Source organism: Zosterops lateralis (assembly GCF_965231275.1).
Source record: "Zosterops lateralis genome assembly, chromosome: Z".
NCBI lineage: Eukaryota > Metazoa > Chordata > Aves > Passeriformes > Zosteropidae > Zosterops > Zosterops lateralis.
In genome coordinates, this window is record NC_139800.1 from 19,874,187 (window position 1) to 19,987,962 (window position 113,776).

A 113,776-nucleotide genomic window follows, 5' to 3' on the forward strand; every position below is an offset into this window, starting at 1 on the left:
CCAAAAGGAAATGGCCTCAATTTCTGTCAGGGCTTGTTTAGATCAGATATAAGGAAAAAGTTTTTTTCTGATATTTGTCAAGCACTAGAACAGGCTGTCCAGGGAAGTGGCAGAATCACTGTCTCTGGAGGAATTTAAAAGTTGTGTAGAAGTGACATTTAGGGACATAGCTAAGTGGTGGAGTTGGAAATGCTGGGCTAATGGTTGCACTTCATGATCTAAAGTTCTTTTCTAACCTAAACGATTCTGTGACTCTACGATTCTAAGCAATAATCCCAAGCAGCAACCATCTGCACTGACAACTATATTAATTCATCTGAACTTGGATGGAGAGAGGGACATCAGACCTTTAACTTCAATTCAAGTTACTTTCCAAAATCAACATTCTCCAAAGTCTTGTTGAAATGAGCAGGCACAGAGCCAGGATAGCACATTCATACCATTATGTTCAGCTTTTATTGAAGCTAAAGCAAGCTCTGCCATTAGCTGCAGTTTGGGTTTTTGCACACAGCTGATGTCTGGTGAGGTTTGGGAATGATATTTGAAACCTAATGACTCTGAATCTAGTTGATTTATTGTATCATTAACTTATGTTTTTCATGCTTTTAAGATCTAGTTGTGATAGCTGACAAATCTGTTTTGCTTTCCCATTTCACATCCAGCTTTTAGACACCTAATTTTACTCTAGTATAATCACACTATATATTAACTGAGACAGTCTCATGATTGAAATTCATTCTGCACCTTGACCTTCCCAGAAAAGGCACGTGATGGACTGGTTTCTTCAGTTATTTTCTTACATCAAGCTGCATAAACTGGGCATGGGGCTCTGAAATCAGGTACCTCTTCATTGTTGGATATATATCAGCAAGGCCAGTCTTGTGTACGTCCAGCTGGCACGTGTTGCTACAGGTCTCTCCTATTCCAGCACTCAGTTATCCGGACTGGGGTTCTGGGTTGTACCTTGGCAGTCTTTGTGCCTTGCCTGCTGACATCTCAGCAGCCTTGCCAGAAGTTGTTTCAGGGAACATAAAGCAAGACTGCTACGTCTGTCCATCCCAAAGGCCTGGCACGAAGCATCCCAGCTCTTCCAAAGCCTCGTGTGCTGTACACAGGGAACCACAATGCATACTCCAGTACCTTGTGACCCACTGTACTTTCCATTGCTTTCATAGGATTATAAGGTACTGAAGCTTCATTAAAAGCTCGTAATTGAGCTTCCTATTTCTTTGCTGTTTTCCTCAAGGGCTCACACATTTCAACGCATTTTGGTCACAGACTGTGAAGGACTGGGGTGAGAAAGAGGGCAGAGTGAGGTACTTTCCTCCTTTCCCAAAACTTGAGCCACATCAAAACATACCATATTTTTAATGGCAGAAATTGCATTTGTCACAACCCAGGAAAAATCCCTTTGCATGCTGCTCTTTCCCCTGATGGTAACACCGTTGAAAGCCTCTTCTCCACACTGTGGCTCTATGTCCCACATTCCTCCTCTCTGAACAATACCATGGGTCTGTCCCAAATCACACCCCTTGGTCATCACCCCACGCCTGTGGATTGCTCCAGCAGGCCAGATGCACCATGCAGGTCAGGACAGCTTGGCTGACTGTCCTGCTCCAGACTGTGGTGTTCCTTCACAGATCCAAATGGCAGGGATGTTCCTGCACAGCCCTCATCTGCTGATTTGCTTTGCATAATTTATTTTTTCTTACTCCCAAGTTAACAACCCATTCTGCTTCAAACAGTCACCTGTGATCCTAGCTTTGCTTCTTTTATTGTCCTGGGTTGCAGTGTAGGATGTACACAAAGTATTTATTCTATCACCATCTTCATGAACTGTTGAAACCAGGTGGGCTAGTGTTTTCCCAAGCCCCCTGCCTCTTCTGCTAATGGCCTTTGGAGTGTCTTCTGGTAATGGCCCATTAACGCCTTTGGGGTGTCTTCTGCTAATGGCCCATGAGTCACAGGTAACTCCCTCCAAGGGTTATCTCTGTTAATGGGCCATCAAGGACCTATTTCACACTTCTCATGCTATTGTGAGATGCTCTGCCCAGGGGGAGGAGCCAAGCATTCTCACCTGGATATAAGCTGGTATGTGAGACAGTACAAGTAGCACTTACCCACTGGATTCCCGGAGGAGCAGAGCTCCCAGACCTTTCTACAGGATCACTGCTTCAGGAAGAGCACCTCACCTGGACTGCTTCCACTATCCTGCTCAGGTTGTATTCTGACTCTGTCAGTGATCCTTTGTGTTATTGCATTTATTTTATTTTGTTTTTACCTTTTTACCTTTCTTCTTATTAAATTATATTTCTGACTTGGAGCCTCTCACTCGTTTTGCTTTCAAACCACAACATTTTTACCCTTGTTTTTCACTTTGTCTTTGGTTAGCAACTCCACTCTGCATCATTCAAGTAATGACTCCTTTCACATCTTTTGTCTGTAAGTTTCACTCACTTTTTTTTAAACTAGTTTAACCCCAGGTTGGATTGGTTATGTGCTTTTCCTAATGCCCAGCAGTTTTTCTCACCACTACTTTGTTAGTTGCCCTCCAGTAGATTCTCCATCCACAGAGATTCAGGCAAAATTAATATTCAGTGTTGACAATAGTTCTGACCTAAGCAGGAGGCTGGACTGGATCTTTAGGTTACATAGGAGTCTCCACATCATTATTTCCATGATTCCTGCATGACACAGCACCTGCAAGGGTGCTTTCTGTCACTCTGTGTTTGGGACCTCTGAACTATTACATCGTATAGTCTTTGAATTACAACTTTGTGCAGAGTCTCTGCTTTATTAGGCCTACTTGTTTATGCTCAGAAAAAAGACCTTTACTAGAACTAAAATAGTGTAGGATTTCAATGAGAAAGGATGCTCTATTAAAACTCAGCCACACTGACAAGCTGACTGCCAGGGAATAGATTTAACAACAGTCCTCCATCACTTGATCACGCGATGCAAAACTTCCAACAGGCTGTGTCCTTTCCTGCCATCACATAGTTATTTTCTTGTTGGTTCCAGGCTGGAGAGCCAGTGGAATGCATTGTTGCATAAGTCTGATCTTAAAACCATTGAGATTTGTACAAAGTATTGGATCAGTTCTGCATCCTAATTCCAGAAATGGGCAGATGGCAGAGAGCAGAGCATGTTCTAAGAGAACATATTGGAATGTCATAAGAAGCAATAATGAGTAAAATTTGTTTTCATAGTGAAACATTTCATATGCATGACATACACTGCACAATTACTCACATTCTTAAAATGAAATGGATAAGTGTTTCCAGCAGGCATCATCTTCCAACAATTCTTTCAAGTTTATGCCAAAGGAAAAAAAAGTAAAAAAGCAGCTAGTAAAATTTCTGTACAGAACATACCAATATTGTCTCCAAAGCTATCAGACATGTTTTCATGAAGATTAAAGTCAGGTTAAAAGAGAGGCATCCAAAATCTATTTTTTCTAAGGGTGGGGATAAGTAAGCGAATCACGTAGGACCACTGTTTCATGTAAGATATTCTGTTTCCATTAGAAAAGGGCAGTGGATGAGTTTGAGTTCCAAACCATATTTATCTGTATTTGCAATTCTAATTTAGCTTAAGCCAGGTTCAGATCTGATCAAATATCTCACTAGATGTGACTCCCAAATGGATGAATGTTTGCAGAGGAGCGTAAAACTCCAAATGGTCTCTCCTGTTAGTGTAGCTGGCAACACCAAAATCTGTCCACATTTAAACAAGCTGCTTCCATCCCACGTTTGCAGAACCAAAAGCAAAAAAGCTGATTATCTACTTTCTGAATGCCTTTATATTACTAGTCCCATCCTTCTTGCACACACAGCACTCAAGGCAATCCCAAACACTGTGTAGCCAATGTCTACCCATCTTTCAAGTTCCTCTATCTGTCTCTTCAGCTGCTATCTGTGCAACTCTTCCCAAGTAGTTTTAAAAAACGCACTCCAATCTTTTTGCTTTAAGAGATTGGTGCTAACTTTACAATGAAATAATCAATTGTTATTGCCCCACCCCTGCATGTCTGCTTCTCTGTCTAACCAATATTTTATCATTTCTTTCTTGTCTATAAAATGCCCAGCACATGCCAGATGCCGACACAAATAAATAATTATGTTCAGTTTGCAGGCTGGGATCATATCTAGGTTTTACAAGTGAAAACAAGACTTTAGCTATTGCCCACTATTAATGATCTGCTTCTGAGCAGTGATTTCAGACGGCACCTTGGCAACATTGCAAATACCTCAACCAGGAACTTTCAAAGTATGGGCCTGTGATTGTTGAAGTGATGAGTGCAGGGCAACAATCAGCAGCCAAGATTGAAACAGGCCATCTAACAAACCAGCAGCCCTGGATACACACACAGCTATGCAAAACTGGGCAGGGAGATCCAGCCTCAGGACTGGGCAGGTCTTGGAAAAGCAGGGATTGCTGCAATTTCAGCTCTCAGGTTCATGCATTAAAATGTTCACAGATTCTTCATTATGCTTAATTTTCACAGCTTTTTCAAGACTTCTGCTTGAAGCTGGTAGTGTTCTTGCTTATTTCAGTAGTTTTTCCTCTTTCAGCTTCTCTATTACTTCATGTACTTTTTCCAAGACATTTTCCTCTCCTTTTCTGTCTCTTCCTCTTACATATTCTTAATTTGTTCCATCTTCTTATCATTTGAGATATCAGTTATGGCTGCTACCTATTGTTTGCAGCAGTAACATATCGCTTGCCTACACTTGTAGGAAACAAGTAAATACCATGGAATTTAACCATCTTTGCTCCATTCACTGACGTTTTCCATCTCAAAGGCATGGACGCTGACACGGCTGCAGATTCAATTGCTTTGTCCTATTTTTCTTCCCTTGAAGAAGCAGCTGTCATGGATATCAATTGGTTTACAGCTTGCCAGGTGGGTCGTGTGTGAGTGATCTGGACAGTGAGATGTCTGGTTCTGTCACACACAAATGGATACTGAAACTACCCACAGGTGTCATGCACAAGGCCTCATATCCTGTATCAAATCCTATTTAGGAAAAATTAGTAGGTTAATACATTGCTGAGATCAATAGTTAGAAGGTAGATATTGACTGTGATATTAAATCGTGGTAAGAAACATTATCTCGTGCCATAAACTGTTGGGCCAGACAACCCACCAGCCTTATTAGACAATTCTCAGTGTGACTAATGATGTGCCAAAAGTATCAGAGTGAATGAATGGTCTATAATTTTCTTTCAGCTTTTCTCTCTCGAAAAATGATCTATATTATTTCTGCAGTGTTTTCTGGTGATTACTCATTAGGTTACTCATTATGCACTAAATTGCCAGGTAAGTATCTGTGAAATGCTGACCCACTCCGTTTTTATGCCATGTCATCCAGCCATGTACCTAACACTTCCCTGATCTACATTGTTCATGAAGAACAATGTTCTGCGCTGCAGCATTTCATCCCCAGTTGCTCCCAGAAAGAGCAGCAAAATATTTAGAATCAGCTGGCAACTGACACTCTCTGCTGAAATCAAGATCACTTCATCATTTAAAGATTCTAAGATAACTTTATACAAGACATACAAAAACAATGTAAGAACTTTTTTTTCAGGCACTTACAGTCAACTTGTTTCAGACCTCTGTCTTCTTCTGGATTCTTAACTCTCTTAACTCTTTTTTCCTGTGCATTTTCTCCTTTACACAGTCCAAATTTCTTCAGACACGGATTGTCTTTCTTTTCATGGAAGGAATGTACCTACTGTGCCCTCCGTTCTCCAGCCTGAGGCCTCTAAACATAAAGAAATAAAAATATTATTACTTAGGATAATAGAATAATGAATTGTCCTTAGAAACCTCATTAATTCCATATGCCCCACTGTGTGTCCTGTTTTTGTCCCCTCCTTTTGACCGATGACTGGGCATATGAAAGAGGATGCTTGATTCAGGGTTACCCTGCAGAGATTGGTTTGCTATTCTAACCAAGTTCTGGGAATAACAGCACATTTTTCATCTTGGAGAAACAAGATACAATAATAAAGAATATTAATCAAATATTGTATTGTGTTCTCCCTTTGGTGAGCCTGAAACTATTCTCCACACTAAAAGAAAATAAATAATTAATAAAGAAAGCTCTTTTGCAAAGGAACGCAAGCTGAAAAACATCCTATAAAGTTACAAAGTAAAATGCAGCATGTTTTTATAATGGCCCATGAAATGCTTATAAATATTGTTTATTTTCAGTACCATGGACCTCTGAACATGCAATGGATGACAATGAAGTGTCTGATTAATTTTTATAGATATTTTTCTCTGCAGAACCTGGTTGCATATTTATTGAAGCACACCACATGCCAATTCTTCTCTGTTTGTCACAGTAACCACAGCCAAATGCCATCTCAGTTGAAAAAAGTGTCCTTCAAAGACTGGAATGTATCAACTCAACTCAAAAAAATAAGGGATTGTAATACCAGTGTGCTCACTGTTTTTGAAAGGAAAAGCATCATGTTTTAAAGCATTCAATACATGCAGGAAGCATACTTCAGGATGCCTCTCCTGGTGCTTTTGTTCCCTTACAGAACTGCAGACAACCCCATGTTGTTATTTCCCCTTTTTTTCCACATCCTAAGTGTAGTTTCTCTGCTCTAGATACATTTCAGCACAATGGGAAAAATATTTTGTCCTGTGCAGTGTGTAGTAATTTCCTCTGAAATGCCCTCTCACTGAAGAAAAAGAGCCTGTGTTTGCCTGGCAGCACGAAGTCCCATTTTCCAGTGGTAATGCACGGCTCACAGGGTGCTTCTTGGTTCAGAGACCATTCAGCCAGGAGGAAAACTGATGTTATTATGGGAAGGTAGACTCCAGATTGCCTCAAGAAGGACACAGGAGCCCTCATGGAACACCCCACCCAGAGGGAAACCTGCAAGTTTGGATGTTATAATGCTGTGGATACACAGCTCTGGTTGAATTACTGTTCTCTGTGTGAGACAATATAGAAATACACATATAAATTAGAAGTTCTTACTAGCATGACTCTGACTTCCAGGGAGGCTGAGCCCCAAACCAGCCCAAAGAATGAGACATTTTAGCCCTTGTCTTTAAGAACATTTAAAAGCCTAATTCTGGAGCTGGTGTGCTTCATCTTTTGATACATTAAGAGCCTACCCATTGAGCAATCTTAGATGGGTTCATATGGGTTAGGTTATTTATGTGATCTCAAGAGCAGAACCATTCTCCAGGGTTTTGCAGCACATTAAAGTGAACATTTACATAAAAGATTTTTACAGCTATACAAAATTCAGGGAAATGAGTTATCTACTAAACCTCAGTTTTTGGCTTCCTGTATCTATGTATTCAGCAAAGCCTGCAGGAAAAAAATTTTCTTTGCCTGATGTATTTCTGCCATATTTTTTAATAGGTTCTTAACAGTTCCTTGAATTCTGTGAAATTCCCCAATTTCCTGCTTTTGTTTGTTGTTTGCTGCATGACAGAGACACCTGGAGTAAAGGGATTTAGCTGCAATCTTAACATCAGCCTGCCCTTCACCAGGGCAGTTCTGGAGTGCTGGGGCTCAGCTGTGGCCAAACTTTTACTTGGAGGATAGGAAGTGACCATTAAGGTAAAGTGGCAGACTAATTGAAATAGAAATAGTGTTACAAAGTAAAAGGTAATTGTAAATTCAGATGGAATGTGTAGACGGTACAGATTTATCAAAAGACATATGAAGATGTAGCCCTGACATTAACCACAAAAATGAGTATCAAGTGGTCTGCCACGGCATTGCTACTGAATTGTCTTTTGGAGGACATGGTGGCTTTCTCAGGATGTGTCTTCAAAGCTGATGTGGGTCTCAAGACCCTCAGTGGGGCTCTGACCCCCACCCCCCCTCCATACAAGTTCCAGTTGACCACTACGCTGTGTGAGCTGGAAGCTCTCCAGTGACCATGGGCACAGGACAGAGCTCTGGGGCTTGAACTAAAAAGGGCAGAGAGGATCTTGTTCAGGTGGTTATTAATCCTGCTGGAGCAAACAATTACACTGCAGTGGAACTGAGGAAAGGGATCTCTAGAGGGTGGTTTTCACTGTGAGCTTCACTGCTTGGGTTGGCAAGGTATAGTACAGAAGTGCACCCTTGAAGGGTGGGTGAGCCTGCATCCAAAACTGCAGGCAGCAGTAGTTATAACCACACAAGAGTTGTGCTAGTGCAACAACTAGATCCAGTATAACTCGTCTAACTGAGTTTGGATTGAAGGAGATGCCAGAACAAGGGACCCCTCTGTAAAACTCTCACCTTCAGCTGTAGCTAAGAAACAACTTCCTCTTCCTGTGCAGTAGCTCTGCATTTGTGCTATCTTGCTGTTTGGCAGGAACCCTTGGAAAAAAATAGAGCATAAACACTCCAACAACACAGAACAACACACTTTTTGGCAGATTCTTCTTAACCAGGCATGTCTTGGTCTGCAGGCAGTGAGTTCTCTGTGGCCAGTGGACATTTTGGGGAGTTGGAGCATGCACCTTGAGCAGCCCCAGCCCTCTTGCTGCATTGGCAGAGATTCAATCAGTTGTCACTTGGAAATAACAACAATGGAGAAGCGGCTGGAAACACAGGTGCAGAGTGAGATGACAGGAACTTCCACCACAGTCATAAGTCTGGAGGGAAAAGCAGATGCTCACCCCACCCCAATATTGATTTTCCCTCTTATGACTCAAGCAAGGATTCAGTTGCCCATAGACAGGATACATGGTGGGAGCTGCCTAGCATACTGAAAGAGATGACAGGGAAAAGCAGTATGAAGATGCTGTTTTCCAGAAAACCTCTTGAGCTTCTAAATTCTCCTCCCAAATACCATTCCTTTGTCTCTGTTTCTTCTGCACTCCCTCTTTCCACCTCTTTATTGGCAGGAGGCGCTAAGCTGAACAGCAGAAGGAGATGGTGGAAGAGCTGCAGCCTGACCTCTCCTACAGGAAAGTGTCCCACCAAAATGATGTTTCATCACCTGCTCTGCTCTCCTCTCTTGATCAATTTGAAGACCTGAAGGAAGATCCTTCTTCCACTCACCATCACTCAGCAGGAAAGAGGATGGAAAAGGAAAACAAGCTGAACACTGCACACATAATTTGAAATTTATTTGCACTGTTTAGAGGATTTGGGGGATTTGAAGGCCACCAGTCTCTGCACGCTCTGGGATCACATCCACACAACAGGGAAGCCCCCCCTGCTCAGGGCACAATGTCACTCCTGCATCAACTGCATGTGTCAGTGCACCTGCAAGGGTGTCTGCAAACCCATGAGAGTTGTTGGCAATGGCTCCAGGGTATCTGGAGCTGGCAGGCTGCTGGGCTACCATTAGCCAGGATTGCTGTGCATGCATTGCTGATCTCATCTAAGTCTCATCTGCCCCTCTCCGGGGAAATGTGGCAGCCTATGCAGTGGTGGAGGGTGCACTGAAACATGTCTTAGTTTTCTGGTTTCTTGGTTCATCAAGACAGATTTGACTGGAGCATTCAGATTTTGGTCACAAAATTTGGGCCTTGCCCTGTGCAGATTTGAGATGTGATAAATGTGCACACCTATGTGTCAGAGTTCAAAAGTGCTTTTGCATTCCCCAAGCTAAACACAGCCTGAGAACCTGGTCCCCCAAGAAGAATCAGGAAAGATAATGAAGCCTCAAGAATAAAAAGAAATTAGATCCGTCTCAGTTTCTTGCGTGGGAATGCAACACAATTCTACTGCATTAGCTTTAGTTCCATCTACAAGGCAATGCTACACACTAAGGAGAGCCAAGAAAACCGCTCAGCAACAGGATGTGAGTCTGATTTTAGTATTTACATTCTTCTGACAATTCAGATTACTCAATATTTCAATAATGTCCCTGTGGTCTAATGATGACTCTCTTAACAGTGTTAGCATGTATATGGGAACAAAGTACATTTTGTTGCATGTTCATACATGTGAAGTAGTTCACATGCTGGGCCTAAAAGTTAGACCAAGCACAGTATCAAGCGCCAAAGAGCTATAGGCTCTCAGTAATTTATGTTAAATAGGAAAAATAAAACCATATTTTGAAGACAGTTTGGTAGAGTATTAAAAGCATGTCAAAGGAAAGATAGCATTCAGGACTTCTGGCCCCTATCATTGCGGAGTTATTCTCTCATACCTTTTAGCACTAGAATTTTTTAAATAATTAGACATGTGCCAAATAGCTAGTTATCTCCACATCAGGCAGGCACAATACAGCCATTACTTCAGAAAGCATAACATTTTATCGTGTAAATATGAGCCAAAGAAAGGTGTTTGAGTAAGTCTAACTTCTGATTAGGTCTCAGATTCCAAAACAAAAATCTATCTTGAGTCTTTTCAGCTAGGAGAAAAAAAATCAACACAGTCTGGACATGGTTAAAATTCAGTGTAACCTTTCCAAAGGAAAGCTGAAAGCCACTAGAACAGTATTGCAGACAACCTTGTACCCTTGCAGACATTTTTCCAAAGAGCCTGGTTTACTGTGCCCAAAGCAGCACTGAAGTCCAGAGAAAATAAAGTAACAACCCACGTGAGACACCATCAGTTGCTGACTCCAGAGGATTCACATAGCCCATAGAGATTACACTAAAGCAACTGAGAAAACAAGGTCTTGTTTCAGGAGTGTTTGACTGTAATAGCTGATTAGACACTGCCTTTGACCTTTCCCCTTGGAACTGCAGCAGGGTTTTTTTGTTTTTTGCTTATGTAAAGCAATAGGCTGAAATAGGTCCTATTTTCAAAGAGAGTAACATAACACATGTTGCCAGAAGACGAACAAACATCTCTGATTGCTGAGGAGCTGCTGCAGCAATGCAGGGTGGGCCATTTAAATAGTGAGGAATCAGGTTTGTTCAGTGCAGCACTTCTGTGTGCTGACTTTGCTGATTTATATTAAGAGATAATATTATGAGCATCAGCAGGATATCAAGCTATTGAAGATTCAGTTTTAGCAATGGAAAAATCTCTGATCCCATCAATTTTTACTTTGGAACAAATTAAGAAAACACATTGCCTTTGCAGAGCAAAAAGTAGGATAAATCTTTCCACTGGGATACACGCTCCAGACATAAAATGCTCCCAAAACTATTCCTGATTCCTGTATGCAATGATGAACCAAAGATTTAAGTAGCTCATATCTAGGACTCAAAAGAGGCAAAACTAATCATACGTGAGTCAGTTACATCAAATGTAATCACAAGTGAGGGTTGTGATTTTCAAACCAGACTGTGAAAGGATGCTGGTTTCCCAGTGAGCACCAGAAGGATGTGGGTAAAAAGGATCATATGATGAGAGAGATGAAGATTAGCATTTTAGCCTCTGTGAATTATCTCATTGACCTAAGGGCCACCCTTTTAAAACAAGGTAGATGGAGTTATGTAGCTCAGATTACACCAAAGTAATCTCCCTGAAAAAGTTGTTTTCTTTCTCATTGCCACTAGAACCCATAAGAAGTTCTCACACACACAAGGTGTGCTGGGGGTCACTTACCTACTGTGCAGAAGTGGCAATAAAAGAAAGCACTCTGTTGAACTCTCTGTTCTTTCTGTGTTTTTTTATATTTCACAGGCATAAATACAGGACAAAAGATTGTGAGATGCACATTTTTGTGGGGACAACAGAGCTTTAGTCAGATATAAACAATCCTGAGACTTTACTTTTTACTTAACTTAGGTTACCCCATTCCTTCCAAAGGATTTTAGTCCCTTAACTATTCAAAATATTCTAAGATAAAACAGATTTTACCCCTCATTCATATAATTTAAACTGGTTGAATGTCAGAGTGTAGTTTAAAAAGCAGATAGAGCTGAACTATGCCTACAATCATTGCCAAAAAGAGTGACTTCTCTGCCTGATGCCCAGGTCCAAGCTCCTGCTCTTTCCTCTCAGCCTCCAAGGCCACATAGACAGAAAGATATGCACTGAAATACCTGAATACTAACCCATCCCACCCCCAAAATCTAAGAAAGAACCACTTGAAGCTGATCTTAAACTCATTGTCCTTTTTTTGTCTCAGGGTCACCCCTGCAGCCTGGGGGCCACAGTTGATGCTGTGACAGCAGGCACACAGTGCTGCGGGACCAGCACCCCCTGAGACAAGGGCAGAGAACACACAAGAGGTGAAGATGAATGAGAATATTTATCACACCAGACTCAGAGAGCTAAGAAAAGGAAAGAATGAGAGATTGAGATGCAAATTGAAAGCTGTGCAGGAGACAGCAAGAACAGGTGAGGACAGGAACACAAATTAAAGTGAAATAATCTGCCTTAAGGATGGAGACAGAGCTATGCACTGCATGCACAGAAATGCAGTTTGCTGGAGGCACTGCAGAAAAGAAGCAGAAATGAAGGAAAGTAGTCAGCAAAGCCCCTCACAACAAAAGAGGTGATGAAGAGCCAGAAAAAGCCATTTGCAGCAGATACAATTCACTAGTTAATAAAAGAAATGAGAGTGTGCTAAACATTGAGTAATGCGCTCTATACCTTTAGATTTATTTATAGACAGAGAATTACACTCTTTGTGCTTCCTCAAAATAATACACTGAAACATACTAAGCATGGCTTAGTGCTCAAAATTTTAGTGTTGTCCAGAGAAAAGATGTTCCTGGGTATTTTGCTTATCAAGATTATGACCTGACTGAGCCAACGAGATTTTTGCCATTGAATACTCCTCATTGCTTGCTTTTGCTTTTGAAGACTGATGGCCAATGAAACCTTTCTAAGAAATATAGGAATATAAACAAAGTGGTGCTGAAAGAGGAGGTTCTACCTCCAGGTTGACTGATTTTAGGAAAGAACAGAAAATAATTTGTATCATTAAGAGATAATAAAGAAACTGCCACTAAGACTAAATTCTTTCTCCTTTTTCCTTAATTCAAGTTCACTATCTGTGGCAAGTAACTTCCTAGCTAAGAAAGAAGTTCTCTTACTCAGCACATTCAAGAGTGAAAGATGTCAGATCATACCTCCTGTAGAAAACAGAGGTAGCAGAACAGTTGTAGAAAGTCTGGGGGGGAAAAAAATATCAAAAAAGGTCTCTGCTAGGCCTTGGACAAAAGATTTTTGTGAGTTTATTTCCCCCATGAACAGATTTGTTTGTACCATTTGTGTGATATTGTGATGAAAGGGCACACATTGTATGTTCAGTAACATTCAAATCTGAATGTTACTGAAGAGAATTGACTATGCTGTTGTCCCACTAAGTCTGTGTTTACTGAAAAAAAAATATAATTTTTTAAGATGTCACAAGGCCTCCTTACCTTGCATTTTATTAATGCAATCATTTATTCCCAAATCATAATACATTATTTCATTCCTTTTGGGGTTTTTTCTTTCCCCTGGTTATGTCAACAAATTGCATTAACAGCAATGTAGGTGTAGTCTGTAGGTTCCAAGCTGGAACATAGAAAATCATAATGGATTAGAAACTGATACCTAAATGCCTGTTTTTCACTGTGACACTCAAGGACCCAGGTTATTTAATGAGGTATTTTGCATAACTGAAGAGAGGAAGTAATTACTCTAAAAAGGGATACAAAAGATCCACATGGATCAGGTGGATAGAACAAGTAAGAACTTATTGAGAAAATACCTAAGAAAAATCACAAATTAGGAATTATCAAATTCCACAGGTTTTGTGGATCAGCTCTGTGCAGGAAGTTGTCTAAAAGAAGTCAAGCAGACTTGGACAAATGAAAAAGAAATTTAACCTGAAACCAACTTTAAGGAAAGCCACAGAAAGGCATATGTACATCTAAACATTATTCCATCTACATGTTTAAGATAGATTTTGATACTTGTTTGATAATATTTTTTAAGAATTAACTAAGAAATTGCTCTCTAGCTACAGCCACTTTTTATCAGTCATATGTTACACAATTTGCAGATCTTCCAAAAATAAGAAAAATATTATTAAAAGATTAAATAAAATATTTTGGAATTATATTTCAATAAGCTAAGGAAAGATACCAGGGCCAAATTAATCTCTGTTGCCATCACACTGACCACAACAGAATCACATTTGGAAACCTCTGCATCAGGCTTGCCAGCCATGTATTCACATCTTGCAAAACTAGGAACTAATCCAACAAGCCACATTTCTGGTGCTATTCACTATCCTGAAAGTTCATTTGCTGTCACAGCCACTCAGAAGGAAGTTCTGCATTTCATTTCTGTCCCTGCATAGTTACCAGAAGAGCAACAGAGCTGGGGAAGGGTCTGGAAAGTTCTGTGAGGATCAGCTGAGGGAGCTGGGGGCATTTATCCTGGAGAAAAGGAGGCTTAAAGGGGACCTGACCACTCTCTACAACTGCCTGACAGGAGGGTGTAGCCAGGTGTGGTTCAACCTCTTCTCCCAGGGAACAAATGACAGGAAAAGGGGAAATGGCCTTGAGTTGCCCCAGGGGAGGTTTAGATTGGACTTCAGGAAAAGCTTCTCCACAGAAAGAGTTGCCAAGCACTGGAACTGGCTGCCCACATAAATGGTTGAGTCACCATCCCTGGAGGTATTTAAAAGACATGCAGATATGGCACTTAGGGACAGGATTTGGGTGGGTTTGGCCATGCTGGATTAATGGTTGGAGTTGGTCTTAGAGGTTTTTTCCAGCCTTAACAATTCTGTGATTCTTAGACACAAAGGCCTGGTCTCTCTGCTTCATTAATGAGTGGAAATGCGAGACAGGATCTGTAAGAACCCTGACTCTGTTATAAAACTGCTCTTGAGTCAGATCAATGGTCCATTTAGTCCACTATTATATATCTGGCAGTAGTAAATGAGATACATGGCCCCATGAGAATAGTACTTTCTGCTGTCCATTCCCTCATCCTTTCCTGGTATCCAGGACTAGGGATATTAGTGAGTACATTTCTCCTTGGTTTCTTCTAGATTCCCTTTATGCACATGCCTTTGTCACATCCTTTTGAACCTGCCTCCACTATCCCCTGTTAAAATAGGCTCTCAAGTTGTTTTCCTAAAACTGTCTCAAACTAGCTTCATCCAGTGCCACCTATTTCTTGTGTCATGGAAGTTGTGAGAACAGCAATCCTCCATTTAATTTACCCACTGCCATCTGTGTTTCCTAAACTTAATTGTGAATCTCCTCAGCCACCTTCCCATGGACTGGGCAGTCACAGTGTTTGCTGGGGCCTCACACAGGTATGGATTTATCCAGTTGTCCAAGAGTGTCTGGCTCTGAACTAAGCTAGTGAACTTCTTCGTTTATGGCAAAAAGAAATAGGCAAGAATTGCCATTTATTCAGTAACTATATTTTCAAGACGAAACCCAGATAGAAAGTAAAGTTTGAAATGTAAATATTCAAGACTCCATTTAGTCTTTGAAATATTTTTTCTACTAGCATACAAAGGAATTCATCACTCATAATTAGGGACTCATACTAAAGGTACCAGTATTGCTCTTAGGCACAGACAAGATGGATTTAGCTAAAATAGGAGGTTAAAGCACCTCCCATAGAAACTCTGAGAAACCTGAAACCACAAAACAACCAGCAGTGGTAGATTAGAATGCCTACCTGGAGCTGAATTATGCTATCAAAGAAGATGAAGCCCAAAATATAACCTTGCCATGGGAACAACAGAATTGTACTAAAGATTTCTGTCATCACTTTGTCACATTAGGCCTTTGCAGCTGGGTCTAACAAGGCACTCAAAACAGTCAGGTTCTGATAGGTAGAGCAATTACAGTAAAATTAATTGTACAAAGGTCCTCTAACTGCAATTACTGTTTAGAAATTGTCAGTGAGATTCATACATACATTATAAGGACTGCCAAGGAATGAAGTCCACAGTAATTCTAAAACACATCACAAATGTTCTGACAGGCTCTGTGGTAAGCAAAAATCTAGTTTATCTCATTGACAAGCCTAAACAACATTCTCCACATTACCTATTTTTTTTCTAGCATGAAATACTATTTTGTAAAACAAATGGGAAACCAGCTGATATTTTTTCCCCTTCCACCTGCTCTACAAAGCCAAAAATTTAAGCCAATTGCACTTATATTTCAGAAGTCACCAGCCTTCCAGGCTGAGCAGTCGTCTGCCAGATTTTAGCCTGAAAGATATTGGGGGTGGGGGGAAAGGTACCAAATGTAAATTCCACTGGGGGTTATAACAGAAGCATTCAGAGCACAACAACATCAATATAACTCTGTCATCTTGGATGGCCCACAAGACCAGCTCACTCTCTCAATTCCCAATTCAAAACCAGGGACTGCCGAGATGTGTCATTTCCGAGTATTCCTTGAGTTACTTACACTCAGTGTAAACTTCTCCTGAGGACTCAGGGCCCCATTCCTGCAAGCTGATTCTTGTGAGCCTGCACAAAATCCTATTATCTTCAACTTTGTGTGGGTGTAAGGGTTTGCCTGAACAGATCAGTTTTCAAAACTGAAGCCTAAGAGACAGCACTTAAGTGCATTTTCATATCTCTCTCCTCCCTGCAGCTGGGCCTCAGTTATCTCTCCTCCTTAGTTCTCCCTCCTCTCCAACTCAGTCAGTCAAGACTCAGCCTAAGTTTCTCTGCACTGAAGTCCAGACATTCTTGCACTCCATCTTTTTACACTGAGAGCATTATACTTCACTCATCATTTTTTTTTTAATTTTCCTCTTTACCAGGCACATCTTTACTCCCCATTAAAACAGACCAGTTCATGATAACCTTCACTCACAAAGACAGGCCTGAATCATAGCTGACATTTTCTTGAACTAGAGAAGACTCATGATAACAGATTCCCTAGGCCAGGATTTGACTCTTTGGAGAAATGTATTTATGATCAAATTCTATTCGAGGATAAACTTCTTTCAGAGTTGTTTTTGAACTTTAAAAATACTTGTTTGTACTAAATCCTATAAAATTTCTAAAGACAAGCTATTTGGTTTTCTGTCCTTTGAAGCCTCATATATTAGACTTCATTTTGAATATTTTATTCCAATACCAAACTTGAAAAACTACTGGCAGTATAACACTGAGGATTGATAAGTCTCCATGGTTTCTGAGCCTAGTTTTCACTCCGTTTGTTGTTGATAGTGATGATAAGATTCAGGCTGGTTTGTTCTGATTCAAAAGACCTGTTCCTAGAAACTATTTATTATGCAGAAATTTATATTTATTTAATCTCTAATAAGGACCAATTTTTTTTTAAACCTTACACTGGACGTGAGGTTTCCCTTTGTCTTACAAAATTCTGTACAGGGTGGAAAGCCTAAAACATTCCACAGACATTGGGTTTTAAATGTGAAGACGGCCTGTTTTATTTCTTTACATTTCACTGCAAAAAGATGGACATCTTTTTTGAGCTAAAAGTCTCTGTTGGTCAGTAAAAGTATTAGCACACTTATTCTCAGCAATTACCACATCTGAAACTCCTAACTACACAGAATACTCACTCACTGAAATGTGTCTTTGACATAATCCCACATATAATAGCCAGTTAAAGCTGGCTACTAGAGTCCTCCTTCATTGTAAAAAATAACTTCAGCAGCAGATTTATTAATGAAACATGTCTTCCCACTTGTACCATAAGAATTGTATCACCTGGCTTCCCCATTTATTCTATAACAAGCCTTTTCCTGAAATTTTCTGTAAGTGTTCACAGTAAGAGTTACATTGATTAAGCTGGACTTTTACAGGAACTTTTCAACAAATCCAAACACCAAAACAATCCCTTTTGCTCATTTTTCTTGTCTTTGATCCTTCAAAACCCAAGAATCACTGTAACTCCAGTAAACCAGAGTTCTGGTTTTGGCTGGGGCAGGGTTAGTTTTCTTCATGTTGGCCAATATGGGGCTGTGTTTTAACTTTCTGCTGAACACAGTGATGATGGCACAGAGATGTTTTAGTTATTGTTGAGCAGAGCTTACACACAGCCAAGGCCTCTTCTGCTTCTCAGACTGCCACGCTGGCAGGGAAGCTGGGGGTGCTTGGCAGAGTGGGAGGAGACACAGCTGGGAGAGACCCCAAACGACCAAAGGCATGTTCCAGACCATGTGACACCATGTTCAGGGCATGAAGTGGAGGAAAGAAGAGGGAAGGGAGCATGTTTGGCATGATGACATTTGTCTTCCCAAGGGACACTTGGAAGTGATGGGAACTGCCCTCCTGGAGATGGCTGAACTCCTGCCATGCCTGCCCATGGGAAGTGATGAATTAACTCCTTGTTTTGCTCTGCTTCAGCGTGTGGCTTTTGCTTTCCCTGTTAAATTGTCTTTTTCTCAACCCTCGAGTTTTCCAGCTTTTACCCTTCCAATTGTATCCCAGTCCCACTGGTGGGGATGTGAGCAAGTGGCTGCCTGGTGCTTGGCTGCCGGCTGGGGTTAAACCACAACTACCATTTCTCACCCACCAAAGAGAGGCACTTTTAGACCCTACAAACAAACAGGACCTGGCCACAATTCACCCAAAGAGAGTCCCCAGCTGAGGCATCCCAATTCCCTTCTGTCCATTTGCTGTGCCCAGAAAAATGGTCCATGTGCACCTACCACAAAAAATGGAGTAGCTCACTTTTACCATTCTTTCTTTCTATGTAATCCTGCACCCGAGAGAAAGGTGTTATGCATCATAACTTCTGAGACACATAAGAGATATAACAAAGTCAGGGGCAGTGGCACTTTCAGATTGATGGGATTTAAAGTTCAGAGTAGGATGGGTACTTTCAGCTTTTGAAAAATGCTGACAGGATAGTACCTGCACACTCTACATGCAGAGTAGGTATTAGATTCATCCCTTCATGCATATTCAAACCTATCTCTCTCCATTTTCCACCTAACAAACTGATAAAACTAAAAAGATATTAAAGTGTATTACAGTTTAACAGAACAAGACAAATTCTGATTTTTTCCATCATTTAGTTGGTCAAAGTTGAACAAATTGTAATGCACACTTTGTCATTTTTCAGTGTTAATTTTTTATTCTCTATTCTCCTCCCAAAATAACACAAATTATGTTGAAAGAAAATGTTGGGGTTTTTTTAATTACTTCTGGACTAAGACCAAGTTTCTAAGTAGAGGCAAGTTTTCTTGTCCAAGTTATAACCTCTGAAAAACAACTTATAATGAGAATGCTGACACAATTTTAAGCAAAGTGACATGTGTGGCGCCAATATAATTTAGTCAAAACATGTCAGAAATAAAGTATTTTGTTCCAGGAGGATATGAAATTCCCAACTCAGAATAAAGTATAGGTCTGGTATTTACTAGATTCTAGCAAACATAACAATTTCATAAACATGTGAGTGCCTTGGGGAGTATAGGATTCAATCACAGTTCAAAACTTCTTCATATCAAATACATTTGATACAAAGGGACTCATAAGCCATGGGGGCTAATTTCTTTCCTCCCTCCAGAAAGTCAAGTGAGATTTACCCCAAGTGAATAATGGTAATATATGAAAAAGGAGTTCAGCAAAAGATCTACCTAAAAGAAGTGTTCAAAAGCCCACAGAAAATCAAAAATGTTATCAAGCACCTAAAATGATGCACTGTGTAGTAACCATGCAGCATGGGAACCATAGGAACACACCAAAAAGGATGAGAATGGGAGTTTATATGTCTATTGTGAGTCAGCAGATGTAGTTTCAATGCTGATATGAAGCAGAGCCTGAAATGAGCTATTATGTTATTATTAGTTGTTAAGCACTGGCATTTTATTCAGCTCTTCACCAGAGAGCTTTTGTCCTATTGGATTTACAGCTGCAGGCCCTCTGCCATTTGTTCCAGCCAATTCTTAACTCCTCTCCAACTCCTAACGTAATGATGGATAAAGATATCTGCCAAGACATACCCAGTGACTGCACAGAAAACTACATTGAAGCAACGATGCAAGGCTTGAAATAGGGAAAGAGTTAACCGCACTTTTACAAATTGCTTACTGTGGGAAATCGAGAAAAAGGAAATGTTTAAGAGTGATGTGAATGGGAAGAGATGGTTTAGTAAAACAATGAATTGGTCCACTCTTGAGGACAGGAAAATTGGCACAGGGAAGTGCAGAGAACACTCAAGCTCTACCCAGGAAATAGGAAGGAATAGCTGTAAAAGCAAAAGAAGTAAGAAGATGGAAACCAAATCTACAGGACAGGTAGATATTGTGCCTCCTAGGCAAAGAATGCAAACAGAAAATAGGAAAAACCTAATGATTCACATCTGTCACAGGGTTGTTCCTCTGCCTTTCTTTAATCTCACCCTCAGCTGCACAGTCTCACCCTTGGGCTGACACAGGCACTCATCTGATGAGAGAGAGATCATCTTCCTAAAAGAGAACTACTTGCTTCTTCCTGTTGGCTTATTTTCTATCAAATTAGCCACTTGAAGAGCAATGGAGAGAATATAAGAAAGGCTGTATCTTGTCTACACCAGTGAGTCACTAAATCAGTTTAGCCAGCTCCCCCCCTAAATTCAGCCCTAATATGCACAAATTCTTCTTCAGCCTTCCTCAGGAGCTCCATGATGTAAAAACATTTTTTTCTGACAGGGAGCTCCCTCACTCACTCCATTGATAGATTCACACTTGAATGCAAGCACAATTGAACTTCAGAAGTCTTATTATGAAATCCTACTTTGTTGTCAGCCATTTTAGCAAGTACTGGTGTCTTTTTCATAATGTCTGAAAATGTGGGAAATTATTAGTAAGATGCACTCTGGTATGCTGCTAGCCACACAAGCGTCACTGAGTATTTCATAAGTATGAAAGTCTGTAGCCTCTAGGCACTAGTTACCAAGCCTCAACTTCACATCAGCACATTTTAAGCAGGAATGGCCAATAGGTAGTGCAGCTGTTTATTTTTAAAATAATGCTGACATCTAGTGGCTGGCTGCACTCACAGAGGTCTCTGCAGGTTTGAAAGCTACATGTGCGTCGTTAGCGACCCTTCACCCTTAGGAAGCAAGAGGCTCCAGCTGGAAATGTCACATCTATCCCAATATTCAAACTGTGCACTATTCAAGCAAAGAAAATGCGTAGTTCTGCAGAGACCATAAGCTAAATTTAAAAAAAATACAGGCAGGAACAACAAAAAAATTGCCCTATTCTGTAGTTGGAAATACCATGTAACAAAAGAAATTAGAGGCCAGATGATTAAAAGATGATGCGGTCAAAACTGCTGCCAGCTGAAGGTGAAAAAAATTAAGAAGGTTCCAGACTTTCCCAGAAATATCATGATAGACAGTGTCTGAAAGTAGTGAGATTTTATGATCTGGAGCAAGGCACGAGGCATACTAACCCTACCCCAACTCCTCCTCACTGTCAGTTAAGAGCATTGCTGCTCCTGGGCTGACCAGGGAGAAGACTTCGTGGGTTAAAGTGTCATTGAAGTGATACATATAAAAAGAGAGTACATGCAGAAGAAGCCAGACTTTGAGAAACTCCAAAGACAGCCAAAGAAGAACCTGAAACACGGCCAGGGTGAAGATTAACATTGTCGTGTCCTGTCTTATCTGAACAGTGAGCTTTCTGTTGAGAGACCTAAAGGCTACAAACGAAATAAATTTTTACAAGGTTGAACCTCTTTCTTATAAAGTCCTGCAAAGAAAAACTGTACATATCTCATTTTGGCCCTATACTGCAGCTCTGCTCACTTTAAATGCTAGAAAACTGAAAAAATCTTATAGATGCCTCTCTGACAAATGATAATCACTACTCATACAGCTCTCCCTCACTGCATTTGTCTTCTGGTGTATCAGAAAGCAAGAACAGACCTCTTTCTTATGCAGCACATTTAGATTTTCCACAATAACTGAAATATCTGGTCCGTGAAAAAATTACTGGAAATATTTGTATATCCACATGCTGACTAAACTGTGAGACAGTTACCTCTCTCCAGCATTATGCAAAGCATGTCTGAGATTTTCACAAAAAGTTGATTGTTAAGAAGAGCATAGGATGATCCTGCCTCTTGCCTGGTGCAGAAGTAAAACAGACAACCCAGAGATGAACAAGTCATCCTTTCTCATGCCCAAATTGCAATTGTGCCATTTTCTCATGACAAGAGGTGCATGTCAATCTGCAAAAAAGTTACTGGACTAGGAAATGGACTCCCATCTGGAGTACTGTGCCCAGCTCTGAGGTCGCCAATATAAGGTCTTGGATCTGTTAGAATCCAAAGGAGTGACATCAAGATCAAGAGAGCTGAAGCACCCTTCCTATGAAGACCAACTGAGAGAGCTGAGGTGGCTCAGGCTGAAGAAAATAAGGCACCATGGAAACATTATAGCACCTTACAGTACCTAAAAGGGCTGCAAGAGAGCTGGAGAGGCACTTTTTACAAGGGCATGTAGCGATAGAACAAGGGTTAATGGCTTTAAATTGAAAGATGGCAGGTTTAGATTAGGTATTAGGAAGAAGCTTTTTACTCTGAGGGTGGTAAGACACTGGAACAGATTTGTCCAGAGAAGCTGTGGATTCCCCACCCCTGGAAGTGTTCATGGCCAGGCTGGGTAGGGCTCTGACCAACCTCATCTAGTGGAAGGTGTGCATGGCAGGGGAGCTCGAATTAGGTCATCTTTAGGGTTCCTCCCAACCCAAATCATTCTGTGATTCTATGAAATGTACTTCATTTGCTATTGTGTTACTTTTTTCCCATCAAAGAAGGTCCAAAGAGACTGTTGCTGAACTTTGCAACAGTACCTGGTTTCCTTTGCAGGAGGAAGGCTAGTGTCTACTGCTTCCAGGTGCCAGGGAGTGCTGCAGAGAAGGGGTAGCAAAGCAGAAAGCAGGATCTCAGAGGTGCCATTGCTCTTGCTCTCCCAGGAAGTACTCAGACTGGCACTAAAAACTGACTGGGATGAGATAGTTTAGCCAGAACCACAAAAAGGAGGACCATACCAAGGCTACTGATCATTCAGGAAAATGAGCATGTCATAGAGACGCGAATTCACACTTCATGGCACAAAAAATACTGTATTTCAGTACCAGAAAAACAGATATGAGTTGAGCTCACCTCATCGGATGACAAGCCAAGAAGTACAGATGTAGCAATCCATCTTAATCAAAATTGTAATTTTCATATATCTAAGAGCAGTAAATGCTCAGTGTTGTATGAAACAGCAAAATTCAAGACAATAGAGGCACTGTGATCCATGTGATCTGCGCTGGTTTTCATCTCATTGCTCTGGCAGCTTTTGTAGAGGCTGAAACAGAATTCTCAACAACAGCAGACACATCATTCTAAGTATCTTGAACAATGAACATTGTCTTAACATACTGCATAACAAGACAAAAATATATCTGCAAAACATTGGGCAATTAACACAAGGAATTGACACAGGAGCTTTTTCCCTAGCAAGGACTGTTCTCTAAATCCCCAGTCCCACCATTAACACAGTAAGAGGGTGTTGTTTAAGACAATGTTTTTAATTTCAACTCTCATTACTTTGAAAACAATGACTCAATAGCCTGCCCAACCGAATTCAAAGTATTTACTGAAGATTCATGCGTCAAGAAGTGGAAAAAAGCCCTCCCACAGATGTTTCATTTCTGAGTGCTGCAAATGCCTCAGCACTACTGGCAGCCAACAGTACAGAGAACTCAACTAGCTTTATTCACAACTATTTGCCATCCTTGTTGCCTTGGGAAGGCTGACCTGAAACAGAGACTGGATAGAGTTAGTGAATTAAGTAGGTATTTATTGAAAGACCGCTAGGATACACCTTGGGCAGGAAAAGAGCCTGATCAGGACTACACCCACAGTGGACCCAAAATGGTCACGAAATGGCTGACCAGTCATGAGATCTTACATTTTTATAAGTTTTGGTCCATTTACATATTGGGCTTTAATTGTCCGATTACAGCTTCAGGTTGTGTGGTCCCATCCTTCTTGTTTCTCCCTTCAGTCCACCCTTGTGGGCCTGAAAGTTTTCCTTGGTCTTCAGCAGGAAAAGGATTTGTTTTGTCTACCTACTCTGTGAAGAGAGCTTACTAACACTTAATACGAGGCTCAGAACGACACACTTAGGCAGCACAGAATATGAAAAACATGAAAGCTAAAACTTAAGGCATTATCCTTACCCAATACCCCCCCTGAAGTGACTATAATGTTTTCCCAATTGTCCTCCACAGAACATGGAGGAGTCTGACTCTAAAAGATAAGAAAGTATCTGGAATCTTTGGAAACACTTTCAAAGTGAAGGACTCCCACACAGTAATGCAGTGTTATTATAGGCCATACACAAATAGCTGTCCAGTTCTAACATAAATACTAGCAATGACATTTTCTACTCTACAACAGCCAATAAATCCAAGTGCATGGAGTGACACCTAGGCATCACTGGTGATTTATCAAAAATCATTGATGTTAACTCAAAGAATTTGATTATTGATTAAATTATTATCAAATTGCAAGTAATTGATGATTAGAAATTAGATGGTAATCAAATGGTGATTAAGCCATCACTTAAGGGTAATTAATGAGTGATCTTACAAAGACCTAAATGATGACTTAGTAGTTCAGACAGCTGTCAAACACTGTACTATTTAACACACTTGTAATAAATAAGTGGATATTTTAATAAATAAATAAATGTATATATAAAAATGTCACTAGCACACAATATACCTTTAGGCTGAAATTAAAATGCTCCTTACCTCACTGTAGAGATCAGACACTGGTAAAGTATCTCTCAGCCCTGAGAAGAGACCTGGAGAGCTGTCCCTGCTGCCAGGGGTGTCAGGGCCCAGCAGCACAAGGGTGGCAAAGCTCAGTGGCTCGAGATGGCCACAGGTACTTAGAGGGCAGTGAGGGACTTGCAGCCAAACAGCACCTGGCACTTGTGCACCTGTGTGGCTGTGGCAGCTTCAGCTTTGTCCGATCCCAGCTCAGGCTGCTGCTGTTACGTCCTGGCAAGACATGGCCCAGGAGCCTCGGTCCCTGAGGAGATGTGGCCTTGCATGGCTCTCACTGGGATCAGCCTGGCCGGCTCGTGGGTGATGCCTGAGCCAAGGCACCACTCATACCCATCACCAACCTTACCAATACACATATTTGCTGCATTAACTTATTACTTAAGTACTGCTGTCAGCACAAAACTTCCATTTAGTAGCCCCTTATACAGATGTTGTTCTGAATATTTGTTGGAGAAAATATAAATCATTCAAAAGTCATTATTGAGGTTTATCCAGGAAAAAGAAAAAATTCTCACTTCTCTGAAGTATTACATACACTGCTGAAGATTTGCCAAGGTTGTCATGCTCTTTTATAGGAATTCAAATCTTGCATACATTGAAGTGAAAAGCAGTGATATGAGTTATTTCATGCCACTTCTCTATGCTTTCCATATATATCCCGCACTCAAAAGATCCATAATGAAAAAAGAGATCCGTTTGGAAATGGAACAGTATTCCTCTACCTTGCACAAGGAGTCCCATCCTAAACGCTGTACTGATCGACGACGCCTGTGAAAGTACATTAGCAATGACTCAAGCAGAAACCAAATGCAAAATAAATCTGAACGTTATCTAAACTATACTATTAATTGCAGAATTAGAAATTTCTTGACTAGGTGCTAATCTCAATCCCCTTGAAGACAAAACCAACAAAAAAGAATGTTTAATTAATAATCCTAAATATCCACGCAAATTTTACTTCAGTGGAATACAGAAAATATTCTTAAAACAAGTCAATTGTACCCTCTATTTGATACATCAGACAGATACTACCAAGGCTTTGAGGTGATGCTGACCTAAAGCAAATCAAACTCCTTGCCCAGAGCACTCAGCAGCCTCTTTATCCCAAAACTTCCACACAAGAAGTTAATAGGTCTCTTCCTTGAATCAAGGACATGACCTCCACTTGTGCAAAGCTTCAAAGTCCTCACAAAGCTTCCCAGAAATTTATTTAGTCAAGATGACAGTTTCAAAGTGTCAAAACCACAAAGTCAGTTAAAAATTGTATCTTAGTATAAATTCATTTACCTTTAAGAATTTTGTATTGGTAAACGTAATGTTCATCTACGAAGATTTCTTCATAAAAGGAATCCCAAACAATGCTATTAGGTTTTTTAACAATGTTTCATAAAAAGGACACATTTGATGAACTTGTGATTGAACAGAAGCAGTTTCAAATTGGAGTGGAATGCTTTGTAGTGGCTTTGGTGGTTAGTTTTTGCCTTCAAAATGCGAACATACTGTTTCTGGATCATGTTCTGAAAAGGTTCTGAAAAATAATTAATTTCTTTATCTGTGCATTTTCCTCTCCTCACCTTCTCACATGGCATTATCACAAGCTTGAAGTTTAACAGACTCTTTTCAACAGTTACTCAGACTACAAAGCAAAAAGTCTCAGCCAGAAACAATCTAGTAATCTAACAGAAAATGCATTCAAGCATGACCTCTACAAGTTAATTTTCAAAATCCAAAATTGCAGCACATTAAAAGTAAGGATTTTCATAACTCTTTAAAGATCACAAGGAAAAAGGTTCCATTTCCTGAAAAGAAGTACCACAAAATTAAAACACCAAGACACGAACACATTTATAGGAGTGATGGAAATACCTAGATAGCTTGTTTACAAAATTTTCCCCAAAGCCCAAAATGTTTGTTCCCAAACAATTTAACAGATAAGCCACAAATATTCTCCTGTTACAACAAATTGTTTGGATACATAAAAGGTACATTTGATGCCTTAAGATTTAGCTTTCATATTTTCCATACTCTGTACTGCATTAGTATGTAATTATGCACTTCATATAAAGTGTTAGCAAGTTCTCTCCACAGTTTAGTTGGACAAAACAATCCTTTTCCAGCCCAAGAACCAAGAACCCCAAAGTCCTTTGGGCAGCTTCAGGTCCCAAAAAGTATAAACAACAGGAAATTGAGGAGAGCAGACTGGGAGGATGGGATTTCATAACTTGAATAAGCTGCAATTGGTCAAGTAACCCCAACACGCAAATGGGCCAACCTACAAAAGTGTGAAACCTCGTGACCTGTCATCCATCTTGGGTATTGCCTCAGCCAGTCTTGTACTGCCCAAGGAGGATCCTTTGAAGGCCTATTTAATAAATACCTGCTTTATTCCTTTAATACTGTCTAGCCTCTGTTCCAGGTAGCCTCTCAAGACATCACATTACTATTAAATATTAACATAATAATTGCAGAGTGAAAATAAGGTAATATACCTTCCCCCTCCAGTTGCACAAGAATTACTCAGTCAGGGTTACTAGTTCTACTACTGGAAGAGGACTACACCACATACACTGACACATGTCTGAAGAAAAAAAAAAGATAAAAATTGGGTTATACAGAAACAGACCTATGGCAAATTAATATTGTTCAATGGTTTCCTTGGACAGGAGGGCAGTCTTCATATCATCATAAAAAATACTCATGTACTACAGGTTGCTTTAGGAACTTTTTAGGCAACCCACACAAGTTTTCTTTCCATTAACCAAACCACTGCAATTACAATCACCCTCACTCATGGCAAGGATATCCATCCATGTGACAGCTCTTGTCACTTTTTCCCCAGGAACTATTTCACTGACATTCTCCAAGCTGTTTATGATCACTCCAGGGGGAAAAGCATTTGTCCAGTACTTTCACTGCAGACGATAATCCAAGTACGAAGAAAATTACTTCCTTAGGGAAGTACGCATGTTGGCATGAGTAATTCAACTATTTTAAGTACACTTTATCACAGTAAGAAAACATATACATAGACACATTAATTGACCTTTATTAGCAATAGCAGCTCTATCTGCCAAGTACCACTAGGATACAATCTTTGATATATTCTTTGTCTTGTGGCGGAATGAGTTTAGCCAGAGATACCTGTGTTCCAAGAGGCAGATGGATGCTTCCAGACAGAATACAAATAGCACAGGAAATATAAAAGGAGCTGCAGGTCTCAATAAGGGATGGCAAATGTAAAGCAGAGTAGTCAGTTGCTAGGGTCATGATAATCTCAGATTTGTTCTTAATATACTGTCATTCACCTGCCTCTCAGATCTGAGGTGTGAGGGTATTTTAGTGAATAGATCAACTGAGGTTTAAGACAAACTAATGAAATTAGCTTTGTTTTCAACAGTGAAATCATTCTGACACATTAGTGAAAGCAAAAAGCATTTAATTTCTTAAGGTGTGAAACAGCTCTTTTTTAGATAACATGAGTAACAGGGTTATGTAAAATCTTACCATTTCTTTACTTCAAGTGTTTTCATCTCATTAATTCCTGTGCAGATGAGTAAGTGCTGATAACTAACAGCACTCTATTAGGCATGCTGATCAAGCAGGCACATGTTTCTTATTTAGCCTTATCAAATACAGCTAGAGATTTCCTACAACAGTCTGTCAATTGCACCAGCTTTCTCTTCTACAGCAAGCTCTTTTAACCTTTAGGATTAAGAGCCCACCTCCTTCTAACAGATAACTTTTAAATACCTGCGTCCTCAACAAAACCTCAATCTCCACCTCACTTGATATCTATCAATGATAAGCATATGAAATCACTGAAACCAAAACACAAGTACAATAAAAAACAATTAGGCAGATCTTATAAGAAGTTATTACAGTTTTGTTAAATCAAGTGCAATACCAAGGGCACAGGTGCCAGGCTCTTAAGTATCCCCATGACTAGTAGCATGTCCTTTTTCTTACATGATAGCAGAATTAAGCTTCCCTGATAAACCATCATTAAGCCAAGGACCATTCACTTCAGTTTCTCAGCAGATGTTTTCACACTTCTATGTAACTGCAAGCAGGGGACGTGCAGCCTTGACTCACCACAGGATAAACGGTGTCTGTTGGAACACTCTTCCATGCACAGTCACCAGAGCTACAAAGATGAACCCCATCAGTTCGGGGAAGGCAGTGAATGAAGTCTGGAGACGACACAATGACCCTCCATCAACCCTTCATGCCCTTTCTTCCCTTTAAGCCAGAGTAACTTCTGTTTCTGTGGCTAGGCTGTTCAAAATTACTTGAAGAAAAACCAGTTAGGGTTCAATCCACTAATTAATTCATTCCCTACAGATCAGTCATCTAAAGTATGTGAAAAATAAATAACCTTCCTAAAGAAACCTAAGCAAACATAACTGACCAATGATAAGAAATGCATGAGATTTTTCTACCTCATCTATGGCATCATTTATAGTCAAAGAGAAACTCACCTCTAAAAAGATAATCCACCAATCTCCTAACTGTAACAATTTACCAGGCACTTTCCTCCTAGCTGGTATTTGAAAATGTGTTTATATCTGCTGCTTCTGTATTTACATGATAGTTGTTCTTCTTACCCTAGTGAAAAATTTCTATCTGAGTTACAGTTTCCCACCCACAAACACAGACCAAATACAAGACAATGAAGTTTTCAAATTTCCACACTGTGACAGTTGCAAGAAACAAACAGCACATACCATAACATTATAGTGCAGCTAAATTTCTATTAAAAGTAACACTCTGTCAACAGAAGTCTTATTTTATTTCCAAGTGTTCAAATTGTTATTACACATATGTCATTTAACCATTTTTTATTTGAACATTAAGGTATTACAGTTGAAGGGCTCATATTTCCAGTGGCCTCTCTGCTTTGCACACCACCAGAGCAAAACATGAAACATTCCATATGGCTAACAATAAGACATTTGAATTACCAGAATTACAATCATCAATTTCTTTTTCTTCTTTTTTCTTTTTCTTTTTTTTTTTGCTAACAGACCACACACATATATAACCAGGGCCATTTTCTTTAAAAGAAATAACAAAATTAGTACTGCATTTGTTTATTTTCAACATGAACATCTCTACATATGAGCAACATGGTACATGACAGTTTGATTATCACACATACAGTACTTTGGCAGCTCTGTGATGTGTTTTTTTCCCCAAAGCTCCTTAGTAGGCTTAATTTATAAAACATATTGCTAATCTGCCCTGCATAAACACCAAGAATCAAATGTATCTTTCATTACCTAAATGGAAGGGGGAGCAGTGCTTTTATCTCGCATTGGACAGCTTCATCATGCATGCAGTTTTCTTCCATGGACACTTCTACACATATCCTAGCTAACACTGTCTGCAAAAAATAATCTTTATCCAAAATTATTTAAATTTTCTTCTCAAATTAGAGAAGCTACAGATGATTACATGACAAATCACTACCATTTATTTCAAAATAATACTGAATGTGTCACAAGCACATCAGTCACCTGATCAAGTCATCCCATTTTAAGTTCATTTGTGAAATGGACTTGTCTCTTTTGATACCTACTAAAAACTCATAGTTTGTGGTTAACAAATACTAATTTTTTTGAATACCTCTACTATCAACTTCCACATGAAAACTAACTGCTGTATTAAACCCCTTTACTTACTCTCCCCAAATGCATGATTTTAATTTCCCACCTTCCCGAACACAACTGACCTATTAGCACAGTAATCTAAGCAAGGACAACCGTCCCTCTAATGTAACTATGCACTTTTAGGTAGCCACTTCAAAGTTCTGAGGTAAAATGCATGAAATCTGGTTGCAAAATCTCAGACTTTAAGGAACAATACCACATTATATATATTGCAATAAAAAACACCTAGAACCTGTCTGTAGTGATCTGAAGCAATTTATTTCACTCACTCATCAGTGAAATTTTAGCAGCTTTTACATATTTATTCTATTTGGTCCAAATAGCCCTATATGTTGTTAACGAGTCACTCAAATAAAAATGCTGTGCCCAAAACCACATCTCCTACCACAAACATCTCTTCACACTTTTATTCACTCTTAAGCAGTTCTTTAAAACTTAGGATTTCTTGAGCTATACAAAAACAGATCTTAATTTTATTTGTAATATGTCAACAATGGGTAAGTTAAAAAGCAAGTGAAGATATGTGACATATTTGAATGCAATAACATGCACTTAATTTCATGACGTCTCTCTTCCTCAGCCTTTAATACCTATTTGCATTGAATTATGAACTCTGCAGCACATAAACAGACACTGTATGGCACTTACGATCATGTCTGCAATAAAAGCAACTACATCAATATGTTCTGTAAATAAACAGTAAATCTTGTTTATCTATACTAAATTTAGAGACTGTTATCATTAAATGGGAAAATTATACAAACTAAGTTGGGCATTCACTAGTCTTGAAATGTCCTTTTTCATAAAGTTGTGTTATCTTCTTGCTTTGCTTAATTATGTCAGAAAATTAATTTCTCCAATTCTGCTTCCTTTTCTTCACTGTAGTTATTTTGTGGCAGTAAACTTTGATCATGCACAATTAACCTCCACCCTGGTGTGCCCCTTACATCTCTAAGTTCTCCATCACATTCTCCCTTCCATTATTTTTGACTCGGTGTCACCAAGAAGTCCTTCCTCCAGGGAAGCATCCTGTGTAACAGAGGTTCCACAGGGCAGAGGCTTTTCTGTGCAGGAGGTACCAGGGCTGACCAGCCAAGCTCGCTGGGTCATGGTGCGCCGTGTACCAGCTAAGCTCCCTGTGTGCGCTAAGCGCCTTCTGCACCAAGATAAACCAGCGGTGCACACATGAGCCACAGCAAGCAACCAGAGATCAGTGGTCTGGGCAGGCAGTGTGCATGGGGCAGAAACATGCCCCAGAAAGACATTTTGGCTGCAGCAGTTTTAACCCTGTTTGATTGTTTAACCTGTGTTACAGTCTGATTTGAGCATCATTGTTTATGCAATACTTTAAAACAAACAAAAACCCTACAGACAGGTAAACTGCTCCTTTTCTATAGGATAACTGGTTAGTATGTATTCCAGATTGAATTTAATGCAAACCTTGAAGAGTGTACTCAAATAACCACATCTGGAGCCTTTAAATACTGTCTTACTCTGAGGTATATATCTATTACTGTAAAAGCTTATGCTTCAAATCTAAAGTTCAAGAAGGGCTACCTGTATTTTCTAGGTCAAGCAAGCTAAAGAAAAACGGGAAGAGAGAGCATGTGTTTTGTGTTCAAGTGTTATTGTTTAGCACAATCCTTCATGCAAGTAATGCAAAAAACCAATATATTCAAGAATGTTTACATCTGAATAAAAGGGTAAATCAGCAAATACAGTATTGAAAATTATCTACAAAAATGAGTTTCCCAAGTATTCACTGTTTGTATCAAGTCTTAAACCAGAAAGCTGCAGGGCAATACCAAAGAAAAATGGAATAAAGGAAAAAGACAAACTGAGACATTTTAAGAAATCCCCTTGAAGAACAAATTCATAGTAACTGTAAACTTAATTGAAATTAAAACAATGACTAAAGCTATTAGGTGGCCTTATCAGCAAACACCTTCAATCAAAAGGCCATAAACAAGTATGCTTTACATATTACTTGATTTGTTTATTTTACACCATGGGGTGAAAGCAACACAATTCCTTTTAGTAAAGTATACACAAATAGCCTCACTCAGAATACACTTTTAATGCACATAAAAAAAGTATTCATCTTACAAACTGTTTTGCAATCCAAATATACAATAGCTTGGAAAACAATATTTTAGAAAACTAAAGCCAATGTAAAAAGACTGCTTAATACAACTAAATGATATAAGTTTTTGTATGGCTCTGTCTTTAGAGTTTTCTTACTGCATCGTCAATATCAGAAATCTGTTCCTTCAGCTGGTTCCACTGTTCTGGATTTAAAGAAATACCTGAAAAGCATTAAAAATTAACACTTAACACAAAAAGAAAATTGTGGTGCAGGATCTTGCGCAATTATTACAAAGGCTGCTTTCATACACAAAGCCTATGTTACAATTAATACCTGAGTTACTTCAAGAACCATCTTAGTTACAAAGTGAAACTATGCACTTCCAACACTTCAACTTCAGGTTCCCTGGACATGTTTTACACAGAAAATGTTTATAACAAATAATTGTAGGAGTACTAGATGAAACACAAGAAGTGAAATACAATTCTGGCCTTGACAGAAGGCAGTACAAAAGCCCTGGGTGACAAGTAGGAAATCATTTGTACTCCTGTTGGTTCCTAAAAGCTGAACCTATGCAGACAGGTCTGCTGTGCACTTTTCAAGTAATTATGAGAGGGCTTTCCCCCCCCCATTTGTTTCCTAAAACAATCTAAATAACAGGTGCTGTAAGTAACCTTTTGGAGACACTCTTTCATCCCCTAGCACTCACAAACCAATACCAAAGTTACTTTTTACTTCAGGTTCTCCACAGTTTCTAGCAACATTCAACCAAAAATCATTCAGTACCCCACAACCCATCATTTCAGTTCTAAATCTGATCTCATCTTCCTCTCAAGCTTCACTACAGGCACGTTTCATTTGTGCTTTGGTCTACTCATTTTTACCCCAAAGTTTCTACATTTACTCTAGGGAAATTGCAGGCTCCCAGGGCTCCCAGTCCTCTCATACTTTCTCCTGTCAAGCTCTTGCACTAATTATTCCCACTCTCCCCTCCCAGGGATAGTTTTCCTTCATTGCTTTTCCCCCTGAAAGTAAAGCAGTATCTGAAAACAGCAGAAACTTTGAATTCTAATTTTGGAGCCCATAGCCTTTTCTTTACCATCACTGTCTTATCAGAGCACCACCACAATTCTAAGCAGCAATTAGTGTACATGGAGCTTCTCTAGTCTTTGGGGGGCAGGTTTCATCTGAAAACTGGACAGGTGTGCTAACCATTATTAAGGGATTAAATGTCATGAAGATGAGTCTTAACCACAGACCAAATGAACCAAACAAAATTCAGACCTGTTCCTTGAGAGTGACAGTAATTTAAACTGCTGGGTTTATTTTTGTTTTGTTACAAAAATATCAGATTAATTTTATTGTAACAAAATTCAGACTCTTCTGCTGCATTGATAAACACTTCTATCTACATGTCATTTTTGTCACTTGACCCAGTGCTCAAATCCTGTTGTAATTTGCCATTTTAAGTGCATATACTACTGAATTCTACCTCAAAACACAGAACGTAAAGTCCTTAGAAGTCAGGACCTTTTCCATTAACTAGCAACAAATCCAAACCCAGCATTTTTCCTGTAAAGCACTAGTATACCTGTTCATGGAAACCTATTCTAAGTGGCTGTTTCAGAAATGTTGAAAATGCTTCTCAAACTTTCTAAATGACTGTTTACTGAGTTGTTCCTGATCAAAAGAATGTAACAAACCTTATGGTGAATGTACATTAAATTTCCTCAAACTTAGCAGCCTGCCAGTACATGAGCCTGAGTAAGGACTTTTTGCAACAGCATGTAGTGACGGGACATGGAAGAATGGCTTCAAACTGGAAGTGAGTAGATTTAGATTGGGTATTAGGAACAATGCATGATGATGCACTGGGACAGGTTATCCAGTGAAGCTGTGGACGTCCTATCCCTGGAAGTGCTAAAGGCCAGGCTGGATGAGGCTCTGAGCAATGTGGTCTAGCGCAAGGTGTCCCTGCCCACAGCAGGGAGTGGGGCTGAACAACATGATCTTGAAGGTCCCTTCCAACCCAAACCATTCTGTGGTTACATGAATCCACAGGGCACGATGTTTCATGCTTACCTTTCACTGATGCTATATGAAAATGGATAAAAAATACACTTTTCAAAAAGAAGCAACATAACATTAAGCACAGCACCACTACTGCAATCCCCATCCTGAGATGTGAAAGTTCTGAGGATGACTCACAGTGAAGCCTTGCCATGAAAAGATACTGTACAAGTGGCAACTAGAAGTACAATGGCTTATGTTGGGCTACAGATTACTTGGGACATTTGAGATATTTTCCCCTCTACTAAAATATTTTTTAACTTTTTTAATATAATTAGCCACATTAAGTGCTTAGGTTGTTTTAATCTAAAATTTAGTAGAAACTGAAGGATATGGTTGGTTTAACAAAATCAAAATCTTATAAAAACAACTGAATATTTTCATTTAATTCTGAAATAAGAAATCCAACCATAAGAGGAAATTCAGTTCATAAAGTTAATCAACTGGGGGGGAATACAGCTATGGTATGAACATGCTTATAACTCCCCTACCAAATCTGCTTGTATCTGACACCTTGCTTTCCATAAATCATAGAGGATCTCTTTAGGAAAACAGACTCAGATCAACAAATCCACTTACGATTTTATCCATAGCCTACAGATAAAACTAATCCTTTGTAAAAATATAAAGTGTAAGAAAGTAAAAGTACTACTCAAAAAAGTACCATGTAGAAAATATGATACAGGAAGTTCTATTGGAAAGTGCAGACCATGTTTTAATACAAAGTAACATGATGCAGAACAATACCTTTTCTGCCAGGCTTCATTTCACCTTCTTGATCCATCCAATATTCTCTAATATCAATTAAGACTTTCCCTTTAAAGTCCCGAACACTGACATACCTCATTTTGCCAATCTGTCAAAACACACGTAAAGGTCTATTAGGTATTTTACATATTAGAGCATTCACTTTCCCCAGCAGCATTAGACTTTGACATGTGACACTGCACACTGCAGCTTATTTTAGACACCACAGAAACAACTAGATTAAAAGCTTAATTCAGAGTAGTCAGTAGGCTAATAAGTAACGACTTAAAACTGGTTGAGCAGGCAATGCTCAATGCAAAAGTAGTTCTCCTAGAATAAAAAACCCTGTATACTTTACATGCTTGCTTCTAGTAACTAATGAATTTACTGGTTTCTGAAAAAAAAATATTTCCTTACTTCATAACATTTCTAAACAAAGAAGGAAAATGGGAGTGCTATTCCCAAATCTCAATTTTAGTCCATTCCAGAAGTATACAAAGCAAATTAGATATTCACATGTGATACCTTCTCTTTTTTTAAAACAGTAAATACAGATGGAAATGAAAGCTGGCCACCAACTGTCCCCTGCCCACCTTCAAGTTCTCACAGGTACCTCACTGTACCACGAGGTCTTAAAAAAATAAGTCAAATCTTTAAACTTTACCAGCATGTAGTACAATATGAAAATTTGGAACTTGGATTTTGGAATTTCATAATTTTCAAACCAAACCAATGTCATAACTGAATGACATGCACCTCTTTTTCAGGGGGTGGTGTGGGGAGAAGATGGGGAAGAATCATACCACCAACTATGAAATACACTATGATTTGGGCTTATTCAATATAATTTCAAATATGATAAAAAACTATCTATTCGCATAAATTCCAAGTACAAGGTGAATCTGAGAACCAGAAACTAGATAATTAAAACATCATCAAATAAAACTTCTTGCAATTCTAAGAAATCCTTTGACTTCTGCATGTACCTTCTGGATACATTTTATATAACAAAATAACAGATTCTGAAGTGAACAAATTTAAAATAAAATATTCCTTCCTGGTAAAACACTGCCTTTCAATTTCAACTTCCTTTATCTCTGCATGTCACATTTTGATACATTTCAATACAATTTAAGGATGGGCCGCACACTTCTGGCCCAAAAACACTAAGACCAGAAAGACTTAAGAACTCTCCAATCAACTAGATAAATTCTCAGATGTTTAAGTCATATGCTCTTATTTCAAAAAATAGATATAAGCATGAATACTTTATCTTTGCTTAAACGGATTTTTCTTCTTCTGCAGATGCTATATGACATCTAAAATTGATTTTAGAACCATTAGGACATTTTAGATAACGTAAGTCTGAAGCACTTTTCCTATTTCAAAGCATCCTTTAAAATTAATAAGACATTACGGTTTATAAGGAAGTAATTTTAATTGATAGAATTACAATACAAATTTAAAAGTCAAAACCAGAAGTATAATGTAGAAGAATATAATAGAAGAATAATAAGACCTTATGTCTTTCAGATCAAACCTGGTATGATGCCCAAGTCCATCTGCACTCCTGGCAAAGAATATCTTAAATAGGCTACATGGACAACATTTCTTGGTTTTAAAACCCTTTAACACTCCTTAAAACAGTAAGTTTTAAGGTCACCTCCAAGAGCAGCTTCAACCAGTAGCACATTGCAGCACCTTTTTTTTCCATGGCTATTGAAGAATATTAGTACCTTGCCAAATAATTCCAGATTTGTTGTAAGAAATAAAATATAATTCAATATAGCAGATTACAGCTGCAAATACAATAAAAGGGTTTAGAATGTGATTATCAAGGATAAGAAAGACTCTATGTCTTAATTCAACTAGAGTAAGGTGAGAGGCAATAATGCAAAGTTCACATCCACTTGATCATTAAGTCTACCTTAGATAAAAGCATTTTTCCAAGTAAATGTTGAAATTAAGTTAGATTTCACATCACGTCTAGATTTCAGATGAATATTCCCATTAAATTTCAGATATTTAGTTGAACTCTATACAGAAGTTGCTACTACTATAATTTTTACAGAAGCCTTCTGAAGTACAGTTCTGTTGCCATAAGGCCTCTGTTAGCAGTAGTTAGGCTAAGGAGTTGGTCCCTGTGCAGGCCCACGGGAACCAAACCTGAGAAATGAGGCCTGAGAATCTGCTGATGCAAGGAACAACGTTTAAAGGACTTAGTAGAGCATGTAGTACATATAGGTATACAAATTACTTGTGAAATATGATTACATGGTTACCAATAAAATGTTTTCTATGGTGGGAGTTAAGCTTAGAGAATTAACCTTTATTTTAGCTAGAGCAAGCGTGCAAAATTTATAGCCTTTAGAAAGGTTACCTGTAAGATGAATGTGAATGTATGTAGGAGACTGCACGTAGGCTGATGAAGTAAGACTTGTAACAAAGGTATAAAAGATGAGCATCTTTTGTAACCAACTTGGGACGCTGACTTTGAGACATTAGTCCTCAGGTCCCCGGGGCCTCAAATAAAGCACCGCATAAACTGACACTCTGTTGGTTTGTGTTTTCTCTCGGGAACAGGCAGCAGTTCCAACAAACATCTACACTTAAAAATATGAACAAAATCTAGACTTAACTAGTTAAGTAAATTGATGTTCCTTGATACTTAGCTATCTGCAATTCTGGTACAGGTTCATTCCTGAACAATTTCTTATCATGCAGCTGCTGATAATGTTAAGAATATTTTCAGTAATTTTGTATCTCTATAACAAGAGCAGAATTCCAAGGGTTGCTGTACTGGGAAGAATTAGTTTTCTTTACATTGGCCAATATGGGGCTGTGTTTTAACTTTCTGCTGAACACAGTGATGATGGCACAGAGATGTTTTAGTTACTGTTGAGCAGAGCTTACACATAGCCAAGGCCTCTTCTGCTTCTCAGACTGCCACGCTGGCAGGGAAGCTGGGGGTGCTTGGCAGAGTGGGAGGAGACACAGCTGGGAGAGACCCCAAACGACCAAAGGCATGTTCCAGACCATGTGACACCATGTTCAGGGCATGAAGTGGAGGAAAGAAGAGGGAAGGGAGCATGTTTGGCATGATGACATTTGTCTTCCCAAGGGACACTTGGAAGTGATGGGAACTGCCCTCCTGGAGATGGCTGAACTCCTGCCATGCCTGCCCATGGGAAGTGATGAATTAACTCCTTGTTTTGCTCTGCTTCAGTGTGCGGCTTTTGCTTTCCCTGTTAAATTGTCTTTATCTCAACCCCCGAGTTTTCCAGCTTTTACCCTTCCAATTGTATCCCAGTCCCACTGGTGGGGATGTGAGCAAGTGGCTGCCTGGGGCTTGGCTGCCGGCTGGGGTTAAACCAACATTCATGATTCATATCCCAAGTGCTTTAGTGAAGTTCAACCTTTACAGAGAAGTTCATATACTTTTTATTAAACAGTACAGATCCTTTTATTATACTACTCTATTGACTTACATAAATGGATAAACATTAAAACCATTATTGCCAGTTTTGTGTTTCTTAGAATAAAAAGCACTGAACTGTATCTCTGTTCCTTTCAGAGATGCGCAACTGGCTTCCTGTGTGAGTTTCAGCAAGCATCTTCATCCTTTTTCCTATTTCCAGTTTCTCTGGACTAAAGTGCACCCACAGTGCAAGATAAACAGCAAAAAACCCGCTCCCTTCCCTAGCCAATAACCATATGTAAGGAGCGCGAGACTCCTGTGAACAGTGACATCTGCAACAAAGCAAACTGTGAAATGCATCAGTGACCACCTAAGTTTCATAATTAGTGTGCTAAACCAATCATAGTTTCAGAGCATCATAAATTTGTTTACCTTCTTCCAGGAGTCTATGATAAGGACACTGAGAAATTACACTGGAAAAATTAATGAACTTATTTCTCACAAGTCAAAACCCAAATATGGTGAGAATTCAAAAAAAAAAAAAAACCCAAACAGAGTTTGGGAGGTGGACAGGACAACAGAGACAATTTCTTAAATAACAATTTAATTCAAATGTATGAGCATGCAATGTGGTTCTGCTCTGGGTAGTCATTAATGTATCCTGACAAACCTTATCCAAAACAGGCATAGGCAGATGATAGGATTAGTCAAACTAACCAAAGCACATGGTGTGAAGCTCAGGTTGGCTTGAAGCCACAGACAGGAATCTAATGCATCAAGGCTAAACTCTTCCACATTAACACAAATAATGCCTGTCCTTAGGGCCTCGAGTAATACAGCACACATGGGAGTAATATTAATTTCTGCAACCTAACTGCACACAAATCCTTCATCAAGTTGCAGAGGGTACTAACTTCCCCTAAGGTTACTTTCCGTTAACCTTACTAAGTAAGGTTAAGACATGCAAATACATAAAATACACCTTGTCTCTTCTATTGAACAAATTGTCTTCTACTTACATTAACACTACTCTTAAGCAGTTGCAAAAAAACCATTACACCAACAATCTCAAACAAAAATACAAAATGTACGTGTTTATGAAAATGATGACTTCTGAATACAGCAGTCACAATGAACTCTATATTAGGGGAATCTGTATGCTTCAAGAACACAGACTGAGGGTGTAGAACAAGAAGACTCTTGGTTTCACATCATTTGCAGCCACTCCCACACACAATATGGACACCACAGAACTTGTGACTATCCTATGAATGCTTTACAGCCTGATTTCTATCAGCTGAAGCCACTCTTGTAACGCTATACTGCGAAGTCACTTCCATATCAGAGATCATTTTACTGCCATGAGAGAGAAACTCTCCAGAAAGGTTTCTAGTATCACTAAGATGCCTAGAACAAACAAAACTATGTCTAAAAAATTAACGAGCTTGCCCTCCTGAGTAGGGGGGAAGAATATCAGCCGAGGAAAGAACACACGATTGCGAAATTGTATGCGGTGCTTTATTTCAGAGCTCTGGAAGCCAGGGGTCCAGACCCAGATCTCGGCTTGTCCAACATGCTAAGTGGTTACAATTTCATACCTTTCTTGTTACATAAGGATTCGTGTTAATCATTAAACCCCATTGTTCCATTGATTCCATCCCAAGGAACAATGGTCTGTGTGATTCTTGCTCAAGATTCTCGTTAGAGAAAATAATCATATTTAATTACCAAACTGATATTACAATTGACAATTCTGGCATGCGTCCTGCTAATGATTATATTGGTACAGATCCTCCTGACCTAACTTTATTCTTTTAGGGCCAGTGCATTCTACCAAGGTTCCCCCTTTCTCTCCCCACACCACCTGTGCAAAGTTATGCTTTATACTTCATTTAATTAAAACAATAGCATGGAATAACATCCTGGTTACAAGTGGAGCTGATCCCTGTTCTTGGGCCCTTGCTATTTCAGAAATCAATTTAACCCTATGTTATCAAGAAGGGGGAATATCCTCAGACCTACTGTAGTTTTATGTCCATACTTTAACATTCACGTTAGTTACTGCACAGACCTTGACATATACTAAAAAAACTGACAATGCTTCACCATAACACAAGGAGTAATCTAAAAAATATTTTATTGTTGATTACCTCAAAGGCAGGCACAGACTGGGTGACACTGATATTTTAGGTCAAGGTGATATTCAAAGATCTGTATTCTACTTAACACCAGAAAAACCCTGTTCTTATCAGAGTAATACGAGTCCTCTACTGTCTGTTTTTAGTAACTTTTTATTATCTTAGGTCAAAGAGGTTTCAAGAAACCAGAGCATGCATACTTTTGCTTTTATTTGAAAGGGTCTGGGTGTTTTTGCATCAGGGGAACACTAAAAATTTTAAAGGTTTCTCCAGTGGTGGAATTTCTGAACTTACACAACCAGAGCATTAAATCTATATACAGTTCTTTAGAGTTGTACCTGCAGTTCACCTCCTAAGTTGTAGAATTCACTACTTCATTTTTCCTACAGGGTTTAAAGCATGCCCAAACAGAACTAAAAACATTATACACTTCCTTCAATATGGAAGTCCAGATACAACCTTCAAGTGAAGTTCTCCTTCTGAAATATAACTGAAAAGTAAGAATTCAGACATTAAAAATAACTGCCCTGTATCACACTATCAGTTAAACACACCTCTCTAGAACCAACTTTTCCTCCCCTGTATTACTTCACACAGCTACAGCACAGAACCATTTCATTTACATTACTCTGCACTTGGGCCATCTCATTAGGCGCCTTTCCCATACCCTTTCACAAACTTGAGAATCAAAGCCTCAAGAATTTAAGTCTTTTTCCAGCCAATTAGTCAGAGACCTTTAATAGATCTTGATCCACACCTCCAAAACAGCTAATTCTGAGCTGTGTATCAGCTCTCTCTAAGCACATGTTGCTACAGCCTTGGCTAACCCTGGGAACTGCAATACCCAAATTGAATTCACAAATGCATCTTCCTACTGAAAAGCACACATTCATCTCATCTTAAAAACAAGGCAATACCACAAGTTACTAACTTTATGGATGTTCAGTTATATGACCTACATCATAACATAAAGGAACAAACAAAACTTATTCCAAGATGCTGTCATAACACAGGAGGCCAGGCTGCCCTTGACCTAGTTAAATAGGAACAAGAAGTCCACACTTTGGTTTCCAAGAACATTTTTTTCAAGAACCCTAATTAAAAAAACATTTCCATGTAGAGACAAACCTGATCTAATATTTAAAGTATTCTGATGGTAAGTGCTGTATTTACTGACAAAATGACTACCCAGAGCTACCAGGAGCAAAGTCATGAGAATTAGATCAATGGATACAACGCAGATTCTTTTACTCTGTTAAAATCCAACCATGATTTTTTGAGTATCTCAGCTGGAAGCCAGCATTGTAAACCCCTGCGGCCAACGATGCAGGAGGCCAAGCACTACGCCGTCGAGAAATTCAGATCACCTCATAAAATTTATACAGCATATGACATAACATGTTACCTTAACGAGTCTCTATGAGTCATCAATTTTACCTGAAACATATTCTCATCTCTGTTACTGCTTTGCTTAGAAGAAGCTGCACCTTTTGAACTTTCACCAGTCTTTTGTTTCTTTACAGGTTTTTCTGGAGTTACTTGCTTTTTCCGCTTTGCCTTGGAGCAAAACAAAAAAGAAAAGCATGAACCACAATCACTGTATGCTACAGATAAGTTCACACGGTATGTCACAGCCTACTACCAAGCAAGACACTTCATCACCTCTGTGCTGCAAAGGCAGGAATCAAATACTGTATGTTTAGTTTTAAAAACTTCAGAATGAGCCTGATTCTGTTCTCAGTGAAGTAAAGACTTCGGCTTTAAAGAGAATTTAATCAGATCAAAATACATTTCAAAAATCCTTCTCTTTCTGCACAGTAATGCTGTCAATTCAATAGTTATAATAAAAAATTTAAGTCTGATGGAAATGCCACCCTCTTCCCCACTAAACAGAACAAAAAGTACAGAACAGCTTGCAACATCTCCAAAAAAAGAAAAAAAAAAACGTAGATATCAAATAAAGGATCTGGAAACCACCTCTATCTAACTTCTTTTTTTTAATAAACATCTAATCATTGCCCACAGCATGATAAATTATGCGATTTAAAGCATTCAGACAGTATCACCTGTAAATTAGATTACTCAGAAAAGCTACAAAGTTACTATTCCCACTAATGTAAAAATAGGAGACCAGACCTCTTCATGTACTTTACTACATTAGAAGACCTGGTGTCTGTGTTACCACCTAGCATTTCTTAGATAAGACAAATACTAGTTTTTTCTGATTTTGTTCAAAATTATTGGAACATCTATACAAACTCTTAATTTAAATAACTATTTAAATTAACCAGGAACATTTGATTTTTACATTTATAAAAGTCATCTTAAAATTCATCAACTCAAAGACACTCAGGTTGGCTCACCTTTTAAGAGAGAAACTGTCAGATAGTGTAACAGCAAAAAAAGGGAGAATAAAGCAGAGAAAAAAAACCCATGCAAACAAGATAAGCAAGTGACACAAGGAGCACAGGGTAAGTGCAGATTTTTATTATGGAGAAGTCCAGATATTAAAGTGCAGTGAGTGGCTCTAGGCATAGTCTTAAGACCAAATTCTTGCCACCAGGGCAGTTGATACAGAAGCCTTTTGAAGCCTGGCACAAAGCAGCAAAGAACCACGGAGAATTTGCAGTTATTATATGAAATGGTATGAAGAAAACAAAGTGCAACTAAAGAAAAAAACTCTTCTTCAGGGCAAAAATTATGCAATCCACCCGTACTTGGAAGGTCGGTTGTTTGGTTTTTGTTGTAGTTGTTGAGGTGGGTGGGTGGAAGAGAAAGTTTCCTAAAGTGTCTGGCACCTCATATGGAATGATATGCATGTTGTGATATAATGCTTACCTAACTCTTTAACCCCAGCCTGTAACAAAAAAAGTTAATATAGTAATGAACTGTACATATCGTTCACCTTTTTATCAACTTCACTATCTGAATCACTGGCAGATGAGCTTGAAGATACAAGTTCCTTTGATTTAGGCATTCTGGGAAAAGAAAAATAACATGAGAACACTATATAAGGAATGACATTCCATTTTGGCTGGAAAACAACCTTCAAACCTGTTTGTACTGGCTCTTTTTTCAAGCCCTTCTAAAGATTTTTCTGCCTTTTCATTTAAGCTCTGATGTGCACTGTAGACGCAGTATCAAGCACTCTTCCCTCTCATATCTCTTCCTCTTTTTGCTACAACTGCATTAAAACACATTTAGAGGACATTAAATGCAGTGGTTTGGCTTCTGAACTCTCTACAGCAGAGTGATTTTTCAGTATTCTCATATATCCCTGGACATAGCAAAACCCACAATGTAAAACACACAATATAATACTGCCCTCCAGCTAAATCCCTTCTATTACATCCACGAATATGAATTATTAACACTCTAGCAATATTTATATTCTGACATGGGCATTTCACCCAGATGGATTTGCAAGCAACATGCTGCACAATTGTCACACACCCATAATCTAACAGTCTGAAAAACACCTCAGTTTCAGTGAGCTACAGCACTGTAATTAATATTTTCACTGTAACTTCAACACATCAGCCTGGAGACTATTAATTCGCCACACAAGCAGACATTCAGCATTCCTTGAATGCATGCTGCCAGGTGTCCTCGCACGTTACCCTGGTATGCAAACATGTGGTTAGATATAGCGGTTACACATCTTCCCTGCTGCTAGAAACTCTCTGTAACAAATACACAGCCCATTTGTTCTTTCAGAATAAAATTAAGTATTCCTGAGAAACTGTACAATACGAACCTCAGCTAGGAAAGACCAAGATAATATTACAGGGTATCTCAGGAAAGAAAAAAGGAGAAACAGCGTTCTTAAACGGGAAAGTGAAAAAAAAAAAACAAAAAAAACCAACATATACAAAAGAAAAAACAAAACAAAACAACAAAACCAGAGTCTAAACAATGCTAATGGATCAAAGTGGTTCTAAAGTAGGGCAAGACCTGTGGTAATAGCTTGTAGCACAAGGACGGAAGCTGCAGCACCGCACAGGGTTTGAGGAAGCACACACAAGCCACGCTCTACGACGGCGGTAAAGAAGCGCTGGAATGGGACAATGTGAAAATAAGCAAACGGATGACAGTGAGTCGAAGAGCCAAACGATGTTTCGGGGGATCACCCCCGGGTTCCGCATGGGAAGGAGAAAGGGACAACATGGAGGAAGGCGTGGGCGGAAACTAGAGGAAAAAGGACCGTGGGGTGGTGGGTGCCCCCCGGGAGGGGCTGAGCGTGAGGAGACACCGCAGCGCCAGCGAGGGGGACGGGATAAGCCGGGCCAAGGGAGAGCGGGGAAAGGTAAGGAAAGGAAGACGAGCCGGGAACTCCAGGTAGGCGGATCCCAGCCGCCATTTTCCTCCCCTATTCCTCTTTTCCGTGGGTCGTGTTGCCCCCTGAGGAAAAGAATCGAGACCCGAACAAGGATGGGGGCGAGGAGGTGGGCAGGCGAGAACGCCCAAGTCCTGCCGGGACTGGGCGGCAGCGAAGGAACTGAGGGTTCCTCGTGGAGGGGCGGAGGAAAAGGACAGCACGGAAACCAGGGGGCCGGGGGTCGCCGGCCGGCCGGGTCTGCTCCTGGCGCGGGGGGGAGCGCGGCCGGGCGCCATCTTCTCCCTCTATCAGACTCTGTGCCCCCCGACATGGCAGCTCCCCCTCGGCAGCGGCGGCTCGCTCTTCCCGCACCACAGCGGGGTATCCCTCCCGCTGGGCACCGCGGGCACTCGAGGAACAAGGGGAAGCCTCGCCTCGCCTCGGCGCCAGGCGGCCGCAGCCGCCCCGCTGGGGCCGGGAGGTGCCGCGGCGGTGGCGGCGGGGCCGTGGGAAGGGGCGCGCGGGAGAAAATGGCGGCGTGGCGGGGGCGCGCGAGGAGACCCAACACTCACGTCCTGCTCCGCGCGTGGCTCCTCCGCAGCGCGACACAGGCGGAACTGACGCGGCTCGGAACGCCCGCCCCGGGCCGCTCACGTGGGGAGGCGGGGGGCGGCTTTAAAGGGGACGCGGCCTTTGTTCCCGTCGTCGCTCGTTCCCGCCTCCCCTGAGGGGCGGGGGAGGCATCTCAGTGGTGGAAAGGAGATTTTACAGGATCGCCGAAAATGCCAAGTTGGCGGAGACCCACAGAGGACATCGGCTCGAACTCCTAGCCCTGCACAGGATACCCCAAGAGCTATACCCTGTGCCTGAGAGCGTTGTCCGAACTCTTGGTGCTGTGGCCACTTCCCTGGGGAGCCTGTTTTAGTGCCCAACCGCCTTCTGAGTGAAAGACCTCTTCCTGGTATCCAACCTAAACCTCCCCTGACTCGCCATCGAATCCTGTCTCTGGCCAGAGAGTGAAGAGATCGGCACCTGCCCCTCTGCTCCCCTCGTGAGGGAGCTGTAGACTGCGACGGACATCAGGAAGAATTTCTTCACAGAAAGGATTAGACGTTGGAATGGGCTGCCCAGGAGGGTGGTGGAGTCACTGACCCTGGAGATGTTCAAGGAAAGACTGGACCTGGCACTTGGTGCCATGGTCTGGTTGACGTGGCGGTGTTGAGCCATAAGTTGGATTCGGTGGTCTCGAAGGTCTTTTCCAAACTGATTCTGTCATTCTTTGAAGTATCCCCTCAGTCTTCTCCAGTCTGAAAGGGGCCGCCTACAGTAATTCATAAATAGCGGGGTGTTTTCACGCGCTTCAGCGGTTCCTCGAGGCCTCTGGGGCCGCCCGGGCAGCGGCGTGAGGCGGGCGCGGCTGCGGAGGCTTCGCACAGCGGAACCACGGCCCGCCGCACCTGGGGCGCCTCGGGAACCTCCGGATGGTTCCCCTCCTGCCACCCGACCCCCCTTCTGCCCCCGCGTGTCCTTCTCTTGGGCTCTGAGCTGGCGACGAGGGACCATCAGGGCGCCCATCGGGGCGGGCACCGCGGGGCTGAAGCGCCGGCCGTGGAAGCTTAAAACTGTCTCAGCCCCTCTTTTAAACACCTACATTTTAAAAGCTGTCCAAGCAAATAAAGAACCTTGAAAAAGTACTGACAATTTTGGGTTCTTTTCTGTAGCGTGTTCACATGGTGATGCATCCCGAGCACCCTGCTGAGGAGGGCTTGGCACGGCTTAGTTGACCTAAACCAGTTCTGCTTGTGAGACACACCAGAATGGAAGGGAGGGGAGGAAAGGACCCTCTGCCCTCGGCTTTGTAAGGGGCAATTTTTATCAGCCTTTGCAAACTGCGATGGGCCAGAAATGCTGTCAGAGCACCAAGTGGCTTCGTGTTGTGTATTCTGTGCTGCCTGTTTGAGCCTTTCAGTTTATGATAAACGTAATCTTATTAATATATAATTAATATAATGAATGTAATGCTATTATGAACATTAAAATATGATCATGATTCACACGAAGTTAACACAGCTTGCTCCTATTTGCTGATCACTGTGTGCAGCAATGGGTCACGTAGTTGTGTTGTGAGCAATGACAATTCTTCCAACATCCAGTACCAGATGAGTCCTTTTCTCATTCTAGTTACCTCTAGACTTAGGCTTTTGCTGCCTATTTGTAAAAAGTGCAAGTAAACTATAAAAAATAGGAAGTGGACTGTAATCCCAATCCTAGCTTCCAGATAAAGTTGACACAGACTGAATGAGGTAGTGGCTGATTAGCCTCCGTAATTTCAATAACAAACACTTATTAATAAAGTGTTGAAAAGCAAAAGTCTTTGGTTTTTTTTTTTTTTTTTAACTGCAAAGATCTCTGTTTATTAATATGGACCAGAAAGGTAACCCTCTTGTTTCAAGAGGGAGTAATCCCCCAAAATCAGCACGAGCAGCTAAGCAGTGTTTCTGAAAAAGTACTTAGAGGAGGTGGGCAAAGAGGTTTTTAGAGGGGATTCCATGAGGTTCTTAGAGCCCTCATCACGAGGTAAACTGTTTTTTGCTGTGAGAAGTGGCTTTCACTTCTTCACTTTAATGGCAGCAAAACAGGAAGGAAGTACCAGAAATAAGAAGTGTACTCATCTAAATAATCCTTGGCAACCTGGTTTCACAATGTCATGTAGGTTGCAAAATGAAAAGAAAAATAGAAAAATACACAATTCTTAGTATATCACTGACCAGTGGAAGATAAAAATATGGTTGTTTATACAAACATATAAGGAGTCAAAGCATAGTAAATGATAAGCAGGCAGTACAGTAATTATCACCACTGCAAGAACACCTGGTTTGTCAAGCCATGTAATTGTGGAAGATGAACAGATCATATTGTAATATTTAATGTTTAACTCCAACAACAAGATCATCTCCAAATATGGACTATTAATTTGTAAAAAACCGCAGTTACTCTTTTCAACTAACTTTCATTAACTTTTCGTGTTAGAAACATAAAGAGAATTCAGGTGTTTGTAATCCCTATATGCTTTGCTTTTTTACAGGTCAACACTTGGTACATAAAGAATGTTTCTGTTTTAATCAAATAATCAAAGAATTGTTTATTCAAATCAACAATTCTTTATAGATTTTTAATCAATTATTTCAGTCTTGACATAAATCAAAATGACTTTAAAAAAAACATTTTCTGCTGGCTCTTAATGAGTTAATTTCTCCCACCTGCAGTATTTCCTCTAAAGCAAGCACCAAGTTTATTTTTACAGCTAAATTCCTAAATAGCATGTCAGTGAGGGGCAGGAAAGGTTTGCTGCAACTGGGATTTGATGTTCTGCTTTTCAGGAATGATGCATTTCTTTGAGAAATATTCTGGTCTTTGAGTGTTGCGATGGTTTGAGCTTTTGGTGAATTACCTTTACTATATTTTATTGTATTTAGAAAAGAAGAAAGAAGCTACTAAGAAAAAATGCTGGCTTTAGAACAATGGGAAAGGAGCCATAATTTTTCCAAGGTAAATATCTGCTGTTACCTTCTGAGTGAGTCATCTATCCCCCCTAGGGGTATAGTTCACTTTCTGAGCTCTTAAAATAGACTTTTGTAATGGGTTTGTTCCTTCATCAGACGCTTTCCTTCTGTAGCTGCCTTAAAAGGGCTTAAATTCTTCTAGTTACTGCCTGATTGCCTCATTTCATATCCCACATGTCTTCGGCAGAGAAGAATGTTGAAGCATTAGTTTTTTCTTCAGTAGCAGATTTTAGCATGCATATCTGAATGGCAATGCTGAAAAATACATGCTTGTACTTCTGATTACATAGCAATTACTAACTGCAAAGGATGACTCCTCTGGTTAGAAATAGTAGAGCTATCAAGAAAAGCATTTTGTGGCAAACCTAAAGTGGGACAGCTTTTAAAGCTTTGGTGTTTGTGCTTACTGGTTTAAAAGGTGGAAGAAGAAACCTGCTGTGAAAGGGGAGGTTAGCTTATAATATTGACAGTAGTTTTATTAAAATGTCAGGAAAGAAAGAGTAAGGGATGCTACCACACAGTGGTTTTGCTTGTGGAACTGGTTAGTTTCTCCTGTGTATCGTGTAACTTGAGTTTGCATCAATACTTGCATAACTTTCTATTATGTTTGGGAAGTGGCTTTTTTTAATGATGCAATTTAGTAACCTAAACAGTAATAACTTCCATCTGTGATTTAATAAATTGCTTTTATATGTTTTAACATGTCCATTGTTACGATCACTGTACCATGTCTAACAACCCTGTTGTTAAAAATAACGCCTTTTTTCTTTAATAATTCGAAAATGTGGGGTCTTTGTCTTTACTGCTTTAAAAAATGTAATTTCACTTTACAGTAAGAAGGTTGATAATCTGATGAATGTCTTGTCTCTAGCTATCTGAAATAATTTCCGGGTGAGAAGATAGCACTGGTCTCCATATGTTGATTGTAAATCTCTTTCTATCTAGAGCTTTTACAAAGAGAGCACTAAGTATTAAATTACCTTTTCAGGAAATAAAAGCAGCTTTTGTTAACATGGTCTATGCTGAGTTTGGAAAGCTTTCACCTTCTGCTGCGTGGCCCTGCCCTCTGGTGGGCACGCAAAGGCGGCTGAGAGCCTGCTTTTACATAAACCGGAAGGTTGCCTCCAAGAAATCTTACTTAATCTTACGTACCAAATCTTGAGATTTAAAAACATTTCGTTTTCCTCATTGTGTTTCAGTCGCAGTTTTGCAGTCCTGTGGCAGCAGCAGAGACATTATCACACGCGTTTTGGGACATTAAAGTAAAATAGTAGGATAGGTGACACCTGCGTGTTATTATGGTGCTTTCTTCTTCTTGCCATATTTTGGAGATCTCATACGGTTGAAATGAAGGTCAAAAATGTGTTTTCCTGAATGCTAGCTTGCTTGCCATTTTTGTCTGTGATATTTTTAGACACTTTGAACTTTGCACAGATAGAGTATCTGTTCTATTTAATTCCAAATTAAAGTTTTGTGTTCCAGCATGTGTTTTCATTCCAGAACCTCTTCTGGCTGTTCTTCTGTAATCTTATTAGGATCAGGAACAGAGAAGTTTCTTTTTCTATTTAAAAAAATACCTTTTCCATGTTCCAGTAAAGCTTTTCTGTCTTTCTCCCTGTGCCACAACTTTCATTTTATCACTCCATGTGTTTTCCTTCCAGATGAGGATATAGAAATCAGTAAAGGTCAAAATGCCTTTAAGGATCTAATATGAATTTATTACTGTTGCATACTGAAGCAATCTGATACATGTCTAAAGGAGATAGAATCTTATTTTATAGTGCACTGAGGTTTTTTTAAGTATAGACCATGAATCTGATCCTGCAAACTAGTAGTAGCATAAATAGATGTTATGTAATGGTTCACAAAGTCACCAGGAAGCATCAGGTTCTTATTAGCAAACTGCTGAGGAAAAGACTTATATAATACTAGTGGGGGTTTTTTGTTTGTTTGCTGTTTTGTTTTGTTTTTTCCAAGGATAAAGGAACCTTGTTTTTTAATTTTTTTGGTCATATTTAGAAAGTATGACTTCTCATAAAGTATGTTGTAGTCTTGTTTTAAGTGATATATACACTGAAAACTCAAAATGCAAAATTCACACAGGAAAGTAATCTGAGACTTCTTCTGAAATTGCATCTGAATTGGGCTGCCAGATGGGAGCTTATGCTCAGAAATATGCAGGGCTGAAATCATAACATAAAGGGTGTAGTATTTGCATTATAACTACTAGAAATTCCTTGGATAAAGAAAAGCTATGAAACTTAAGTCAAAAATCTTGGTTGTGAGTAAGAAAGCCTTGGGGTTTTGGGGATTTGCTTGTTTGGGTTTGGGGTTTTTTAAATTATTTTTTGTGTGTTTTTGCTGTTCTTGTTGGGTTTGTTGTTTGTTGGTTTTGTTGTTTTGTTTTGTTTTGTTGTTTAAGGGGACAAAGTTGAAAAGAGGGTAAATATTCCAAATTTATTTGGAACATTATAATAATAGTAGTATATATTGATAATGTAGATATATATCTACAGAGAGAGTCCACAGGAGATCACTGAATTGATCAGAGGGATGGAGCACCTATGAAGAAAGGATGAGAGAATTGGGTTTGTTCAGCAGGGAGAAGGACAGGCTTTGGGGTGACCTAGTTGGTGCCTTCCAGTCCCTGAAGGGAGGCTACAGGAATGGTGGAGAAAGACTGTTTACAAGAGCCTGGAGTGGCAGGGCAAGGGGGAATGGCTTCAAACTGAAAGACAGTAGGTTTAGATTAGATATTAGGAAGAAATTCTTTATTGTGAGGGTGATTGCCCAAAGGTTGCCCAGAGGAGCTGTGGGTGCCCCATCCCTGACAAAGTTCAGCGCAGGATGGATGGGGCTCTGAGCAATGAGGACTAGTGAAAAATGTTGCTGTCCATGGCAGGGGAGTTGGAATTAGATGATTTTTATGTCCCTTCCAATGTCACCCAATCTGATTTTGTCATTCTATGAAGTTCACCTCATAAACGAAGAGCAATGGCAAGCCTACCTACTTTGCAAAAATAGTTTCAGTGATGTAGTGATAAAAGGTATGTGAATGTCTGCGTGCGTGAATAGATGCTTATATTTTTAATGAAATGTGTATTGAATATTGTCTATTTAGCAGGATATTGGCAGGCTTGTAACTGAAAAAAATTGAAAGACAGTTGAACAAAAAACCCCTTGTTTTGTCTTCTTGTCCAAGCAGCAGGGGTCTAATTATCGACAATTTTAATAAAAGAAAGGACAGATATAAACATCTATATAAATCATAAATCTATTTATAATTTGTATATTCTAAGTCAATTGAAATTTTCATGTCAGAGGCCATATCCTCTAAGTTATTCTCTAGAAGATTTCTGTAGAATCTTTTCCTCAAGCGCTGTCCCACAGAACTGTGGATTAAAGCTTTCCTAATCTGTAGCATTTAAATATTCACCCAGTAGCCTCTTTCTTCCCAGAAAAGCACTCTGGGTAGAACCAAGCAGATTCCTTTTACCGTTGTGCTTTGTTAGGATAAGAAGGAACAGGAGGGACGGTAATATTAAATTCCTATGCAAAATTAATAATAATGACCAACAAATTATGTTCAGTGAATTGGGAAGGACGTTTGGCATCAGAAGTAGTTGTATTTCATATGCAGCTGCAATAATGTTAGCAATGAGATGAGAAAGTACATTCCTCTTCTCGTTTTTAGAACAATAATATCCTTACAGTCCTACTGCCTAAGACCACAGCTAGTCTGGGATATGGGAATCCCTGCTTTTGTGAGGACTGCAGGAGGACATCTCAAACAGGTGTGTTTGGAATAAACTTAGCTTACAGTAAACAAATACTTCCGAAATTATACTATTTACTCAATCCAGTGTTTATTAATAATTTAATAAGCCGTGATTAGTTTATATTAGCATAATGCACACTGTAGCACAAGCAAATACATAAATGGGATAAAAGTATTTAAGCATGCAAGTTTTGCTTTGTTCAGAGTTTTGTGGGACATCTGATGCTCAGAGGGGAGGATTTGCCGGAAGGAGGGAAACGGAGGCTCTTTCAAAGCCTTTGATGGGGAGGTCACTGCACTGGCCGCAATGTGTGCCAGGAGTGATCTGACGGGCTGTGGCTTCTGGAAAAGTCACATGAATGGGCCCCGTGTGGGTGAGGCTGTAGTGGCATTGCACGTGCAGTAAGCACACAGGAGCTATGGCAGGACTCTACACCGCATACATACATATGTATATCCGTGTGTGTGTATGTATTCTATAGGTGCCCGGAGCGTGGCTCCCCATGGCCGACCAGAGGAACCTACACCTCCCAGAGCCTCCCGCGCCCATCCCGCGCCTGCGCACGCGGTCCCCGGGGCGGAGGCGGCTCCCTGTTTCTTGAGCGGGAGTCCGGCCGCGGCCGGACTACATCTCCCAGCGGCCCCCGCGCACATCCCGCGCCTGCGCAGGCGGAGCCGGCCCGGCCGCACTCCGCCGTTGTCGCCGTCGGTGGGTGGGTGGGGGAAGGGAGCGAGCGGGAGGAGGAGGGAGGGGGGGGAGAGTTGAGAGTTCACCCGCCGCCGTCGCTGCCAGGCCGGACTCATGATTCCCATATGCCCGGTAGTTTCGTTCACCTATGGTGAGTAGCGGTGCTCGGCGTGTCTGTGCTTCGGGAGAGGGCGGCGGGCGGGGGTCGGTCCTGAGGCGCCGAGTCTGACCCGGCTCTCTCTCTCTCCCTTGTCCCTCCGTGGGTCCCGTTCTTCCCCCACCGCCTCTTCTCGCTGGGCCTTCTCTCATGGCCTCGGCCGCCGCCGCCCCTCGGTCGCCGCCGCAGTGCCCAGCCGGCTGGGGGAAGATGCCAAAATGGCCACCGGCAACTACTTTGGATTCACCCACAGCGGGGCTGCTGCCCAGTACAGGTAGGCACCGCCGCCACCCCCCGGGACCCCCCCTGGGCCCCTCTCCCGGGCCAGGACCCAGGGCAACTCCCGCCCCTCGCCCCGTGCTGTGGGTTGTGCCCGGACCCTCCCGCCGGCCCCGCGGGTGTGTGTTCTTATCTCCCTGTGTGCCTGGGCTGGGAGGTGGGGCTGGGCATCGCGGAGAACGAGGAGGACGATGATCAGCAGCAGCATCGGGTCCCCAGGCCCTTAGATTAAAATGGCCACTTGCAGTCAGTCAGCAGCACGGGCGAGTCACCGTGTGCCGCCTCCAGGCCCGTCTCCTGCTTCAGCTTTGGGGAATACAGATCTTGCTCCCAAGGCTTTGCTGTCACTGTGGGAACACAGGATCCCTTATAACATAGGCTGGAAACCAACTGAAGGGAGGCTGGATGGATCAGGGACAGATGGAGCACCGGAAAATAGCAGGGGATTTAATCCAGTTAAAGTAATGTTATGATTAATGTGTCTAAGAAAGTAGAGAAGGTACTTCCAGGGACAGGTACCTTCTTTAAAAATGTTCTAATTTGATTTCTAAGACTAGGAGCAGTATTCCAGTGGAACTTGAGGACCTGTGGCTGTGTTAGGCAGTATACGTACCTGTGTTTTATGTGTCTGGGTAGATCTATCGATACAGATCTCATATAGGCACACTGCCACAAGTCTTTGTATCTTCGTCCTTTTTGTTCATCTAAATTGTGGCCTGAGTGTTAAAAACTAATTAATAGCATCTATTATATAGCATTTTCTGGTATCATATTACTTAATTTGCTAAGTACAGTCAGGAACATCTTTGCTGTTTGGCTTCTATTGGAGTGACACCTTGAAGTCCAAATTTAAATCTTAAGTTGCTCATTCCATAAATGTTGCTCATTCTACCTTCCTCAATGCCTAAGTTGTGGTGAATAAGAAAAAATGCAAAAGAATAAAGCAAATGTGTCAGAGATTATTAACAAATAAATGCAGATGTGTGCTACTAACTACTAAAAATTGCATACCTGACGTTTTAGGAATGTACACCTTTGTGGAGGTGTTGGAATAACTCCAACTATTTTTTCCCATTGATTTTTTCCCCAGAAATGGATGTGAAGTACAATGACTTTAATTTACTCTGGTGTTTAGTAGAGGATTAAATTTAGCTAATCTTTGGATGCTCACAGTGCTTGTATGTTTACATCTTGCATGACGGTTATAGTGAATATATAAGACATATATATAGAACTTCCTTTTAAGTATAAAGGTTAAGTGAATAATAAACCGAGATCTGTACGTCTGCAGTTTTGAAATGCAGATAATTTTTTAAAATCATCTTTTATTGGGGCTGAGGTGATCTTTAGACTAAAGATCCTGAACAATTCCTTTGACGTTATACAATTGGAATAACATTCAAGTTTAATAGCTGATCCTAAGTGTGTTTTTAAGAAAATGGAAAACAGATCAAAAGGACCTTTTTCCTTTGCTATGATAAGTTTAAGGTACTGTTTAATTTGCTATCAGTTAAAGACTCTACATCCTATAAATGTTTTGTGTGTTTACCACATCTGGACATCTGGAAGTGTGGACACACAGCAAACATTGTTTAAGCAGTCCTTTTATAAGAAGGAATTTAATATTTTGAAAACACAGGAGTAATTTAAAATATCTGAAGGGAGCTTATTTTCATGAAGCCGACTTGGTAGGTCCTTCCTAGTGTGTTTATAGAGTGCTACAAATCATGTATTCTGCTTCAGTATATTTGAGAAAGAGATGATGGTGGCAGGAGAAGATGGTAAGATTTGATATTACAGCGAGTCTTCCAAGTTTTTTCCAGTATTTGAAGTGATAGTTCATAGAATAAAAAATAATGTTCCTGGAAACCAGGACAATAGATAAACAAACAAAGTTTTTTCTACCTATTTAATACATAGATAAGCCTCATAAATCTTTAAAAATAAAATGTGTTTCTGGATGCTGAACTAACCTATGGAATTTTAAAAAGTTGCTCAAAGTAACAAGTTGCTTTAGGAGAACAAATCACACTTGCACTTGGGAAGTCTTTAGTTCTTTATACATAGTCATTTGGAAGTTCTGACAATGTAGTTTTTATAACAACAAACAGAAATTTTCATAATAAACACAATATCAGCCACATTTTTAAAGGTTCTTTCTTGCCAAAATGGCTGTGAAAAATTCTGATATGTTGCAAGAATATTAGTCTACAATTTTAGATTATCTCAATGGTTAATGATAATAATCAGAATTTTATTGATTTCAGCACTTAGTTCAAAAATTTGTGCAATTCTTTTTAGTATACACACCTTTCTTGTAATATCTTAAAGTATGAATATCTCAAAATATGCAATGGAAACATGCAGAGAAAATAAAAAGCCTAAACTTTGCATCAGAGAGAAGAGAGTCTAAGTAGATTCTGTTCAATTTCAAAGAACAGAACATAATCTTCCATGTGGAAGGGGCCTACAGTCATTGTACAGTCACTTGCCTGCCCACTTCAGGGCTGGCCAGGTGCCAGCATGTTGTTTAAGGGCACTGTCCAAGTGCCTTTGAACACTGACAGACTGGCCCATTGACAACCACTTCTCTAGGAAGCTGTTCCAGTGCTTGAGCACCCTCTCTTTATAGAAATGCCTCCTAATGTCCTGTCCATAGCTCTCCTGGTGCAGCTGGATTCCTGGATCCCTCATGTCCTGTCCCTGGATTACGGGGAGGAGAGATCAGCACCTCCCGGTGCCCTTCCCCTCTTCAGAAAGCTGCAGAGAGCAGTGGGGTCACCCTTCAGCCTTCCTTTCTCCCAATCGGACAAGCCCAAATTCCTCAGCTGCTCCTCACAGGAAGTTCCTTCCAGCTCTGCCACCAGCTTTGTTCTCCTCAAGACACACTGAAGGACCTTCCCATCCCTCTCCACCTGCAGGGCCCAGCAGGGCCCAGGCTGAGGCCGCCCCAGGCTGAGCCCAGCGGGGCCATCCCCAGCCCGGGCTGTGCCGTGCTGGGGGCTCTGGGATGGGCTTTGTCCTCGGGGCTGCCCGGGCACTGCTGACCCTCCTGAGCCCAGCACCAGCCAGACCCACCTCCCTCTGCAGCTGCCCAGGCTTTCCTCTCCCACTCCATACCTGTGCCTGGCATTACCCCATCCCAGGTGCAGAATCCCACATTTGAACTTCTTAAATTTCACTCCATTAATGTCTGCCAAATGCTCCCATCTATCTAGATCCCTCTCCAAAGCCTCTTGTCCCTAAAGAGGATCCAAAGGAGCTCCCAGTTTGAATCATCAGCCAAGTTGCTAATGGTGCACCCGAGTCTTGGTTGTTGGACAGATGTAGCTTTATTCAAAAATTCAGCCATTCAGCCAGAGCACTCTGAACCTGCACTCATCCCACAGCTAGACAGCTTATTGGAAAACGATGCTGTGAGGGATAGTGTTAGCAGCTTTAGTCAAACTGGAACTGCATCTACTGCTTTCCCTTCATCCAGGGAGCAAGTGACCTTATGATAGAAGGATAGGTTGGTTAATCATGACTTTCCCTTTGTGAACCTGTGTTGACTGTGAGAGATGATTGTATTGTTCTTTAACAATTCTTCACTTTCCAGTAGCACTTAGTATCTCCATAGTTGGTCAGGAGCTGAGGTTACACTAAGAAGTCTCCAATTCCCTGTTTCTTGCTTCACGCCTTTGTATATGGGAATTACCCTGGCAAGCTTCCAGACAGCAGTGACCTACCCAGACTCCCAAGGCCTTCAGTAGATGATTGAGAGAGATCTTGCTGTAACAGCTGCTGGCCCATTCAGTACTCCAGGGTGAATCCTATCAGGGCACATGAAGATGCAGGAATGTTCAGTTTATAAACTGGCCCCTCAGAATTCGAGTATTCACCGTTGTGGATCTCCCACTCAGAGAATTCAAAGGAGAAAACCTGTTGTACTAAGTGATTGCTGAAAGATACTTTCAAGGAAATTTTCTCTATTTAATTCTAGACTTCTTGTAGATTGGTATAAACTCGAGTTGCAGTTCCTCATAATGACAGTATTCTAATATGCATTATTAGTAGTGAATCATGGATTAGAAAGGACCCACGGGGAGCATCGAAGTCCAACTCCTGGCCCTACAGAGGACATCCCCAAGAATCACACCATGTGCCTAAAAATATTGTCTAAACATTTCTGGAACTCTGTCAGGCTGGTGCTGTGACCAGTGTCCTGGGAGCCTGTTCCAGTGCCCAGCCACCCTCTGGGGAAAGACCTTTGGCTGCTTTCAAACCTAAACCTCCCCTGACACAACTTCAAGCCATTCCCTGGGGTCCTGTCACTGGACACCACAGAGAAGAGATCAGTGTCTGCTCCTTTGCTTCCACTTGTGAGGGTGTTGAAGGACCACAGTGAGGTCTTCCCTCAGTCTCCTCCCAGCTGAACAGACCAAGTGACCTCAGCCACTCCTCACGTGAGTTCCTCTCCAGACCTTTCACCATCCTCATTGCCCTCCTTTGGACGCTCTAGTGGTTCAATGCCTTTCTTACACTGTGGCACCCAACATTGCCCCCAGCACTCGAGGTGAGGCCGCCCCAGTGCAGAGCAGAGGGGACAATCCTCTCCCTTGCCAGGCTGGCCATGCTGGGCCTGATGTCCCCAGGACAGGGTTGGCCCTCCTGGCTGCCAGGGCACTGCTGGCTCACTTGCCATTGACCTGGAGCCCCAGGTCCCTTTCTATGACACAGCTTTCCAGCCTCCTGTTCCCTAGTCTATCCACACATCCAGGGTTACCCATTCCCAGGTGCAGAATTTAAATCAAAAACTGAAAAGACAGTGGAGTATAGAAGTCACTGTGTTTCCCTGGAATTCCAAGTTATCCATGGCTATGGTGGATCATTTAAATAATCTGTCATCCTTTGCATGAAGGAGAAATAAAAATTTGTCCAGATCTTAACATTAAATACTGATAATTGAAGCAGTTATAAAGGCCAAATTGATAGATGCTCAGGTGGCAGACCTTGGATTTGGCAAATTCAGGAGTACTGGGTTGTTGCTGTTTAGTCCCAGCCAACAATTAAGTACTACACAGCCTCTTGCTCACTTTCTACCCACCCTGGTGGGGAGGAGAATCAGAATAGTGAAACTCCTGGATTGAGATAGGAATAATTCATAGTTGAAAGAAAATAAAGTATAATAATATGAATTACAGCAATAATACTAATAAAATTAATAGTAGTAATGAAGGGAATAGGGGGAGTAAAACCCAAGAGAAGAAGGCAATGCACAACACAATTGCTTATCCCCTGCTAATGTCCAATCTGTTCTCCAGAAACAATCAGCAGCTCTGGCCATCTCGCCCTAGTTTATACATGCATGCATGATGTTCTAGGACATGGAATATCCCTTTGGCCAGTTTGGGTCAGCTCTCCTGGCCATGTTCCCACCCAGCTTCTGCACCTGCTTACTGGCAGAGCACAAGAAGTTGAGAAGTTCTTGACTGGGAGTGAACCCTATTGAGCCCTATTCCCTACTGAGGAACAATTAAATAATCTCTGTGTTACCAGCATAATTCTCATACTAAATCTAAAACACAGCAGTCAGCCAGCTACTAAAAAGAAAATTAAGTCTTCCCCAGCCAAATTCAGGACAGACATGCACAACTTGATAATATTTACTGTTGTAACAATATATCAGTAAAGTTACTTCAATTGACTAGATAAGAAGAGGAATAGATTACTGTCTTTATTAATTCACAAGTACTAATTTTCATAAAACATACTTGAAATCTTGTTTCATATTTAATCAAAGACAGCAAAAGAGCTAAGTGCCCTTTAAACCTATAAATAATGTATTAGAAGCATTCTTGTTCCTTTCAGTGTTTTTACTGCATAAAATTTCCTGCTACCCTACTTATTTAAAATTCTTCGTGTGCACTACTCAGTAATAATATCGTGATTTAGTGAGAGAAGCATTAGATTATGCAAGTAGTAAGGCAGAAAATTTCTCTGAACATTACAGGACCTTTACAGTTTGTGCTTTCTGCTCGTGATGGCATTAGGGCCTAAGGTTATAAACCTGCATGCAATGCAAACCTCATTTTTTTCTTGCTTAAGTGACTGTACTAATCCATTTAGGAGCCTGAAATAGAAGTGGAATTTGGTGGTACATCACCTGAGCCACTGGGTGACTATTCAGTTTGAAATTAACACCCTAATGTCGGCTTGTCTTTCCCATATAAAATAATATTAGTATTCTTGGTTCACTGCTGGACAGAGGTACAGTTATGCTTTTAATCTCAAATTGGCTGGTTAAAATGCTGGTGGGGCATTGAGTAATGTTTGGACAGAGAAGTGTGCAAATGTGATAGTTTCATTTACTTAACCTTGTATTATGGTTTTGATTTCTGATAAAAAGGTGAAGAATCTTTCATGTGTTGTGAGTTTCATCTTGGTGGTATTCATACTGTATCTTGCTCTGATGCGACAGGATACTGATGAGAGCTGCTTGGGTAGTTAGGAATGATTTGTTAACTTTGAATTGCCTTCAAGCAGCTAGAATATTACTGAGTGTGGTGAGCTGTCATAGATAAAGACAATTTTAGCAGTGCAAGGCTAGAGCAGACCACAAAGCCTGTGAATCCAGGTTAAGATGCAGTCTTCTGGGCAGCAGTATGGAAGTGAAGTCATGCAGTTACAGCTGGTTTGGAATTCAAATGTAGTGCACCATTCTACAGCATATTCAAGTGGTTTGGAACAACAAAAGAAGGTGAATTGCTATGCATGGATGAGTTGGCTATTGAGAATTGATTCGGGGTGGAGTGTTCTTTTCACATTTGCTGGTATTTCTAATTTCTTTTGTCTTCAATGTTTGCCCCAGTTAACTGTTCTGCATCTAGATCCTGGTTTGAAAAGTATTGAGCCTTTCAGAGATGTTAGGGTTGTAATTCACGTAGGCATACCAGACCAAGCTTAATGTATTCACTAAACGTAATTCAGTCTTGTGTTGGTGAAAACAGGATGGTAAGGACAACAGTGGGTAGAACTTCTTCTGCAGACAGGATGTACTACTAGACTTAGCAGTGAAGGTAATCGTAGTTTACCACAGGATGAGGCTAAAAATTCAAAATGCTTGCTTTGTGTATCACGTCACATCTAGACACATACATAATTCTTAGCAGAAGAGACTTCACTGAATATGACAGAGCTGTGTGGAGCTGATTCTCTTTTGGTCAATGAATGTTAGTGTTAAGTGCTATGGTAAACATACTTTTCTAGCTCAGGGTATTCAAGAAGCCTCCAATACTGTTGTTCGTGAAAGGATTATTATGGACTTCTTTTGAAATCGTGAGGTCCCGCTCTCTAAGGAGATACACCAGCATTATAAAGGCAATAAAGGGCTCTGGTTTTGTTAACATGAGTTGTATGCCAATATTCAATAGGCCATAATAGGGAGACAGAGAAGGTGGTAAATGAGCGGGAAAGGTACCTCAAGTCAAAGAAGCCGTTGTCATTTTAAGGAGGGAAGCCTGCCAACTAGTTGAAATTTGCAGCAGGTGCTTGTCTTTAGGAACTGAGCACTTGGGGAAGATTTTCTGTTAACGGTATGGTTGTGTCCTTTGTAGCTGTATCTTCAGAATGAGTTGATGGTTATAGGCTTAACTGTGGGGTGTTAAATTATGTGTGAAATTTTGTCTGCTACTAAAATACAACAGTGGTAGCTTAGAGCATAGTTACATTATTGGTGCTGGAAAAGCCAAGTGGTAGTTTAAGGCAGGAAATACAGAATGTTTTAATATTTTAGTACAATTTTCCATACTAGTGAAGTTTCCTTCCTTTTATGGAGGACTTGCCAATTTTAGCATTTTTTCTGTTTCACATCTTCATTAATGGTCCAGATGTTAGGGCAGAGTGAACTCGCAGCAAGCTTGCTCATGACAGAAAATGATGAGGGGTGACTTTCGTGCCAGAGGGTTACAGTGACATGAGAGGGACTTCAAAGGTTTGGAGAAAAAAGCTGCCAAGAATCTCGGGAAGTTCAATAAGGGGAAGTGAAAAGTTCAGTATGTAAGAACAACCCCATGCACTAGTATGTGCTGTGGGCCACCCAGCTGGAAAGGAAGAGGACCTGGGGGTCCTGGTGGACACCAGCCTTAAATGTGAGCCACCAGTGGTCCTTGCAGCAAAGAAGTAGAATGGCATCCTGGGATGCATTAGGCCAAGTATTACCAGGGGGGTGAGGGAGATGATCGTTCCCCTCATATACTGCACCACTAACTCCACACCTGGAATTCTGTGTCTGTTTTTGGGCTTCAGTACAGGAGTCATATGGATATACTGGAGAAAGCCCAAGAGGCCCACCAAAGCTGCTGAGGAGTCTGCAGCATTTCTCTAATGAGAAAAGGCTGGGAGAGCTGGGATTGTTCAGCCTGGAGGAAGGCGAGGGGGATCTTCTCAATAAGTATAAATATCTGAAGGAAGGATGCAGAGAGTACAGAGTCAGGCTTTTTCACAGTGGTGCCCAGTGCCAGGATCAGAGGCAATGGGCAGAAACCAAAGCAGAGGAGGTTCCCTCTGAATGCGAAGAAATACTTTTTAAATACAAGAATGACTGAGTCCTGGCACACGTGGCCTAGGTAAGTTGTGGAGTCTCCATCCTCAGGATGCTCAGAAGGTGTCTGGATACAGTCCTGGGTGTCTTGTAGGTGACACTGCTTGAGTGGGATTGGACCCCTGATGACGTCCAGAGGTCCCTTCCAGTCTCTGCCAGTCTGTGATTTTGACAGGGATGATGTTAGTAGTTGCTCCTTTTTTAAGTAGATGTAATGTCTCAAGCTCAGGTCTTTTTGTTTTGCATATTACCATTCAAGGCTTTTGAATAGACTTGAAAGAAATTAACTTTTTTAAGAGAGCAGTATATGGACTCTCTGTTGTGTGTAGCTGAGCAAAGGGAGGTTGATACAGAGCATATATTACATCACTGTTACAGACACCTGCAGTATATACAGGGAACAAAGCACGGCAGAATTTGATTGGATTTAAATCAGGTTGTGAGACTAAATGTACAGATTATCAAAGAAGAAAGGGTGTTTTGAAAACATGAGGCTGTTTATCTTTGAGGTGAGGTACCAATGAGTATATAGTTTAGCTACGTAGTGTCAATCAATAATTTGTAATGGCATGATCCAAAAATGTTTTTAGAACAAGGAAGGGGAAGGGAAAACTCAAAATCGTTACAAAACTCTTGTCTTCTTTAGGCTTTATGTAGTTAAACCAGAGAATGCATTACTGCTGAAATTTAGCAGAATTCAGAAGGGTATAGAACATTTGTATGCCTTTAGGCCTCTCTGTATTCTTAGTGAATTGCATTACAAATAGTGTTCTGTTCACAAAATTGTAAGAATAGGAAAAAAGTAAATTTCCTTGAAGTTCTCAGAAGATATTCAAATACTGGAAAATTTATGTCTGTAGTGAGTGACAGTCTCCAGAAATACAGAGGCCAAGTCGCTCCTGAAGTACCACATACTGTATTGTGATACTTTGTTTCACCATTTTATGCTGTTTATTATCAAGTGTGTTTAGGAGAATATAGCTTTTTTTCTTCTTTTTTTTTGTTTTCCTTTTTTAATTCTACATTTGGTTTTGCTTTGTCTGTCCACGTTCCATTAGCACATCTGAAACTTCATCTGACCAGTTTTTCAGTAGTGCTTCTTCCTAGGTTAGGATCTGAAGCAGTAGCAGATTACCCTGCTTCTAAGAGTTTTTCTAGAACTCCAACATACTTGTTTCAATCATCATGTTCCTGAAAGAGCTGCAGAACTGTGTTTTTCCTATTCTGCTATTAATAGAATAATCTGTGAAACTCTGAGAAACCTGGCACTTAGATTTCACCAAATATGGTTTCCTTAATGCTAAAATGTTCCAATGTTCTTAAAAGGTACAAATCAAAAAATACATCCTAATTAGTGGAAGGTTTCATTCAAGATACTCATAATTTGAAAACTATTTTGGAACTTAGCTTAAATGTTGTGCATGGAAATAATTTCTTTAAATGAAAAAGATAAAAAGCACTGCAAGAAATAGTTTTAGAAGTTGCAATTTCTGAGAAATACTTTGTTTTGGGTAGAGACATGCTTGGTTTCAGGCCAGATCCTAACTGTCTATCGAAACAGCACTCGTCAGAAAACTGAAAAATCGGAGATGTTGTTTGCCTCTTGGAGGAGAGTTTTTAGTGTTTAACAACCTAAGCAGAGCTGGAATAAGAGCAGAATTTGTGTGCATGTGTTGCTTGTTAGAACAGCAGTATGCTGAAGATGAGCAGCTTATGTGCACATGAGTAACAATTAATTTCTTCCTTTTTTATTTGAATAAATTAATCAAGTGTGATGAAAAGCAGGGCTTTTAGGGAACATTTTATGTGCTTCCTGTGTAGATACTGTTTATAGGCTATATTTCTTACTTGGAAGTAGGCTGCCTTTTCCTGAAAATGTATTATTCCTCTGACAGTAACTGCCACAGATGGATTGTCACGTTTCTTAATGCATGACTTACTCAGCAAATATCTTAATGTGGAAAAGAAAGTATCTTACAATCTTCATTTATCTGGCAAAATAGCATTATATCAATATGTTGTATTTTCTTTATACTGCTGACATTAACAAATAAAGTTTTCTTCTTCCCATAGTTAAAAAAGAAAAAAAAAACCTCCACACTTTTTTTCTAGGAAAAGGCAATAGCTGGAAATGAAAAAAGACATGACAGAAATGTACTGCAGAAGAGAATTCAATATTTGTTTCAGAATTGCTCTTAATACTGTGTATCCTTTGGTAATCCAATTCTTTTAGTATTGCGGTTGGGAAGTAACTAACAAAGGTTCTCCTGTACTCCATCTAACAAATTCTTATCTAAGGTTTTTTGGGGAATAATGCTGCTTATTTGCAAACCTACCTTATATGGCTGTTTAAGTTAGAAAAACACATGGTTATGGAGTTGAAGAGCAATGTTTTGCCAAGTGGACACCTGTACCTCATTAATTGCTGTTGACCAGCAATTTCTGCTCTCCACAACTTCTGACTCTTTTAAGTGTGCTGCCAGCTGCTTTTTTTTTTTGCTTTTTTTTTCTTTGAAAGTCCGCATTTCTTTTTTTATATCAAAAACTGCTACAGTGTTCTTCCTGAAGGTCTTTAGGCAGTTCAGAAAAGGTTATTAATTGCTGCTTGAGTATTCTGCTTTTTGACAAGTGAAACAGAATTACCAACAGAATTAAGAAATTAATCTAGTTATTTTAATAAGAAACACAGAGTAGTGATTACCAGCACCTTCTGTTTTGAGAGCTTGTTCTCAGGGTGTGGATTTTTTGTTGCTGATGTTTTAATACAACTTGGCCAAATGTTCAGGGTAGAATTTTCCAAATGAAGTATCTACGCAGAATTACACTGGCTTTTGTAAAGCTGTTCTGTAGCTTATTTGATTCTGTGGTGTAGAATTGGGCAGGGACATCTTTGTAACTGTTTGGTGTCTCAGTGTTTACAATGGAAACTTTGCAAACAACAAAAATATTTTTGGATACTTACTTTATTTCAGAATGACAGTTCTGGGTGTACACAATTAGGTCCAATGTTGATACCATGCAAAAAGCTGCTGTATTACTGTTATATCCAACTTAAAAAGTGTCAGGGCAAAATGTCCATCTGCTTTGAGAAGAGGTACTTGAAATTTGATGAAAGGAGTTTTGTGCACATGACAGCAATGTGGATAAGGCCAGTTTTTGCTTTGGCCTTTGCTCTGGGATGAATTCTTCAAGACTGAGAGACAGGGTGGCCTATCACCCCACCCCTAGTAAAACAGAGTATCTTGGAATTAGAGATTACTGTGGAGAAAGATATAGTCACAGCTCACTGCACTCAATCTTACCTAGCAGGTTTAGTGTCATAGTGGTATTTTACAGTATGTGGCACTTGTGCTGATACTAATGCAACAGAAAGATTGGAATTTCCCACCATTAGTGTCAGTAGGAATTATAATAGGTGTTATTCAAAGATTTGAGTCAAAAGTGTTTTACAAAAAATACTTGTGTAGTCATACAGTATTGCTAATAAAGAGTTAACCTTTCATTTTCTTGGGCATTCAGTTATTCAGTTAGAATGTGAGAGATGAAGACTGGTTAAGTATACACTGTGGTGTAAAACTTCTGAATAGAGGTGACCTTATTTGGAAAGAGGAAATAAAGAGGATGAGGAAATAATATTATAGATGTGGACGTTTAAAAGCAGGTGAGGAGATACAAAACACTTTAGGTAAGGCCCTGCAAATGACCTTCTGTAGTTGACTGAAATACATATCTACAGGGTCTGGAGCAGGACACTGGGGGCAACATGTGTACTGTTAACTGGCTCTGGATGGGATAGTGAAATGCAATGACACAGACACCTCCACTGGAAGATGACCATGGAAGAGTGTGTTGTTCCTAGAAAATAGAGATTAAGTCAGCTTGGTAGGGAAGCACTGTTTCTATTACAATCAGAAAGGCATAAAGAAATAGGTCTGGTATCAGTAAAATACATTCTTTTTGAATGAAAATTTCTTGTGGAAGATGTATAACAGTAGTACAGCAGAATACAATATGTACAATATGAAGCTACCCATTACTTCCTAAATTAAAAAATGATTCATTTTGAAAGTGAATTTAAACATTCCGAGAATTGTTGTATGAAGTTACTTTGAATTGAGTGGTCAGAAACTGGATCAATCTGCCTTTGTAGATGTTGGTGTAGAGCTCATTTGCTTTTGCAACTGGAGCTTTTATAAACTAAGGCAAAAATTCTTGACAGGATGTTCAAACATCTTGTGCTGGTTTTGGCTGGGGTAGAGATAACTTGCTTCATGGTAGCTGATACTAGGCTGTGCTTTGTGGTGAAAACAGTGTTGATAATACAGGGATGTGTTCATTACTGCTGAGCACTGCTCACACAGAGTCAAGGCCTTTTCTGCTCCTCACCCCCACCCATCAGTGAGGGGCCTGGTGACGCAACAAGTTGGAAAGGGACACAACCAGGACAGCTGACCCCAGCTGACCAAAGGGATGTTCCATACTATCTAGCATCATGCTCAGTGATAAGGCTGGGGGGAGAAGGAGGAAGGAGGTGATGGTCAGAGTGATGGTGTTTGTCTTCCCAAGTAACTATTTTTCTGTGATGGAACCTGGCTTTCCTCAGATGGCTGATCACCTTCCAATTTTCTGGGCGTAGTGCCACACCTCAGTGTTTTGTGAGGGGCCCGGAAAGGGCCTCACCAGTGACTGAGTACAGGGGAAAGTCATAGCCCTAGTTTTGCTGGTCAGGATTCCATTTCTCTTCTTGCCCACCTGGGCACAAGCTGGCTCATGTTCAGCTGCTGTGGACCAGCACCCCAGGTCCTTTTCCACTGGGCAGCTTTCCAGCCATTCTTCCGCAGGAGTGTAATGTAGCCTGTGGTTGTTGTGACCCAAGGACAGGACCTGGCACTTCACCTTATTGTGTTTCCTATGATTTGCTTTGGCCCATTAATCTACCCTATCCAAATCCTTGTTTTGTTTTGTTTTGTTTTGTTTTGTGCATGTGCGTGGCCTTTGCCTTCCAAATTAAGCTGTCTGTCTCAACCCACAAGCCTTCTCATTTTTACTCTTCCAGTTCTCTACCTGCTTCCACTGTGGGGGAATGAGCCAAGTGACTGTGTGGGGCTGAGTTGCCAACTGGGGTTAAACCGTGACACACTGGAACAGGTTGTCTAGAGCAGTCTTGCAGTCTCCATTCTTGGAGGTGATCAGAACCTGACTGGACAAGGCCCTGAGAAAATTGGCTTTGAAATAGGCTGTATGAGTTTTAGACTCCTCCTAGTTAATAAAGCAAATTGAATTTAGTGTGTTTGGAAGAGAGCTTGGACTCAAAAATGGTAATAAGGGTTATTGGAATTTATTTTGGGAAAGAGAAGAATTGATCTAGAAAGAAAAGTGGCTGCATCAATGAGTTAACTTCTTCCTCTGCAATCCTGCAGTACCTATTGGTGTATTCTTACCTCATAGAACATACAGAGTAATTTGTATAAATTTACCTTTTCCCCACAGTGTTGAGGGATGTGGTGAAGAACATGCATGTGGTTTGTTACCATAGCTCAGCTGACATACTCTATTTCATTGGTGCACTAATAACTTGATGATGTGCCTAGATCTTTTGAAGACTTATTTATCAAGACTAAGATGAAATACTTGATATGCTGCAGTATGAAAAATGACTGCCGAAGGTAGAGATTAGTAAAATAATTGTAGAGAAGAAGCTGGTAGAGGTGATTAGTAGAATTAGAAGAACTATTATCAAATAGCAGTAATTGCAGTGGCATTCACTAGGGATTGGTTATGACTTTAGTATTTATATTAGTGTGGCATGTTGTGCTATTCGATGTGAGGAAAATAGAGTCAGTACACAGGTAAATTTACAAGGATCTGCTCTGGGGAAGCTAGACTGCTGGGAAAGAAAGCAGTTGTCTGGAGCAGAGTGGGTGGCACAGCTGAAACTTCGTATGAAATGACGCATGAGGTTCGTGCCATCTGTAGTCAAAGAAAAACAGATAAGATAGGTGCACAGATGAAGGAAGAGTGAAATAGGGAGTTTGGCAAAATGATCTAGGAGGAGCTGAGTTTATCTCAGCAAACATGATGAAACACTGATCACCAGAACAGGACAAAAACTCTTGTAAGTTAATTGAAGAAGTTGGTACAAGGCTATTTTTATGAAAATTAATTACATTATAATGTCTGCTCATCTTAATGTTAAAGGTTTTCAGTAAGACTGGAGAGAAGAATGTCACAAATTCAGAGGTGTCACCATTAATTTCTGTTACATAATGTAAGACAACTTTTAGAAAGGAAGAAGTCAGTTCTAGAATACTTTTCTTGCAGTCTTGCAAACTCGATCACTAGCTCTGCATGATGTTGCAGAAGCAAGGGGAACAGGTTTGCTGAAATAAACAGGGTCATAGAATCTGTATTAGCCTTAGAAATCTAATTATTTAGGCTGTTAATTCTATGCCACGATAAGGAATTTTGCTGCTCAGTTGCACAAGAAATGAAATTGTCTGTACTATAATCTTGTTAATAGTTCTGCTGGTAATGTTCATAATGTCTTCACAGTTTTAAATACTGAGAACTATCAGGTATCTTTAATTGTATATATTCTGAGAATAGAAGTATTTTCTTTGCTAAACTGACCGGTACTGTTACTTTGTAGTGTGTTGTGTGCACTGTATCTTATTTTGTAACAGTAACAAATAGTTTCAGGAAAGGGGGAGAAGCCTAGCTAGTGCTTTTGCGCAACTTTTCTGTTCCCTTTTTTTCTCAGTTTCCCTGTATATATATAATTAATATGGGTTCTGACTCTCAGCAGACCTATTTTTAAGCTGGTGTGCTTCTTAAAATTTCTGCCATGCTAGAATATGACCCCAGCAGGAAACCCTCACATCGTTTTCTGCTAGATTATTGAGTTAAATCAGTGCACTGAATGGCTTGACGAGTAGCAGAATTAGCAAAAGGGATGGAATAAGATGGCTTAGCTATCTTAGGATTAGTATTTGGGAGAAGGGAGACTAAAAATGGGAAAAGTGGGAAGCAAGACTTACCTTGTTGGCAGCATTAGACTGTTGACGAGTTCAACTGCAGTCAGTTAAGCAGTCTGCTGTGTACTCAGTTTAATGTGATTTTAGTAGATATATATGACCATGATAATTACCTCAGATTTTATGAATATTTTACACTTCTGTACTGTTAGTTTTGTAGATAAAGAGGCATAATTTTATAGACTGCCATTCACTTTTAGCATCATAAAACAGTCTTCCTGAGTTTTTTGCGATGGAGTCCAATTTCTCATGTTAAGTAACTAGAGAATTTTCCTGTGAACATCAGGGAGGAGGAGCTGTTGCAAGGAGTGATGGGAAGTACATCAAAGTGGTTTAGGTCTTTTCATTTTGCTCTTAGACTAATAATTAAAAATAACATTAAACATTATTGTAAGTACAACTCACAACTGAAGTAAAATTTGATATGATGAATGCAAGTAGTCTTTTAGGCAGTGAGGGACATGTGATAGGAAGAAGGTGGAATCCAGTCATGTAAGTCCATCAGTAGTAAATTTTTCTCTGTTTCTGCTGTGAGAATGGTTTGGGGGGGAGGGGAAGGGGTTAAGTATGTGTGCTTTTTAAATTTATTAAAGTAAGTGGGTTCTGCTGTAATTGCAATGACAAAATCAGGTTTTCTAAAAACAAATGAGAAAAGAATTACTAAACACATGGGAGTTGTGGAAATGTCTTTTGCAAAATTAAAAGTATATACATATAGTGATTGTTGAACAGCAGTGTAGGAAATGTACAAAAAAAAAATCAGAATTATCACTAACTCCTCACTTGATGTCATTGTTCCAGATAGTGATATTTTACCTGCTTCACTTTATTTGCTTAAGAATCAAAATATCTATTCTAAGCTTCTAATCATAATCCAGTAATACATTATAATAGGACAACATCATGCAGAGTTTCATATCAGAACAATAATTCTAGTTTCTGTTCAAGTAATTAAACCTTTAAGCAATTTTTTTTTTATTTCTGCTGTTAATATTTGTGGAATTTTACTAAATTGTCACATATTAGCATCCTACCTGTGAATTTTAGACAGGCAGATTAGTCTCAGCATGTACCTGGAAGATTGCCAGAGCTCTGGAAGTAGTTTTCTTGCTGGAAATCTGCGCTTTTGATGAGTTGTATTGCATCAGTGGACTTCTGCTCGAGCAGGTGGGGCCAGCTCCTATAATTCTCACCCATCTGTTGGAGAAGTCCCCTATCAGATATGCGTGTCTAAGTAAATACAACAGCTCTGAGCTGATTTTCATGGAAGTCTTTAAAATGTCATTGCTTGAATATGGTGTAATGAAAAACTTCATGCTAGTACAGGTCAGTAATAAGCTCTCACAGAAAAGTAGTATTTTTCTTAATTTGACTTTATTGAAGAACTACTAAAGCATTTAAAACTTGCCAGTCTGAAAGAGATAACAGTTTGTGACTGCTGCATTATTTAGAATGAAAGACTTGTGTGTTCCACTGCTTAGAGAAAACTCAACACAAACGCCCTCCCCCTTACAAAGTAAATAATCATCTGTATGAAATGTCAGGGACTGTTGAGATAGAACATGGAGTAATGGGTACAAATTGAAAGAGGAGACATTTAGGTTAGATGTTGGGAAGACATTCCTTACTCTGAGAGTAGCAAGACACCTGAAACAGGTTAGCTGGGGAGGTTGTGAGTGTCCCAGTCTGGCAGCACTGGCCTTGAGCGATCTGGTCTACTAGGAGTTGGCATGGAGGCTAGGACTAGATGGTCTTTAATATCCCTTCCTCTGCCTTAACGTTTTGTGGTTCTGTTCTGTGTGTCCATCCACAGAAATTTAAGACAGATACAGCCTTTATCATGGGGATGGAATATGGTTAATAAAAGCCATTAAATAAGAGTATGCACAGATAGAAGGCTGCTCCAAATCTGTCTGTAGAACAGGGAAAGTATTAATCAAATCTGGGGTTTTGAAATGTGTAGGCATTAGCTTTGTTTGTTGGATTAATTACTTACTGTCTTCTGCCAATACAGCCAGCAGCCAGCTTCGGGTGTAGCCTATTCCCATCCGACCACGGTTGCCAGCTACACTGTCCACCAGGCGCCGGTGGCGGCGCACACGGTCACCGCAGCCTATGCCCCGGCCGCAGCCACGGTGGCCGTGGCCAGGCCTGCCCCGGTGGCCGTGGCCGCTGCTGCCACAGCCGCTGCCTATGGCGGGTATCCCACGGCACACACGGCTACAGACTACGGCTACACGCAGCGGCAGCAGGAGGCTCCTCCGCCACCGCCTCCTGTCACCACACAGAATTACCAGGTGGGTTCCTGATGTGTGATTTTTAAAAGGTGCTTTGAGAGGAGGAAGCCTGTTTGGAAATGAAAACGTGATTTTGTCAAATGGCTGCTGTGAAGAAAAGCACTGTCTTGCATTGGCTGAGATATTGGCTTGGTTTGCAGTAAACTGGGTCATGGAGCTGAAAAGGCTGTTCCAGTAAAAACTTTCAGTAGAGGTAGAAATAGTTCCTTTGTCAGATTCCTGGGTGCCACTGGAGTCTAGTATTGAGCCTGTGAGGACAGAAGATTGCCCTAGGAGATAAACTACCCTGTAGGTAGTTTTTGGATATCCTCTTCTGAAGTGCCTGCCTAACCTTCTGTGGATACAGGCTTTTGCAAAAGGGCTTTTGCTGTCTGTCCCATTTCATCTTGAAATACTATGTTTCTTGCAATAATTTTTCAACTTTTTATTCCTGAATTTATTCAGGCATTATCTAGATTTAATTAGCATTTTGGTTTGTTTAAAAGGACTATATTATTACTACATGTTCTCAGTTCTTTTGTACAGCTTCTGTAATTTGTTATGTATTATGAGGTCAGTTACTAAATATATTTGGGAAGAGAGAGAGTCCCCTAAACTAAATAAAGTAATTCCTGTTTACAGAGGTTGGACGAAAAAAGGTTTTGTTGTATTTCATGCGTTGTTCCCCCTCAAGTTGATCTACTCTTTGTGCTTTACCGTAAACATGGTGAGGATGAGAGAATGTATGTACATGCATATAGCGGCTTCCAGGTCATCCTCTTCTAAGTAGTTTATTAGAGATCTTCTGAGTTGTAAAGGTATCAAATGAGCTACTTGCATTTCCTTTATAGACTAGTTATGGTTCCCTGATCAACTAGTTGATACACTAAAAAGTAAAGAAGGCTTTAAAAGTACCACTTTCATAGTCTAAAAAATATAACCCAGAAAAACGCTGTTAACAATGAGATTTTTAAAGCCAGTACAGGCTTGTGTTTCTTCCCCTGAGAGTTTATTGGGCCTTGTAGAAATCCATGTTTTCTGTGGCGAGTTTTTTCTTAATATTTTATAGATAAAGAATCTGATTATTAGTAATTAAGAGCTAACGAGAGTAGATGCTTTTCAAAAATAATTTGGTAGGGAAAGGGATTAATAGCATGAGTATATTTCCTGTATTGAGTCTGTAAAAGACAATTAGGGCTGTTTCAGGCCTAAAGTATCTATGAAAGTAAATTTAATTTCTCTAATGAATTTATTTGTGTATACTGTGTGTGTAGATGGGGAGTTTTTATTCTACTTGTGTAGGCCAGAAGCCAATACATTGTTAATTTGACTCTGCTGATGACCTCTGTTACTCTAGCTATATACCTACAGGTGGTTTGTCTGTTTTGAATCCTTAGGATTCCTACTCCTATGTTCGATCTACCGCCCCAGCTGTGGCTTATGACAGCAAACAGTATTATCAGCAGCCGACCGCGACCGCGGCGGCCGTGGCTGCTGCTGCCCAGCCACAGCCCTCAGTGGCTGAGTCCTACTACCAGACAGGTGAGTGACATGATTCAAGCTACTCTCCTTACTCACAGTCTTGTCGACTACTTTATGCCTTAAAAATAGTTACTTGACTAATTCACGTTATCTTTTTTGGTTTTTTGTTTTTAATTTTGTCGTGTAATTTCTGTCACTGTGTGGAAAGTTTTTCTGTGCCTAGGACTTCAACTCTTATGACATTGCCATAGTAGCTGCCTCTGAGGTTTGGACTGCCACTAAATACTCTCAAAACGTACTTCTAGGCAAAGTTCTTACTAATTTGTCTAGAAACCTTGCTGAAGTAGGTTGAGATAATCAGTGTTGTGTGTTGTGTTCAGATGATAACTCAGTTAGAAATACTATTTTGATTCTCTAGGTACTTTATTTACATAACTCTCTAATTATTTGTATCATGATTGATACAAAGCATGAATCCTGCTTAGGGGTTTTTTTTAACATAGAATTAAGAGGAAAGTAGGCTTTAGTGTGCTTTGGTTTCGAGTATTCTAGTAAAACTGTTGGTTAAGAAGGTTGTTAAAACCTGTTTAAAACCATGTTAAAAATATGATAGCGCAGTTAAAAATAAATAAATTTAATGCTTACTATTGTGAGCTGTGACTTGATTGAGATACTTGGTATGCAGTGCATAGCCATGACAGTAAAGTAATCCAATGCGCAACATTAAAATGCAAAACAAATGAAACAAAACTCCCCAAACAAATCCCCACTTTTTACACATTTGTTCACAAGCACATTGTTAATTTTCCCTTAGTATGATTTGCATATCGCTCAACTAAAATGTGTCAATGTTTGTACACTTTATTTCCTATCTTCATTAGCTCCAAAAGCAGGATACAGCCAAGGGGCAACTCAGTACACCCAAGCCCAGCAAACACGGCAAGTGACAGCTATAAAACCTGCAACTCCAAGTCCAGCAACAACGACATTTTCCATATATCCAGTGTCCTCGACTGTGCAGCCAGTGGCAGCTGCAGCCACTGTTGTTCCATCCTATACTCAGAGTGCGACTTACAGCACAACAGCAGTAACTTACTCTGGTAAGAATTTTGCATGTTTTCTTGCAGGGATCTTTGCAGTTACTGCAGAAGAGGCTTTCCATGCTCAGAATTTTATCAGTTCGCTCTCAATTAGAACAGTCTGCTGAGAAGTATAAACCAATTCAATCATTACAATGGCAGAATATTTTGTTGTATCTTTAAAAGAGGTTTGATGTCTTATGTGCCTATTTTGTTACATATGAGAATATACAAAGTGTGCCTATTGCTGCCTGAGCAGTGATTTATTGTAAGGTGAAAAGGAAAAAACAGAATATAAAACTTAAGGAAATGCATCCACACAGATGTTACTCCCAGGAAATGGGAAGGGTGCATGCAGTTACAGAGACAGAGAGGAACCGTTTAGTATAAATCTTTTAAGTTTGGGTTGTCCTGACCCAAAACGAAATGAGAAATGTGTGCTGAAAAGACTTAGTCAATCATTAGGAATCCAAAATATATTTAAAGATGAAAATATGATAACTTTATTGCCATAGATAGTAATTAACTGGCATGTTATAGCTACCCTGAACGTTTTGTTTTCTTTTGTTTCCTGTTTGAAAAGGGATTTTAATACTGTCGTGAGACAGAGCCTTGATTTATTCAACTGGAAATCAAGGACTGTGTAGCCAGGTTTTAGCGGGTGAAGCATCTTCTCTGTACCAAAACAACTTAAATCACTGAAATAGGATGTAATAGCACTAGACATTTTGTCTTTTATCTTCATTTTTTCCCTTCCTCTCCATGTTATCAGTCCTTGCCATTTGGAAATGTGAACAGTAAATCTGGTTCTAGAAGATTGCTTGCTTCATGTGGCCTTTGCTAAATCTTTCACTAAGATTCTTGTTCCATCACACTCAATCTTAGCAGATGTACAAGAAATTTCATATGTTGTCTAGGGATGCTTTGATACATCTAACATAACTGTGTGTCGGCGAAGATGTGCCTAGAATTGAATATATTCCAACACAATTGGTGGCTGTATATTTGTTTGCTGTGAAACATGAAGCCAAATTCAAGACTGCCTGACAAGATCTCAGTGAATTACTTGTATCTTGCCTTTGTCCCTCAACTGTTATGCAACATGATTTGAATTAGTGTATTATGTAATTGATACACTATATATGGTGATGTAACATTTGTTTTTATTTTAAATTTTCAGGTACCTCCTATTCTGGCTATGAAGCTGCAGTGTATTCAGCTGCATCGTCCTATTACCAACAGCAGCAGCAGCAGCAACAGAAACAGGCAGCAGCAGCTGCTGCTGCTGCTGCTGCGACAGCTGCTTGGACAGGGACCACCTTTACGAAAAAGGCACCATTCCAAAATAAGCAACTGAAACCAAAACAGCCTCCCAAACCACCCCAGATCCACTACTGTGACGTTTGCAAGATCAGCTGTGCTGGACCACAGGTATCTGTATTATGTATTTTTCTACTGTACTTTATTCTACTATACTTCATTCATAATTTCTTCAGCTAAAAATCTTGACCCTCTTAAGAGTCATAGAACTGTAGAATGGCCTAGGTTGGAAAGGACTTTGAAGACCATCTAGTTCCAAGCTCTGTGCTGTAGGCAGGGACACCTTCCACTCAGAGCTCCATCCAGCCTGGCCTTGAGCATTTTCAGGGATGGGGCATCCACAGCTTCTCTGGACAACCTGTGCCAGTGCCTCACGACCCTCACAGTAAAGAATTTCTTCTTAATACCTAAACCTACTCTCTCTCAGTTTAAAGCCATTCCCCCTTGTCCTGTCACTCCAGGCTTTTGAAAAAGTCTCTCTACATCTTTCTTATAAACTCTGTTTAGGTACTGGAAGGGTCCCAGTTAGTTCACAGCATTTTCTTTTCCAGGCTGAGCAAACCAAATTGTCTTAGCCTTTCCTCATAGGAGGGGTGCTCCATCCCTCTAATCTAGAGTATTTGTTAATTTTTAGACCTGATGCTATACTTCTACTAAAGGAATAATGAAATAAAAATGTGTGCTATTATAGAAAGAGTTCCTATTGGAAAACATAAATATGCACCCACTGAGCTTGTACAGAGAAGCTTCACCTGACTTCAGAAGTATTTGAAACTTTGAATGAGATTTGTTTCCTTAGCAAAGGAAATTTCTTAGAAAATACTGTTTTGAAAGCTGTGGAATTACACAAATTTTTGTGAATGGAAAGCCTGAAAATTTATTATTCATTATATTCCAACCTCCTAGTTTAGTGTCTCAATGAGTACAAGTGCCTGGAAAGTAGATAAAAAGTCATGCAGCATGGTTGTGTGTGAGAACTGGCGAAACAGTTCTTTTACTTAGGTAAATTTGTCATTATTTCCTACCCTCTGCTCTAGGTTGCCAATGTTAATATAGGAACTAATATCAACTTCTGTTTTTTCTTTTTTTCAATACTTTTGAATACAATTCTTTTTTTATTTGTGCACTACCTTCTTTTAAATTGATTTTTCTGTTTATCTGGACCCACTTAGAGTTTGAGGGAAGCTGAAAATCAAGAATAATTGAGTGCAATGCAGAAAACAGCAATTTTCTGATCCTGTCGAATTTTCAGTGCTGGTATCTGTTGACTGCTACTTGATTGGGAAGTTGAGAAGTTACAGGAGAAAAACCTATATTATTTTACCTAAGTGTGGGATCCTGATGCTTGAGAAGAACATTTTTGGTCTTAGAAGTGGCCTATTAATGCCTTAGAGTGTGCCATACCATAGAAGTGTTCAGTAGGAGGTATTTACTTCTTTGGTAAAATGTATGTTTCTGCTGTGTTCTGTATTACATGTGTTCTCAGGAATGATGAACCAGCAGTACAAAGACAGCTTACTCTGTGTGTTTTGTCCATTTAAACAGACTTACAAAGAACACTTAGAAGGCCAGAAACACAAAAAGAAAGAAGCAGCATTGAAAGCTTCCCAGAACACCACCAACAACAGTACTTCTGCTCGTGGAACTCAGAATCAGTTGCGCTGTGAGCTTTGTGATGTGTCCTGTACTGGGGCAGATGCTTATGCTGCCCATATCCGTGGAGCCAAGCATCAGAAAGTAAGAGGTTTTTTCTTGTTCTTACCATGCAAGTCAGTATATACATTTCTCCCCATCATTTTTTCTCATTTTAAGGAAGGAGAAAATATTCAGAAACACTATAATTTAAATTATTCTATTTAAAGTTTTTAGTTCTTCTTTTCATTTCAAACTTGTCTTTAGGCTCACTATTAGAAGGGCATTGTTGTAAGAAAAAGAAGGCAAAATAATGCCATGGCATCAATGAAAAGTGGATATATTGGGATATCATGCAAATCATAGGAAGAAGGTGTGGAGTGAGACGAGGGAAAGGTACCATTGAGGAAGTGGTACCATGTTTGTGCCCCTTAACTTTTATCAAGATTTCTTGATGTTCATCTTGTCTGGCTGAGACAGTAAATCTTTCAGTGCACTTCGAAGCACTGTAAGCTGAGCTAGTGCAAAGAAGAGGGGTGTTAGGCATCATCCTTTGATACAGCTCTTGCAAAAAAACCTGTCCTGTGGAAGCAGGGGACAATGTCCTGTAGCAGACTTTATAATGAGTATGCTTAGAAGACACGTGTTTTTCTTACTGTTTGGGTGCACTCTTGTGGCCATTCTGGAATAAAAACTAAGGGCTGCATTGTGAAATGCTGTGACCTGCGTTTTAAACTTGGCCGTACAACAGGAAGTGCTGTGATAGGTAGAATAGGTGTTTAGAAATTACAGGTTTTCCTTAACTCTGGAAAGATTAATGTCACTAACAAATACAGTATTGATACTCTGCTTTTATAGCTCTTTGCATTTCAGGACACAGGCTTCAGTAACGTTGTTCCTATTAACATTAATCTGACAGCATATTTAAAATAATCTTCTTCCAAGACCAAAAATTGAAATTTAGAGAGACTTGCCTAATGTTCTTCCTTTAATAAACTGAGCCATTACTTTCTTGGGTTGTGCTCAGTAACTCCATAGGTATATGGAGGATAGTATATATTTTTTATATTTGGATATACTTTTCTCTTTGTGATAGCCACAAACCATTGCTAGGTTTAGGTTCTTAACAGTGTGAAAATAATATCTTAAAAGACTCTCTTTCTTGCTGTGGTAACTAAAGAACTGTGTGCATTCTACTGGGAAAAAGTAATTTTGAAGAGTTATTTGAGCTTAAATTTATACTGTTCTGTGACATTAATGTGTCTGTATTCTCATAGGGAACATAAAAAAATCAGAACAAAAGCCTAAGAAATTAATTTGGACAGTTGTGTGCGTGTCATGATTATGTGCATGTCTCACAGAATTGTATTTTTTCACTCCCGTTTTCAAAACTCAGTCTTTACTTTTGATCTTGCATTTTTTTTTTCCTATGGATTACTTGCATTGGTTTTTTTAGACGGTGGTCAGCAGTCACCAGAGAGAAGTATTATTCCATGACAGACATGTTGTGGAAAGGCCTCTGCTTATTACTTCTAAGAATAAGCATGTACCTCTTTACTTTCTATGGGATATTAAGGAGCTCTGAAACATCTCTTGATTCCTCCTTAATTATTTCTGTACATTTGAAAAAAAAGAAAAAAAGGGAAAACCTTTGTGTAAGGCATCTCTTCAGCTTGGCTAAATCACCGGGAAAGTTATTCAATTTGAAGACTCTTGAAATGTAGCAATCAAAAGACACAGTGTTGCTGAACTTGAATTAAATAATTCTTAGTTACAAATATTGTTTGGAACCAAACAGTTCAGTATGCTGCCCTTTCCAGGGAGTCTAAAAAGGGACCAGGCAACAAAACAGATACATTGAAACACTAGGAGCAAAATGTATTCTTGAACTGTCCTGAGTTACAATCTTATTGTGTTTCTGTTCTTATGTAAACAGCTGTGGGAGTAAATGCCTGAATTTCTAATGCGAGTAAGCAATGTGAAACAGCAAGTACCTATTTCCTTGTTACAGATGACAAGAGCTTTTACACGTCTATCTTTTTTCTTTCCCGAGACCACTTTTTGTAAAAAAACAATAGCTGCCTTTTTATTTATTGATATTTTTTATCTATTGATTCTTTTAATGTTGATTTTTTTTTTTTTTTGCTTCTGATACATTATTTTTATAGCTTTCTCAGGGAGATCATGTTATGAATTTCTCTTCCTACTTACAGGTGGTAAAGTTGCATACAAAACTTGGCAAACCCATTCCTTCAACTGAACCAAATGTGGTTACCCAAGCTACTTCCTCAACATCCACATCTGCTTCCAAACCGACCGCCTCTTCTTCAAATATAGCAACTAGCAGCAGTACAGTGAACTCCTCTGTTGCATCCTCTGCAGTGAAAATTCTTACTCCCACGGCAAACACACCACTTAACACTGCGTCCAACAACAAAACATCTTCAACTGCTGCTAATATAGCTGTAAAGAAAATATCTACACCGAAAATAAACTTTGTTGGCAAGTACAGAAGTCAGTCTTTATTTTGAAACCTAACCTATTTCATGAATATTTCTTAAGAATTAGTCCAGCAGACACAAATGTATTTAGGTAACTCCATGCATGAGTTAGTCCTCTGTGTTTAAAGGAATTACTGATAGGCGAGAATGTCTATAAAAGTTTTGCTTCAAAATTGATGGTGTTTTCTGCCCAGTTGTCTCCACCTGGCCCCTCTTGGATACTTTTCCCATCTTCATAAGAAGCCTCCCACCTTTGGTTTCTTATGTAGTAGCTGCTGGAGTATTGCAGTTATAGCCCTAATTTTAGTTCATAGCTGGGCTGTTAATGCACCTGCAATAGATTGGCAGTTTGTGATGGGCAACTGAAACATCCTTTTTACTGTAGAAAACTAACCATGGAAACTTTGAACTGAATATAACTTTGAACTGAACATAACAGAGATGGGAAGCAGCTGTTCCACAATAAGCTATCCTTCTCTTCAAGGAGAGACCTATACAGTTGCAACACTATGGGTATACTACCTTTACTAGTACAAACATTATAAAGTTTTGGAGTACTTTTTTTGGATAAATTTACGAAATAAAAAAAAAAGAGATTATTAAAATACGTTTTCTGAGTTGTTCTCCATTCAGTCCTGTCCCTTGAAAAAGCAGGAAAACAAATAACAAAAATGGTTATTTTGTAAAATGAAAGTTTTTCTTGTTAGAATAAACAACTTCAATGTTTAAGTAACCTGAATGTTGTTAAACTTACTGTTAAAATACTTAATTGTATTGAAAATATATTTAAGTGTCCCTTGATTTTAAAATCCAATAGATTTTAAAAGATCTATAATTCTTTGCCCAGATCATAGATGTTTGCAAATAAACCTTCAGTTTGCATATTATGTTTATTTACATTCTCATTTTATGAAGGGTAATAATTTAACTTTTTTTTTATTATTATTTCTAGGTGGCAATAAGCTTCAGACAACAGGAAGTAAAATGGAAGAAATGAAATCAGCTGAAAATGTTAAAACACCTCCTGCTGCTACAGTACAAACGCAGGAAGTAAAACCTGATACAGCAGCTGAATCAGTGACTCCCACAGCTCTTGCTGCCTTGCAAAGCGATGTCCAGCCAGTGGGCCATGACTATGTGGAGGAGGTATTAATATAAAAATGTGTATTATTTTTTATCTGTTTTGGTGAAACATAATCATAGAGTGATTGAGACTGACAGGGACCTCTTTAGGTCATGTGGTTCAGTCACTTTGCTTGAGAAGGACTGTCTACACCCAGTCACCCAGGACCATGTCCTGATGGTTTTTGAGAATATCGAAGAATGGAGAGTACATAAGTTCCCTGAGCAGTTGTGCAATACCACAGTCGGTCACAATAATACAGTGGTCTGATGTTCAGCTCTTTTTCAGTTGGTGCTAATTGTCTCTGGTCCTGGCACTGGGCACCACTGAAAAAAGTCTGGCTCTGTCCTCTTTGCACCCTTCCTCCAGATATATATATTCACTGATATAATCCCCCTCAACCTCCTCTTCTATAGATGAGACAGCTGAGGTCCCTCTGGATGTCAATGCAACCCTTTGGCATATCAGCCAAAGTTTTGTTTCTTAGTTTTGTGTCATCAGCAGACTAGCTGAGGGTACATCCTGCCCCATCATCCAGAGCATTACTGAAGATGTTACAGGAGTGTATTGATCTTGGGGATGCATTGCTGGCTCCTGGCCTTCAATTGGGCTTCATTCTGCTGATCACCACCTTGGCCAGGCTGTTCAGACAGCTTTCAGTCCACCTCACTGTACACTTATCCAGCCTGTGCTTTAACAGCATGTGTAGGAGGATGTTGTGGACCATTGTGTCCAAGGTTTTAATGAAGTCCGCGTGGACAATCTTGACTGCTCCTGATGGTTTTCTTGCCCTCCCTACCTGGATTGGTTGCTCTATTGCCTTCCCAGAGATCAAGATGAGAATGACTATCTGTAAATCCTCGGGTTCTGTTTGAAGATAAGAGTGACAAGGCATTGAACCTGTAAAGGCTTGTACATGTGTTTTCATTTTTGTGTTGTGCATGAGGGTTTTTTTTCTTCATGTTGTTGGTATGAGATAGATGGATCAAGTCTGATGTAAATTTTGCATGATACACAAATTTGTGATTTATTAGCTCACTATGTTCAGGTTTGAATTTAGAGCTGTGCACTCTTTGGAATGGAACAGCTTTGTTCCTTACTCATTACTCAGGCACAACAGTGTCAGAATTGAAAGTTCTACTTTTCTACTTTGGCTTCTTTTAGTTGTTGTTTAAACTTCTTAGTGTGTTTTGGGACAGGTAGACATTATCCAATATCATTGGATAATTAGATCAATTGAAAATTAAATTTTTCATCAGCTTTATAAAAAAATTAAAAAAAAAACATTATAACTTTATTTTCCAGGTAAGGAATGATGAAGGAAAGGTGATCCGCTTTCACTGTAAACTCTGTGAATGCAGTTTTAATGACCCTAATGCCAAGGAGATGCATTTGAAAGGGCGGCGGCACAGACTTCAGTACAAGGTAAAAATGCTAATGCTTTTCTCTTAAAATTGACTAGCCAACTGGTATGGCCACCTGTTCTTAGGTTTAAAGACTAGGCAAAAGTAGGCACTCTAAGTAAACAGCATATAAAAAAAGAAAAATACATTTCATAGGCAGTATAGTCTCTAAAGAAACTGTGAAATTGTATTTTGGTTGAAGTTTTTTAAATTGTTTCAAATGTTGCTTGTAGTACAACTGATGCAAGCAACAATAGGTTCTTTATGTTGCTTACCATGAAGTTTAAAGAATATAAAATAGTATTGCTCAGTATTTTTGATAGGATAAATGACACACACTCTTTGTGCTGTGTGGAGTCCCTTGTGGCATTAAAGGAATTTCCAACTGCCCTGCCCTGGAAAAGCAAAGATTAAAGATACTCCAGGTGTAAAAAGGCTTCTCCCCCATGGCTCCTTGCAAACATTGTGCAGTCTTCTCTTTGGGTTTCACAAGTCCATCACTGCTCCCATGGTATCCCCTTTCCCTGTGTCCCCATTGGCTATGGGGCCTGGTGTCCTGTTCCTCTCTTCCCTGTGGTCACTTGCCCCCTGCCCTGCCCCCTGTACCACCTACAAACCTGAGACCCTGTTTAACTGAGGAAACCCACATGATGCCCTCTCTGAGGCTCTGGATTCACCTTTGGCACACTGGAATAAATGCTTGCTGGAAATTGATCTGGGGCTGGGAGCCTTCTGCCTCTCTTGCTGAGCTAGCCTTGCAACGTGTGTGGATGTGTGAGCTTGAATTGCTGCCTGAATTCTTCTCAAGCAGTTTTTCTACTGGAGAGGCTGACTGGGATTATAGAAAGGCTGTAGCTGCACTCCAAAAAAGACACTGTTACAGTGCTGCAGACTTTTTAATGATAAGTGCATTTGTGCAGTTCTAAAACTGCATTTTAGTCCCTTTGATTTTTATTGTAGATGAGCAGTGTATGTTAAATATGTCAGAACAACTCCATAACCTTGAGATGAGAGCACGAAAGCAACATTTAATTCATCACTTTTCTGATCTAGAAAAAAGTAAACCCAGACTTACAAGTAGAAGTAAAGCCCAGTATTCGAGCAAGAAAAATTCAAGAAGAGAAGATGAGGAAACAGATGCAGAAAGAAGAATACTGGAGAAGGCGAGAAGAGGAGGAACGCTGGAGGATGGAAATGAGGTAATGCATTATGTTTCATGAATGAATGTGACAAAACTGCTGTCAAATTGTCTGAAACTAAACTCCATAGTTACTTACTTTAAACACTTTAGGGAACTCTGTACTGTCTTGTTTTAAATTGTCTTTCTCTCGCTGGGATTTTTGTTTGCTACTATTCAATCCCTCGGAGAAATGCAGTTAGTAGAATTACTTTGCAATAAGCACAGGCCTACTTTTACAACAATAATTAATGCTGGTTACTGTTTGTTCATTGGTATTTGCTTATGACTACTAAAAGTTGTTGAAGACAGATAAGAATCTTTCTAGAGCAGTGTCAAGTATTAACTGCTGTATAAAGAGAACATTTTGATTGATGCACTTCAGGAGATATGAAGAGGACATGTACTGGAGGAGAATGGAGGAAGAGCAACATCACTGGGATGACCGTCGCAGAGTACCAGATGGAGGATATCCTCATGGCCCTCCAGGACCTCTAGGTCTGCTGGGAGTTAGACCTGGAATGCCTCCTCAACCCCAAGGACCAGCTGTGAGTTTCTTAACTTGAGAAAAAAATTAAACCATTCTTACCAGAAGGCACAGTTAAGAATTATAAATTATTCAGTGCTACTTCACTTGTCTCCAGTGTTTCTTAATAAAGGTTTTGGAAAGGAGAAGAAAGAATTATATGCTAATGAAATGGTGTAGGTGGACTAGTCTTCCAAAATAAGTCCAGTGAAATGACAAGAGGATGCTTTAAATATTGCTTCATATTAAATACAAGTCATACTGGATTTTTCTACTTTTTATTTTATTTGGTTGCATTATACAACATTATTTACCTAATTGTGGACAAATGTATGCATAAAAAGTGGCTGGGTCATCAGTCTTGGAGAATAATGCTTAGTGGCGCATCATATTCCAGCAGTGTGGAGTGCAATACTGCATGGGTTGATCCTGGCATTAGACTGATAAGCACCTTATCAGTGATCTGAAGGGTGATGGAGTGAATGCACACTGCTGAGATTTGCAACTGGCATGAACCTGAATAATTTTGGGGAGAATAGCTGATACCTTTGAGGGCAAGACCACCATCCAGAGGCAGCTCGGCAGGCTGTAGGAATGGAATATTACATAATTCTGCAAGTACAAATGCCTAATGCTGCACTCATATGGGGAGAACCCCTTGCATTGATGGAGGCTGTAGCAGCTCTGCTGAAAGGAATCTGGAGCTCCTGGCAAACAGTCTGGGTATGAGTCAGCAGTGTGCCCTGGCAGCAGGGCCAGCAGCAACCTGGGCTTTAATAACAGGAGCACAGTCAGTAGATGAAGGGAAGTGATCAGCTTTCATTAGACCCTGACTGCAATACTATATTTAATTTTGGGCTTTCCAGTAGAAGATACAGCAATCATAACAGGCTCAGTGTGGAGTTATTAGGATGCCCAGGAGTCTGGAACATTTGCCCTGTGAGGGGAGACTGAGGCATCTTGGGATTGTTCAGCCTGGGGAAGAGAGAGCTTCAGTGGGATATAGCAGCCTTCTGATAGCTGCGCTTTATAAAGGATACGAAGCCATTACAGTCATGAGAGGGTGAGATACATCCAGCTTAAGCCAAGACAAAAGAGATTTAGACTGAATACAGGAAATCATCTTTTTTCCTACACATGTTGCACAGCTACCATCTTTGAAAGCTTTCAAAAACCAGCATAGAGCCCTGAGCAACATGACGTGGTCTTAAAGCTGACCATGTTTTACATGGAGATTGGACTAGATGACCTTCTGAGGTCATCCTGTACAATCCTGTACATTCTGTACAACCCTGTGGTTGTACAAAAGTAATAATGGATACTGCATTTTGCAGCAATATCCAAGTGTTTCACAGTTGGCAGAAAGGCAAGAGATACTAATGTTTGGGAGGTTCCTCTGATCATGGGATTTGGCCTTAGTTTAATTTCGAAACATTTCATGTCTTTTCAGACATGACTGGTTGTGACAGGGTAGACTGTTAAAGAGACTTCATGTTTTGTTACATTTCAGTGATGCGAGGTTTGAATATTCTGTTCCTTAGCCACATATTTGGGTTTTGGTCATTTTGTCTCGTTTGTGAACTTGGAAGTGCACACAAGTTTCAGAAGTACGCTTCTTTGTCTGTTCAGCCTCTGCGCCGCCCTGACTCCTCTGATGACCGCTATGTGATGACCAAGCATGCTGCTATATATCCAACTGAGGAGGAACTTCAGGCAGTCCAAAAAATTGTTTCTATTACTGAGCGTGCTTTGAAGCTGGTTTCTGACAGCATGACTGATCATGAAAAAAGCAAGAACAAAGAGGGAGATGACAAAAAGGATGGCAGTAAAGACAGGTATTTTTTTTTTGTACTTTTTAAGAATTTTATTGTTCTTCCTTACTCCATATGTAGTTTAGCATGGATGTGAGATTTTGTTCCTAAGGAAGTTATAGCAGATGTTTACAGCTTAGTTGACCAATTAAAGAGTTAGTTACGCCTCTGAAAAACCCAAGCTTAAAATCAGAGGATCCCAGGTGATTTGTCCTTTCTTTCCCGGCTGGCCAGGAGGTAACATCATAAGCAGTGGGGAGCCTGGGCTGACTATGTCCCCTCTTGCCCCTCGGCTGCAGATGGGGCGAAGGGGAGGCTGTGGCTCGGCAGTGCTGGGCCTGCGCCAGGGGCCGCAGCAGCCGGCAGAGAGGGGCCGGTCCCCGCCGGACTGTGTCCTGACTTTGACTGCCGCTGGCCCAGGGGAGGAGAAAATCTTTCCCCTGGGCCCTAGGGAGCAGTTCTGAGTCTGAGTACTCTTCAGATCTGACCAGGGGTAGGAGAGGGCCATCTATCAGCGTTCCTGAGCATGCCTTCCCCACCATCCCCATGGAGCCAGCTCGGAAGAAAGACTCTGGGCAAAGACATGAACACTTCTCTCCTCTGTGGAAGACAGAGTGATTTAAACATAGAGAGACAGCATGAAACAAAGTCAGCAAAAGAGCTGATAAAAATTGATTGGAAGAAGGGATCGAGGAAGTGGACATTTTTGACTGAAATTCTCTGGTGTAAATTGTGGAGAAATGGACTATTTCTTATCATAATGCTGTTTAGGACAATGCAGTTCTAGTTAAAACTTGTGGACTGATATAACTGAGATTTGATTGAGAATTTTGAACAAAGTAAGCCCCCCACTCCTGGGGTAAAAGGAGGTCTCAGCTTTTGAGATGAAGATGATTTTAGAAAGAAAGTGATTTGAGGCCCTTGGCTCCTAGGGTAAAGAAAGGCCTCTATTTCTTTTGAGACAGAGATGATTTTATAGAAAGAAGAAGAGAATCCTTGTTTTATACTAGAAGAAGCATTCTTAAATGGTACCCTAAATATGCTGGAAAGCCCATGAGTAGCCAGGAAAAAGGCTGCTAATGGGTGGGACTGCACAATCTGCAAAATTCTGGGCAGTTGCAGATTTGTGACAATGAGAGCCACCAGATGTGGCTTTTTTCCTGTGATGAATGTCTTCGGTGATGAAAAATTATGTTTAAAAGGTTGAAACTGACTGAAAATTGTAGTTTGTATCTCTCTATGTTGTTTGTGAGAAAGTGAACAGCTTGTAGAGGAGGAGAAGTGTTTTGACGTTTCAATTTTTTAAATTTTTTTCTGCATTCTTTTTGTGTGTTTTAATAAATCTGTCTACCTTAAGTTGAGCCTGTTTTGCCTTTTCCTCCCAATCCTATCTCCTAGAGGGAAAAGAGAGTAGACACTCAAACTACTACACTAAATTTGGCAAACAGAATTTGGCAAACGTGAGACCACTACACTCTGTTATCTGTGTTTCCAGGATCTCATCTCTTTGGGCTTTTATGCAGTATTTTGAAGTCTGAGAAAGATGTGGAATACTATTTTATTTCACTTTTCTATCTTCAGGATTATTTTTATGATTTTTACATTATTATTTTAAATGCAACTTTTAACTATAATTCACAGAGCTTTGAAAGGCGTTTTACGGGTGGGCGTTTTGGCTAAAGGTTTGCTACTTCGTGGAGACCGAAATGTCAATCTTGTTTTGTTGTGTGCTGAGAAGCCCTCCAAGACCTTACTCAGTCGTATTGCTGAAAGTCTTCCTAAGCAACTTGCAGTAAGTAGAATTTAGATTTTTGGATTTGAATTTTTGTAAAAGTACTGTAAAAATCTGTCCTCAGGTTAAATGTCTGCAGGACTCACTGTGCTGCTACATGACATACCTCAGGTTCAGTTCCTTTCCATTTTCTCGGTGTCTTCATCTGAACTGAGAGACTGCTGCATGTTTTGCTTCCTTTATATTGTGTCCATATGAGTGTGTGCTCTAGCAGTGTAGTATCAATCACCATTTAATAGATTTCATTTATTGAGAAATAGAAATGAGCCCAAGAAAGACCATTAATCAGTTACCAGTAGCAATAGAGATAATTACAGCATATAACATGTTACAGCATGCCTGCTGCCTCAGGGTCAAAGCTCTCCATTAATACCAGTCTTTTGCACTTATATCTTGTTCCCTATTTGTATGTGTCAGTGCTTTATAGTTCACAGTTAGCCAGCTGAGTGTAGTCTGGGGTTTTTTATAATTTGGACCTTTAAAAAAGTAAACATGCAGTCTTAGACCATTCAGTGAAATATAAACCCTTTGTAGTATTTCCACAACAAAGATTAAGTCTCTGCTGAACAAAGCCTGTTACTGTGGAGTGCTTGTCACAGCATTAGTATTTCAATGCAACCGAGTAAAATGCTTGACAGAATCACTGGCATGATAGAAGCTTTAGCAGGATCAGATTAATGAAAAAATAGTCTCAAGTTTGCTCTTGTTTGACGTAACAGAACAGAAGTAAATTTAACAAATGGACATCTTGGTCTATCTTCGTGGAAATGTTCACTTGTCCATGTATGTAGAAGAGGTGTCTGCAGCTTCCTTTTGGGGCTATTTAGAATTATTAAACAAAGTTGCAAAAAGCAATTAAAAATAAACACTTCATTAGTTACTCTTACTTTTTTCCCTGGTGCTTATCTTGCCCTTGTTTCTTAGCATGTTGTGACACCAAAGCACAGGATGTACCTAGCAATACCCATTTGTAACTGTGAGCTTGAAAAATAACCCCAGCTTCTTTGCTTTTCAAAGGCTTCAATATTCCAGTGAGAAACACCCTGCTGACATTTTAATTGGCTCTGAGGCTTTTCTTTTTCTCAAACACCATCAAGATTCTTGTTCTGTAATTTATATTAACTTCCATTCTGGGCAGTTTTTTTATTCTGACTGCTTGGTTGTGTATTTTCATTAATAATTGTCTAAGTTTGAAAGACAGGTATCTGCTAGGGAAGGGCAGGACCTCTCCATGAATGGAGAATTCAAATCCCCTCCCTCCAAATTATTATAATTTAGAAAATTAAAGGGGCTTTCAGGCAGAGGTATGGGGATAGGAATAGCAGTTCCTTACTAGTATGTATAACAAAGCAAAACAAACAAAAACTACAGCATTAACAACAAAACAGTACCAAAAACCTTGAGGGCTTTGCTTCACAAAACCCAGGGCAGTTTGGTGTTGGTGCCCCTGCAGGACCCTCAGAGCACCAGGCTGGAACAGTGGAAAAGTCCTGGGCTGGTGGCTGGAATGGCAGAATGTCCCTGGCAGGGCAGGGGGGTGCAGGGTCACTGTAGCAAAAGGAGCAGCGCCGAAGAAGCCGACGGTGGGGCAGGGCTGGTCCAGCTCCAGCAGGGCCGGCGGAGGAGCTCAGAATTCCAGGGCACACGAGCAGATGATGGTCGATTTCTCCAACGCTGAGAGCCAGATCAAAGCTGCTCCAGCTCTGTCCTTTACCTGCCCCAAAACTCGTGTTATCTCCCTTCTGTATCCCTCTCTGAGAGTAACTCCCAGTGACAAGAAGTGTAGCCAAGTGCTACAGCTCCTCTCCTTTGGCGTCTTTGTTCTACTTGAGCAGCCATAAGTACCCAGTAGTTAGTTTCCTAGCAAATTATGGGAAAAATTCCATAAGGGAAAAAAAAAGAAACAACAATAATTTAGAAACAATACCCAAGTCCGCATATCTTTATATTCTGTATGTTGTTTCTATGACTATACAGGTACCTGTTTCATATAATTATATTGTGTTTCTCTCCTTTTGTTGAAAAAAGAATATGTTGGAATCCTTTTTCATTCTCATATTTTTAATGGCCACATGCTAATAGAAATTTCTGTTTCTCAATATCTAGGTAATAAGTCCAGAGAAATACGATATCAAGTGTGCAGTCCCAGAAGCAGCAATAATTTTAAATTCGTGTGTGGAACCCAAAATGCAAGTTACAATCACACTGACATCTCCAGTCATTCGGGAAGAGAACATGAGGGATGGAGGTTGGGAAGTTGTTAAAGATGTTACTTATTTCTTACCTGGTTTTTTATGTTTATCTATTCTGCTTAAGATGGCACTAAGGTCCTGGAAGGCAACATGCTGGCACATGCATTTGATCGAAACTTTGTTATTCAACAAACAGTCTCAGTAGACAACAGTTGGTTAAAATAAATGTGTATATGATGCTTTTATTTAATTTTTAATATTTTTAACTTTATGTCCAACCTCAGCTTTCTGGAAAAGGTACAAGCTTGATTTCCCCTCCCCTGCCTTTTAAAATTATGTGGAAAACTAAGTATTTTATAGCAAGCAGCTATAAACTGGCTTTTTAGAGCAGTCTTGCCTTAAAGATTGTATGGATTTAGAAAATCAAATCACAGTTTTTTGGGTTTGAACTGGGTCGGTATTACCATCACTTAGACATTCTGAATAGTGCCACTTAAAATGCACTTTTACAGTACTTTTGACAGTAACAGTGCTTCTAGCTTTAAAAGATGATGCGATTTTTTCCAGCTCTCTGAGGTTGCTTTTTGGTCTGAAGTGCTTTTTGAGTATATTTAGGCTCCTGGTATTACAATCACTCTTCTATCCAACTGGCAAACCCAACTAGTACAATAAGAAATGGCTTTGTCATTGAGCTGAAGCAGAAGGTGGAGCTTGGGAATCAATTTATGTTTCTGAAGTCCACAGTTTCTCTGGTGCCAGCAGTGTTGCTTTAGGGTCTGTTCTGTAACACTTTCAAAGCTCCAAAAGCTTTTAAGCCAACAAGCATGATAATGTCTGCAGTACATTGGTTCTTTTTATTTACGGGTCAGATAAAATTAACTTTTGTTTCCTTTTAATCCTGTATTTTCATAGTTGAAAGAGATCATAGCAAACAAGGTTCTGGTGTTTGACAGTGAACCTACAAATAGGAAATCTGAGGCTGTTTTAACACTTCTCATATACAGGTTGAAAGAAATTGTATGTGTGTATGTATACATGTGCTTGTGTATATACGTATTTATATAAGCCACAGAGGTTTTTTTTATATTTCATCTCATCACTACATGTCCTCTAAAACACTTGAGGTTTTTATATTGCATTACTAAGTGTCCTGTAGCTGTGACTAGTGCATTTATAAGCAAGCTATGTTAACAAAGTCATCCTACATAATCAGAAAGAAAAATTTTCAACATGCATTTGGTGGTTTGGATGACTTCCAAAGAGTCTTAGAGTGCTTTTGTTTTAAGCTGTGCATATTATTCCTAGCTATAAAGGCTTTGTATGTGTACTGTCAGACCCAACCAATTTTCCTTAGTTTTGGACAATCTGAATGTAACATGACTCTGGGCTGAATCCAACTTTCCATATTACTTAAGTTTATAAATAATGCATTTTATTATTAAATTAGACTAACCATTTAATGAAATTAACCTTAAACACCATGTTTATTTCATGATGTACTCTGCAAAAGTGCAGTATTGATTCCTGCTACAATACTAAATTTTAACTAAGTGGTTTCTGGCCCAAAATTCTGTGATGTGGACTAAAAATAAAACAAATTTCAAATTACTACCAGCAGTCCCCTAAGTTATGTCACCAAAAGGAAACAAATCTGTATTTTTGTCTGACCCACACTTGAGTTAAATTATCTTTATGAGTTTATTCACTGCTGAATGCAGTACTGCCTCTAGGCAAACAAAATCAATTTAGATTTCTCCTCAAGACACTGAGCAGTATAAAATGGATGTGCAGAAAAGTTCACTTTTGAAACTGGAGCAAATAGAAGACTGAATTGCCAATTACTGCAGCAAAGAAGTTCCTTATTCCGAAGACTGCTGTTTATTTGCTGCAGAGTAACAGTATGGGTTTGTGTTTTTCTTACTGCAGCTTCTCATGCTCTGTGTCTTACATTGGTTTAAGGTTTTCATTTTCCCTAGCCTGCTTGGGGAGCTAGTTCAGGTGTTAAGGAAGGCTTTACCGGAAAAACCAGTTGGAGTAAAGATGCAACTTGAGTCTTGCACATGGAGTAGAATCATGTTTGATGTGTTATTATGTAAAAGGCTAAAAACGACCCACAAAACAGTGAAATGAAATTGTTAACCGCATAGCTACTGTTCCTTACAGTATTGTGCGTTTGACAGTTGACTGAATCTGATACATTTGAAGAGCTCTAACCCAGCTGTGGAGTCTTCCTTCATCAAACAAAGTGTACATACTTAAAAACACCTCTGTGTGTGCGCGTGTGTCTTTTTTATCCTTAGCTCACAGCCCCGGTCCAAAGCCTTCTAGCAGAGGGACTTGATTCCTGTCAGGGGTTGCTGCCAAGACATCGGAAGGATTTTTGACCAAGGTTTTCTAAAGCTCAGTGTCACACCTGCCATGCTTTATAAAGGAGGGGTTTGGATGCATAGTCCTAGCATCTGCTGTTACTTTGTGTTTGGTTATTTTTTGTTCGTTTGTTTTTCTTTTTTTTCTTTTCGTCTTTGTCTCTCTCCTAGAATGAAGCAGTGTTCACACTAGTCTTATAATAGTTGACTGGATAAAATGTATTTTACATAATAAAACTTACCTAAATTGACATATTTGTTAACTTTTAATGAAGAGGTAGTGTGGACACAGCACGTCTAACTGAAGATTAACCCCTTATGTTTAGGCTAGTAATAAGCTATACAGGGTCAGAATTCATGCCTGTGTTTTGTAAATTAATTCAGTTTTTGTCTTAGTTTAGTAGGGTGGTATGTTAGGCATCTGATTTTAGTTACACAGTCTTTAAGGGGTTAATCCTGAAATGTGAAACATATGCAAAAATCCACAGAATAAATATTACAGGAGTTCCCTTGATATTTTTTTTTCAGTCAATGTTTTCTCAGTGTAATAATGCCTCAGCACCTTCTGACTCTCAGAGTCTTTAAGTTCCAAGGGTATTTCTATGGCAGCTATTAGTAACCAGTTTTAGATCAATGTTTCCAGCACTAAAATTATTTTCTGTACATTTAAATTGCAATTCTTTTCAGTAAAGCTTTTTTACAAGTTGAAAGTTTTCAGACACAGAAGGTTCAAATTATTTAATGAATTATTGTGCTAAAAGTTTGGACAGTGTCACCTATTTGCTTATTAGTTTTAGGAGAAAGCAAACAATTGACTGATGAGGCTATTGGCCCAACAGCATATATTTGCATTTTTAATTTTTCAACCTTATTTTGCCACTTTTTCCTGTGATGGGTTTTCTCAGGATGTACTCCTTGTCTCATATATCTGGGTTGTACTCCTTTCGTCACTTAGCTTTAGCTGGCACCTCTCTTTTGTAGGTTTGGAGGGGATTTTTTGTTGTTGTTGTTTTTGTTTTGGTTTGGGTTTTTTTGTTTTGTTTTAAAAGAAACATCACTTTAAACATTTTAATTTACTCTGCAATTACATTGTTAATGAAGATTTTAACTTTTCACTTTAATATATAGTCTGTAAGTAGCAATATCTGTGTGAGAAGTTATCTATGTTCTTCTCAACTTTGCTCTTATGAAGTCTTCACCTTTTCATCCCTGTGCAAAGCAATGGGACTATCCTCTCAAAATGTTCAAATGTAGTACTTCCCATTAAATTTAGTTACTGTATTGCAAAGCTATACTGCCATGTTAATTCATGGCCTTTTAGCTCTAAATACAGAAGAATCACACTATTTTACATTTATTTGTGATTTCAGAGTACAATTTCTGCAACATTCCTAAAAGCTTCTTGTTGCAGGCATGTTTCATGAGTCTCATTATTTTTTATTTTATTTTACTCCTTGGCTTAACTTAAATTAAATCTTAGAGAAGTAAACTGTACTATTTCAAACAGCCAGCTCCTGTGAAACGTGTGCCATTAAGTGAGGGCTTTTTGTTTCATCTTACCTGGTGTATCACCAGTTATGCTAGCAACATATGTTATGACCAGTCACCATAGCCATTTTCAGAATGAGTAAAAAAGTAACTTCTAAGGGTGATCACTGATCTGATTATATCCATATAGTTTTCAAGTAACTCGGGGATACCATTTCACATTGTTTAGTGGTTCCAGTTTCACTGATTAAACCACTTCTGTGGCCTCTTCATTTTTGGTAGCAAAGCAGTCAGCTTGGTAATCAAATTATTTTCTGAACATTTAAATAAGCAATATCTGCTATTTTTTTCCATTTTTCAGACATTTTACTTTGCTTTTTAGACTATTCCATGCTTTTCTTTATCTTGGTTAGTCTTACGTAATGCAGTCCCTTTTCAGATCCATCCTTGCACCCTAAGTTTTGCTGGAACAGATATATTATGGGCTGAGGAATTTTATTTATATTGGTAAGAAAGAAGGTACTATAAAACAAGGAACTCTGTAATATTGAAGAACATGTCACATTCCTTTAGTCAGGTTTTTAAAGTAAAATAATTCCAAGCTTAAGGCACGATAAAAGTAACATCATTACTAAACATTTAGTGCTTTTAATATTTGTTATACTTAATTTTTCTTTCAAGAATAGGTCCCAAATAACATGTGACAATTAAAATTTAAAAAAAACTAAGTTTGAATGTTTCTACTTGGTTAAAGTGGATTTTTGTGTTCCTTCTGTCTTGTCTTCTCTGTGCTGGTGCACTGTGTCCAACCATCCTTCCTTCGGTATTTAATTTTAGGGGATATGTGTTTTTCCAGTGTTAGCTGAAATAAGTACTGCACATTGCATAATCAGCAGTGCAGTTGAAAATAACTTCAGAGCTGAAGTGCATTATGCTCTTGATCTTCCTGCTGGGTTGATGCCCTAATCCTAATTGAGCAACTACTGCTGAACATTTACATTTCTCATTCAAGGGTTTAAACTTTAAATGGCATGTGTGACATTGAAGCTATTTAAGGAAGTGTCTTGCTCACCTGGTCAAACACCCATTCCTCACTGCATTTTGCCAATTCAATCCATTTTAGATGTAACCTCGGGTATGGTGAAAGACCCACCGGACGTCTTGGACAGGCAAAAATGCCTTGACGCTCTGGCTGCTCTACGCCACGCTAAGTGGTTCCAGGTTCGGAACATCATTTTACTTTCTTCTTGTAGCCTTATGAGAGATTAGTTCAGTTGCAATATGAATGTTTAACTGTGTGAAAACACTCAGCGTTGTTCATGCTAATAATACTTAATATTTTTCTGGTCCCTAAATTTAACTGTAGAAGGTTGAGTATGGAGGAGCTGCTTTATGCAGTTATTGCTCATTTGACGTAATTTTTTTTCCCGGTCATTGAGAAGGCGATGTTGAAAGTTTGACTCGCTTGGGGTGATCATATGTTGTATATTTGTTATATATTCCATAAGGCTGCAGAGTAACTTCGCTTTAAATAATGGAATATGTGTTTAAAGCTTTGTGTTTAGATTTAAGACTTTTTTTCCTATTTCTTTAAGTGCATTAAGTGTAGGGAATGAAAGGTGAGAAGCAACTGTTTGGTTTAGTGACTTTGCATTCTGGCAAAGGCACAATAAAGAAACCAAACAGATTCCCTTAACCTTTCAGTCTCTATACCTATTTCTTAGATCTTTACTTTATCCTTTTTATTGCTAATATAGAAAGACACTGTATTGTTTCAAATGAACATAGGTCAAAGTGTATAGGGGATCAAGAAATGTTATTCTTGTATAACCTGTGCACTTTGACTTTTACCACCTTAAATTACTAACCCTGTATAAAATACTGCTGTAAATGGCAGCTCATGGAATAAAGTTGTAGAATGATTTGTTTCAATCTTGTATCTGAGCTTCCATTGAACAGTGGTGTTTTAGTCTTTCAACAAGTCCTATTTGCTAAGGGTGCAGGGGTTAATTAATTGGATTTTGTATTGCTCTCAAGGCTAGAGCTAATGGTCTGCAGTCCTGTGTGATTATCATACGTATTCTTCGTGACCTCTGTCAGCGGGTTCCTACTTGGTCTGATTTTCCAAGCTGGGTAAGTAATTTTTTTAAATGAGTCTTCTTAATAAATACATCACTACAAGGAAATTACAAGGAAGTGTTGATACAATTTTTAAATTCAGACTTTTTCAGTATGTCATTTGGGATTTTGGGGGGCTTTTTTGCTAACAAATCTCCAGATTCCCTCTTAAAATACAGTTTTCTGAGGTTTTTCATTTGAAGCTAAAAATTATTATTTTTTCCGAAAGAAATTTTCTTGGTATTTTATATTCTTTGTGGGTAGGTTCATATTCTAGGTTTTAGCATTTTTGTTTTAGCATTTTTTTCCTTTACTCTGTACAAAAAATTTCTAACCACCTACTCTGAATTTCTTGGAGTTTGCTGAAACTTATTTAAAGTAATGTCAGTTGTGCCCAGATAGTTCTGTGATAACAGAAAGAACTCAAAAGAAAAAAATTACAGTAGTTCTTATGATTATTATGTCTCTTTCACAAGGTGAAATACCACAGTAGTTCAGTACAGCCTGTGGTTGTGTCATCATCATATTTCAGTCAGTGTCACTTAAATCTCTGGGTTATATCAGGTCACCTTTCGTAATTCAGTTGAGTGTTCTTGGAGCATTCCTTTTGCATTGACTACCTTACAAATGCTCCAGATATTAACAGATGTACAATTGGACAGATTGGACAAAGTTACTGAAACAAATACCTGACACATGTACCATTTGAAAGTAAACCTAGGTTTGACTGTTGTGTTTTGCAGACCAAATCCAGTTGTGCAGTACTGCTTCCTTCTCAGTTTTGACAGGAAGAGCACTAACATTGTTTTGAGCAATTGACTTTGTTTAGATGAGAAATGTTTTACATCTCCACTAAGTTTGCAGGCAGTTTTATTAAATTATTTCTAATAATATTTATTGATTCTGGAAAGGAAGTGGAGTAGTAATGTCTAATTTTTAAAAATATTTAAAGGGAAAAAGCTAGTGCCAGTTTCAGTACTGCATTTCATGAAAAGTACACTAAACAAATACAGCTTAAAATATGCTAAAAAGGGCTCTCTTAATATCACTATGACACTGAGTTGGCAGAGAATGAACATTAGCATACTTTCAGAAAAGTATCTTTACAACTATTGCAACACAGAGCAGGGATATGGATGAAGAACAAGGAATGTGGCTTCTTAATTCTCATATTATGTGTTCCAAGGCACATCCAGAAGGGAAGCAGTGTGTCAGACCTTGCTGCATCTCAGTTCTCTCCAAGAGTGATTCCCGATTTGTTCCTGGTACCTGATGCATTCTCAGTGAGATGGATCAGCACTGAACTGATCTCAGCTGTTCTTTTGGCCTGTAGGAAAAGTCTTACTGATAAAAGCAATGACAAAATGGAAGTGGTGATTTCAGCTAGTACGGATGGAATTCCATAGATTGGAGTAATACAATTTTCTGGATACATTCTTCTACCCTCTATACTAGAAACCTTCTACAAAGAAAAGAGATGACAGAGATTTTTTTAAAAAAGCATAAGTAGTTGTAAAAATAGAAGTTAATGGGGAGCCTGAATGTTCACAGTAGTAGCATTTCATGTGCCTTAAAGTAAAAACTAAATTAGAAGAATTTTGTCAGGTTCCTACACATTATTCAAATTTGAATTCCAGCCTTTTGTGCACATAAACACCAGGACACATAATTCATATTTTCCCAAGACTGAGTTATAGACCTCAGTGTGTTGTATGAGAATCCAAAAGAAATAGATTTTAATAAATGCAAGATCCAAGATCTGCTTTTTTTTCTTTAGTGATGCACTTTGCTCCCTACTTGAAAACATCTAAATTACACTTGCCAAATCCTGACTGATACAGCAGGAGTATGGAAATAACATGCTCAAGAATTGAAATCTGTTAGTTAAATGGAGCTAAAACAGAAAGAAATGGGCACTCTTAGTGATAAGCGCTGCCTGTAGTTACTTGCATACATCAGAATAAATATTTACACCTTGAAAGGAAAAACAAAAGATAGCATTTGAACAACTGTAGATGTGGTGAGGAGGGCAAGGCCCAAACAACAAGTGTCTCCAAAAAGCCTACCAAGAACCATTGCTTGAGAATTAAACTTGACAAAGAGGTAGCAGTGAAACATCTATCTAATTCTGGGAAAGAGATCTAGGAGAAGTGTTTTCTTTTACAAATACTTTTATAGATTCTTCTGGGAAAAAAATAGTGTCTAATAAAAGTGAACAGTGGAAATATTCACAGAAAAAAAAAAACCAGCACTTAAAACACAGCTAATGATTTAAACCATTTTAATTAACATCAAATAATGTATACATTTCAGAAAACATATTTATCATATATGCTTTTTTACACTTGTTTAACATCTGAGTTGGTGTTGGTTGATAACCAGGAGAAAAATTGCTGTAAGCTTCAGTTTTACTAAACTGAAGGACTAATGAAGATATTAAGCATTTTAAGAACATTAAATTCTTGATGTTATAAGTTACTATACTCTTGTAGAAAAAGCTATTTCTATTTTTCTATAGCATCCTGTTCCATTAGGTATACTGTGTAATGTATTCATGTGGCTGACAGAATCAAGTGTCCCAGAGTGTTTCCTATTCTCAAAAATGGCTGGACAAGTTGTCTACCTGCATATGTAGGCTACTACTATATAAATTTCTACAGAATTACAGAACAACTTGTGATGGGAAGAAGCCCATCATAGAACCACTGAATTGTTCAGGTTGGAAAAGACCTTGAAGACCATAAAGTCCAATTGTTAACCCAGCACCACTAAAACATGTCCTTAATTGCCATATCCACATATTTTGTGAACACTTCAGGGATAGTAATTCCAACTCCCTGGGCACCCTGTTCCAGTGCTTTACAACACTTTTCGTCAAATTTTTTTTCCCAATATCCAGTCTAAACCTTGCCTCATGCAACTTGAGGCCATTTCCTCTTGTCCCATCACCAGTTTTGTGGGAGAAGAGACCAGCCCCGGCTGGGTACACCCACCTCTCAGGTGATTATACAGAACAATGAGGTCACTCCTGAGCCTCCTTTTCTCCAGGATAAACACCACCAGCTCCCTCAGCAGTTCTTAACAGAACTTTGTGCTCCAGATCCTTCCCTAGCTCTGTTGCTCTTCTCTGGACATCCTCTAGCAGCATCTCAGCGTCTTTCTTGCAGTGAGGGGCCCAAAACTGAACCCAGGATTTGAGGTGTGGCCTCACCAGTGCCCAATACAGAGGGGCAGTCACTGCCCTCTCCTGGGCCACACCATTGCTGATACATTCAGGATGTCCTTGGCCTTCTTGGCCACCTGGGCACACCCTGGTTCATGTTCAGCTGCTGCTGACCAGCACCCCAGGGCCTTTCCCACTCAGCAGCTTTCCAGCCACTCTGTCCCAGCCTGGAGCTGCAGGGGTTGTTATGGCACAGGGACAGGACCCAGCACTTGGCTTTGTTGAACCTCACACAATTGGCCTCAGCCCATGGATCCAGCCTGTCCTGATCCCTCTGCAGAGCCTTCCTGCCCTCCAGCAGATCAACACTCCCACTCAGCTTGGTGTCATCTGCAAACTGGCTGAAGGTGCTCTCAATTCCCTCATCCAGATCATCAATAAACAGGAGTGGGCCCAACACTGAGCCCTGGGGGACACTACCAGTATCAGTATTCATTTTTAATCTGGCACCACCTTTCTTTTTATTTGTCTTTATAAAATAACTAGGATTTCTTTCCATTTTAACTGAAAGTGTTCTACGTTGTGTAATGTTCTTCAAAATTCAGGATTCAAAATTCTCTGCTGAGGAACAGTATCAACTTTATTCTTAATCCATCTTCTAATTTGGCTGAATCCTCCTTTTGTTGGTCTAGGCTATGGAGTTGCTTGTGGAAAAAGCAATTAGCAGCGCTACTGGACCACAGAGTCCTGGAGATGCACTGAGAAGAGTTTTTGAGTGTATATCTTCGGGAATCATCCTTAAAGGCAAGTTGCCTTTTATGTATACTTACACTTAACTAACCTGTGATCTTGCTTGTAATACAGTAAAAATGTGCTACTAATTAGTGTGATTATTTTAGGTGGTCCTGGCCTTCTGGACCCTTGTGAAAAAGATCCTTTTGATACACTTGCTGTAATGACAGATCAGCAACGAGAGGATATTACTTCAAGTGCACAGGTAAAGGAATGTAGGTGTGAAGTAACTAAATTTGATGGATGGTTTTGTTTTGGTTCTGGTTTTTTTTAGTGGAACTTAATATTTGGACGTGTATTTTGTTTTCTCAGAATGTAGTAAGATCTTACCAGTCTTAAGCTCGGCATTGTACGTATCACAGGAGAGGATGTTCATAGTGTTCATTATTGCACTGAAACAATTTTTTTTTCCTGAACAATTTGTAGCATTCTTATCTATATATCTAGATCTGTAAACAGGCTTACTCTACAGCAGTACGTTACTAGATTGGAAATTTTATAAATCTGTGTAAGATTCATATGATAGTAATGACCATTCATGCTTGCAGTTTAAGAGGTTATTGCCTCTGCCTCCTCATTTAATCTCTTTGCTAATGATTCCTGGTCACATGTCACTTAACGTGGCACATGACAAGCCTTGGCTGCTTCATGCAAGCCCAGAAGCCCTAACACATGAACATTAAGCTAAGATGCTGCACTTACAGAAATGTGACATACATGTTTTAGTGCATTGACTTTGTTGGGGGACAGAAAGATGGAATAATTAGAGCTAAGGGTAATACCACACATCACTGATGTTCTTCCCTAATTGTTTGACAAAGTGCTCAAAAGGGACATTTGTTTGTAACACAAGTAACTTTTCTTTACCATTTTTCTAGTTTGCGCTGAGACTCCTTGCATTCCGTCAGATACACAAAGTTCTAGGAATGGATCCATTACCACAGATGAATCAACGCTTCAACATCCATAATAATCGTAAAAGGAGAAGGGACAGTGATGGGGTCGATGGGTTTGAAGCAGAGGGAAAGAAGGACAAAAAAGATTATGATAACTTCTAAAAATGTTTGTCATCATTGCTAATATTGATGGTAATGAGAAGTCCATTTGTTGCCTTGCTTTTACTTCATTCATAATGATGTCTGTTTAAAACGTCCAAAACCAGCTTCTGAATTAGATTTGGAAGAGAACAACCTAGCTCTTCTGTGAGATTCTGAATATTTTAATTGGATGTGCTGTATCAGACAAATTATGGATGGAAAGACTGCAAATGGAAACTTGTTATAGGAAAAAATAGTTTTCCCTCATTGCATTTTCTTTAAATGTGTTGCTAATTTTAGTATATTTTCTTCTTTTTTTGTCTTTTTTATTAACAAGTGCATTGTCTTCCTATCTTGACTGTATTTAATGCAGCATTTGTGCTTCTGTTGCTATGTGTATTTCGACCTTTTATTTAGAAGTATTTTTGTTTGCCTTTGACACTAGTTGTATAAGTTACTTTGTGTTAGGTAGTAGAATTGTTCTCCTCCCAATTAATATTTTAAAGAAGGGGTTTGTTTTCTTTTTTTGTAAAGTGAGACTGCAGGATCATGTTTTTTTCTAAATGTGAAGGGGTTACAACACATAATTGTCCTGCCATTTGAGTGCTCAGAATTAAATGTTTCTGCCAATCTTGTGGCATTTGTCTCCTTAGTGTGATATAACAGTGTAATTAAGACAAATTTGTGTTAATCTAATCGAGTTTGCTGTTAGTTGTGCATTAGCAGTATAAAAGCTAATATATACAGTATGGTCTTGCAACAGTTTTAAAGCCGCTGCATAATTGATCAAAGATTTGCATGATGGGTTTTTTTTATAGAAGGGCTTCTTAAACTATTATCTTAGGTTAAATGCATAGGTCTTTGTATGATTGACTTTGTGACATAGCAAGGCCAAAAAATAACTTTCTGAATTTCTTCTCTCAACAAGCAAAGGTGGGCATTTTCCATTTAGACAAAGTTAGTCATTCTTTTCAGTCAACTTTGTCAATATGGTATTAATGCCTCTCAGCCCTTAAAATAAATGTTTGTCATATCAGTGCCTGTGAGGTTATTCCTTATATCTGTTCCTGTATAAACTTTCTGTGATTTTTTCAATAATTCAAAATTTAAAAGTGAAGTATTACTTAAAAAGTGAAGGTTATCAAAGAAAAAAACCCAGAAAATTATTTGCTGTGGCCATAGTGTATGCTTATGTCTCTTTCAAAAATCTAAATATAGCAGTGGTGTAAGTAAAGTTACATCATACTGTTGATGTATGCTCTGGTACACAGATGTGATTTGTTGTCACAGCACTACAGTGGAATACACAAATAAAAGTTAAAATTTATTAAACGACTAAAATTCATTACACACTGGAAACTGAAGTTTCACTTACTCTGTTAAATGTGTATTATGCTTTGTTGCAAATTCATAAAACACAGATTAACATAGACTAACATTCCGGTAGCTACATTATCGATGGCTGTAGGAGAGTATCACATGTGACAAAGATAATTTGTTATTTCTGCTACAGTTTATTAAGAAAAGCCCAAATTCTGTTCCATTTCAAGGTCGAATTTATCTTTGACCTTTTTAATAAGCAACTATTGGAGCAGGGGGGATGTTTCTGTTCCCAGTATCTACTGCTAACCAGCGTGGGCCTATAGAATAAAAATACAATGTTTTAGAAAAACAGAGGGAATCTAAAGACTTAAAAAGAAAAACACTTAATAATAGTGTTCTGCAAGCGTCAGAGTGCAATTTTAAAGGGAGTGATTATAAGGGGTTAGCATATAAAATTAAAGCTTTCTCATTGTAGGAAAGCTTTCTAAATAATTAGAAATACAAAAAGCAGAAATGCTTTGCAGTTACTTTAAAAAATTACTCATTTTGTTGTTTCATTCAGCCTTCATGCATAGCTCCAAGCATATGCTTGTTCTAGGGGATATCTTGCTGCCATCGTGTCTAGTTAGCCATTACTATTTATTTTGAAAGCTACAGGTGCTATTCATGTGGCTATTTCAACTCCATACCAAAGTTTTTCCTCATAAGGCAAACTTGTCTATTCAGGAATGTGACCCTAAAATATAGGATTAAAAAGGTCAAAGATGTATTTTAGATTTTCTGTATTTTTGTTCTACTGGCTTTTAGCACCTAACCAGTTTCTGGATCTTTTGAAATATTGTATACTTAAAGTGATTCCACATTAAATATGAAGCTGTGACCATGATTTTTGTGCTGTGTGGTGAAAGGTGAATTTGCAGTTTGTTTCTGGTGTTCCTGCTCATTTTAATGAATAACTTCTGACTCTTGTTAACAAATCTAAGAGTGTAAAAACGAAGTTTTCAAAAGTACAGAGCTAGCTTTGACTTAAATACTACACTGTGCACTTAGGAAGACAAAACTGACTAAATAGGCATTTTAATACCCTGTGTTTTGGTAGTGCTAGCAGTTTACTAATAAGCACTGCTTACATTTTTTATTCAGCAGTGCTCTGTATTAAATCTCACAATCACAAACACTGTGCTCCTCATTCACAAAAGGGAAATGTATACAGAAAGGATTCCCCCCATGCTCACCTTAGAAGAAGAGTTTGTGAACATGTGAGCTGTTCTGTTTCAAAGCTTTTTTTTTCAAACTTTGACTTGTCATCCTAGTTCATAAGTGTGTCCTGTCTATGAGCAGTGTGGTTTCACGTGGACCTATGCATAAAGGCACTGCTAGAAATTAAAGTCTGTTAGACATAGTCCATTGACTTCTTGCCCTTCTATGAAATTCTAGATGAACAGTTAAATTTACGTAACTATTGAATATGATGGGTTCATTTGCAGCTTCTATTTTTAGACCTTTTAGTGCTTAAAATTGTTCTGCCTAGAAAACTTTGAACAGTTGGAATCAACTTTAAATATTCATGCAACAATTTGTATGTATATTTAACATTCTTGTTGCTGATTGAGTATCTACTGATCATTAGTCTGTTAAGTAGTCACACAATGCCGAATTCATTTATTAAGCAATTAAGACTTCTTTGGACTAATCAAACATTTGAATAGTGAAGCATTAATAATGGTGGGGAATAGACACAGTTAACAATGATTTCTTGCATTTGTATTTCAGTTTTACAAAGTACAGTGATAGATTCAACAAAGACATCTGTTTTCCATATTTATTTTTTTTAAAACGATAGCTGTAAGCTATTTGGCTATTCTAGCTAAAAAGGCTAGCAAATTAAATTTCTCCTGAGAGAGTCTTTTATAGATCTTCTCAGAAGATCTTTTTATCCTTCAGCATGGTATTTCTCAGACTTTCAAAATGAAACAGATAGCTGGTCTTTTTGGGGAAGAAGAAAAATCTAAGGAGTGTTATCTATAGACTTAGTATGGCAGTTTTGATTTATATCCAAATGAAAATCAGACTTCATTCTGTGAATATCTGTTAATATGTATTCTTACATTTTATTCCATTCTTTTCACTTGCATTATGAAAGTCTGAGAGAAGCTTGCTGTTGTTTATTGAACTTTCTGATTGTTTATGGTTTGCATTTTAAGAAACACTGCCCTAATAATACTCAACAAGTGTCCAGTTGCTACCAAGGGCAAAAGTCACTGTTTTTCAGGAACTGGCAGCTCTTGCTGGGGATTTTGACCCTGCACAGTGCACACTTTCCCACATGTCATGGTCCTTACCATACCTATGTTGGCAAGGGTCATAATTTAGAGACATCTTTAATACTTGTGTTTTTGTAAAGCAACTGGTATTTATTGCAGAGTAGTTTAAAGCCTACCAGCTTGCAGAGGCTCAACCACTAGCTTAAATACTTTCACATATATTCTGCATCAGTACTGTTTGAGGTTAATACCCTGAATCACAATAAACATAGAATGGCATCAAGAAACCTTTGTGGATTTTGTAAGTTTCCTGTACTTAAAAACCTAAGACTGTGGAATGGAGTAGCTGAGAAAATAAATGGCTTTTTCTACAGTAAAAGGTTAAAAGTAAGACAAAAAGCCTCTTGTTTCCACATAAGCATCACAAACCTTGCACCTTATATAACCTCTTTCATTTTCTGCAAGCTGTATTGTGTTTGTAACAATAGTATGCATGTATGATCAGACTATGTAAGACAGCCTTATCACAGACTTCACTTCTGGCACACGTTTAAGTTTGCCAGTGATTATCTGTTGTGCAAGTTAATGAACAATATGGAGAGATGAAACTACCTGAATACAGGAGTTTACTGGTCATGTTTTACACACTCCTGGGGTATGTGCTGGTCCAAAAGGTGCATGCCCACAGCTGCCAGTCCCACATGGATACCTCAGCATGGCTTAGGATGTTAAGAATGTCACTGCTTAGGTAACTACTTCATATTTTCACATGTGGGAGAAAAGCATGGTATACATTCAAGAACTGGAGCCAGAGTGATCCAGGATGTTGCCAGTATAGTCACGTGAAACTGCAGCTTCAGTAAAGTAGGATGATCATTGTGGTATCAGCAGCAGTGTGCTTGTCACACAAAAAGTGTCTGTGATAATTAAATGCGATCCCAGTTTTTATCAATAACTTAGATAATTTATTTCTAAGTGGAAAGCAAATAAAATACAACAGAAGACTCTTCCATGTGGAAGGGGCCTACAGTCATTGTCCAGTCACTTGCCTGCCCACTTCAGGGCTGGCCAGGTTCCAGCATGTTGTTTAAGGGCACTGTCCAAGTGCCTTTGAACACTGACAGACTGGCCCATTGACAACCACTTCTCTAGGAAGCTGTTCCAGTGCTTGAGCACCCTCTCTTTATAGAAATGCCTCCTAATGTCCTGTCCATAGCTCTTCTGGCGCAGCTGGATTCCTGGATCCCTCATGTCCTGTCCCTGGATTACGGGGAGGAGAGATCAGCACCTCCCGGTGCCCTTCCCCTCTTCAGAAAGCTGCAGAGAGCAGTGGGGTCACCCTTCAGCCTTCCTTTCTCCCAATCGGACAAGCCCAAATTCCTCAGCTGCTCCTCACAGGAAGTTCCTTCCAGCCCTGCCACCAGCTTTGTTCTCCTCAGGACACACTGAAGGACCTTCCATCCCTCTCCACCTGCAGGGCCCAGCAGGGCCCAGGCTGAGGCCGCCCCAGGCTGAGCCCAGCGGGGCCATCCCCAGCCCGGGCTGTGCCGTGCTGGGGGCTCTGGGATGGGCTTTGTCCTCGGGGCTGCCCGGGCACTGCTGACCCTCCTGAGCCCAGCACCAGCCAGACCCACCTCCCTCTGCAGCTGCCCAGGCTTTCCTCTCCCACTCCATACCTGTGCCTGGCATTACCCCATCCCAGGTGCAGAATCCCACATTTTTGAACTTCTTAAAGTCACTCCATTAGAAAAACAGGGGGCGGGGGGAAGTACCGAAAAACCAAACAAGAAAAAAGATAACAGAAAAACCAGAACTAATTAAATGGGCCCAAATCAAGAAATAAAATGGGGAAGGCCATTAGAGAGCTACTAATCTAAGGTAAAATAAAAAGGACAAAAATCACGTCAACAATCAACTCCAAAAATAGTGTAGGAAATCAAAGAGAAAGGCTCTTTTTCAGCAGAGACCAATGCATGCTTTGCCACTAATGCAGCAACTGCAGTGCTCCATGAAAACATAGAGGAAAAAGAAGCTCCAGGTGACTGAGGAGTTTAAGACTGAAATGGTTTAGGCCAGTGGAACTGAGGTGTTAAAATAAGTTACATGCCATGTTCGGCAAGTGTGCTGTGGGAAAAGGTGAAGGAAGAGCTGAAGAGTTTTTACTGACTTTTCATGCATCTCCCCTGCTTCGCAGACAGAACTACATCTGTAGTCCATGCCTTGCTCTCCTGCACGTGGATGGAGAGCGTTAAAGAGTGTGTGAGGACACTTCCCCAAACACTCGGAAACCTCAGTGAATGCTCCACAGCCAAAAAGAAAAGTGCCGTTTTATGCAGCAAATCCACAGGGGTGTGTTTGAGGTGTCCCTGTGCGCTCCCAGCAGCAGAGAGCGCTGTGTCCTCAGCAGCAGCTCCCACTGGAAAGCCAGAGTTCATTCTCACCGTTCTGTGACAAGCACGAAGGGAAAATTGTGATGTTTTAGCTATTACAGTGTTCCTCTCTATTGCCAAAGAATGCACTTAAAAATTATTTTAAAATAATTATTTAACGATGCACCGAAGTCATCATGGCTACAAAACCCCAAATCTGCCAGTGAGTTAGGAGACAACTGTGGTTAGAAACACAGCCAGGACTATCTCATGAATAAATTAGAAGGGGTGTAAAGAAATTACACAAGCCAGAGTAGGCATAGCAGGAGGGAGAAGAGAGATTCAATTTTTAGTCACTGAGAGCTACAAAGAAGAAATTCTGCAAGGTAAGGATTCTCACTGAGGAAGGCAACCTGAGAAAGGTTATAAAGGAAGAGTTGATAAAATGTGTGTCAAAAGACTGTGTCTGGCAAATCATTGAGAACAGGGGGAGAGGGGCATTTCAGATAAAAATTTTGTATGAAGGGATAGTGTGTGGTTTTGCTTTCCAGTATCCATTTCTTAGGAAATTTCTTGCAGCTGCTGCCAGGGGTAATTCCAGGGCAATAGATCCAGGATAAGAATTCCTCATATGACAGTGGTAAATCATAAATCAGGATTCTGGATGCTTTAACTAACATCCCCAGCAAGTTCTCCAGCATATCCAAAGGCATAAGATGAGTCAATTTACAAGCTATGGGACCAGTTCTGAGCTCGTGTTACAGGAGTAGCCAGGGCTGAAGTGTTTCCCAAGAAGCAGTGATGCATTGAGAGAACAGATCTGGAACCCAATGGTTTGGGACAAAGTCCATGCAATAAAATTCTGCCAGTCCTCTGCTGGTTTATATATTCTCCCTGAGGAAAAGTCCCTCTACAAATTTCACCCACACATCAGAAAAAAAAAGATTTAAAATATCTTATTTCCTTAGAAAAACCTGGAGTTCTCGAAGTGCAGGTGATTTCTGGAATCCTCAAGAAAAATGTTTTCAGATATTCACCTTGACTTTCAGGCATGCCAGACTGCCACATGGACATCAGCATGCATATTCTAATTCTAGCATGGATGCATTTTAATTCTAGAAAGTTTGGTCAAGAAACTTTCCAAGGGCCTGAAGATGAAAACCACAGCAATTGCAGAGAAAAATATTCTGGTAAATCAGAAACATTTGCTAATGGAAGAATACATCGATTTATGAGATTTCTTTTACAAGATTTGCTACTTCTATGAAGTTTGCTGCTTCAAAGACTCATTTGTCTTAGCCAAATAAAAGTGTGCTTTGCTTAGACAACAGCCTTTTTGAAGTCAGAGACAGAAAAGGGAAGCTAAAGCAAGCCTCTAGACTCATGTTTCTGTTTTGCCATGAGTTTCTGCTAAAGAGCATGTAGCCTTCCTGAAGGGGTAAGTTTGTGCCTGTTTCTCAGATGATCTGGGCTGGATTTTTTAGTTGCAGCAGTTGTATGGGAGCTGGGGATGACAACACAAGTTGGATGGCTTCTTTCATTACCTGACATCTATGATTACTGACACACATGCATTTTGTATTATGAAATCTAAGCCAAGAATAATTCAAGGTGGGCAAAGTAAAACCAGCACATTTTTTTCACTGCAGTCATGCACTAGATACAATTCTCACTGCTAAAGGAAAGAACAGAAGAGCCAGGACACAGCCAGCAAAAACTTTCAAGTCTGTACGTGTCCTTCCCAAAGATAAGAGGTTACTCTGTGTAGGCCTCATAACAATTATTTCTCCCCATGGATATGCTGGAACTGACCCATCCTGTACCCTCTAATTTGGACACTGGATGGTTCTCACTAGCTTTGCTTTACTTCTCCTCATGCCCAGCAGATGAGTCCTGCACAGGAGCAGCTATTTAGCTAGGTGGACCAGATTCCTAGCTAGTGAGACAGCTGGACATCTTTTCCAAGGAATTTTCATCCACTCCGCATTTGGAGAAGTGACTTGGGAAGTAAGAATCAGGGCTGCCCAAGGACACCTCAGTGGATTTTTTCCACCACCCAGCTTAGGAACTGCCATCACATTGGGAGCTGAATGTTGCTTTTTTCTTTTGTGGGATTCGTTCTGAGACAGAGGGGTCAATTCACATCCTTTGATATCAGGAAGGCCACACTTAAATTTATCTGTCTTGTTATCTATAAGCTCATGATCCTTAGAATCTCCCTTTGGACTGCAGGTTTAGAAGAAACAAGTGCCAGAGGGGAGCACTGACTTACCTTTGCCTCACATCCAGCCATGGTGTAGGCTTTTTCCCAATACAGATGGGGTTTGGCTCACATTTTGTGTACTGTTAAGGATAAGAAATACCCAGTCTGAAGTAATTTCTGTTCACAACATTTTGGAGAAAAAAATAAAGAAGTTCACCACATGACAAAGAAGTCTGTGTGTGCCCACAAACAAGTAATTGTGTTTGCTTCAAAAGAGCTAAAAAAAGGTGGGGAACTTCTCTAGCCCTTGTATTCTTGTTTGTGACACCCATGCTTTCCTGGGTGAGTAGAGGGATTAAGAAGTTACTCACTTCCTCTTCTCCCACTTGTATCTATTAAGAGATGGTGATTTTCCGGTTCAGTGTGAGGTGCTTTGTTTCCTGAGTTTTCACAACTCTCACAGCAATATTTTGTTTTCCTCAAGTTTAAGACATGTAATTCCCAGCTGCATCTCTACGACTAAAATAAACAACCTGGTCCAGGGTGTGTTCTCAGCAGTTACTGCCTCTGTCCTGCTCTTTGTGGTGTAGTTGTTAATTTGTTTTTGCACTCTTATGTGTTCATGTTTTGGAACTGTATGTCCCAAATGGCAGATGAACCTTCCTGGCTAGAAGGGTTAGGAAGGTTAGCTCTGGAAGGCCGTGGTAGAACAAAAGCATTCAGTAATTAGAGGATGGATGCAAAATGGCACTGATGTATATTGCTGCTCCTGAAGGAACTGCTGGTTGCCATCTGAGTCATGATGTGTGGCCATGTGACACATCCCTGATGGTTTAAGAAAAAATTGCATCTCTTGAACTACCTTCGGGGAGGAACTGGGCACGAAATGTCTCAGGACGGAGATGTGGGATGGAACAGGAATCAGAGTCAGATATTTCAGCTGAGGAAAGCTAGAGTAGACCTGCTTTTCCTTTACCCAGAGAGATTAAGTTCCCACAATGCGGAGTAGAAAACTGCTTAAAAATTGAAACACACAATACAATCAGTAGAGAAAGGCCACTGCAACAAAGATAAAACGTAAAACATTTACATAAGACAACATTACACAGTCTCTGGCCATATAGTTCAAAAATGAACTCACCTCAAAGGTGACAGACTGCAATCTTAACCAAGTTTGGAAACTAATTCCTGAAGGACATGGAAAGTACTGGAAAACGAAAATGTCAGTGTGAATACAGTATTAGGAGTACTATCTTAGAGCAGAATACTTTTATGGTTTTGGGTTTTGTTGTTTTCTTTTTCTAGAGTTGTCTTAATTTGCAGAAAACTAATATTCATTACTTTTCACAGAAAATTCTCTTAGCCTGTATAAAGCAGAGATAGCTGCTGGCTATTTATAGACTGATTTGGTACCTTTTTCTACAGAACATCTCAATATACTACTCATTTCTGATTTTTTCCCTCATAGTTCCCAGTAATCTGACTTCCACCTTCATCTTAAGTCTTCTATATTTCTTGGATACTGATTTCAGCCACTTTAATGTGTTCTCTTAAAATGTTTGAAATACTTAAGTCCTAAACTCAGCTACTTAATTGAACAGTATAAATAGGGAGTATCAGACCCAGCATGGCAGATCTCTGTATACTCAGGATAAATCCAATATTTTTGGGATACCTCCTCCTTTCTGAGTTACACACAAGCATCTGCCATGCTCAGTGAAATGTCAGAGCAACTGTATGGGTATAACAGAAATACCCAGGTTTGCACACCTAGGTGGAGTTCTTCTGGTAAGGCCCAGATAAATGTGAAAATAAGAAAAATCAAATTATACACCCAGGCAGATTTTCTGAATAAAAAGACTAAACCTTGGCAAATGGTAATTTTTTGAGATTCTCTTTTGAGCTGCTACTTCAAATTCTTTACCTGTGTCACCATTGGAATTGCATGTACTAAAAGTAGTGTCCAGACCTGGATCCAGCCATGATGAGAGTTCAAAGGGGAGCACAGCTGCAAATTCCTCCCTCTGGAGTTACCACTCTGGAATGGGAGTTATGCACACCTGTGACTTTGCAGGTCTGCAGCACAGCAAAGACTCCCTCTATTTTCTTCAAAAAGAGGAAATGGGGAGTAGAAATTAGATACGGTCATGCAAGTTGGCTCAACACTCATGAATGGCTTTAACAATTTATTACATCTGTCCAACCTACACCAAAGCACCCACAACACACAGTGCCTGCACCCCCTTTGCACTCCCCAAGGCATCAAGATTTAGAAAGGCTCAGGCTCAGAAAAGATGAAATGTCATACAAAGAGCTGTGTTCAGTGATCTTCACCAACTGTTCTCTAGATACTGCCTAGGATAATGCCTTACCCAGGATACTTACTTCCCATGGCCAAGGAAATGCTGCCATGAAGGACTTCCACAAAGGAAAATATGAGATACAACTTGCAGTTAAGGGGATCACTGAAAGAAAACTGATAGAGAAGCTGCAAACAGCTCCTCTGTGTCTTCTTCCATCAGCTGTTGTGCCACTGAGCCTGAGAGCGAATTCTCACAGCTGAGAATTCAGTCCAAAGAATTGTACAAATTAATAGCATGTGAATTTTTTTAAACAAAGTAATCTCTGTTTATCGGAAGAGCAGAGCTGGTCTGTGAGTTTCCCTCCTGTAGACAGCATTAAATACTGTGATTATACTTCTGTGATCTTCTAGAAAGAGAAAAGTTAAGGATGAAATGGAAACAGTTAATATATTATGGAAACAGTTAATATATTATGAAAGCAGCCATATATTCTTCACCCACTATAGACAATCTAGAACTTGGCTTTTGAAAAGTTTTACTCTTTTACATTTGCATGATTGTCATTGATATACATATAAAATTGAACAAAATTAAATTACATTATTTGATACACTCTGGGGGTTTTTATAGGATTGAAAGTCATTAGCAGCATGGAACAACACTTCTCATTTAGAGGAAACATAGGAAGACAGATCCTATTAATACACCATTCAAGGAGCTTCATTTTGTTGTAGAAATTTTAATTTAGAAGTCTTTATTAGTTTTTATTTAGAAGTCTTTATTAGTGAAGAGAACAATCCCAAATGATTGAACATCATTGAACTGTCAATTGTCAATGATGAACCAATTTCATCATTGGTATGGAGCAGTTTGGAGCAACACTACAGAGTGACAATACTGAAGAGGGGGACCACATTAAAATGACAAAAATGTAAATACGCAAATACATAAGTGAGAGGCAGTAGATGACTATGGGGGGAATATAAAGACAAGGGCAGGAAGGAGGGCACTCTGAAAGGCCAACCTCAGCCTGGCCAAGCTAACATCCCGAGGTGCTCTGAGCACTGGACAGTCTCTGAGGCTCTTTCTGAACAAGGAATTTATTTGCTGCCCCCATTGCCTTCAGAAAGAACCTATTTCTTTCCACTGTCTGCAGGAGGAATCTACAGTCATGAGGTGGCAGGACCAAAATTGACTTTTATGAGTACTCCCCACAGATGCTCCAGATTTTAGAAGAGAAAGTGACAGTACATCATTCTTCCTGGGGAAAGGGAAAAACACGGAAGCCCTGGGTGCTTGGTAATCTGCTGGGCACAGACTCAGCATTGCAGCTGGCCCTTTCAGAAGCAAATGTTTTTCTCTTTAGGAAGTTAACTTGCTTGTGATAGCTTTATTTCTTCCATTCCAGAAAAGCTGAATGTACTGACTAAGGGGGGATCCAAATCTGGCCCTCAAATTCTAGCAAAAAGACTTCAAATCCCTTCTGCAGTGGGTCCAGTCCCACACAATTTGCATCCTGGAGAGCAAACCCCAGGATGAAGGACTCCCTGTTCATCACCATGTGGATATTTTGCTGATGGAGAATAGCAGTTGCATTCAGATTTTTTTTATGTAGGGCTTTTTTTGATGACAAGATGAAGAATGAATTCCCATGTGCTGTGTGGGAATTAAGGCTCCTTTTGCACTTTCCGTTGGAGTTAAGACTCTGGCCTGGTGTCAAAACATCCCTTCCTCTTTGAAAAATGCTATGTCAGTAAGTAGCTGGTTTTTGCCTTAGTGTGGTGTAAACCTCATGGTGTGCTAAGGTATTAATGTTGTTTCCACTCTAAATTCAGGTATTTTAAAAGATTTTTTTACATGCTGTTCTCTTTCTTTAAGTACTTTAATACACTAGAGAGCACAAAAGTGGTGTCCCACATTTCCCCTCACCCTGGATTTGTACCAGTTTAATCCCATGGGGTGTACTTTTGACCTACGCAGCTGAGGTCAGATGTGATGTAAGGAATGATGTGGAAGCAGCTGTGGAGTGAAACATGAGAGCTCTTCAGCATACCAGAATAGCCTTTGTTGTAAAACTACTAATGAAAGCTAATCTCTGAGTTGTTTTGGGGTGGTTTGGTTGTTGGTGGTTTTTTTTTTTTTTTTTTTTTTTTTTTTTTTTTTTTTTTTTTTTTTTTTTTTTTCCAGAGACGAGGTGATTAAATCCAAAAGAGTTCTCATTCCTTGCCTCTGAAAACAGGGAAGTCATTTTATTTTTTAATTGAAACAGTTACTCCATTTAATTTTTATAAATGCTGTCTTATAACTCCATGTAATAATTTTTCTTCCTCCTGTAGTTTTCCTAGGTCTGGGTTTGGAGCAAGGTAAATAAAGTGAAGTATTAAAACAAAAAGGGAGGGAATGATATGAAAACTGCTTATCACTAATATCCAAAGGAGGTGTTGATATTCACATCCTATGGTCTACCAAAGTTTGTAAAGTATGTTTTATTTTTGTAAAAATATTTCCATAAAGTCTACTCTATGCACAAATTGTCCCCTGGGTCACCATTCACCATTTGAACTGCTGGGTAGTCTTGCTGTATTGCCACAGGCCGTTTACAATATTTGCATTGTTCTGTACTCATATAAAAATGGGGCTTTAAAAAGTAACCTACATACCAGTTAAACCCGGTGTATATTTACAGCTCTGATTATACAGTGTCCAAAGATGACATTCCAGGGAGGCTGTGGCTGTAACATATTAAATAGGCATTGGGCAAAGGACTTCTTGGGGTATATCAGCAGTCACATTTTAGAGGGTTTAGAGAATTATTTAATGGAAAGTACATTTTATGTCATTTTTCTTGCAATTCTCCTGCCATAAGTAACACTCTGCATCTCAA

The 113,776-nt window shown here is 39.6% G+C and overlaps 2 protein-coding genes and 2 long non-coding RNA genes across 6 annotated transcripts; 1 reads left to right on the forward strand and 3 right to left on the reverse strand.

Annotated features, from left to right (window-relative positions):
* Positions 1 to 4,797: 4,797 nt before the first annotated feature.
* Positions 4,798 to 8,353, reverse strand: LOC310923230. Its single transcript, XR_014592566.1, has 3 exons — positions 8,271 to 8,353; positions 5,603 to 5,771; positions 4,798 to 5,020 (listed from the first exon to the last, which is right to left on the reverse strand). It is a non-coding gene; the product is annotated as an uncharacterized lncRNA (long non-coding RNA).
* A 14,531-nt stretch (positions 8,354 to 22,884) lies between these two features.
* LOC310923231 lies at positions 22,885 to 27,459 on the reverse strand. Its single transcript, XR_014592567.1, has 2 exons — positions 27,116 to 27,459; positions 22,885 to 23,147 (listed from the first exon to the last, which is right to left on the reverse strand). It is a non-coding gene; the product is annotated as an uncharacterized lncRNA (long non-coding RNA).
* A 4,893-nt stretch (positions 27,460 to 32,352) lies between these two features.
* SUB1 (SUB1 regulator of transcription) lies at positions 32,353 to 45,708 on the reverse strand. Of its 2 annotated transcripts, XM_083884520.1 has the most exons (6): positions 45,645 to 45,675; positions 44,709 to 44,808; positions 43,660 to 43,732; positions 42,192 to 42,311; positions 35,199 to 35,307; positions 32,353 to 32,601 (listed from the first exon to the last, which is right to left on the reverse strand). In XM_083884520.1, the coding sequence occupies exons 3-6, from the start codon at positions 43,729 to 43,731 to the stop codon at positions 32,522 to 32,524; spliced, it is 381 nt and encodes a 126-aa protein (XP_083740646.1). In that variant the 5' UTR covers position 43,732; positions 44,709 to 44,808; positions 45,645 to 45,675; the 3' UTR covers positions 32,353 to 32,521. The 2 variants fall into 2 exon arrangements, with proteins under 2 accessions (XP_083740646.1, XP_083740645.1); XM_083884519.1 differs by lacking the exon at positions 44,709 to 44,808 and having other exon boundaries at positions 45,645 to 45,708.
* A 7,369-nt stretch (positions 45,709 to 53,077) lies between these two features.
* Positions 53,078 to 102,639, forward strand: ZFR (zinc finger RNA binding protein). 2 transcript variants are annotated; one of them, XM_083883921.1, is made up of 20 exons: positions 53,078 to 53,252; positions 53,448 to 53,532; positions 71,167 to 71,449; positions 72,826 to 72,970; positions 73,792 to 74,010; positions 75,170 to 75,420; positions 76,855 to 77,046; positions 79,155 to 79,455; positions 80,395 to 80,588; positions 81,871 to 81,990; positions 83,022 to 83,167; positions 83,531 to 83,693; positions 85,301 to 85,506; positions 87,124 to 87,274; positions 89,381 to 89,522; positions 94,444 to 94,541; positions 95,358 to 95,453; positions 99,294 to 99,405; positions 99,501 to 99,598; positions 100,272 to 102,639. In XM_083883921.1, exons 1-20 carry the CDS (start codon positions 53,216 to 53,218, stop codon positions 100,449 to 100,451), a joined length of 3,219 nt encoding a protein of 1,072 aa, XP_083740047.1. In that variant the 5' UTR covers positions 53,078 to 53,215; the 3' UTR covers positions 100,452 to 102,639. The 2 variants fall into 2 exon arrangements, with proteins under 2 accessions (XP_083740047.1, XP_083740048.1); XM_083883922.1 differs by having other exon boundaries at positions 53,080 to 53,252; positions 79,155 to 79,443.
* The last annotated feature ends 11,137 nt before the right edge of the window (positions 102,640 to 113,776 follow it).

Excerpts from the sequence above, each read along its gene's own strand:
- SUB1 (XM_083884519.1), bottom strand. The coding sequence starts at position 43,731 with ATGCCTAAATCAAAGGAACTTGTATCTTCAAGCTCATCTGCCAGTGAT. Across the intron at positions 42,312-43,659 it reads ATAGTGAAGTTGATAAAAAG|GCAAAGCGGAAAAAGCAAGT; the intron begins GTGAACGATATG and ends TTTTGCTCCAAG. Across the intron at positions 32,602-35,198 it reads AATGAAGCCTGGCAGAAAAG|GTATTTCTTTAAATCCAGAA; the intron begins GTATTGTTCTGC and ends AATGCTTTTCAG.
- ZFR (XM_083883921.1), top strand. The coding sequence starts at position 53,216 with ATGATTCCCATATGCCCGGTAGTTTCGTTCACCTATG. Across the intron at positions 74,011-75,169 it reads AACAGCAGTAACTTACTCTG|GTACCTCCTATTCTGGCTAT; the intron begins GTAAGAATTTTG and ends TTAAATTTTCAG. Across the intron at positions 75,421-76,854 it reads TCAGCTGTGCTGGACCACAG|ACTTACAAAGAACACTTAGA; the intron begins GTATCTGTATTA and ends CCATTTAAACAG.